Source organism: Carassius gibelio, chromosome A22 (assembly GCF_023724105.1).
Source record: "Carassius gibelio isolate Cgi1373 ecotype wild population from Czech Republic chromosome A22, carGib1.2-hapl.c, whole genome shotgun sequence".
In the NCBI taxonomy this organism is placed as follows: domain Eukaryota; kingdom Metazoa; phylum Chordata; class Actinopteri; order Cypriniformes; family Cyprinidae; genus Carassius; species Carassius gibelio.
In genome coordinates this window covers 19,623,683-19,767,861 of record NC_068392.1, presented here as the reverse complement: position 1 = coordinate 19,767,861, position 144,179 = coordinate 19,623,683, and the positions used below count along the sequence as shown (strand labels likewise).

The window sequence follows — 144,179 nt, the reverse complement described above, 5'->3', positions numbered from 1 at the left end:
GTTTCACAATTTGAGTTGAATTGCTGAAATAAATGACATTTTCATGACATTCTAATTTACTGAGATGCAACTGTAGTTCGCTAATTATGTTTCTTATTAAGTAAGATGACCAGTAATTTGATTGAATAATGGTTTTTAATGTAATGTTTTGGAACATCAATGGCTTAAAAGGTGCCATTAAGAAAATCAAATGTTTGGATTATCTAAGATCTAAACTGGTTTCCATTGCACTAATACAGGAATCTCATTTGACAGCTTGTGATTTACACTGATTTCAAAATACAGTACATATAATGAATTTGTTTCTTTTTTTTCTTCTGATAAGAAATCTAATGGGGTTTGATATTGATGGCCAGGCATCTTTCTTTTTCCATACATTGCTCTAGCAGTGATGCAGATGGTCGCATTACTTACATAATTGGTACTTGGTCCAATATTAAGTGTGCTTGTCACTCCCCGGCTTTGTTCTTCGGAATGCAGTCTAATGCCAGTATCAGTTTGTCTAGTGAGAGTGGGCCATTTTAGCATCTCTAAGTGATGTTCATCAAATTTGGGCAGGGTAAACTGCTGAAGTAAAGCTTAATTTTGCTGATAGCTAGAAAAAGAGTTAGAAGTTCCCAACGGATATGATAGATTATTCTATCAACCGCATGTTACTAAGTTTGAAAGACTATCATCTTGTCATAGGAGGCGACTTCAATACTGTACATAATTGCTTACTTACTAGATCTCAAATATTACATTCTGATCAGGCCTCTTCAAAGTTATGTAATGATTTTATAAAACAGGTTAACATGTATGATGTATGGTGATTGAGAAATAAGGGCTGTCAAAGACTATTCATTCTTCTCAGCTCACCATAAATCCTACTCTTGCATCGATTATCTGCTCATATCGCCAGCTCTCATTCCATTTATTAAAAACTTTGATATATTAGCCCTTTTTCTTACAGACCACTTCCCAGTTACATTGTGACTTCCCCCGTTTTTTGTCTCCTCTGGAAGTAAACGCTGGAGGTTTATCACATCTCTACTTAAAGAAAATTTTTATCTCAACTGTGCACCTCCTTAGTAGAGCTGCACACTGCTCCAGGTGTGTGTTCACTGCAGTGTGCAGGTATATCCAGTGCCCGGGGAGCAACTGGGGGTTCAGTGCTCAAGGGCACTTTAGCCTTGGGTACTGAGGGTAGAAGAGAGTACTGTTCTGCTGTTGGCTCAGTGGAGAAGGGGATACCTCCAACTGCCAACCTCCACTAGCAGCAACCCCCTTTACCAACGTCTGCTTCAAGTGGATTCCTTTAGTTCCCCTCCAGCAATGGGGGACTGATTTGAGGGAATTCGCCAGGGGCTACAAAAATTCAGCTCTCAAGGAACTGTTTACCTATCCCATTGATGAGCCCATCAACATCTGGAGGAGGTTTGGCACGGAGAACTTATTTTTGGGGGCTTTTGTGGACTTTCTAGTCCCCAACGGGAGGCAGTCAGACATGCATTTTCCCATCATGGCTCCATTCCAGAGTCTCATCCTGAGATGTTCAACAGTTTAGAGTCACTTCTAAAGATAGGCGGAAGTTCAGAGGCTCATCACAACCTCTTCACAAGGGGGGCCCAAGTTGTTGTTGATTCAGCTGTTGTTGTTGATTCAGATCTAGATGCTGGCGTAGTTGGTCTTACTGTTACAGTTGTAGATGTAGTTTCAGTTGTTGGTTCAGCTATTGTAGTTGATTCAGATATAGATGCTGGCGTAGTTGGTGTTTCTGTTACAGTTGTAGATGTAGTTTCAGTTGTTGTTGATTCAGCTGTTGTTGTTGATTCAGATGTAGATGTTGGCGTAGTTGGTGTTTCTGTTACAGTTGTAGATGTAGTCACAGTTGTTGCTGGTTCAGCTGTTGTAGTTGATTCAGATGTAGATGTCGGCGTAGTTTACGTTTCTGTTAGAGTTGTAGATGTAGTTTCAGTTGTTGTTGATTCAGCTGTTGTTGTTGACTCAGATGTAGATGCTGGCGTAGTTGGTGTTTCTGTTACAGTTGTAGATGTAGTTACAGTTGTTGCTAGTTCAGCTGTTGTAGTTGATTCAGATGTAGATGTTGGCATAGTTTGTGTTTCTGTTTCAGTTGTTGTTGATTCAGCTGTTGTTGTTGATTCAGATGTAGATGCTGGCGTAGTTGGTGTTACTTTTACAGTTGTAGATGTAGTTTCAGTTGTTGTTGGTTCTGCTGTTGTAGTTGATTCAGATGTAGATGTCGGCGTAGTTGGTGTTTCTGTTTCAGTTGTTGTTGGTTCAGCTGTTGTAGTTGATTCAGATGTAGATGTCGGCGTAGTTTACGTTTCTGTTAGAGTTGTAGATGTAGTTTCAGTTGTTGTTGATTCAGCTGTTGTAGTTGATTCAGATGTAGATGCTGGCGTAGTTGGTGTTTCTGTTACAGTTGTAGATGTAGTTACAGTTGTTGCTGGTTCAGCTGTTGTAGTTGATTCAGATGTAGATGTCGGCGTAGTTGGTGTTTCTGTTTCAGTTGTTGTTGGTTCAGCTGTTGTTGTTGATTCATATGTAGATGCTGGCGTTGTTGGTGTTACTGTTAGAGTTGTAGATGGAGTTTCAGCTGTTGTTGATTCAGCTGTTGTTGTTGATTCAGATGTAGATGCTGGCGTAGTAGGTGTTTCTGTTAGTTGTAGATGTAGTTTCAGTTGTTGTTTAATTCAGCTGTTACTGTTGATTCAGATTTAGAGGCTGGTGTAGTTGGTGTTTCTGTTAGAGTTGCAGATGTAGTTACAGTTGTTGTTGGTTCAGCTGTTGTAGTAGATTCAGATGAAGATGCTGGCATAGTTGGTGTTTCTGTTAGTGTTGTAGATGTAGTTTCAGTTGTTGTTGATTCAGCTGTTGTAGTTGATTCAGATGTAGATGTTGGCGTAGTTTACGTTTCTGTTAGAGTTGTAGATGTAGTTTCAGTTGTTGTTGATTCAGCTGTTGTTGTTGACTCAGATGTAGATGCTGGCGTAGTTGGTGTTTCTGTTACAGTTGTAGATGTAGTTACAGTTGTTGCTGGTTCAGCTGTTGTAGTTGATTCAGATGTAGATGTTGGCATAGTTTGTGTTTCTGTTTCAGTTGTTGTTGATTCAGCTGTTGTTGTTGATTCAGATGTAGATGCTGGCGTAGTTGGTGTTACTTTTACAGTTGTAGATGTAGTTTCAGTTGTTGTTGGTTCTGCTGTTGTAGTTGATTCAGATGTAGATGCTGGCGTAGTTGGTGTTTCTGTTACAGTTGTAGATGTAGTTACAGTTGTTGCTGGTTCAGCTGTTGTAGTTGATTCAGATGTAGATGTCGGCGTAGTTGGTGTTTCTGTTTCAGTTGTTGTTGGTTCAGCTGTTGTTGTTGATTCATATGTAGATGCTGGCGTTGTTGGTGTTACTGTTAGAGTTGTAGATGGAGTTTCAGCTGTTGTTGATTCAGCTGTTGTTGTTGATTCAGATGTAGATGCTGGCGTAGTAGGTGTTTCTGTTAGTTGTAGATGTAGTTTCAGTTGTTGTTTAATTCAGCTGTTATTGTTGATTCAGATTTAGAGGCTGGTGTAGTTGGTGTTTCTGTTAGAGTTGTAGATGTAGTTACAGTTGTTGTTGGTTCAGCTGTTGTAGTTGATTCAGATGAAGATGCTGGCATAGTTGGTGTTTCTGTTAGTGTTGTAGATGTAGTTTCAGTTGTTGTTGATTCAGCTGTTGTTGTTGATTCAGATGTAGATGCTGGCGTAGTTGGTGTTTCTGTTAGAGTTGTAGATGTAGTTTCAGTTGTTGTTGATTCAGCTGTTGTTGTTGATTCAGATGTAGATGCTGGCATAGTTGGTGTTGGCGCAGTGGATAAGAGTGGTTGGCGCCTTTGGTATGAGAGACCCGGGTTCGAATCCACTGTGAGACACCAATGTGTCCCTGAGCAAGATACTTAACCCCTAGTTGCTCAAGAGGCATGTGTCCTCTGACATGCATAGCAATTGTAAGTCGCTTTGGGTAAAAGCGTCAGCTAAATGAATAAATGTAAATGTAATAAATATAAATTTGAGACTAGTTTCACGATGGGGATCTTCAGTCATGCCTGCTCTGCTGTGGTGGTATTCTGCTCCGCCCTGGAGGGTTTCATCTCCACCTGCTCCGCCCTGTTGGGTTTTAACTCCGCCTGCTCCTATTTATTCTCCTGGGCCCAGTTTTTCAAAATGTTTAATCCGGATAAAACTGATCCGGATTTAGTAATCCTTATTTTGTGATCCGTGATCACGTAATCCATCTTACTTTTGGAGACAGTTTTTTAACGCAGCATCGGTTCCGGATAGGAACTTTTCAGGATCACCAAATCTGGATAACCAGTGCTGGATAACCAGTGCTCAAACAGGATAGGAAATCAAAATCTAGAACTATAGATATGTAAAGAACAACAAGTAGAATAGACAGTGTTTCATTTTTATTTGAAATGAAAACCCACACATAAAAAAAAAAAAAAAAAAAAAAAAGAAAAACCCCACCCCATCCTCTTCCAGCAGTCCGCTCATCTGAGACCTACAACACAAACACTGTACATTGAGGATATTTATAACAAGTATCAGGTATAGATGTATTGAATAAAAAAAAAAAAAAAGACTTAATGTAAAAAAAAATATTTTCGATTGTGATGAATATATTTATCAATTAGTGACAGAATAAAATGTATTGTTTTTTTTTTCAATTTTGACAGCTGTTTGGGGGATTATTTTATGAGGCCAAACTCTTTCTACTTTGCTGTAGGCCTATACTGAAAGGCTGAATACGTTAAAGCCTACCTAATCACTGTAGCCTGACGGATGAACAAATAAAATTAAAACCTTATGAATAAATAGGATATATTGTAACATACTGCATGATCCAAATATAGTATTATTTGATACATTTTTAAAGTTTTCATTACATTTTGGCCATGAAATCCACGCTGAATCCACCCTTCTGATGGGATCAGTTTAATCCAGATTTTTTGGATCAAAGTGTTCCAAATCCTACAAAAAAGTAAAAAAAAAAACCCAAACTAAAGGTTTGATCCGGATCAAAACCAAGATTGGATTATGTGATCTAATCCGATTATGTAATCCGTTTTTTTCTTTTGAAAAACACATTTTCAAGATTTGATCCAATCTGTTATCCAAAATCCTACTGGATTACTTTTGAAAAACCGGGCCCTGGTGTCAGTAGTATTGTGCTGTTTTTTTTGTTTTTTTTTAAGTCAGAGTTCTTGTGGTATGTGCTGTGTCTTGTTCCTGGCCTGCCTGCCTGTTTATCTTTTTTGGGTAAACTGTAAAGATAAAACAAAAAGATTTCCTGCAAATACAAATAAAACTTAGTTATTTTGATGTCAAATAAAGAAAAAAAAACACTATAATAATATTATTGACAGTGAAATATGTAGGACAGTTCATGGATTTGCACTGCATTGTTTGTAAGAAAAAAAAACAGCTAATAACTATTGATTTTACTTATTGGGCAGCAATGATGGCAGAATCATACTTGTTTTTCAAGTGAAACTAGCCTTTGGTCACATATGTTAGTTACACACTTAGTTATACTACTTAAAGTGTTCACCAACAGATCTAATTCAATGCTCAAACACAGTAACAAACACTGAAAAACAATTAAAGTCAGATAGAAGTCACTTATGTTTTTGCTTTATTTCCACTATACACAACAGCAGCTGAAGCTACATCTACAACTGTGACAGAATCACCAACTACACCAGCATCTACATCTGAATCAATAACAACAGCTGAATCAACAACAACTGAAACTACATCGACAACTCTAACAGTAACACCAACTACGCCAGCATCTACATCTGAATCAACTACAACAGCTGAACCAGCAACAACTATAACTACATCTACAACTGTAACAGAAACATCAACTACGCCAGCATCTATATCTGAATCAACTACAACAGCTGAATCAACAACAACTGAAACTTTATCTACAACTCTAACAGAATCACCAACTACGCCAGCATCTACATCTGAACCAACTACAACAGCTGAACCAACAACAACTGTAACTACATCTACAACTCTAACAGAAACACCAACTACACCAGCATCTACATCTGAATCAACAACAACAGCTGAATCAACAACTGAAACTAAATCTACAACTCTAACAGAAACACCAACTACGCCAGCATCTACATCTGAATCAACTAAAACAGCTGAGCCAATGACAACTGTAACTACATCTACAACTGTAACAGAAACACCAACTATGTCAGCATCTACATCTGAATCAACTAAAACAGCTGAACCAACGACAACTGTAACTACATCTACATCTACACCTGTAACAGAAACACCAACTACGCCAGCATCTACATCTGAATCAACAACAACAGTTGAAACTTCATCTACAACTGTAACAGAATCACCAACTACAACAGCATCTACATCTGAATCAACAAAAACTGAAACTACATCTACAACTCTAACAGTAACACCAACTACGCCAGCATCTATTTCTGAATCAACAACAACTGAAACTACATCTATAACTGTAACAGTAACACCAACTACACCAGCATCTACATCTGAATCAACAACAACTAAAACTACATCTACAACTCTAACAGTAAGACCAACTACACCAGCATCTATTTCTGAATCAACAACAACTGAAACTACATCTATAACTCTAACAGTAACACCAACTAGGCCAGCATCTACATCTGAATCAACAACAACAGCTGAATCAACAACAACTGAAACTACATCTACAACTCTAACAGAAACACCAACTACGCCAGCATCTACATCTGTATCAACTACAACAGCCGATCCAACAACTGAAACTACATCTACAACTGTAACAGAAACACCAACTACGCCAGCATCTACATCTGAATCAACTACAACAGCAGAACCAACAGCAACTGAAACTACATCTACAACTGTAACAGAAACACCAACTACGCCAGCATCTACATCTGAATCAACAAAAACAGTTGAATCAACAACAACTGAAACTACATCTACAACTCTAACAGAAACACCAACTACGCCAGCATCTACATCTGTATCAACTACAACAGCCGATCCAACAACTGAAACTACATCTACAACTGTAACAGAAACACCAACTACGCCAGCATCTACATCTGAATCAACTACAACAGCAGAACCAACAGCAACTGAAACTACATCTACAACTGTAACAGTAACCCCAACTACGCCAGCATCTACATCTGAATCAACTACAACAGCTGAACCAACAACTGAAACTACATCTACAACTGTAACAGAAACACAAACTACGCCAGCATCTACATCTGAATCAACTACAACAGCTAAATCAACAACAACTGAAACTACACCTACAACTCTAACAGAAACACCAACTACGTCAGCATCTACATCTGAATCAACTACAACAGCTGAATCAACAACAACTGAAACTACATCTACAACTGTAACAGAAACACCAACTACGCCAGCATCTACATCTGAACCAACTAAAACAGCTGAACCAACGACAACTGTAACTACATCTACAACTGTAACAGAAACACCAACTACGCCAGCATCGACATCTGAATCAACTACAACAGCTGAACCAACAACTGAAACTACATCTACAACTGTAACAGAAACACAAACTACGCCAGCATCTACATCTGAATCAACTACAACAGCTAAATCAACAACAACTGAAACTACACCTACAACTCTAACAGAAACACCAACTACGTCAGCATCTACATCTGAATCAACTACAACAGCTGAATCAACAACAACTGTAACTACATCTACAACTGTAACAGAAACACCAACTTCGCCAGCATCTACATCTGAACCAACTAAAACAGCTGAACCAACGACAACTGTAACTACATCTACAACTGTAACAGAAACACCAACTACGCCAGCATCAACATCTGAATCAACAACCACTGTTGAAACTTCATCTACAACTGTAAAAGAAACACCAACTACAACAGCATCTACATCTGAATCAACAACAACTGAAACTACATCTACAACTCTAACAGTAACACCAACTACGCCAGCATCTACTTCTGAATCAACTACAACATCTGAACTAACAACTGAAACTACATCTACAACTGTAACAGAAACACCAACTTTGCCAGCATCTACATCTGAATCAACAACAACAGCTAAATCAACAACAACTGAAACTACATCTATAACTCTAACAGTAACACCAACTAGGCCAGCATCTACAGCTGGACCAACGACAACTGTAACTACATCTACAACTGTAACAGAAACACCAACTACGCCAGCATCTACATCTGAATCAACAACATTTGAAATGTCATCTACAACTGTAACACGCCAGACGCAAGCATCTATTTCTGAATCAACTACAACAGCTGAACCAACAACTGAAACTACATCTACAACTGTAACAGAATCACCAACTATACCAGCATCTACATCTGAATCAACTACAACAGCTGAACCAACATCAACTGTAACTTCATCTACAACTCTAACAGAAATACCAACTACACCAGCATCTGCATCTGAATCAACAACAACAGCTGAATCAACAACAACTGAAACTTTATCTACAACTCTAACAGAATCACCAACTACGCCAGCATTTACGTCTGAATCAACTACAACAGCTGAACCAACAACAACTGTAACTACATCTACAACTCTAACAGAAATACCAACTACACCAGCATCTACATCTGAATCAACAACAACAGCTGAATCAACAACAACTGAAACTACATCTACAACTCTAACAGAAACACCAACTATGTCAGCATCTACATCTGAATCAACTATAACAGCTGAACCAACAACTGAAACTACATCTACAACTGTACCAGAATCACCAACTACACCAGCATCTACATCTGAATCAACAACAACAGCTGAATCAACAACAACTGAAACTACATCTACAACTCTAACAGTAACGCCAACTACGCCAGCATCTACATCTGAATCAACTACAACAGCTGAACCAACAACAACTGTAACTTCATCTACAACTGTAACAGAATCACCAACTACGCCAGCATTTATGTCTGAATCAACTACAACAGCTGAACCAACAACAACTGTAACTACATCTACAACTCTAACAGAAATACCAACTACACCAGCATCTACATCTGAATCAACAACAACAGCTGAATCAACAACAACTGAAACTACATCTACAACTCTAACAGAAACACCAACTATGTCAGCATCTACATCTGAATCAACTATAACAGCTGAACCACCGACAACTGTAACTACATCTACAACTTTAACAGAAAGACCAACTACGCCAGCATCTACATCTGAATCAACAACAACAGTTGAAATTTCATCTACAACTGTAACAGAATCACCAACTACACCAGCATCTACATCTGAATCAACAACAACTGAAACTACATCTACAACTCTAACAGTAACACCAACTACACCAGCATCTATTTCTGAATCAACTACAACAGCTGAACCAACAACTGAAACTACATCTACAACTGTAACAGAATCACCAACTACGCCAGCATCTACATCTGAATCAACTAAAACAGCTGAACCAACGACAACTGTAACTACATCTACATCTACAACTGTAACAGAAACACCAACTACGCCAGCATCTACATCCGAATCAACAACAACAGTTGAAATTTCATCTACAACTGTAACAGAATCACCAACTACACCAGCATCTATATCTGAATCAACTACAACAGCTGAACCAGCAACAACTGTAACTACATCTCCAACTGTAACAGACACACCAACTATGCCAGCATCTAAATCTGAATCAACAGCAACAGCTAAATCAACAACAACTGAAACTACACCTACAACTCTAACAGAAACACCAACTACACCAGCATCTACATCTGAATCAACTACAACAGCTGAATCAAGAACAACTGAAACTTCATCTACAAATCTAACAGAAACACCAACTACACCAGCATCTACATATGAATCAACTACAACAGGTGAAACTTTATCTACAACTCTAACAGAATCACCAACTACGCCAGCATCTACATCTGAATCAACTACAACAGCTGAACCAACAACAACTGTAACTACATCTACAACTCTAACAGAAACACCAACTACACCAGCATCTACATATGAATCGACTACAACAGCTGAAACTTTATCTACAACTCTAACAGAAACACCAACTACACCAGCATCTACATATGAATCGACTACAACAGCTGAAACTACACCTACAACTCTAACAGAAACACCAACTACGTCAGCATCTACATCTGAATCAACTACAACAGCTGAATCAACAACAACTGTAACTACATCTACAACTGTAACAGAAACACCAACTACGCCAGCATCTACATCTGAATCAACTAAAACAGCTGAACCAACGACAACTGTAACTACATCTACAACTGTAACAGAAACACCAACTAAGCCAGCATCTACATCCGAATTAACAACAACAGTTGAAATTTCATCTACAACTGTTACAGAAACACCAACTATGCCAGCATCTACATCTGAATCAACTACAACAGCTGATCCAACAACAATTGAAACTACATCTACAACTCTAACAGAAACACCAACTACGCCAGCATCTACATATGAATCAACTACAACAGCTGAACCAACGACAACTGTAACTACATCTACAACTGTAACAGAAACACCAACTACGCCAGCATCAACATCCGAATCAACAACAACAGTTGAAATTTCATCTACAACTGTAACAGAAACACGAACTATGCCAGCATCTACATCTGAATCAACTACAACAGCTGATCCAACAACAATTGAAACTACATCTACAACTCTAACAGAAACACCAACTACGCCAGCATCTACATATGAATCAACTACAACAGCTGAATCAACAACAATTGAAACTACATCTACAACTCTAACAGAAACACCAACTACGCCAGTATCTACATATGAATCAACTACAACAGCTGAATCAACAACAACATCTACAACTCTAACAGAAACACCAACTACGCCAGCATCTACATCTGAATCAACTAAAACAGCTGAACCAACGACAACTGTAACTACATCTACAACTGTAACAGAAACACCAACTACGCCAGCATCTACATCCGAATTAACAACAACAGTTGAAATTTCATCTACAACTGTTACAGAAACACCAACTATGCCAGCATCTACATCTGAATCAACTACAACAGCTGATCCAACAACAATTGAAACTACATCTAGAACTCTAACAGAAACACCAACTACGCCAGCATCTACATATGAATCAACTACAACAGCTGAATCAACAACAATTGAAACTACATCTACAACTCTAACAGAAACACCAACTACGCCAGTATCTACATATGAATCAACTACAACAGCTGAATCAACAACAACATCTACAACTCTAACAGAAACACCAACTACGCCAGCATCTACATATATATCAACTACAACAGCTCAATCAACAACAACTGAAACTATATCTACAACTCTAACAGAAACACCAACTACGCCAGCATCTACATATAAATCAACTACAACAGCTGAAACAACAACAACTGAAATTACATCTACAACTGTACCAGTAACACCAACTACGCCAGCATCTACATCTGAATCAACAACAACAGCTGAATCAACAACAACTGAAACTACATCTACAACTCTAACAGAAACACCAACTACGCCAGCATCTACATCTGAATCAACTACAACAGCTGAACCAACAACAACTGTAACTACATCTACAACTGTAACAGAAACACCAACTACGCCAGCATCTACATCTGAATCAACAACAACAGCTGAATCAACAACAACTGAAACTACATCTACAACTCTAACAGAAACACCAACTACGCCAGCATCTACATCTGAATCAACTAAAACAGCTGAACCAACAACAACTGAAATTACATCTACAACTCCAACAGAAACACCAACTACGCCAGCATCTACATCTGAATCAACAACAACAGCTGAATCAACAACAACTGAAACTACATCTACAACTCCAACAGAAACACCAACTACGCCAGCATCTACATATAAATCAACTACAACAGCTGAACCAACAACAACTGAAACTACATCTACAACTGTAACAGAAACACCAACTATGCCAGCATCTACTTCTGAATCAACTACAACAGCTGATCCAACAACAATTGAAACTACATCTACAACTGTAACAATAACATCAACCTCACCGGTAACATCCAAATCAACAACAACAGCCAGAACAACAATAACATCTGTAACCACATCTACAGCTGTAATAGGAACATCAACTATGCCAGCATCTACATCTGAATCAACAACAACAGCAGCAGAACCAACAACAACTGAAACTACATCTACAATGGTAACAGAAACACCAACTACATCAGCTGCAGTGATATCATCTGCATTAACATCCACAACTCGAAAAGAAACACCAGCATCTACCTCTGAAGTCACAATAACTCAACCAACCAATCAGTCAACACCCTCATCTCCAGAAGCTGCCCTGCAAAGTAAGCAAATTTTTATTTTATCTGTTCATTCATGTATTTTGTATTATTCACCACCCAGATTTTGTCTCTCAAGTTGTGTTCACGTATGCGGATATGATTCTGATTTGAATTTTACTTTTATAGATACGACAGCAGTTGCATATGTAACTTTCAAAATAAGATCCTTTGTTGAGCTGAGCGATGACAAAATCATTACATATATTGAAAAGGTAAGATGATAGTTTGTCATTAATATATATATATATATATATATATATATATATATATATATATATATATATATATATATATATATATATATATATATATATATATATATTAATTGTCAAACTCTTCTTTTAAGCAAATAATAAGCGATTACAATGCATTTTTAATGTAATCTTTAAATTGTAAAAACAATTTAAGATTAAATCTAGCAATTGAGAATAATCTGGTTGATAGTAGAATAACCTGCGTACATAACCTGTAGCTAAGTCTAAAATAAATCTAAAAAAAAAATAATTTGTTTGTTTTTATTTTTTAAATCATTAATTACCAAGACAGTGAAAGGATTATACTTTAACATTAGCAATCAACACTTGCCCAGTGATTTACTTCTAACACAAGAAATTTGCCTACTCCGAGGGGACATTTTGCTGTCTGTAAACCAGCCCCTTGGTGGAATAATATTCAGTCGGAGTAAAATTCATGTCTTCCTAATACTGCGTAATAGGATGCTGATTGATTTTAACTGTATTGCTTACAGTGCTTATCAATTTTCATTGCAGTTCTTCGATCACTTACACACAAACAGTAGTGGGACCATCAGGATTACTGTGAAGAAATCCAAAACATTGTTGACCTAAGGATCTGACATGTAAAACTGCAAAATTCTACAAAAATCTAAGAATGAATATGCCACTATGAAAATGTATATATTATTATTATTATTATTATGATTTAGGTGACACATTTGTTTCCCTCATCTAAAACAATCTCTTGAGCTGTGTTGTGTAATATATAATATTTTGTGGATGTTATTTAATTTCTGCACCTTTCAGTGTGATTAAAAAAATCTATATAACATTTCAAAGTTGTGGCATGTCAGAATTAGTAGCATTCATCTTATACTAGCTTTATAACTAGAAGTCTTTTAAGACATTAGTTCAAAACAGTTTTGTAAATGTTGATGTATTACAAGTAATGTAATATTTTATATATCTATATCTATCTACCTATCTATCTATCTATATATACATATATATATATATATATATATATATATATATATATATATATATATATATATATATATATATATATATACATACATACACACACACACACACACACACACACACACTCACACACACCATGGGTTTTCTGAATACTCTGATTCTGATTGGCTAGCAGGTGTGCTTTAAATCAGACAATTTATTATGTAGCTGTGTGGAATACTTGATTCTAATTGGGCTGTCACCACATGGAAGCTTTGTGTTTGGTTGGCCAATAAAACATTAAATCTCGAATTATTTTTTCTGTACAAAAATTGTATTATGTCATGCTGGTGTCGCCAACTCATTCTCTCATTTCATACAAACACAGCTAATGCCATTTGCATCAGTTCACCAGCTCCTTTCACCATGCATGTCATCCTCAGCTCTACACTTCCCATGATCCCTTCTGTCTACCACATGCCCTCACTCCCCAATCACCTACACCTTGTCACAGGCATGTCACATGAACATTCATGCACCCTGGGCATGCGCATTAAAGTGTAAACAGGAAGTTAGTGGTGAGGAAAAGCGTGGACGTCTTTATTGCTGATTGATCTAAGCACAGCTTGCCTCTTGGCAATGTAAAGCAGCTGCTGTATTATAACATACTGAATTTAGCTGCACAATAGCTGCTAAAAATGACAACGAATCCATTGAAGTTTGCAGTTCAGTCTCCATGTTACTATTTATAAGGTGGTCAGGTGGCCCTGTGTCTAACCTGGGTGCCCATTGATGGCAACATTGCTCATAAAGTTGCCCTGTGTGTCATCATCCTTAATGTTGTGCCGAATTCGACTGTCCGTGAATCTCAGCTATAACTCTGGGCTCTTCAAAAACCTGCCATGCCACTCACAAAGTTTTCCTTTAAACTGCATTGTATTTGACCCAAATTATTTTCTTATGTACATAAAGACAATCTTTTGTGCAATTTTCACTGAAACGTTAGTTTTTCTGGGGCTCTTATAAAATCCGTGCTTCATATTAACACATCTGTTTTTTCGACACATCTGGGTTTTTTTCAATCACTGAACATCAAACTCATTGACAGCACTTGGTCATGAAGTGAACTTTTGACTTAGGAGAATAGATTAAAGTTTTTATTTTTATTTTTCATCTTGAATTGAATGTGACGTGTCCGGTGTGCGACACACACACACACACACACACACACACACACACACACACACATGTATATTTCAGGGTATATTGTTATTTGTTTTGGTTTGGAGTGGTTGTATCACATATTTTTGTTCTTTGACAGTTTTTAGAAAGTTTCCTTGATTACTGGTTGTTTGATTAATTTTCACATCTGCTGTTCATTTCTTTTATTAGTTTGTTTGGTCTAAACCCTGTGTTTTGTTCAGTTTTTTGTTACTTCTCATTTCTTGTTGTTTTTGTTCCTAGTTTCTGAGTTTGATGTATATAAGACTGATACTGTAGCATTTACATCCATTTTCTCATCATTATTCCAACTGGGCTGGTACACTTTGTAACTTTGAGAAAAAAAAAATCTTATCTTAAAGTAGATCTATTTAGGCAGAAGTTATTATATGCCAACTTACTCTGCAGCTTTAAACAATCAAATAAATGCTTCTCGTTGATTAAATGCTTGACTAACCAGTCAAAAATGCAGATTAACCAGAATCAGTGATGGGGAAATGTCAAGAAACCTAAACAAACAAACAATTCTCTTATGTGAAGGTATTTGGTAATGAAGTGTCAGTTCATTTTCTGATCATAATCACTCGTGTTTTTAAAACCAATTAAATTCAAATTGCTTTTGGAGTTTGAAGGGCCTGCTTCATTTCTAAGCTGAACCTTTTCCCTGTTCCTTTTCCAGATCTTTAAGAAATCAATATTTTCATTTCCTTAGCAAAAATGATTGAAGGGAATTGCATGATGTTTCCTCATACTGAAAATCAGCTGTTTAAAAAAAAAAAAAAAAAAAAAGACATAACTGACTTCTATACTAAATATGTATAAAACAACAACAACAACAACAACATAAAATTTCAAATAAAACGTTCCCTTTGTTCCCTTATTCCATTTAAGAGTCAGTGTTGTTGATTCATATGTTTAATGTTTGAATGAAAGATTTTCTTTAATTAAACAATTTGACATTAAGATTTATTGATTGAGGCTGATTATAGCTGAGATTTGCTTTCCAGCAAAATGGTTTATTTATAGCTTGTTGCATATTTTCTTTTCTGTAAATTGTGCAAATAAACTTTTTGACAAATAATAATAATAATAATAATAATAATTCTAGCAAATAATAAATGCATGGTGGAAAATAAAAATGTAACTTTCCTATGAAAATTTGTGAAATTTTTATCTAGTAAGGTAAGATTTTTATTTTATTTTATTTTATTTTATTCTTTTATTGTATTGTTGTGCTCTGTACAGTGAATAAATATACTTAAAAAAACCCACATCAAATCTGTTAGGCAAGATAAATAGTGAAAAAGAACATCTCACATTACGCCAACATCATTTATAATTAGTTAAGAAGAATTTGAAAATGCTGTAATCAATATTAAAAACTATACTTGTAAAGAAAAGTTAATATATAATGAAAATGCAAATATTCATAGATGATTTTTGTCACCTGAGCCATAAATCCATATAATTTGTTATAAATTTATAATGTGTATACTATACAGCATCTGTTGAGAAGTTTATTACACACTAAAGTCAGAATTTTATTAAAATCACCAAGTATGTTTTAAAACATTTGATTGAATAGTAAACATGATAATGCAACATATCAGAATTAAATGACTGATTATAATAATTTTATAATACTATGTGATAAAAGTTTTAAACAGGGTCAGGTGGTGTAACGATTGATCACAGGAAACGAGAGATTGAAATGCAGTGTGTTTAATGGGGTAATCCAAAATCAAAATCCAAAACTAGAGGTCAATAACGGGGAAATCAGTCCAAAAACAAGAAACAAGAAAACACAAGGGAACGCGAGAAAACCGCGAGAACCTGAGAGTGGAGACAGCTGAGTGCAATACAGGTGTGCAATTAACAGTAATGAAGGGACAAGGCTTTGTGGGAAATGTAGTGCCTGCAGTGGGGGGACTATGGGGAAGTGAGACCACTAGTGGACACCCAGGGAAACACAGACCAGACACTGTGACATTACCCCCTCCTCTAAGGAGCAGCTACCAGATGCTCCATCGAACACAAAAACAAACCAAGGAACACAGAGACCAGGAAGGAGGTGGACTTGTGGAGGACCAGGGGGAGGGATGGAGGACCAGGTCCATAGAGGGAAACAGAGAGAGAAAAAAAAAAAAAACGTTCAGGGGCCCAGGGCAGGAATCCAGGGTGGAGCAGGTGGAGCTGGAGCCTTGCGGTCGAGACACATAACCTTCACTGTTATTACAACTCGTGCATGCCTGCGCTTCAAAACACAACACACGCGGACTTAATTGAAATTAATGTTGGTAGGCTATATCGTGCAGCCCTAGACTGAACTGTGTGAGTTTGTGTGTCATTAAAAAGCAAATTTAGTACAGCCAAGTGACTTTGTGCGACCCACCTTATTCCATTATGTGACCCACAGTTTGAAAACCCCTGGTTAGATCCTACCTGTCCGATCGCTACCATTTTGTTTATTTAAATGGGGAGTCATCTCATTTATCACCAGTAAAATATGAAGTGCCACAAGGATCCATCCTAGGTCCCCTTCTATTTTCAATATACATGTTGCCCCTTGGTAATATTATTAGAAAATACGAGATTAGTTTCCACTGTTATGCTGATGATACTCAGCTTTATATCTCAACGAGACAAGATGAAACTTCTAAATTATCTAAGCTAACAGAGTGTGTTAAAAATGTAAAAGACTGGATGACCAATAACTTTCTCCTATTAAATTTGGGTAAGACAGAGATATTAATTATTGGACCAAAAACAGTACACAGAATCTTGTAGATTGAAGATTGCAACTAGATGGATGTACCGTTACTTCCTCTACAGCCAAAATCTGGGTGTTATATTAGACAGGAACTTGAATTTTGAAATCCATATTTCCCATGTTAAAAAAACAGCATTTTTACATCTTAGAAACATTGCCAAGCTACAAAATATGCTAACTGTTTCTGATGCAGAAAAGCTAGTTCATGCATTCATGACCTCTAGACTGGACTATTGTAATGCACTTCTAGGTGGTTGTCCTGCTTCGTCAATAAACAAGCTACAGGTAGTCCAAAATGCAGCAGCTAGAGTCCTTACAAGATCAAGAAACCCCAAGTACTCCAATTTTACAGTCTCTGCACTGGCTACCTATTAAGTTCTGTATCAGTTACAAATGATCAATACTTACCTATAAGGCCCTAAATGGTTTAGCTCATGCGTACCTAACTAGCCTTCTACCACGTTACAACACATCACACTCACTAAGGTCACAAAACGCTGGACTTTTGGTAGTTCCTAGGATAGCAAAGTCCACTAAAGGAGGTAGAGCTTTTTCACACTTGGCTCCCAAACTCTGGAATAGCCTTCCTGATAATGTTCGGGGTTCAAACACACTCTCTCTGTTTAAATCTAGAGTAAAAACACATCTCTATCGCCAAGCATTTGAATAATCCATCTGATCAAATGTGCAGTTGCATCTGATCAAATGGGCATTCTTTTTCTTTAGCTTGGGTTAAACTAATTAATTTTACTTTGTTGGAACAGCAGCTTCGATAATTATGTCTGATCAGAAATGATAAACTCATCACCACTTATGAGCTACTACTAAATATTGTAGAAACTTAATTTTCTGTAAAGTTTCCTGATGGAAAGAAAGAAAGAAAGAAAGAAAGAAAGAAAGAAAGAAAGAAAGAAAGAAAGAAAGAAAGAAAGAAAGGGAGATTAGTTCCATCTTGCGCCACCGCGCGGCTCGATCAAGCACAGCTTCAGAGGCTCTTTCCTGAAGAGCACAGAAGAAGAGCCGCTGGAGGGTTGACCGCGTCAAAGCCTGTCTGAAAACATTTATTTTTTTATTCTTGCCCTGGTAATATATTCATTTGAAAATAACTCATATTGCCCATTAAAATAGTTGTATTGCTAACTGCCACGTCGATGCATTCCGCGGTGTGTGACTCTTTAGTAAACGCCAGATCATATTTCAGGCGCAGTGTTCAGCGCGCCCCGCAGCAGCGCTCAGTGTCAGATGAGTTGTGCCGCTGGTGCTGTGTAACAGCACTTGATGCTCGTTATCTCGCTGCTTCACTGAGAGTGAAATATACATTTTTCTTCTTCTGACTGTTTGTGTGTTTAAATCCGTGTGCTGGAGGAGATCCGGTGACCGTCACGAACAGACATGATCACTTCAGCCGGTGAGAGCATGCGACTGAATGACAAAAGAGTGCGTTTGATTTAGCTGAGTCACACGGCTAGCAGCTAGCGGCTAAAGAGACGCACGAGTCTAATGAGCTTTACCACTTTATTTGTGCTTGATGCTAATAAATTTACTCTTGTAATTACCCTGTATGTGCTACTATAGCGCCTAAATGCAGTGGAGAGAGTGTTATTGTTTGCTAATATCGTTTCTCATGACTTTGAGTGGTTTGTTTACATCAGCAACCGACAGTAAGACATTAGCGTGATATATTAAAACATTAGTTATGTTTCTCAGTATTGTCTTTGCTCTGTAAATATGTCCACGCGTGTTATTTGTGTATCAAAGACGTGTGTGAGTTTATAATGTCACTGTCTGTAGACATTAGCCGATGGACTGATAAACAGATAGATAGACAGGCTGATACACAGACAGACAGATAGATGGATGGATGGATGGAAGGATAGATAGATAGACAGACGGACAGAAAGATAGACGGATGGATGGATAGATAGAAAGACAGATGGATAGATGATGGACTGATGTGATTGACAGATAGACATGCTGATAGATAGATAGATAGACAGACAGACAGATTGATAGATGATGGACTGATGTGATTGACAGATAGACAGGCTGATATACAGTCAGCCTCAGGAGAAGGCACTGATGTGTTTGTCTGTTCTGCAGCTGGTGTGATTTCTCTCCTGGATGAAGATGAGCCTCAGCTCAAGGTACAGCAGCAGCTCACTCAGATACACATTCATGTGCTGGTTGTACTGAGGCGCTTACTGACCTTCTTCTCTTCCTCTTTTACAGGAGTTTGCTCTGCAGAAACTGAACGCCATTGTCAATGACTTCTGGGCTGAGATTTCAGAGTCTGTGGACAAAATGTAAGGAGCATTGATTGAATGGTTTAGAAGAGAATTGCAGCCAAAAATGGCCATGAACTCATCTAAATGTTAAGCAGGGTTGTGTTTCTCTCTCTCTCTCTCTCTCTCTCTCCCCATATTTTTATTATTATTATTATGGCTGTCACTTTTCATTCGAATATCAATTTCACAACCAAAAAAAGTTTTGAAAATGAAAACAGGGAATCGATTTAACCAAATATGTACACTATTAAATTTAAAAGAATTAAACAATAAAAAACTACATGTTACAAAACTCACAAACATGTAGAAAAAGAAAATAAAGAATTCCTGAAGTGCAGTAGGCGTCGCAAAAGCGACACAGAAAATACCCAGCAATTTTACGTGCCCATAGTTTCACAGTTTCAATCGCTGCATCTAGTGTTTTGCAAAGAAAAATTTGGACAACGGCAATAAACCTGTGCAACACCAAAGATGGATGAAAAAAATAGCATTATTGTAATATTTTAGTTTTACAGTCGGTCTATAAACTAAATTATTATTAAATACTCCTTTTTATTGTACAGTACAATAATAATAGTGAGATAATACATTTCTTCATTGATTTTCTAATTTTATTTATCATTTAAATACTACTGATTATTATTTACTTGTATTTTTTTGACACTACAGTAGAAATTAAATGGTGGTAGTATTTCTGTTTTTTTTTTTACAATAATGATTAAATATTTATTTGCAGTATATTAGCAATATTACAATTGATATATATGTATTATTTCATATTGTATAAAATATTATAGTTAAAACTTATAAATAGCTTTTGTTGTTAATTGCCCGTCTTCTTACAGTAGCATTATTGCAATCATATTATTTCTTTGTTGACTTTCATTATTAAAATTATAATTCTAAATCATTTTCATTGTGTTTTTTAAATCGTAAAGCTAAAAGAAGAAATGACTGTTTACACTATTTGTGTAAAAATAGTAAATAAAATGCTATTAATGTATTAAAATTAATCATTAATAATTATTCAAAAATGCTTTTTATTTTATTTATATTTATGTATTTTTAAATTCTATTTATATATTTTTAGTGCTTCTTATTTAAATATTTAAATATAATAAATATTTATATATAATTTTTAATGAAGAAATCTTCTTCTATTTTTAATATACATGTTGCCCCTTGGTAATATTATTAGAAAAGAAATATAAAGTATTTTATATATCATATAAATTATAAAGAAAGAAAGAGAGATTAGTTCCATCTTGCGCCACCGTGCAATTTTTAATGAAGAAATATTACCATCGCAATAATACTACTGTAGTGTAAAGTGATTAACAGTTTCTGAAACATTTCTTATGAATGTTTGGATATTTTGAGGTGTTGATCTCTGTTTTTCTCCATCAGCGAGGTCCTCTACGAGGACGAGACGTTTCGCAGCAGAGCGTTTGCTGCACTGGTGGCCTCTAAAGTCTTTTACCACCTCGGTGCTTTTGACGAGTCTTTAAACTACGCACTCGGTGCCGGAGATCTCTTCAACGTCAGTGACAATTCAGAATACGTGGAGACCATTATTGGTAAGTGATTAGCATGCTCTCAAATGTATTTGTAAGAAATTAGGACTGTTATACAGCAAATTGATAGTACATTTGACAGTTTAGACATTTATAATGTTGCAAAAGATTTACATTTCGAAGAAATGCTATGCTTTTGAAGTTTATAGTTAAAATATTAAGCAGCTGTTTTCATCATTGATAATAATCAGAAATGTTTCTTGGGCTGTAAATAATCATATTAGAATGATTTCTGAAGATCATGTGACACTGAAGACTGGAGGAATGATGCTGAAAATATAGCTTTATCATCACAGAAATAAATTACGTTTTAACAGCTCTTCACACAAAACACTGTTTTAAATCATAATTTTTCTCAATGTTAGAATTGTTTTTTATCAAATAACCGCAGCTCTGGTGAGCAGAAGAGACTTTTTCATTGCGTTATCCTCTTTTCCATCAGCCAAGTGTATCGATCATTACACCAAACTGCGTGTGGAGAACGCCGAGCTGCCAGAGGATGAGGAGAAGAAAAGCATCGATCCTCGTCTGGAGGGAATCGTCAACAAGATGTTCCAGCGCTGCCTGGGAGATCACATGTACAAACAAGCCATCGGCATCGCGCTGGAGACCCGACGCCTGGACATCTTCGAGAAAACCATCCTGGAATCTGTATGCTATTAATCTGCACAGTCTTAAATCAAATATTAATAATAGAATGTTAACTAACTTTTGATGAAGTTGCACCATCTGACATTTTGCCACGTGTTGCACCATATGACTTAGATTTTGTGGACCTTATAAAATAAATGTATATATATATATATCGCAACCTGTATAAATAAATAAATTACTTTAATTAAAACAAATTACATAGAGAAAGTGAACATAGAACACAAGCTTTTTGAAACTCTGAATATGAGTTAAACCATTCCTATTCACGACCTCACGATTCAGATCGGGACTTCTGAGCACGAATCATGAATAATTTGATTCAGATCGGGACTTCTGAGCACGAATCATGAATAATTTGATTCAGATCGGGACTTCTGAGCGCGTATCGCGAATTATTTGATTCAGATCGGGACTTCTGAGTGTGTATCGCGAATCATTTGATTCAGATCGGGACTTCTGAGCGTGTATCGTGAATAATTTGATTCAGATCGGGACTTCTGAGCGCGTATCGTGTATCATTTGATTCAGATCGGGACTTCAGAGCATGTATCGCAAATTATTTGATTCAGATCGGGACTTCAACGCGCGTATCGCAAATTATTTGATTCAGATCGGGACTTCTGAGTGCGTATCGCGAATCATTTGATTCAGAACGGGACTTCAACGAGCGTATCGCGAATTATTTGATTCAGATCGGGACTTCTGAGTGTGTATCGTGAATCTTGATTCAGATCGGGACTTCAACGCGCGCATCGCGAATTATTTGATTCAGATCTGGACTTCTGAGTGCGTATCGCGAATCATTTGATTCAGATCGGGACTTCAACGCGTGTATCTCGAATCATTTGATTCAGATCTGGACTTCTGAGTGCGTATCGTGAATGATTTGATTCAGATCAGGACTTCAAAACGTGTATCGTGAATCATTTGATTCAGATCGGGACTTCAACGCGCGTATCGCAAATTAATTGATTCAGATCGGGACTTCTGAGTGCGTTTCGCAAATAATTTGATTCAGAACGGGACTTCAACGCGCGTATCGCAATTTATTTGATTCAGATCGGGACTTCTGAGTGCGTATCACGAATCATTTGATTCAGATCGGGACTTCTGAGCGCGTATCGCGAATCATTTGATTCAGAACGGGACTTCTGAGTGTGTATCACGAATCATTTGATTCAGATCGGGACTTCTGAGTGCGTTTCGCGAATCATTTGATTCAGATCAGGACTTCAAAACGCGTATCGTGAATCATTTGATTCAGATCGGGACTTCTGAGCGCGTATCGTGAATAATTTGATTCAGATCGGGACTTCTGAGCGCGTATCGTGAATAATTTGATTCAGATCGGGACTTCTGAGCGCGTATCGCAAATTATTTGATTCAGAACGGGACTTCTGAGTGCGTATCGCGAATCATTTGATTCAGAACGGGACTTCAACGCGCGTATCGTGAATAATTTGATTCAGATCGGGACTTCAACGCGCGTATCGTGAATAATTTGATTCAGATCGGGACTTCTGAGCGCGTATCGCAAATTATTTGATTCAGATCGGGACTTCTGAGTGCGTATCGCGATTCATTTGATTCAGAACGGGACTTCAACGCGCGTATCGTGAATAATTTGATTCAGATCGGGACTTCTGAGCGCGTATCGTGAATCATTTGATTCAGATCGGGACTTCTGAGAGCGTATCGTGAATAATTTGATTCAGATCGGGACTTCTGAGTGCGTATCGCGAATCATTTGATTCAGAACGGGACTTCAACGCGTGTATCGTGAATAATTTGATTCAGATCGGGGCTTCTGAGCGTGTATCGTGAATAATTTTATTCTGATCGGGACTTCTGAGTGCGTATCGTGAATAATTTGATTCAGATCGGGACTTCAAAGCGCTTATCGTGAATCATTTGATTCAGATCGGGACTTCTGAGCGCGTATCGTGTATCATTTGATTCAGATCGGGACTTCAGAGCACGTATCGCAAATTATTTGATTCAGATCGGGACTTCAACGCGCGTTTCGCGAATTATTTGATTCCGATCGGGACTTCTGAGTGCGTATCGCGAATCATTTGATGCAGAACTGGACTTCTGAGTGTGTATCGCGAATTATTTGATTCAGATCGGGACTTCAACGCGTGTATCGTGAATCATTTGATTCAGATCGGGACTTCTGAGCGCGTATCGCGAATTATTTGATTCAGATCGGGACTTCTGAGTGTGTATCACGAATCATTTGATTCAGATCGGGACTTCTGAGCGCGTATCGTGAATAATTTGATTCAGATCGGGACTTCTGAGCGCGTATCGTGAATAATTTGATTCAGATCGGGACTTCTGAGCGCGTATCGTGTATCATTTGATTCAGATCGGGACTTCAGAGCATGTATCGCAAATTATTTGATTCAGATCGGGACTTCAACGCGCGTATCGCAAATTATTTGATTCAGATCGGGATTTCTGAGTGTGTATCGTGAATCATTTGATTCAGATCGGGACTTCAACGCGCGCATCGCAAATTTTTTGATTCAGATCTGGACTTCTGAGTGCGTATCGCGAATCATTTGATTCAGATCGGGACTTCAACGCGTGTATCTCGAATCATTTGATTCAGATCTGGACTTCTGAGCACGTATCGTGAATAATTTGATTCAGATCAGGACTTCAAAACGTGTATCGTGAATCATTTGATTCAGATCGGGACTTCAAAACGTGTATCGTGAATCATTTGATTCAGATCGGGACTTCAACGCGCGTATCGCAAATTATTTGATTCAGATCGGGACTTCTGAGTGCGTTTCGCGAATAATTTGATTCAGAACGGGACTTCAACGCGCGTATCGCAATTTATTTGATTCAGATCGGGACTTCTGAGTGTGTATCACAAATCATTTGATTCAGATCGGGACTTCTGAGCGCGTATCGCGAATCATTTGATTCAGAACGGGACTTCTGAGTGTGTATCACGAATCATTTGATTCAGATCGGGACTTCTGAGTGTGTTTCGCGAATCATTTGATTCAGAACGGGACTTCAACACGCGTATCGCAATTTATTTGATTCAGATCGGGACTTCTGAGTGTGTATCACGAATCACTTGATTCAGATCGGGACTTCTGAGCGCGTATCGTGAATAATTTGATTCAGATCGGGACTTCTGAGCACGTATCGTGAATAATTTGATTCAGATCGGGACTTCTGAGCGCGTATCGCGAATAATTTGATTCAGATCGGGACTTCTGAGTGCGTATCGCGAATCATTTGATTCAGAACGGGACTTCTGAGCGCGTATCGTGAATAATTTGATTCAGATCGGGACTTCTGAGCGCGTATCGTGAATAATTTGATTCAGATCGGGACTTCTGAGCGCGTATCGCGAATTAATTGATTCAGATCGGGACTTCTGAGCGCGTATCGCAAATAATTTGATTCAGATCGGGACTTCTGAGCGCGTATCGCGAATCATTTGATTCAGAACGGGACTTCCGAGCGCGTTTCGCAAATAATTTGATTCAGAACGGGACTTCAACGCGCGTAGCGCAATTTATTTGATTCAGATCGGGACTTCTGAGTGCGTATCGTGAATAATTTGATTCAGATCGGGACTTCTGAGCGCGTATCGCGAATCATTTGATTCAGAACGGGACTTCTGAGTGTGTATCACGAATCATTTGATTCAGATCGGGACTTCTGAGTGCGTTTCGCGAATCATTTGATTCAGATCAGGACTTCAAAACGCGTATCGTGAATCATTTGATTCAGATCGGGACTTCTGAGCGCCTATCGTGAATAATTTGATTCAGATCGGGACTTCTGAGCGCGTATCGTGAATAATTTGATTCAGATCGGGACTTCTGAGCGCGTATCGCAAATTATTTGATTCAGAACGGGACTTCAACGCGCGTATCGTGAATAATTTGATTCAGATCGGGACTTCTGAGCGCGTATCGTGAATAATTTGATTCAGATCGGGACTTCTGAGCGCGTATCGCAAATTATTTGATTCAGATCGGGACTTCTGAGTGCGTATCGCGAATCATTTGATTCAGAACGGGACTTCAACGCGCGTATCGTGAATAATTTGATTCAGATCGGGACTTCTGAGCGCGTATCGTGAATCATTTGATTCAGATCGGGACTTCTGAGAGCGTATCGTGAATAATTTGATTCAGATCGGGACTTCTGAGTGCGTATCGCGAATCATTTGATTCAGAACGGGACTTCAACGCGTATATAGTGAATAATTTGATTCAGATCGGGGCTTCTGAGCGTGTATCGTGAATAATTTTATTCTGATCGGGACTTCTGAGTGCGTATCGTGAATAATTTGATTCAGATCGGGACTTCAAAACGCGTATCGTGAATCATTTGATTCAGATTGGGACTTCTGAGCGCGTATCGTGTATCATTTGATTCAGATCGGGACTTCAGAGCACGTATCGCAAATTATTTGATTCAGATCGGGACTTCAACGCGCGTTTCGCGAATTATTTGATTCCGATCGGGACTTCTGAGTGCGTATCGCGAATCATTTGATGCAGAACTGGACTTCTGAGTGTGTATCGCGAATTATTTGATTCAGATCGGGACTTCAACGCGTGTATCGTGAATCATTTGATTCAGATCGGGACTTCTGAGCGCGTATCGTGAATTATTTGATTCAGATCTGGACTTCTGAGCGCGTATCGCGAATTATTTGATTCAGATCGGGACTTCTGAGTGTGTATCACGAATCATTTGATTCAGATCGGGACTTCTGAGCGCGTATCGTGAATAATTTGATTCAGATCGGGACTTCTGAGCGCGTATCGTGAATAATTTGATTCAGATCGGGACTTCTGAGCGCGTATCGTGTATCATTTGATTCAGATCGGGACTTCAGAGCATGTATCGAGAATTATTTGATTCAGATCGGGACTTCAACGCGCGTATCGCAAATTATTTGATTCAGATCGGGACTTCTGAGTGCGTATCGCGAATCATTTGATTCAGAACGGGACTTCAACGAGCGTATCGCGAATTATTTGATTCAGATCGGGACTTCTGAGTGTGTATCGTGAATCATTTGATTCAGATCGGGACTTCAACGCGCGCATCGCGAATTTTTTGATTCAGATCTGGACTTCTGAGTGCGTATCGCGAATCATTTGATTCAGATCGGGACTTCAACGCGTGTATCTCAAATCATTTGATTCAGATCTGGACTTCTGAGCACGTATCGTGAATAATTTGATTCAGATCAGGACTTCAAAACGTGTATCGTGAATCATTTGATTCAGATCGGGACTTCAACGCGCACATCGCAAATTATTTGATTCAGATCGGGACTTCTGAGTGCGTTTTGCGAATAATTTGATTCAGAACGGGACTTCAACGCGCGTATCGCAATTTATTTGATTCAGATCGGGACTTCTGAGTGTGTATCACGAATCATTTGATTCAGATCGGGACTTCTGAGCGCGTATCGCGAATCATTTGATTCAGAACGGGACTTCTGAGTGTGTATCACGAATCATTTGATTCAGATCGGGACTTCTGAGTGTGTTTCGCGAATCATTTGATTCAGAACGGGATTTCAACACGCGTATCGCAATTTATTTGATTCAGATCGGGACTTCTGAGTGTGTATCACGAATCACTTGATTCAGATCGGGACTTCTGAGCGCGTATCGTGAATAATTTGATTCAGATCGGGACTTCTGAGCGCGTATCGCAAATTATTTGATTCAGAACGGGACTTCTGAGCGCGTATCGTGAATAATTTGATTCAGATCGGGACTTCTGAGCGCGTATCGCGAATAATTTGATTCAGATCGGGACTTCTGAGCGCGTATCGCGAATAATTTGATTCAGAACGGGACTTCTGAGCGCGTATCGTGAATAATTTGATTCAGATCGGGACTTCTGAGCGCGTATCGTGAATAATTTGATTCAGATCGGGACTTCTGAGCGCGTATCGCGAATTAATTGAAAGTGAAAGTGAAAGTGAAAGTGAAGTGACATTGAGCCAAGTATGGTGACCCATACTCAGAATTTGTGCTCTGCATTTAACCCATCCGAAATGCACACACACAGAGCAGTGAACACACACACACTGTGAGCACACACCCGGAGCAGTGGGCAGCCATTTATGCTGCGGCGCCCGGGGAGCAGTTGGGGGTTCGATGCCTTGCTCAAGGGCACCTAAGTCGTGGTATTGAAGGTGGAGAGAGAACTGTGCATGCACTCCCCCCACCCACAATTCCGTCCGGCCTGAGACTAGAACTCACAACCCTTCGATTGGGAGTCCAACCCTCTAACCATTAGGCCACGACTTCCCCCATAATTGATTCAGATCGGGACTTCTGAGCGCGTATCGCGAATAATTTGATTCAGATCGGGACTTCTGAGCGCGTATCGCGAATCATTTGATTCAGAACGGGACTTCTGAGCGCGTATCGTGAATAATTTGATTCAGATCGGGACTTCTGAGCGCGTATCGCGAATAATTTGATTCAGATCGGGACTTCTGAGCGCGTATCGTGAATTAATTGATTCAGATCGGGACTTCTGAGTGCGTATCGCGAATCATTTGTTTCAGAACGGGACTTCAATGCGCGTATCGTGAATAATTTGATTCCGATCGGGACTTCTGAGTGCGTATCGTGAATAATTTGATTCAGATCAGGACTTCAAAACGCGTATCGTGAATCATTTGATTCAGATCGGGACTTCTGAGCGCGTATCGTGAATAATTTGATTCAGATCGGGACTTCTGAGCGCGTATCGCAAATTATTTGATTCAGAACGGGACTTCTGAGTGCGTATCGTGAATAATTTGATTCAGATCGGGACTTCTGAGCGCGTATCGCGAATAATTTGATTCAGATCGGGACTTCTGAGCGCGTATCGCGAATCATTTGATTCAGAACGGGACTTCTGAGCGCTTATCGTGAATAATTTGATTCAGATCGGGACTTCTGAGCGCGTATCGTGAATAATTTGATTCAGATCGGGACTTCAAAATGCGTATCGTGAATCATTTGATTCAGATCGGGACTTCTGAGCGCGTATCGTGAATAATTTGATTCAGATCGGGACTTCTGAGCGCGTATCGCAAATTATTTGATTCAGAACGGGACTTCTGAGTGCGTATCGCGAATCATTTGATTCAGAACGGGACTTCAACGCGCGTATCGTGAATAATTTGATTCAGATCGGGACTTCTGAGCGCGTATCACAAATTATTTGATTCAGATCGGGACTTCTGAGCGCGTATCACAAATTATTTGATTCAGATCGGGACTTCTGAGTGCGTATCACGAATCATTTGATTCAGAACGGGACTTCAACGCGCGTATCGTGAATAATTTGATTCAGAACGGGACTTCAACGCGTGTATCGTGAATAATTTGATTCAGATCGGGACTTCTGAGCGTGTATCGCGAATCATTTGATTCAGATCGGGACTTCAAAACGCGTATCGTGAATCATTTGATTCAGATCGGGACTTCTGAGCGCGTATCGTGTATCATTTGATTTAGATCGGGACTTCAGAGCATGTATCGCGAATCATTTGATTCAGATCAGGACTTCAACGCGCGTATCGCGAATTATTTGATTCAGATTGGGACTTCAACGCGCGTTTCGCGAATTATTTGATTCAGATCGGGACTTCTGAGTGCGTATCGCGAATCATTTGATGCAGAACTGGACTTCTGAGTGTGTATCGCGAATTATTTGATTCAGATCGGGACTTCAACGCGTGTATCGTGAATCATTTGATTCAGATCGGGACTTCAACGCGTGTATCGTGAATCATTTGATTCAGATCGGGACTTCTGAGCGCGTATCGTGAATAATTTGATTCAGATCGGGACTTCTGAGCGCGTATCGTGAATAATTTGATTCAGATCGGGACTTCTGAGCGCGTATCGTGAATAATTTGATTTAGATCGGGACTTCTGAGCACCTATCGTGAATAATTTGATTCAGATCGGGACTTCTGAGCGCGTATCGTGAATAATTTGATTCAGATCGGGACTTCTGAGCACGTATCGTGAATAATTTGATTCAGATCGGGACTTCTGAGCACGTATGGTGAATAATTTGATTCAGACCGGGACTTCTGAGCGCGTACCGTGAATTATTTGATTCCGATCAGGACTTCAAAACGCGTATCGTGAATCATTTGATTCAGATCGGGACTTCTGAGCGCATATCGTGTATCATTTGATTCAGATCGTGACTTCAGAGCATGTATCGCAAATCATTTGATTCAGATCAGGACTTCAACGCGCGTATCGCGAATTATTTGATTCAGATCGGAACTTCTGAGCGCGTATCATGAATAATTTGATTCAGATCGGGACTTCAAAACGTGTATCGTGAATCATTTGATTCAGATCGGGACTTCTGAGCGCGTATCGCGAATTATTTGATTCAGATCGGGACTTCTGAGTGCGTATCGTGAATAATTTGATTCAGATCGGGACTTCTGAGCGCGTATCGTGAATAATTTGATTCCGATCAGGACTTCAAAACGCGTATCGTGAATCATTTGATTCAGATCGGGACTTCTGAGCGCATATCGTGTATCATTTGATTCAGATCGGGACTTCAGAGCATGTATCGCAAATCATTTGATTCAGATCAGGACTTCAACGCGCGTATCGCGAATTATTTGATTCAAATCGGGACTTCTGAGTGCGTATCGCGAATCATTTGATTCAGATCGGGACTTCAACGCGCGTTTCGCAAATTATTTGATTCAGATCGGGACTTTTGAGGGCGTATCATGAATCATTTGATTCAGAACGGGACTTCAACGCGCGTATCGCAAATTACTTGATTCAGATCGGGACTTCAACGCGTGTATCGCAAATCATTTGATTCAGATCAGGACTTCAACGCGCGTATCGCAAATTATTTGATTCAGATCGGGACTTCTGAGTGCGTATCGCGAATCATTTGATTCAGATCGGGACTTCAACGCACGTTTCGCAAATTATTTGATTCAGATCGGGACTTTTGAGGGCGTATCGTGAATCATTTGATTCAGAACGGGACTTCAACGCGCGTATCGCAAATTATTTGATTCAGATCGGGACTTCAACGCGTGTATCATGAATCATTTGATTCAGATCGGGACTTCAACGCGTGTATCGTGAATAATTTGATTCAGATCGGGACTTCTGAGCGCGTATCGTGAATAATTTGATTCAGATCGGGACTTCAGAGCGGGTATCGCGAATCATTTGATTCAGATCGGGATTTCAAAGCACGTATCGAAAATCAGGCATGCATAAAAATATATATGTGTGTGTGTGCATTATAGTTTGTGTGTGTAGTAACGTGTTAATGAGCTGTGATGTCATGACCCAGTGGTTTCAGGACCAGTTGTCCAGATCTTGTGTGGTTTCCCATAGAATGACATTGCTGGTTTGCTGGCCTACAGCCTGAAGATCTGCATGTCCCTCATGCAGAACAAGAAGTTTCGTAACGACGTTCTCCGAGTTCTGGTCAAGCTGTACATGAACCTGGAGAAGCCTGACTTCATTAACGTTTGCCAGGTGACCTGTCCTGAGCCCACTGATCTTTATCCTGCTCTGCATTCAGAGATTCCTTTCTGACATTGTTGTTTTTCATCATAGTGTCTGATTTTCCTGGACGACCCTCAAGCTGTGAGCGATATATTGGAGAAGCTTGTGAAGGATGATAACCTCCTGATGGCCTATCAGATCTGCTTCGACCTGTATGAGAGCGCCAGCCAGCAATTCCTGTCCTCTGTCATCCAGAACCTGCGGACCGTGGGCACACCCATCCCCGCTGTGCCCGGGTCCACCAACACTGGCACTGTGCCCACCCAAGAGAGAGACAGGTACACGTTACTGCTTCCACATTGGTGCACCACTCATGTATCAGAGAACAACTGATAAATCAATTTAGAAAATATATCAGAAGAAGAATTTTCTTAACTATAAATAATTGCTTCTGGCCAGCTGTCATGTGTGTTCACAAGAGGTTCAAGTTTACAATGCTTCTCTAGCGAAATAGGCGTAAACATACGGAAATGCTATTATGAGAATCATTGAGAATTACAGACGTCACTGCAAAAAATCATAATGGTTCTAAAAATAAGCTTAATTTTCGGTTTAGTTATGGTGAAATCCCTTCACTGTAAGTCACATCCTTGAGGGATGTTTAAACAAAAGCGTTGAAATAGCAGAAGCTTTAATAAGTTGCTTTAGACCATAACTAAGATGTGTTGTTATTGTTTCAGTGATGTGATGGAGACGGAGGATAAAGCGGGCAGTTCTCCTGCTGGAAAGGATGCTGATGTGGTGAGTCCTCACTTTAACACTTTTAGCTCATCAGATATATTATGCTTGTAGAAACACGTTTAATATTTATTTTTCTCTAAATAGAAGAGTGAGCCTAAAGACCAGAACTCAAAAATGATCAAAATACTAAGTGGTGAAATGGCCATCGAGCTGCACCTTCAGTTCCTCATTCGAAACAACAACACAGACCTGATGATCCTCAAAAACACAAAGGTGAGAAACCAGCTCTTGGACAGGTTTAAGAGTCTAACGGTCTTTGATATCGGCTCAAGCTAATTTCATTTAATATGAATCCAATCCTATAGACGTAGGTATTCTCCACTTCATAAGCTAAGTGTATTTATATTCCTGACTCATTTCAGGATGCGGTGCGAAATTCGGTGTGTCACACAGCGACGGTCATAGCAAACTCATTCATGCACACGGGAACAACGAGTGACCAGTTTCTACGGTAAAGCACGTTCCCATGCTTCGTCTCGCTAATGGAAATGAGGCCTCTTGATACTGAAAACAAGAAAACAGATCATGATGATAGTAATTTTTTTTACAGAGAGAATTTGGAGTGGCTGGCAAGAGCAACTAACTGGGCCAAATTCACAGCAACAGCCAGTCTTGGCGTCATTCACAAGGTGAGCATTGTCTTTATGCTCAAGGCACTTTCCACAAAAACAGTGGGGTGTTTGTTGTAGATGCTTTTGTTTTACATGTTTGTGTGCTTATTTTGCTTTAGATGTTCGTTTTTAGGACGTTTGTTTGTCTTAGATGTTTGCTTGCATTTGTTCACTTTTAGGATGTTTGTTTGTTTTAGTTTACGATTTGTTTGCTTTAGTTTGTTATATTTTAGTTGTACATTTGTTTGCTTTTTTGTTTAAAATGTTTTTTATTTTGTTAAGTTTTAGATTAAGATGTTTTTTGTTAGTTTGTGTTACATGTATTTAGATATTTGTTTTATATGTTTGTAGTGAGAACTATTAAAAATATTGTAACGTTTTATATTTATTTATTCAAATTGTGATTTTTTTTTTTTTTTTTTTTTTTGTTGTTGTCTGTCCAGAGATTTAAATTAAACGTTGCAGTTTTTGTGTTTTGAATTGATTCAATTCAGTTTATTGTTTTTGTAGCAGGGAGGTCATATTTTGTAATGCTTGTGGAAAGTGACTGAAATTTGTTGTTGTTTAAAAAAAAAAAAAAAAAAAATGAATGTCTTTACTATTTTATTTTCATTTTTTAAATGTACTTGCATTTGTGTCCAGGGCCATGAAAAGGAAGCACTTCAGTTAATGGCGACTTACCTGCCCAAAGACACCTCACCTGGATCAGCCTATCAGGAAGGAGGAGGGCTGTACGCTCTTGGGCTGATCCATGCTAATCACGGAGGGGACATCATTGACTACCTTCTCAGCCAGCTCAAGAATGCCAGTAATGATGTACGTGCATAATCTAATACAAATAAAGTTTTGCAGCACTGCAACTCCAAAAAACAGGAATAGATCTTTATATTCTTTCTTGTTTCTTCTTCCAGATTGTTCGACATGGTGGCGCTCTTGGTCTCGGGTTAGCTGCCCTGGGCACTGCTCGCCAGGACGTCTACGATCTGCTCAAATCAAACCTCTATCAAGATGATGCAGTAACAGGCATGTTCATGTTCATCGTAGAGTTTATCTCCATCAGTAGTTTTCATGAAGGCACTGTTGGTTGAATTCTAGGCAGCCCCCCGAAACACTTTATCATCATGGCAATCAGGTTTTAATGGCCAACATTCGGCCTGTAATGCTAGCTTCGGCTCGCTCTCATCGTGTTATTTGGTGTTGTCACAGGAGAGGCGTCTGGTCTTGCTCTGGGGCTGGTGATGCTGGGCTCAAAGTCGGCTCAGGCCATTGAGGACATGGTGGGCTACGCTCAGGAGACCCAGCATGAGAAGATCCTGCGTGGACTGGCTGTCGGCATCGCAATGGTGATGTATGGACGGATGGAAGAGGCCGATGCTCTAATTGACAGTCTGTGTAGAGATAAGGTGAGCACTGACTTTATATAGAAATATATAAATAAAAAATGTTAATTGTGTCTCTATCAGGCAATAAATTGTTAGCATTCTTAACTGTTTCCAGAAGGCTCTGTTTATGCTGTGAATGCATGAAGTGCGTGGCTTGCTGTGTTTGAGGTTGCAGACTGTTTTATGTCACTGTCCCGACAGGACCCCATCCTGCGCCGCTCGGGGATGTACACCGTGGCCATGGCGTACTGCGGCTCGGGGAACAACAAAGCCATCCGACGACTGCTGCACGTGGCTGTGAGTCTTACATTTACAAATATTACAAACAACAAGTATTATCAGATGCAAACACATATGAGTCATTCCTCAATTACAAGAAAGAAAAAAAGGGTTTGTCATGTTTCATGTAGTTATTAAAAAAAAAAAAACATTGTAAAAAAAGGGGGGGGGGGGTTTTAAAATCAGAAGACAACATATATAATATGGTATAATATAATTGTTTAATAACTTTTTACTAATATCTTTGTCAGGGCAGCAGAGTATCATTGAAAAATCAGGAATTTCATTCCAAAATGTATGCTGTGTGCTTTATTAGATTAAATGTCATTAAACATAAATAAATATTAGGTCAGTATTTTTAGAATTCTGAAAAAAAAGGCCATAATCTTGTGATAAATAATTAGATTTAAATAATTTTGTAAAAAAAAAAAAAAACCGTTAATAGAGGGGAAAAAAACAAAAACATTATACATAGTGTAGATTTCCCTCTTTTTGTACTTTTTGAGATCTATTTTTGTGCTGAGAAGGGCATCTGTCCTGCATTTCCTGCAGGTGGCGACATTTCCATAAGTGCTTTTGGACAAGAGCTTGCAGTGTTGTTCTTGTTTCTTGTTCTGCTGTAGGTTTTATTGTAATCTCAGTGTTTCAGAGTTACGCTCTGGTAAAGCTCAGGCAGTTTAATGTATTTATACAACAGCAAGAACATAACCTGCATACCAAACAGAGTTAAAGTTAGCCACTGCTCAATGAGGGATGTATTGAATGTAATATTTTATCCGCATGCACCGCTCTGATTTCTGGTCCTTCTTCCTGTCAGGTAAGTGACGTGAACGATGATGTTCGGAGGGCCGCCGTCGAGTCCATTGGATTAATCTTGTTCAGGTATGGCACTGTCAGTCCTTACCTGTCTCTCTCTCTCTCCTATTGTCGTCTCATCCTGCGCTTCATTATAAACAGACCTCATCGGGATGAGCCGCTCTGAGATGGCTTGCCAGTAGCCCCGATTAAACAGCCCTTAATGTATACACACTCGAGACTCCACCCATACCTCTGATTTAAATGTCAACAGAGGTAATGGAGATTCTGTCATATTCCCCTTATGCAGCAGTTCAACCAGAAATTAGTTATTTATTTACTCCCCTTTGTCATTCTATTTACCTTCATGCATCTTGGCAAACCTAAAAATGCATATTTTTTTCAAAACCAGACCCTAATCTGGTTTAGATTCATGCCCATCACACACTCACAATATGCATTCTTGAGTTCAAAACATCTGGATGTTGAGTAAATCTCAAAATAGCCAGCACTGATCATGGATCGATCTAAATTGCAGCATTTGTTGACCTTAAAAATCAGCCGTTTCAGGACAAAAATACTTTGAAGTAGTAGAGTTTAACCACAGATCTCAATCAAGAACAGCTTGCACCTTTAAACATCCTGCATGCCAGGGTGAAACATGTTGTGTTGTCCCATATGCTTATCCTTTTTATTATTATTTTGCCGGCAGTAAGTTCCCCCTCAGACGGAGCCAAATATAACTGGTGAACTATTTTAAGCCCTAAAAAGGCCATTGCGATATTCCCATGATCAGTTGTCAGTTAAAAAAGTCTATATAAATCCTTCCAGTGTTTAGAGAGTGTACAGAGCTAAAACAGTTGAACAGGTTTCTGTCGTCTGTCCCACAGGCCCCTATCCCTGCTACACATCCATATTACAACTGCACACCTCCTTTTTTATGGGTGTTGTTTATCACTTTATAAATGCGAATGGAATTTCTCACTATAAGAACATACAATAAAACACAAGGTTTTCTTCATAGGAGTGCATCTTTCACAACTAAAAAGTAGCACCATTGACACATTTTGCAATCATGAACTGTAAGCATTCACCAGAATTAACACTTCGTAGCTCCTTTATCTGGAAAATAAAGTTTATTCGGCAGAAGTATTGAAAAATGTCAGTATCTACAAATAGTTATTCTTCATTGTACAAAAGCAACTTTGATCCATCTACACATGTTAAAAAAGTTCTGCAATAATTTAGTGAAGCATTTATTAATTTTCTTGTATACAGAAGGTAAGTGGAGGTGTGATTTATTTGAGACTTGTGCTTATTTTGACAAAGGTGTCTTATTTTGGCTTCACATTGTAGACCCAGTCTACTAACTTTGGGTTGTGTAAAAACAGTTCTCTCTTTGCCGTAAGTACGTTTTTTTTTTTCACAGTATTGCCAATTATTAGGTTGGCCGTGACTTTCACTCCCCAAAGCAATTTGTTTTTGTTTTTTGGGGGTTCTTCCAGACATTCAGTTTATATGCCATTCTATCTGCCAATCCAAGGCTTTAAGATGGAGCGGCTATGACCATTTAATGCAGTCCTTCTGAACTCCTTTTGGACTACATCTAAACATGGGCTTTTGGCACTGAAAGACTGGCACATCTCTAACTTGGCTTCTTATCCGAAGTGTGTCAGATATACTACACGTGGCTTACGTGATCGTCAGGTTTGCAGTCTTCATTGTCTGACAGGAGCAAGATGTTCAACGTGATGTTTGCAGAAGTCTGCAGATCCGTGGGACGACTCGAGAGGAGAGGACTCTGATAACTTACAGGGCTGACTCCGTTCTTCATACTGTGTTTCATAAACCGCTTTGAGTTCTTGGTCATCGATGACCGAAAATTAATTTTGCTTCTCCGTTGCATTTTCGGAGTCTCTACACGTCTGTAGTTACATGTGATGTAGCGCCTAAAGGCCTGCCTGTACGTCCCGTTGAACAGTGTATAAACCAGGGGGTTGATTCCTGAAGAAACGTAGCCCACCCATTGAAAGATATCCAACAGTCGTTCCACTAGATTACTGTTGCACCCTTGACAGAGTACAGAAGTCACATTGGTAATGAAGAAAGGACACCACATCACAACAAACAACATGAATACAATCCCCAGAACCTTTGACGCCCTTTGTTCATTGGTCAAGTTTTGCATGGACCTCTTTCCTATGGTGGACATCCTACGGAGAGGGATATCATTCCTTGTGATGGGACGCAGTGTTCGGTCCCTTTTAAATCCATTTGAAGTGGCCACTTTCACAGGCGAAGAGGGAACCGGCTGGTGGAAGATGGTGGAAATGCTGGTCCTTGAAGCTCTCCATCTCAAAAGATAGGCCTTTTTGCGCAGCACTTGGATTGTCAGGAAGTAGATAATCATCATAATTGTAAGAGGTATAAAGAAAGCTGTCAAAGACCCATACACCTTGAAGTCCCCAAATCCTTCTCGTGACAGCTGACAGGTGTGGTTGTTGTTGAAGGTGATGTTATTTGGATGGTCGAAGACTTGTAGCCCTTTGATTGGAATAGGTATTGCAATACCTGATGGACAAAGACCAGTTGTTAAATTGAGCAAGGAATAAGGTTGAAATCAAACATTGAAATGTTCAAGCCAATTATAATTTACTGTTTATCACAGCTCTAAAAATGTTCATTTTAAACGTCTGGGTTAAAAACAACTCAACTCAACTAAAATAATTTTAATAAATAATTAAATTCTTCCTAAATTAAGTGTAGTCACTTAAGTAAGCCTAAACTTGCAGCTCAATAAACAAAAATATAAATCAAAACAATTTCTGTAAAAAAAGAGAGAAAAAAAGAAAACTTTAGAGACATGCTCACTATCTACACATTCCTCTTTCAGTCCAAGTTCTTATGCAGGAATGCTCATGTTTCCTGGATTAAGTTTAGAGCAGTAAGGTACGAGGACGTGTGCTCACAGACAAACAGTGGCAAAGACACCTGAGAACCAGCAGTTAATTAGTTTTTTAAATGTTGTGGTTTTGAACAAATGTAAACAATGGCGTGAGGCTTAAAAGTATAGATGCGATACCAGCTCAATTTAATTTTTGTACTAAATCGCAGAAACAGTACTTTAGACTGCTATTCCTCGCTCTGTGAAGTAACGTGAGGGAGGAAACTAGTTGATGTTAGCTAGTTAATTAACCGTGTTATCTGCTTGGGAAGCAAGCCAAATAGTATTTATTTCAACACTGAAACAAATGGCGGATGGGTCTTTGTCTTGGTCGTGGGTGAAAGAGGGAGAAATTAAGATGAGACCGCTATATATAGTTTACATTCGACCTGGAAAGTATTTATTTGGTGATTTGGTCTAAAATGTCATCTGTATGGAACATGGTTATTCTATGTTCCCCGAAAAATTCCCATATAACAGACTTTGTGTTCTTCGATGGGGGAAAAAGTTCCAGGGATTCACACAACCTGAGGAAGTCCTGCACTTTCTGTCTTTGAAGACATGTAAAAAATCTGTGCATACCCCATATAAATTATTGTGATTTTGAAATAGTGACTTTTCCAAACCGCGGTATACCTTAAAACCGGTTATCGTCCCATGCTTAATCCCAAAGTATTGCATTTACATACAGTGAATTATTCAGCCCCGCATCAAGTCTCTTGTATTCACTCTCACTCAACTTCCTTCTGGTCTCAGTCTTGACTCTGAGTCAGCCTCTGTTGGTCTGGGCCTGGACTTAGACCTAAATGAGCTGGTCTCGTTGGGAGTTAAACTCTCCAGGAAGCTGGATGTCCAGGAACAGTATTGGTTACCAATGGACTAGGTTATTGCATAGTCAGGCATCTCCTTTGTAAATTTACTTTTTGTGCTTTTTGCAGTTATTTTCTGTTTTTTTTTTTTTTTTTTTTTTTTTTTTTTTTTTTGAAGGAATGCTTCTGGTTGGTGGATTGCCAGACTGATTTGTTCTGCAAAAGCCCTTAACTGTTCAGCTTATCTGGGGTTCATCTGATCCCGATTAAGTTCTTAAGAGGTGTTCACATAATAAATGCAATTAAAAACAGCAGGAGATGTCTTTGTCAATATTGTGGATCTCTTTTGTTATAACAATTGGAGTAGCATTTGCCATTCATTACTAATAATAGCAATTACAGTATCAATAACACATCTTGAACTTGAGTTCTGTCACTTCAAGTATCTATAACCGTCAGGGTTTTTTTTTCTCTGTAAAACTGCTTTGTCAGAGATGTGAATATGCAAAGTCATTCTCAGGAGTGCACAGGGACTTGGTGTTCATGGTCAGTGTTGAAGTGACACAGCACGTGTCATGATAGTGAAACAGCTTCATGATTCCAGAACCGTGCGTCTCGCTCATCCAAACAACTCAGCCAAAGTCATTTTCTGGACTGATGCTAACGAGCTTAAATCGCAAGGTGTTTACTTTGGTTCCACCCTCAACAAGCCAGCGTCCACATATAACTAAAACCCGATCATTAAAAGTAAATCTTTTTGCTTATATAAACGGAAGCTCACTGGTCAGTGAGTGACATGAGATAAAGTATATTTGTGCGTATGCGTATGCCAGAGTGTTGAGATCATTGATTGGTTTGGCATTTAAGCACTGAATTTTGCCACATTTGTTTAAAGCAGTAATAAAAAAAAAAAAAAAAAATTAAATGTAGGTAATAAAACACTAGATTTGAGTTTGTTCCTTTTTTTTTACTGTATAAGCCTCTTCATCATCTTGAAGGAAATTTTGGGATTTGTGTTTATAAAATTGAAAATGGAAATTCCCTGCATCTGTAAAGGCAATATTTCCTTTTGTTTTTATAGTAGATGTGAATATATATATGGATTGATTAGCAATTTTTTGTAAAGGACACGATTCAAGATTATTCCAGACACTTGCAGAAGTGGAATTACCATCATTGTGACATACCTATAGAGATTAGCCAGACCAGTGCGATTTTAGCCAGCGCTTTAGCTCTGGACTTGAACTGGCTGTGCTGGATTGGTTTCTTGATCGCAATGTATCGGTCGAGGGAGATGGCACACAGGTGCATGATGGAGGCAGTTGAGAACAAGACGTCCAGAAAGAGCCAGATAGGGCACAGGAAATCTGCAAGGGGCCATCTGGAGTCTGAAATATGAAGAGAATATTAAGCACTAATCAGTGGGCTGTCTGAAATTTAAATTAGAACTCTGAGACCTTTGTCATTTTGTGATTGGACACACATTTTAAAGACATCTTTACAGCATTATTTCATGCATGCTAACTTAGCATGGCTTTAATCAGAGTTAGTAGCCCATTCAATGTTACCAGAAAAAAATTAACCTGTTCTCTTAAATATTCAAAACTGGTATTAACTGCTTGTTTCTCCTCTTTAGACACCCATGAAGAACTTCAGCTTAGGTTTGTGGCAGTGAGGAAACTTTCCCACCAGTTAATTGAAGTGTAATAACAGTGGTAGTACCGGTATCACTGTTAGGCTGGGGCGTGTTATTTAGATTGAGTTTCCCTCTTTTCTTCACTTTCAAATGGCTTATAAAAGTACTGTGTGTATTTTACTTTCACTTTCAAATAAGCGGCAACTGAATCACCGCAATTCGGCGTCAAGCTATTGCTCGTTTTAGTTTTCCTTCTTTCCCTCGGATTTCTTGGTTTTCAATAAGGCTATTTGAAGTGCAGTGTGCATTTCACTTTCAAATGATCTGCAATTCAGCATTGATTCAATTCAAGCAACAACAATGTCAAACTAAAATAACAAAACCAATAAAAATACAGTACATACGCCAAAATAAATTACTGAAAATCAGCAAACACTGTGGAACCATTGTTGTTCGTGCTCGTTTCGGCACGCTGAATTGAGCGTTTAGTTCTTAAGTGTCTGTTCTCTAACTGAACTACCTAAATTATTTTTGTTACTATAAACATTTCTAAACTGTGGTGGAGGGCAGTGCTGCAATAGGCAAATGATGCAACTGGTGTTGCGTCTTAACTGAAATAACCTTATAGTAGAATACCATGTCTAATGAGGAAGCCTACTTGAGGTAAGTCAAACATAAATAAGACATTTATGGGATTTATTAGGATTAGGATTTATTGTCCTAAATCACAGATCTTTCATAGTGATACTAGCTGCGTTTACATAGACCCTAATAATCAGATCGTAATAGGACTAGAAACACAATCAGAATATAAAAAGTCACATGTAAACACGTCAATCAGATTGAAAATTTTTTCTGAAATGTCAAGTTTTCATTGACTAAAACTAGATTAAAACTAAAGGTTGATAGAAGGTTGATTAAATATGATAACAACTAACAAGGATATTTTAACATAGACTAAGACTAAAATGAAAATAGCTGACAAAATGAACACTACTGACACATCAGGTTCACTTTAAATCTGAATGCTATAGACTGGTTTTTCTTGTTCATGATGTCTTGTTTGGGCATGCACATAAATGCATTCCTTTTAATTCATCTCAGCCTTTGCATCTCATCTTGTGGTACTAAACATTATTACATAAATAGAAACAAGCTCCAGTTTAACAAAAATGGTTTGCGAGATTAAACACTTGGGCGCTTTTGGACTATTCATCAAGCTCTTTAGTGACGCTGTTTATTTTAGTGACAGACATGAAATGGTGGATAATCATGTTGGTCTTCACCCCATTGCACTTAGAGATGCTATTGCTCTCATTACAGTTCCATATTTACTAGAAGTGGAAAGGAAATTTGACATTTTTCCATAAAATACATCACAACTCTTAATAAGCTTATCTGAATACTTCAGGTTACTGGTTTAACGAAGTTGCATTTTGTACAAACTTTTTAGGTCTCAGTTTTACACTAGGTGCTTCTATTTCACACAAGTCTGCATGGACTATCATGTATCAATAAAAGCTTGTGTGTGTGAGTGGACCTCCAGGGTTTGGAGAGCCTGTAAGCAGATGTTGAAAACTGGCACTAGTCACATCACCCCTCTTTACTAAACAGATCCTCATAGAAGCTCCTCAGAGAGGGCTGCATTATTGCCAGCTGGGCTTTCTGAATCCAGCATGTTTGGCAGTTATTTTGGAGCTAAAATAAATTAACCAGCATGACAGTCACATCTATGACATGCATTAGATTATTATAATTTTTATTATTATTATTATTATTATTATTTTAGAAACCCTGTTAATTCGACTAGGAAGTTTTTCCCAATCCCAGGAACTTTTAATCTTTTAACCATTTAAAGTAATATTTTATTCAAACAGCCATTGTTGCTCAGTAGATTTTAAATGTTGAATCTGAAAATAATTCTGTCCATGCAACTGGAAGTTTCGTTTAAAGGTGAAAGATTTCCAAAACATTTTGCAATGCAAATTTGCGGTGTTGATCGCAGGGCCTGAGTTTTGTTTTGGAAAATGGGGTGGGGGGAATTCCCCCTTTAATTGAATTTATTTGACAAATTTATTTAAACTAAAACAGACATGTAAACAGTCAGTAATTAAATAAGAATAGATAAATTATAAGCAATGGCACAAACAAATGCCATAAGATAAAACTTAATTTTTTTTTTCTTTTCAGGTAGGTTTTAACTGTAATAATCAGGTACAGAAATACCACAGAAACGGAATAATCTATTTAAATTTAAATTAACATTGGTAAGTCTTCAATGTGTACAGATATATCTGTTACACAAGTTTTGTTTCTCAATTGTTTACATTCACTTAATAGCCTATATATGACAATGTTTAGTATAAATCAACTGTATACAAGAATACTCATCAAGATGGCATTTTGACATGATTTTGTATATACTTGGCCATTTATGCGCAATAAGGTGCAACACTACTTCATTCTGTAGTCGCGCACTCTCAGATGCAGCTTTATGTGCGGACGCTTTGGGTTTGAGCTCGCAGAAAGGGCTGTCTCAGAGTAAGTACTGAATTTTCAAATTGTAAGGCTTAAAAGCATGTGCAAATGATACATTATGTCATCGATCCCGAGTATCTTTCACTCTGAAATATTTGCAGGAATTTCCTACATTACAAGCTCAAAAACTCCGTGAATCAATAGAATTATGTGCAATCCCATGCCGAAATTCAAGCCCTGGATCAACAGATAGCCATTTGGTTTGTTTGACAGTCAATTTTTACCAAAATATTATGCATGTAAACACGTTATTATATAAAAATCACAAACCCCTCCTATTAAAGGTTTTGGATGACAGCTCAAGGGAATAGTTCAGTTGTGTCTAATCTAATATTGTCTTTAGAAAGCTTCATGGAGAAATGAATAGCAAAAACGATCTTGCTTAATTTTATGCCTCACCCACAAAATCTAAGTGAACATATTAACTCTGTCGTCCAGCTCAAGTTTCCATATAGACTGACAGGTAAGTGTGCCCTTTCTTCTTGAAAGCAAAATAAAGAGACACTCTGCTCCACCACACTTTAGGTTTGCACTCCCAAGTCTCAACTTCCTCATGTAAATATTTATCTCGTTCCAGAGAAACACGTTTGTGGTGTGCTCTCCATAGTAGGCTTTTGTTTTTAGCCTTGCTGAGACTCTTTATCAAGCACTGTAGACTTTCACAGTGTTCAGTCATTGCTTTTTCATGGCTTTAACTTCAGTGCCTGTCCTCACCTGGTCCACAGATGTGGATGTGGTCGTTGGTGGACGTTTGGTTTTAATGTTTTAGCAAGCACATCTTACCTCCAAAGGACTGAAAACTTTGAATTCCTCCAGTTGGTAAAGGTTGCCATATTTTTATGATTACATTTAATCGCAGGTTATTATGATGTGAATTCACGTCTAGAGTTACTGCTGTTATGGTCAATAAATTGTGGCACTCATATGTTGTATTATTGGACCCCTTCCTCCAAAGGTAATTTGATTTAATTACCTGTCAGTGTTCATGACGTCTGGTAAGCTTCAGCTGTTTGGCAAAAGCTTTCTTTCTCTTTCTGCATTCATACATGGTTCTCCTTCTTTGGAACAACTTTAGAATCATTCAGTCATTTTCCCATCCGTGTGGTCCTTAGGGGACTCCTCAGTTTCTTCACATCATCAAGGCTTGGTTTTAACCCAGGTACTTAAATTTTTGTCTTTGAGGTTTTCGACAAACACAACCATGAAAAAAAGCCCACCCTTCCCATCTTTACAATTGGGTTCTGTTTTATCCCAACCTCTCAAACACAGTGTTTGACCATTTCTTTTGGATGAATAGCATCTGTTATAAGATTTTCCAGGAAACATTACTGGACTAGTGCTGGGTAGTTACTGATTACATTTAATCTGGATTACATTATCAGATTTCCAAAAATGAAGTACTTGTAATTAGATTGTAACACTTTAGTCAGATAGCTATTTTACTTTCAAAAATAAATTTTTATTTACCCTGCAGTTCCTTCATGAACCCCAGTGTGGTAAACCTTGACGTAATGAAATTTTAACAAAGAATGTCATATATTTTCTTTCTTTTTTTGTGTTTTTATATTAGTATGGTACAGGATCATGTTATTTAAACCAATGTGATTAACGAGTTGGGTCAAGCGCAAGGTTGGGGGGTTCAAATCCCATGGGAACACATGTTAGGAGAAAATTGTTAGCTTGAATGCAATGTAAGTCACTTTGGATAAAAGCGTCTGCTGAATGCATAAAAAAATAAGTGTGCTGCTTTTAAATGTCATTCCAAGGCTTGGACTGCATTGATGTAAAGGTGAGCAAATAATGACAGAATTTTACTGCTGTATTGTTCCTTTAACGTACTTGTTTGAGAGCCAAATTATGACCTAGTAAACAAGTTTTGGTTTACCTAAAGCTGTTATGTGCACAGACAAGGTGCAGCGAATGGAGGTTCCATAAATGTCATCAGATCGATTTAATGAGAAATAATGGACCGACTGGAGTATTTGGCATTGGAACTGAAAGCCAAGCTGGCATAAGAACATCAATAGTAGTAGCTTGGCAGATGTTGTATAGTTTGAAACTTGTGAGGCATGTTTACCTCAGAAATGTTTTGAAGAGTGCTTGACTTCTGTGTGTATTTATTCTGTCAGTGCAGGGAAACAAAACATGGTGTTTATCACTTCATTTAAGGTGAATAATTCTGAGAAACCTTAAGGCATTTCAAAATCACTGTAGAATATACAACAAAAAAACAACTCTACAGATTCCATCTAGCATAGTCATTGGACTGTCATTCAACCCTGATGCTGCCACCTAAACACGTTATAAGGACTTTTTATATATATATATATATATATATATATATATATATATATATATATATATATATATATATATATATATATATATATATATATATATATATATATACATTTTACAATAAACAGTCCTCCATAATCAATGTTAAGGATACTTACGGAATAGCACAGTAACCAGAGCGATGGGCATGACTAGCAGTCCCACCAGTAGATCGGCCACAGCCAGAGACATCAGGAAGAAGTTAGTGGCGTTCTGCAGTTTTCTCTCCAGTGAAACTGCCAGAATGACCAGGATGTTTCCACCAATGGTGGGGATGATGACCAGAAGAATGAGCAGTGCGGCCCAACGGAGTTGTTCTCCAGGCTGGAGGGATTCCCGGTCCTCACTCCCTGTTTGGTTGAGCTCCAGCATGGACGAGACGCTATTGCTAGCCATTCTGCTTTGGATAGTTGTGCTTTTGTTTTTTCTGTGGGCTCGTCCAGCATTGTCACAGACTTCCTCCCGTCCGAAGGTGGTGGGACATTCAAATTCAAGTAATGCACATTTGTTTGCTTGCAAGAAACCAATTTATTGAGCAAAAGCGTTTCCAAAGAATTCCCCTCTAAATTATCGTCTCCAGATAAAATCAGCGCTTGGATTGGTCACATGGTAGCAGAGGTATTGCCCATTTTTATTCTGTCGCCATGCTTTGGCACTCCTGCAAATATAAATAAATAAATATAAACATTACAATGGAAAACCCATCATTAAAAAAAAACAAAAAAAAAACAGGATCTTTAGCCAACATTTGATAAGATTGTTTCGTTGTGATTAGCCATATGTCTTCCAGGCCATGTTCGTGATTAAGGAATGAAGTAGCTATCAGTAATGATCTGTGAGTGTTGATTATATGAAGTCATTTGTGTTCCTATCTAGTTCAATCAGTCGGAGCAGATGACATCATAAACAATGTTTTTATTTTCAGGATAATTAGGGTTTCATAACTTCATTATCATTTTGAAATGGCTCCTTCTGTCATAACATTGTAATGAATATCACGCAATAGACAAATGTTGTATAATGTGTTGTTGATTTTAAATATTAATTAGGCCTATATAGGAATAAAATATAGGAAAAATAAAAAATGTGTATATTAAAACTATTGTAGAATATTAACATGAATTGACCTTAAATTTAGCATTTTTTTCAGCTCTTTGTGCTGTAGCCTGTTGAATTTCCCCTATCCACTTCACCAGTTTGAAGATTTTTTCCCCTAATAATAAGCTAAAAGGAATTCATTTTTTTCATCAAATAACATTTTATCTATACATTTTCTAAATTTAAAATGGTTCTAAATAATAATAAAAATAAAATAACAATTCCCAGATCAAAATAAATATGAAAATTGAGTATATATATTTTTTTGCTTACCTTAAACTCAAACCTGAAGATTTCCTCTGTGCATTATCTTAATTCCATATTATTCATTGTTGTATTTTTCCCGTCTTTTAAGCAAGTGAAACAAGTGCTTCTTCACTAAACGTTCTTCAGATTGCAGCTTCTTTCGTTTTATATGTACTCACAAAAAAGTATATTGCGATGACAAAATTCTGTGTAGGAAAGGATCCGGATCTCTCTTCAGTTTGTTGCTGAGGAATGTCCTTGTTGTTGAGCAGCTGTCATCACCTACCGTGATCAACGGTTTAAAACTTCATCCGTCCTCTAACCCTTTCTCTCTCATTCTGTCTATGCTTACTGACTCGCGCTCTCTCTCTCTCTCTCTCTCTCTCCCCCTCTCCCTCTCTCTCGGGCGCGCTCATAAGTTAAACCTGGAGGAACGGATGAATGTGTCGACACTGGGGTGGGTCTAGAGATCCTGGAGGGTAATTTTTTTCTATGCGGTGAAGCTGCTGTTTTTGTCATTCATGGTTTTCTGTAGCTTAATGCATCCGTTTTTTTTGTTGTTGTTGTCATTTTGTCAACTAATCAATTTAAAACAAAATTGTTTTGTACATCCTTGCCACCTATTGAGCTATTGGGAGCATATTGAGCATATCTGAATATCCAGATGTGTTGAGATTGTCCTTTAACACCCTCTGAATACTGAGGGGGTTGGTTCAGAGGCAGATCTGTCGTATTTTAAGTTGTATCGATTGAGTCTTGTCTACATCACTGTGGAAATATTTGGGACTCTCACTTTTGCGGGGCCAATCCGTGAACAATCTTTGTCCAGCTCCTCCTTTACTGCCATGTGCTCAAGCTGCATAGACACATCTCTTTGACACCTTGACATTATTTGAATTTGAGCCATTTTTTTGTAATTTAGTTTGCCATTTTTACTAGTTTCATCTTTAAATGTCTATATAGTATTTTTTTTTTTTTTTTAATTTTGGTTTTACTATATTAATCTAAAAAAAAGGTCTTGGCAAAAAGCATAAATTTTATATATATATACTTTTTTTTATTGTTTTTTTTTTTTTACACTTGAAATGTCATTCCACCTACTACAATTGAAGGCAACAACTGAATTTAAGTAATTTAAACTTTTTTTCAATCCATTAAAATTATATTAATCTGACTTTAAATATATTATTTTGAAGTTCATGCATTTGCTTTTATGCTTGAGGCCAAAACTTTTTTCTCTCTCTCACTCTGCTAACAAAACCTGAAGTCTATGTTTTGCTAAGCTATTAAAGTAATGCTGCCTCTTTCTCCCCACTGAAACCAGGGCTGTATTAGGGGACTCTCTTTTGTTTGTTCATTTTACTGGTGCGTTGGAAAGCGTCTGGCAAAGGAAAACTCTTGAACCATGAACGCCTGCGACTCCTGGAGTGTGTCAGGCTTCATCTTTTGTTTATGAAACTTAACAAGACAAAACTTAAATCAGACAAAACCCAATTTAGGAGGGAGCTTTTAGCTAAAGATTTAAGAGGCTGTAAATGTTGATTGTGTTTGCAAAGATAAAGCAGTTCTTATAAAATAATTATATATATATATATATATCTTTTTGGGAACATCTTGAACACTGAACGATTGCAAGTTTTTTTTTCTGTGCTTTCGTTAGTACGTTTAGTACCTTTTCATTAGTATTTAAATAATGGATTTCTGGTTAAAGAATTTATAAATGTACTATGCATAAGTATGTGTGTGTGGAACAAAAATTGTTGTACTTTCTTTTGTAAATTGCAGCATTTTGTTTTTATCAACTAGGCAAGTGATTATGAATGGATACCAAAAAGTATTGAAGGTAAATCTAGATTTCTGTGAGAAAACCCATGAAGCTCCAGTCTGAATCTGAGATGAGCCAGATTCTTACACCATTTCAATTAATTAAGTTAGAATAAAAAACTGTAGAGTTGTTACCATTCAAATGAAATCAGTAAGCAAACTCCCATTTTCTTATGTTTAATGAAACTGAAAGGTGACACATGCATTTACACCACAACATTTAAAATGCATAAATACTTTTAGAAGATTAATGTTTTACATGTTTTTTTTAACATACAGGAAATGCAATGATACTTTTAAACGTGAAACCAAAGCACCAGTAGGAGGTGGCAAATCACCATTTTAATGAGTCATTCATTCAACCTAATTGTTCAAATGACTGATTCATTCAGAAATGAGGCATGTCTTTATGAACAGGGCACTGAATCATTGACTCACTCAATTCGTTCAAAACTGTGGATTCATTCGGTAACAAAATGCTACTGTGTTTGTTGGAGACACACAACAGTTCTCCAGTGGCTGTGATTGGCTCTGTAACTTTTGGTACCGTAGTGATTCAGGACAAGCCAAAAGCACGGTTTGGAAAATGGTTTCATGGTTCATGGTGCTTATTATTTAGTAAATTTTAAACACAAGTTACGGACTGCAGCTTTAACTACTATTGTATAAAATCAGTGTCGGATTGCAGTCTTGGTGATTTTTATGGAAACACCTTGGTCGTGTAATGTTGCTCACCTTTATCTTATATTATAATACATTTTTTCTTCTATGTATGCATATATAAGTTGCACTCATTTGTTTTGATTTCTGCACGGCTCTCTCTCTTATATGGGACCACATCAATACATCAACAGTCTCCGTTTACACTGAATGCTATAAAACCTGTATCATCAGAATTGGTCCACGCCGATCATGTGGAAAATCGGCTAATTCTGGTCCCTGGTTGGTGGATCCGTGCATCTCTACTCTAAACCCATATGAACAGTCAGGATTAGATTGAATAAATGGCTATGGATGAGCATTAAGATCCTGGCCGAGGTTTGTATTTGTACAGAAGGTTCCCAACTTCAGTGTTGAAACGGTGTTTCCCAGCTTGCCAAGTTCGGAGAACCCTTGATACCCAGCACAGCACATTAATTCCAGCCTGATGAAAGATTAAGTCAAATCTTTTTTTTATTGCTAGTTGGCATTCTTATGCTAGTGCTAAATTATGGATTAGCTTCCCACGGAAAGGATTTGGTCTGTGGGAAGGGTTCGAGCAGTTGTCTCAACCGGACATGCTGTCTGTTATCACTGACACCATTATTTTAAAGGTCTTTTGGTTGTTGTTGATGCTTTGGACTTGAATATTTTACAAACTACACAAACCTCTGAGCATGTTGATATGGGTCAATCATTATCCATGTTGATCTGATTAGTTTGGTTTAAAGATGAGATATTCCTTAGATTTCATTACCCCGTTTCCATAGAAAATAAGACACTCATCTTTTGGTGTGCAATTTGATAATGTTTTGATGCCTGATTTCACTTGAAGCATTTAAGAATCTAGATCAGAGCTTAAGCATAAAACTTTATACAAGTATATAGCAGTATAGAACCATAATATCACCCAGTGTTTCCATTTATCGGCCACAACAACACAATTTCTATATCAGTGCTTCCCTGAGAAGACTTTACATTCAATTATTCTTTTTTTTTATGTAAATTGCAAATTGTTTGAGAGTGAAGTCAATGAGAAGTGCTAATTATCTAATACAAGTTTGCTCTTTTTCAATGACTTTGTGTTCTGTGACATCTGAGATGTTGGCAAAACAAGGAGGATTTAATGAGGAAAATGAGGCTGTTCTATGATTATTTTACTCCTGCATGGCCATTTAGTCCTTCAGGCTGTTTAAGATTACCATCACCGCAGACTTAAACAGAAGGTTTACATAGTCTTGCAGTAAAGGTTTCAAGGACATGTTTCTCTTTTTCATGGCCGCCTGCAACTACACTTCTGAAAAAAAACGAAAAAAAAAAACCTTGCCTTGTATTTTCACAGAATGCTATCTGGTCTTAATAGTGTGATTTTTAACAATTCATTTGTTTGACATAATCTGCAGAATCTGAATATGCGTTCTCATCGTAAATCTGAAATATTCCATGTAAAAATAACACAAAAGATACAGATTTACAAAAGATTTAGTGTTTTTTTTTTTTTTTTTTTTTTTTTTTTTTTTTTAAGTATAGTTTGACTGAAGGCAATTTGAGAATGTTCCTCAACACTGATAGAGTTAGCATAGAAATGTCAGTTTATGTTCATTGAGAAATCTCTATGCTTCATTGAATCGTATTGGAAGCCAAACAACCACATTTTGAACATTAAAGCATTCTATTATGATTTTAAAGTACAAAATATTACACCGGAAAGTCTTGTCACAAGGCCTGATATTCCCATTCTGATAATTTTATGGTCTTGTTTGTAGTAAATGTGCATACTTCAAATATACTCAACGAATTGAAACTGTTTTATCAAGATCAAATCATTTTTTATTTCCGAACACCGGTTTGGCTGCGCACCAGTTTAATAGTTACTTTGTCTAAACTCTGAACAAAGAATAAAGCCTTGCATTCCTTCAGCCAATCCAAAGTATTAGTGTCAGAGAAAATAAACCGTTTGGAGAAATGGATGGTCTCTGCTTCAAGCGTTTTGTATTTGTGTCTACAGGACTCCAGAACAATGTCCCAGTGTGGTTTCTCTGCTGTCTGAGAGCTACAATCCCCATGTGCGCTGCGGCGCTGCCATGGCTCTGGGCATCTGCTGTGCTGGCACTGGGAGCAAGGTGAGTTTGGATCAACACTTTATCTGTACTCGCACTCTTAGACCGTTTCATACGTCACTTGCCCACTGCGGCACCGCCCGCCACTGTCCTTTAGAATTTTTTTTTTTATAGTATTAAATGTTCATTTAAAATATATACTTCGTGTATAGATATTTCAGTAACACTTTAAAGTAAGGTTCCATTTGTTTAATGAATTAACTATTAACCATGCATTTGTTACAGTATTTATTAATATAAAAAAATACAGCTGTTCATTTTTAGTCCATATTAGCTCAGGACCATTAACATTACTAGGCCTGTCACAATAAAAATTTTGCTGGACGATAATATTGTCGTTCTAAGACCAGTTTCAACTAATATAATGATAATGACATAATAATGCAGGTACGCCTTTTCAAAGATCAATAAATTTATTTTATTTCTAAAGAATATTTAACACTGAAAACGGAAAACATTTTAAATATCAAAAATAAATGAACAAAACAACCAAAAACGATAAAAGCAATGGACTGTCAGTCTCTGTAAAAAAAAAATGCACTTGAATAAATACCAAAAAACAATAAATAAAATGTATGTAAATAAAATTGCACTTCAAAAAAAATATTAAACATTAGTCTCAGACATAAATAATGCCACTTAGGACCTTTGTAAACAAACAAACAAATCCTTATAAGCTTTATACAGGCCATATACAATAAAAAAGTAAAAAAATAAATAAATAAAGCAAAAGTGAATTGCCGTCTATGTCCACCAAGGACGAGATAAAGATAGCGATTTTATGGCAGTATTATCAGTTATTTTTTGAAGCAAGTGAAAAGTAGGCTACTATGTGGGACCATTTCGACAGAAAGGGCAACAAAGTTACTTGCAAAATATGTTACGTGGTATTAAAATACAGCAGTAGTGCAAGTGCAATGCAATATCACTTGCGACGCAAACATCCACAAGCAAATGAAAGGCGATTCCCAAAGCTGGTTACTCTAGCGAGACGTTATCTCTTTATTCCCGGGACATCTGTGCCATAGGAGAGGGTGTTTTCTGCCGCGAGCTGTCCACAGGCTGCGCTCCAGACTAACCCCACATCATGATGTTACAAAAAAATTATCGCGGCCGGAAAAAATAAGGTCATTTTTTTTTTTTTTTTTTCCGTACGATTAATTGATTTATTGACTATTGCGACAGACCTATTAATAGATTTTGGAACCAAAATTAACTAAGATTAGTGAATGCTTTAGAATACTTTTTCTTTGTTTACGTTAACTAATGTGGTTCATTATTGTTAACCAATAAACCATATTGTTTTTATGTAATTCATTTTTGTTAATAAATAATAATCATTGTAATGTTAATTTATCCAACTTAAAATTTTAAAAAATGAACATTAACTTTTATAAATGCAATTACATTTAATGTAATTTGTGCACAAATCAGACATACCATATAAAAGTTGGACATACTTGTATTTAAACTTTCTTTAAAGAGTTCTGCGCTTTAAATAGTTACATTTCACTACCAAAAAAAAAAAAAAAAATCTAATAAAAAAAATCAGGCAGTTGAGATTTGTTTAATAGTATATATTGCTTTATTTGAGTATAGTGGATGTATGCAGGTACTCTAGATCAAACTTTTATATTCACAAAATCAATTTCATTTAATCGTTGTTGCATTTGGGGCCATTTCAGTCACAGTGTGGAGCGCTGATATGACTGTTAAAGGTTAGACAACTGAAAAATGATTAAATGAGACAAGAAGAAAGCTGAGCAGAAACTCCCAGGCCCCAGGAGAGATGATTGAACTTGTCTTACAACAGTCCTGAGTTATTGGCTCTTCTGCATGCTCGGGTCGGTTCTGGGACTAATTGCATCACCAGTGCAAGAGTCACAGATGGCACATTTATCACTTGAATGGAGATGAGATTAAAGCCGATACCTTGGACGATGTTCTAGCCATTTACCACTCAACTCCCTTGTTGGGTGAACTGGAAAAATGGAGTATAAAGATTGGTCTTGACTATTTAACTTATAATAACTCTAATCCAAATCCCTCTCAGGTGCCCAAATACAGTTCTGGGGTGGTTTTGTGGCGATGCTGGGAAATGGGACTGGCCTAGGAGCCAAGATCTCCCACATATTCAATTCTGTCAGGCCTTTTAAATGGGTCCCAAATTCAGTTTTGGGTCTGCAGTTTACACACCTGGTTGTTTTTACTGTGATATAATTTCTGCTCTTGTTGTGCCGACGCAAAGTGCCTAGAGGAGTTGCTTCGATGCCTCTTCTGCTCCATCTGTCAAACAAACTGGCTTTGCTCTTAATTAATCCTTCCAAACAACTGCTGAGACAATCGCAGAAATATGTATAATGATGGGATACTGAATGTTGCGTAATGTTCCCTTAGCTTTTAGTGATCTGTGTGCCAATCTGCTATTTTGGGCTCTGTTTTAAAGCAAAATAGTTTGGCTTTTGGCCTGAAGATCAACTGTGACACTAAATAACCATCTTAAAGAACCAAATTTAGACTTTCTAGGGGTAAAAAGGGTTTTTCTTTCTCTATGGCTTGTGAATTATGAGTAGATAAATTAACTCTGCTACTTCCTTTCTGTATTTTCAGGTCTATCATATTATTATACCTCAAAGCCAATGATTGAGATACTTGGGATTGTGATGAATTTGTGGTTTTTCAGCATGCTGCGTCAGGATATGCTTCTGTTTTTCCATAATCATAGTTCATATGCTCCCATTGATGATTTCCTTCAACAGGAAGCAATCAATCTCCTGGAGCCCATGACCAATGACCCGGTGAATTACGTCAGACAGGGCGCTCTGATCGCCTCGGCTCTGATCATGATCCAGCAGACGGAGGTCACCTGTCCAAAGGTAAGGGGAGTGCGTGACTTTGGGTGGTTGGGGTTAATTATTTGGCTACAGGGATTTTGTATCCATAATCTTTATGGATGGCCACTGATGATGCCTTAAAATACTGTATTTTTCAGTCCTTGCCAGACCGCAGTGTGGCACAGAGTTACAAAATCACAGCTAATGTTTAATATACATTCATGTGGATCACATGTTGCACCAATGAGGTTCCACATAAACGGATGTACATTAGCTTGAGGAAGTTTTTGTGGGCTTGAGAGACTATACAGACTGAAAATGAACAATAGTCTGTCGTTTTAGTGTTTATTATTGATAATAGTCATACATATTCACCTCTTCTAATATCGGACTTCCTCTAATCATTTCTACAATGTGGTTGTGTAGTCACGGTAGATTTGCTTGTTTCTTGGGGTGATTTTGCTCCAGTTTTACCACATGATTATTACTGGGCTGCAAATTTTATGGCCACATGAAAGTAAAATTGATTTGAAATTCCTGTTTTATGGGGTAATAAACGGCTGGAGTTGTAATAATGGCAAGCATTTGTTAAATATCCCTACCGGGCAGACTTTAATTCATGCTAGCCACATGTTTTATGAGCCTGGCCTTAGAATCTGGGGAGAGAAAGCAGATTATGAATGTCATAAATGCCTGAGAACAGACTTCATTCAGTTTGCCTCTAAACCAGAATCTAGATGTTTCTTCAGTATTTTGCAAATGAATTCGTATTGACATCGTATGTTGTTCTGAGCAAATGAACCGAGTCAAATACCTGGGATTCCATCGTTTAAATTGGGCGATATTAACAGTTGTTGTGAATACAGCATAAGACCAGAAACATGTATTAAGAGAATTAAATAAAGTCAGTTTAGATTTCACATCAGTGCTGGTATGTTGTTTATCGTTTAATTGAAAACCACAGTTTTCGTCTACCAGAGATCAGCTGTACATCGGCTCTTTCTTTCCATAGGTGAACCAGTTCCGACAGCTCTACTCAAAGGTGATCAACGACAAGCACGATGATGTGATGGCCAAATTTGGGGCCATCCTGGCTCAGGGTATCCTGGATGCAGGTCAGTATCAGATGTGACTATTTAAACTGTATGGACTAGACGTCCGTGTGCTTCTTTTTTTTTTTTTTTTTTTTTTTGGTGCATTTAGCATTTTGCACATTTCTTACCTTTTTCTCATTAATGAAAAAGAAAGGGGAAAAAAATCTTAGTACAAAATGTTCAATCTTTTTAATTTATCACACAAAAAGTAAGACTGTTTTTTTAGTATGCATTAAAATACTAAATAAATACAAAATAATGTCACAATACAAACATTTTTAATAAAAAAACTTAAAAGGCTTCATTTTCTTTTTTTCTTTTTTTAAAGTAATTCAATATTTTAAAATCCCGAAGAAGTTTATGCATCATTTAATTTCTTACATAGTTTCTTTAACTTCTTTTCGGGGTCAGTTTAACAGCTTGAGTTCTCTTAAGTCAGCTCTTAAATATGTGTGGAAACATATAGATATTGTCAATTTCACATTTTTACTCTCTGGGTAAATGTGCTTTGTAGAGTCTTATCTCAGATAACTGGTTGGTTGGGTACTCTGTGCTGAATGTGAGGTCTCAAACAACCCTTTTCTATGCATGTCAGAGCAGGTAAGTCCATTTGTGATAAAGTGCTGATAGGATCTTGACAAGAATGTGGCATGCAAAACGAGACGTCTTCACCATGTCTTCATGCCACTACAAGCAAATATCATTCACTCTGTCCCAGGGGTGCTTGCCTATTAATATTGAGAGAATGCATCGACCTTCAAGACGCTCTTGCCCCCAGCTTCCAAAATATCAGCATGTATACCAACCCAATATAGGTTATCGCAGAGTCGGGAGAATATTTCACACAGAGTGTTGTTTTTGTCCAAGGTAATTGAATTTTGGACATGCTGGGAAGGTGTTGCATCCTAATTATTTCTATTACAGTTGGAAACAGTTCTTAATATGGGGGATTTCAAGGTTTCAGTCAGGGGTATATGCCTGAACTCTTCATTTAAATACATGAGATATGCTGCCACATGCAGAATTAACTTTGCTGCAACTTATTTAGTAACTGCTTTACAAAAACACTCTTACATGGGCTCCGAAACCTTAACCTAGTGAGCTGCCTTCCTGTCAACAGCATACAATGCAACTTAACCGAAATGGACCACATCAGGGAAAGCACACAGGAGAATTAACTGTCATCTGATTTCAGTAGACTTTGATGTTAGCATGTTGCTAAGCTAATACTGCAGTACTTCAGTAAGCATAAAAAATACATAGCGTACTGTTAGAGGTTGACATTGTGTTATTAAGGCCCCGATATACTCAAAACAGTTATTTTTCATTCTTTGTTTAGGGGTTTGAAATACTTGAGCAGTGGTAAACTGTTATTGAATATGCTGACGCCGCCCACATATGTAAATGTGTTGCCAAAAATGGAGAGAACCTCAAGAAACTTTGTTTTGGCAAGATTTTGTTCCAAATGTTAATAAATTAGTGAATTCTTCATTTTCTCTTGAAGTATTGGGTTAGGATTAACTGCCTTTTAAAATAACATCACTAATCCAAAATGCGTAAAAATACACATTGCTTAAATTTTGGAGTTTGACGCTAGCATTTTGCTAAGCTTATGTCGTTATACTCCTGTAAGCAATAAAATCGCGCACACAAATATTGGAGAGTGATGTTAGCATGTAGCTAAGCTAATGACACTACTCTGATAAACAAAAATGGACGACGCAACATTTGTAGGATTTTAGATTGTTGCTTTACATTTTAGCCTAACAAAGGTATATTATTAAGTATGCTGCTTACTTTATGGAAGAGTCTTTGTGTCAAAGGCATGTCTATGATGCCGTAAAATGCACTAGTAATAGCTATGGCCTGCTGGTAGCTCTTGAAGCTAATTGAAGCAGTCACTGCAGTCAAAATAAACAAAACAGGTTATAATTTTCCTATGCGATTACTGTAGATGCCAACAGGAAACTTTAACGGGCTGTTACAAAAGTATGCTATTGTCTGTAATGTCTTTCATTCGGAGTCCAATCAATCCTCTAAACTGATGATACCATGCCTCCCCATTCATCTTCTCTGTGCATTGTAATGAACATGTCCACTCCTCTTTCCGTCCTGGCCCTCATCCATCTCTCCTGTTATTGTCTACTCATCAGGCAGTTTGAGGGTGGAGGAGTCTTTGGCCTTGACCTACACTTCATCTCATATTAATATCCCAATCCAGCATAAGCTCCCATCGGCCATGCACCTCGACAGGAAAGGACATTTTCAAAGCTGCATTTGTTAATCAAGATATCACCAGTGCACACATACGGCATACAGCATGCAAAATATATCTTGTGATATTACAGAATCAAGACAGAAAGACCTTAATGTATTAGCATAAAGTCCGGTCCACACAATGTCATTTATTCAGGTCTAGATCTGCCCACCTAAGGTGTGATCTCATGTACTGCTTGTGAGCAAATTTTACCTGCACAGTCTAGAGTTTCGGTGAAGGAATTCTCCATGCGTGCTTCCCTTATGTTTAAGTTGGGCGTGCAGATGTGCTGTGCTAACCAACAGAAATCTGCTTGGATTAAAAGTGAGTTATGAGTGGTATGTATCATAGTATAGTTATTTTGCATTAAATAAGATCTTTATGGTATAAACATTTGTGATACCATTGCAATGTGATAATTCTTCTCACCATTGTCAATATCACAAAAACTAATATTAGCCTAAAAAATATAAATAAAAACTCAAGCTCACTGAAGACAAGTAAACATGCAACGATTAAATAAGAATAAGAAACAAGCAATAGGACAATAAAGTTAAATATGAAATAATAAAATAAATAAAAACACTGCACGTTCTTTACTGTGTAAATGAAATATATATTTGTTATTACTTATTAAAGTTCCAAAAGCGATTTAGTCAAGAGTGAGAGATTTTCTATTTTGTTGATTGACATGACAGCAGAAATATTCGAATGCTGTCACTTTAAGAGCTGCTCAGCTCCAATATAATGTTAGACGTTTTCTTTCTCAGCTGATTGATTCCACTTAACACTTAAATTGCTGTTTATGAGAATACTTAAGATGGGCATTTTGACATACAAGTGTGTCCATTCAAGGCCTGTAAAGTGCCAAAATAACCCACGCACTCTTCAAGCACCATCTTCACATGTGTGCGCCTCTATAACTGCCCTCAGGAACAGTCAGAGAGCAAATGCATATAGTGAAATGAGTTCTCTTTCACTGCTGATTGCATTGCATTTCTTTTAACCACTTGTTTTTAAACCTCAATGTTTAAAAATGCAAACGAATAAACAAGTTTTCATGACCACGTAGCACAACTACATTGTGTGAGCCATTTGACTGCGATAGATCGCCCATCTCTATTATCAGCTGACAATGGACTTTTTGTCACTACTTTGCTAATGAAGAGACTGGTTGGAGTTCCTGAGGAGCTTGCTAACGCTCCATCTTTCCGTTTCTTCTCAGGTGGCCGTAACGTGACGATCTCTCTGCAGTCACGCACAGGCCACACCCACATGCCATCTGTGGTGGGTCTGTTGGTCTTTACCCAGTTCTGGTTCTGGTTTCCACTCTCTCACTTCCTGTCTCTGGCCTTCACCCCCACAGCTATCATCGGCCTCAACAAGGATCTGAAGGTAAAAAGAAACGTTTTCTTACCTACAAAGCAACACATTTGTGACCTCAACATGGGTAACTTCTCAACAGAGAGAAACAGTTGTTGTTGGTTATTTTTGTCTTTTGCATTAGTGTGACAAACGTTCTAATACCCATGTATCCAGCATGGACCCAAAGCATTAGAAATGCATAGCATTAATGCAGGATGAATTTGCAGCAGTTGGATCATCGGTAAAGTAGTTAGTTTAGGGGTGTCCAGTCCTGTTCTTGGAGGGCCACTGTCCTGCAGTTTAGCTCCAACCCCAGTTGAACACACTTGAACCAGCCAATCAAAATCTTCAGGAAGCCTAGTGACTTCTAGGTAAGATGGGGCTAAACTCTGCAAGATGTTTGTTCAATAGGAGCAGGTTTTGACACACTTAGGGAAAACGCAAATGGTGAGCCGTTTCGAACTGCCAAAACAAACTTCATTTTAGCCTGATTTTGTTCTAAATGACGTCATATCAGTTCATTCTTAGATTTCTTTTGAAGTATACTGGGTCCTTTAGTGGCTGTTGTCTCCATAGACAGCATCCTAACGGTCATTGAACCTCCGATGTGACTTATTTGGAAAGCCTGTAGAAGGGCAGCAACTTCGGGTGTCATACAACTAACACTTTTCAAACAAAGCACATAGACTTATTTGACACCAACCTACAACAGCATAATAAGAGGCAGTGGTAAAATAACTGAACTCTTTTGACATACATGATTTTTTATTTTTTTGAATGAATGAATAAGTTCTGTCTTCACAGATGCCGAAGGTGCAGTATCGATCCAACTGCAAACCCTCCACCTTTGCCTACCCTCCACCTCTGGAAGTGCCAAAGGAGAAGGAAAAGGAGAAGGTCTGTTTTAACCCTTGTCCCATGAACTCTCACCTGGCTTGTCAAATCTCAACTTCATGCCAGAAACCAGTGCTCTTGAACTAGTCCCAGATATCATAGTGAAATCTGTCCTGTTGTTCTTTCGGCAGGTTTCCACCGCCGTTCTCTCCATCACGGCTAAAGCAAAGAAGAAGGAGAAAGAAAAGGAGAAGAAAGAGAAGGAAGAGGAAAAGATGGAAGTGGTATGCATGTCCTAAAGCACTCCCAGAAACCTTTGAACGTATCATGTACCACAGAACTTCAGTGATTTCGTCTTTATCTGATGCAGGAAACACAGGCAGAGGCAGAGAAAGAGAAGAAAGACGAGGAGAAGGAGAAGGAGAAAGAAAAAGAAAAGAAAAAAGAGCCCGAGCCAAACTTCCAGATGCTGGAGAACCCAGCCCGTGTCATGGCCGCCCAGCTCAAGGTCCTCACCATGCCCGACAGCTGCAGATACCAGCCCTTCAAACCTGTGAGTGAATGTTGGACCGTTGTCTTTTGTAGAACTACTCATGCTGCCAATGACAGAAACTCTTCAGAAAGAAGACATTGGCCCAGTGGCTCTAAATAAAGTCCTCCGAGGTCAGCTGGCAGGACTCCAGCCACTTGTTTTTGCATTTTACGACACTTCTATAATGTCTGCTTTGGCAGGAAATTAATTCTGGGCTTTGCGTTAAACAAGAATTTGACAACCATTTTTTGCTTGAAAGTATATAGTTGGGCTGCCAAACCATAGAGTGACCCCATTTGTCCACATTGTCGCCTCCAGTTGCACACAGGTGGCATCATCATCTTGAGAGACACCAGTGAGGAAGAGGAGGAGCTTGTAGAGCCAGTGTCCGCTCATGGGCCTAAGATCGAGGAGGAAGAACAGGAGCCCGAGGCCCCAGAACCCTTTGAGTACATAGATGAGTGAGATGGGACACCTTACAGGTACTTCCTCTACAATAATAAAGCCTTTTTTAAATGCACTGGATTATTTTAGTTTAGATTCTTTTGTCTGTGTTAATATTCTAAACTAAGAAATACATTTAAATTCTAAATTATTATAATTTAAAGAAATTCTAATACAGTTTATGCAAAAGTTTGGGCACCCCTGGGAATTATCATAATTTCCATTTATAATCTGCTAGGCTTTTGAAGCAGCAACTTCATTTAAATAAAGTGTATACCTCATGGGCAAAGTAACATTTGAATTCTGAAATAACATTCATTGAATCAACAGAAATGATGCAATGGGAATCATAACAAAAACAGAAAGGTACGATAATTTGGGCACCCCAATTGGTATATAGTAGAATTTGTTGAAATATATCTGCCAGTTTGATGGCTGACAAGCATGGACAGACTGCTTCAAATCAGTGTATAGATTTTCAATGATGGTCAAGTCTGGGGCCTGGGATGTTCATTCAAGAACATTGTATCCGTGTCTGTGCAGGAATTCTTTGTAAGAGTTGGAACAGTGCTTTGGATCGTTGTCCTGCTGAAATAAACAATCCTGTAACTACAAAATCTTGAATGATTCTTGAACATTGTTCTTAAGAATCTGGGTGGAATGCTTGCAACCCTCAACTCTGAAAAGTTTCCAGTATCTGTGCTTGCCACAGAGCCTCCACCAAATATAACAGTAGAGAGCAGGTTCTTCTTTTCCACCATGCAAAGCGCTTCTGGTTGTGACCAGATAACTCATAGTTTTACCCCACAACACATTATTTCAAAAATAGTTCTGGCTTGTCCAGATGAGCCTTTGCACACGTCATAAAGCAGAAAGGGATTTTCCACATCACCTTCCAGTAAGCTGTACCTTAAGTGCGCTGGACTGTGGAGCTATGAGCAATGACATTATCAATAGCCAGATGTTCTTGCAGCTCTTTGGTGGTGCTCTGTGGTTTGTCTGTGACAATTCTAACCATTCCTTTCAGATATATATTTTTTTTCTCAGCCTTCCACGTCTTTCTGTAACGATGATTGTTCTTGTGGCCTTCTCATATTCATGAATTATCCTAGTTTTTAGAACATTATGGAGTTCTTTTGAGGTTCCTATGTTGATACTTTCCAGTAGAGAATCAAGGAGAAGCACAACTAGGAATTAGCTACCTTAAACATAATTTTCCATGAGGGGTCTGCATTGTTCACTGAGCCAAATAAATCAATATTAAGTTGTAATTAATGGGAATTAAGTGACTACATGTACAATTAAAAGGGTGCCCAAACTTTTGCACAGCGTATTTTACACATTCGGCTTTATTTCGTACAACTCAGTAATGCTGCACTAAGAATTTCTGTCTGAAAAACATCACATTATGCAGCTTTCTCTAGAAACTGAATGGTATATCACTGCAGTCACTGCTAATTAATATTCAGCCTCAGAGGGTTACCCAAACATTTGCACAAAACTGTAGTGTAGTGATCTTTAACTGCTCTCAGAAATGGTGGCTATAACTCAGTGAAGCTCATGTGCTCCTCTCAACTCTTTGGTTTTTTTGTTTTGCAGGTGGTGTTATGAATTCTGTGTGCTCACAGCATGCACCGCTACATGTCCACTCAAAATGTCCACCCCTTTTCCTTTTTTACGTTGTTTCCTCGCACTTGGCTACTTGAGGGATGTTTTTCATGATGGTTTTCAGTCGTTACAATAAAATAAATATGTTAAACATGAGATTGGGTGCTTTTATTGTGTATTTTTGATAATTTGATTGTAACTGTTGTGTCACTAAGTATTACGTTGTAATAAATGGGTAATTGACATGAAATGCTGTAATATTTGAAACAGCATAACATAGTTATTCATACAAATTGCGGGATATAAAATGAAATGAAAACGCAAAAATTGTTTTAATATATAAAAAGGCATAGAAACGAGATGGTAGAAAATTGGTATGTTTTTATGTAAGCTCAGAGTTTGTGATTTAAAGTAAGTAGTCAATTAACGTCATGAATTTACCTTGGATTTAGACATTTTCCCAAGACTATCCACTCACATTGCATTGTCAGTGTAGGTAATATCGTATCAAATCTCAATTTAACACAAACTAGTTACAAAAGAATAACCAACTGCCTGGAGGAAAGATATAACTGCATCAATCATAGTGACAGTATTTATTCATTTTTTTCCATTTTCCATATACTGTATATCATAAGGCGCTTTCTACAGAAATGACCAAGTAAGTTTTTACTGGTATGTGGTCAGAGGTGTTCCACCAGTCTAAACTGACGGAAGCATTTAGTCACACTTTTCTCCCAATGTTCACTATATCCCCTAAAAGGAAAAGATTTTTGTCAAGGCAAAGTTTCCCATATGTCTTTCAATGTGGGTGGGATACTTTGGAATTGGCAAAGTTCCGGAAAGATACTCGCATATCATTTATATTTCCTTGGAATTGTGGTTCATCTCTTAGCATCTCTAAGACTCGAACATTCTGTTGTAACTGCAGAGAACTTCATTAGTTTATTTTGCAAATAATAATACAAAAAAAAGTTATATTGTCCGTTAAAAGACCTTGCAACACAGACCACGGACATCATCAGTCGCTCTTAATGGACCGTGCTCTTGTAAACTGCATTTAGCAGGATTGCAGTCCTGGCGAGTCAACTTCATCTGGCCTGATAGTTCAACATCATAGCAGCAGAAAAAAAAATGCAGATGAAACCACTATATTACTACACTTTATTATATGTCGACATCTTTCCTTCATTGCCTGTTTTCTGAATATATGACCATACAAGGCGATACGTCTCTTCCAAGGAGACAGACTTGTCTTAATATGACCCTAAAGGGTCAAAGCGGAAACTTGGAGAAGGGCAGGTCCTACCCAAGTACGATTGTTGGTGATCAAATACCTCCACCGCTTTTTTCCATTAAGTCACAGTCTGTTGAAGCTGCACTGTGTAACTATTGATGATAGAATGGATGGCAAGAGTTTGGTCAGTCAGTGGATTGGCCAGAGTGCTGTTGGAGAAACGTTTATGACGGGTGTCCAGGCACTGGAGGTGGTCGAGAGACTACTGTTTGTTGTACTTGCTGGAGGCAGTGATGGACACACTGGCTGGCCATTTAAACTGGGGACAGGCAGGCTATGACTTCTCGAGAGTCAAGGAATTTGTGGATCTTGGCAAGATATAAATGCAATGCTGTAATGGAACACAAGGGTCAGACCAATGCTTCTCCCAGTGGGAATGGATGATATGTGACCAAGTTTCAATGACCTTCAGGATTTCTAGCAGCATCAAATTGAACTGCGATCCGTTTGTTTAAAAGGCCCGTCATGGCTGCTCGTAACTCTTTGTTCAACCAGTAACATGAGTTTATCAAACAATGGAAGATGCCAAGTTCGAAACTTGTTTGTAAATTCTATTTGTTACTAGTGCAGCTTTACCTCAACTTTGAGAGCAATCACAACTCTTTAATTTCAACCACAGTTGAGGTCATTTATTTAAAACCATCCTGATAAGGGCTATGGCTTGACGGTAAACTGTTTGCTCCCATGATTGCATACCTACAGTGCCCACATCCCATGAATTACACCGGAGAAACTGAGTTTATATAAGAGATGAACAAAGCTGATAAGCTTCTTTTAGATGACAGTCTTTGGGTGCACTCCCTAGTTCCATATTAAGTGCACTGCCCAGGGAGTTTGCCATTTGTAGCCTGTTCCATTTATGAAAATGTTAAGTCCACCTGAAACTTGGAAAATGCACCATAAAAAACTGAAACGTTGTGATATTTCCTTTAGTGTCATTGCAAGTGTATTCTACGATTAAATTCCTGCTACTTTTACTTATATATAAAACATTTTATATATATTTATATATATAAACATATATATATACTCACGTTTACACACATCCTTGAAAATGGCCAAAAATGCTGTATTACTTATGCCAGGCCAGTAGTTGGCACTGTCACCTTGTTGGTAAACAGTACCTGTAGGGAAGTAACGATTATATTTTTAATATAATGCGTCTCCCACTGTTGGTTATAATATTGGTAAATCCAGACCTTGCTGAAGAAACGTTAGCTAATATTGGTTGTTTACACAGAAATGATAACGGTGGCGTTTTCAGTCCCCAAAACATCGTTATCATTTAAACAAACAGGCAAAACATAAGTTTACAGTTTTTGGCTGAAAATGTTGTCGAGGTTTCCTGTCTTGGTCAGGGTCTGGGCTAACCTGTCTGAGTTCTCTCTTTGAGCACAGCTGGAAGCCAGATTCACTGTCATGGATTCAGCAGATTTTCCAGCCATTCACTGGCGAAGCATTGAGGTGTAGTTGATAAGGCTCTTGGGACACTGCTCTTAAAAGTATCTCTACTGGAGTGAGCAACTACAGGGGCCTCCCTATTCTGGGAAGTGAGAATATAGTAAGAAAAAAAAAACAATGTAAGTTGGATAAATAGATGGCATAGGGCACCAAACATCCACAATTTTCCAGCCATTTGGTGGACGATTGCGGTGTGAAAGCATGTTGCTGACAGCTCCCTTTCATTCCATCTTCATTCATCATTGCAGTCAAAGGAATAATTCCACAAAGTATGTTTGGATTCTCCACGCTTGCATGATAGTTTTGCTTTTTTTAAAGTGAATTCATGAGTCAGTTGTGAATGGTCAACTTCTGGAAAGAAGAGAAAATACTTTGGTTCATTAGACAAAGAACTCATTAAGCAGAGAGGTAGAAAAAATGTGAGCCATGAAAATGGTTGTGGTTGGCTCTCAGCCTTTCCACTTGATGTTAATGTTAAGTAGGCTATGACAGAGTTTGGCTTCTTGCATTTCAAAATTTGAAGCATTAGCAGTCCAAATCTCAAGTCGCATTTTTACAAGTATGAAGCACCCATGGAAAAGTTGAAAATAAGAGTTAAATACCATGGAACTCGTCAGGAAAGTCAGGATGAGGGTTGGATACTACAATCAAACAGAGTATATTAATGGTGCTTGGCTTCTTTGTTTTTGTGCAAATGTGTTTTTTAATGGAGGAAAAAGGACTCAAGCAGTGGCTCTCTGTGTCTCTGTGGGAAGCCAACCACAGATTTCCTCTCCACCGCAGAGCAAGGATGGATGCCTGGAAGATGCTCAGCACTAGCTTGAATAAACTGAAATTACTTCATCATCTGACCAATCCCCAAACGGAAATGATGACACATCACTATTTCTTAGATGTTACTGTCAAGTCATTCACTTTTAAAATCATTTCACATCGCTTGATTCATTTTATACGCTTACCCAGGCCACAGTTAATGTTTGATTTTACGAAGCGCTCAATGCAACATTTTCTTGAGTGCATCAGTTCAGCAATTTTAGGAAGGAAATGACATGGCACACCAGACAGGTGAGTCACCCAGTTTCAAAAGTAATAAGGAGCTGAGGTTTCCTTCTGCAGCCAGTTATTGGACACCAGGGACCAGATTCACGAAACATTCTTAAGAAATTTCTTCGTAACTGCCGTTTTCTTATTTTCTTAACTTTAGGAAAAAAAGTTATGAATATTTTGTATTCACAAAAATGAATCTTAAGAACAATTTTAAGAAAAAAAAAGATTAGAATATTCTTAAGACAATACCTAAGAAGAATTAAAATTCTTTAAAAGGATATTCTTAAAAGTCATCCTAAATAACTCAATAAAAAAAAATGTGTACAACCAAAGACTTTTCTTAACCCAATAAATTAATTAAATAATTATTACTGTTTGCGGTTTATTTCAAATTAATTGTTATATTTAGGCATTACAACAACAGCTGCATATAATACATAGTAGACTGGGGATGTGCATGAGTTTTCTTTAGTGACCGCAATGACTGTTAATGTAAACATGATTGGCCTGCGTTTGACGCTACTTTTTGCTGACTTCAAAATTCAGTAGGAACTCTAAAACGAGTCAGATAGGGAGCTTTAATTTAACGCTTTTCATATTATCTTATACATACAACAATCTTTTGCAGTATTCAGGGCATATAAATGTGCTGGACACATTTTCTGTAGAAGTGCGGACACAAATACTGGAACCGTTCACTCAGATTAGAGCGCAAAAACACCACACAAAAATGAATGAAACCTATAGCTGCAACTTGAGACAGGCTATTTTAAAAGTACCGGTTCAAAAACACACTGCATTAAAAACGTGAAGCTTAAGATGTTCTGAAGAATATATAGTAAGAGCTTACTAAGAACTAAGTTTTTCAAAAATTGCACTTAAGAACATTCTTACGAACTTCTTGAAATTGATCTTAAAGGTCCCATTTTTTACGCTTTTTTGAAACTTTGATTGTGTTTACAGTGTGCAATATAACGTGTTCATGTTTCGAGTGTAAAAACAAACAAAAACAAAAAAACAGTATTTTTCACACAATTCACTTATCCGTATACTGCTGTTTTCACTTTCATAAAATGGCCTGATGACTTCCTTGTTCTATAAAGTCCCTCCTTCACAAACAAGGAAACGAGTTCTGATAGGGCCAGCGGTTCCTGTGTTGTGATTCGACACCAGCTGAGCACACGCTGCCCTCCTGGAAACGCGATTGGACTAGTTTTGGTGTAGTTTTGAGAAGCAAGTGGGCAGGAGCATGTGCTGGAGATGTACTTATAATCACAGGAGCGTTTTTACTGACGAGATGCGCATGAAAATCACATTCGTTTTTTGAACAACCGTAATATCTAGTTAACAAAGCTAAACAGCGTTTAGTTAATAAGTTACAGAAACCGTTAAACACACCGACTTAAATAATAAAATACACTTACCGGTTGTGGTCCATAAACAACGCCTTCTCCAGACAAAGAGGAAACGGTTGCATCTTTCAAGAATAATCTTTGTGCGAATCTGGCATTAAACTGATTGAGATTGAGGAATCTGTCCTCAGCTAAATGTGCTGCACATAGTTTTACATGTGCATTATAATTTTCGGGAGTCTCTGGGAAGGCCAAACAAAGATGACTGGACTCCGAGATGAAAATAACAGCGTTTCGACGACATGGCGACAAACAAAAACACAGCTCTTCCTCTTCTCCGTCGGAGCGCAAAAAGATCACGCCCCCTTTTTGTGAATTCATGTGGCAGAGGTTAGATTTATCATTAGATAAACAAATGATAAAGCTTGACTTACTAAATATCAGATCCCTTTCTAAAAAAGCACTTTTTATAAATAGTATGATCACTGATCATAATCTAGATGTGCTCTGTTTGATAGAAACCTGGCTAAAACCTGATGATTACATTATGTCCACCCCCCAAGATTACGGTTATAAACATGAGCCACGTCTAAAAGGCAAAGGGGGAAATGTTGCTTCAATTTATAATAATGTTTTAAGGATTTCTCAGAGGGCAGGCTTCAAGTATAACTTTGAAGTAATGGTGCTTCATATAAAATTATCCAGAGAAACAAATTTTAATGATAAATCCCCTTTGATACTGCTGTATACAGGCCAGCATACAGACTTTTTATAGACCGCATACAGCATTTATAGACATTCTGAACTCTATTGGGGTTAGACAACACGTCTCACGACCTACTCATTATTTGAAATCATACTCTATATTTAATACTGTCACATGGAATTGATGTTGATAGTGTTGAAATTATGCAGCCAAGTGATGCTAGATGAAATGGGCATTGTTTTCTCTAATATATTAGAAGCTGTTGCCAACATAAAATTGAAAAAGGTTAGATAAAAATGTACTGTGCCATGGTATAACAGTAATACTCACTCTCTCAAGAAAGAAACTCGCAGTCTTGAACGCAAATGGAGAAAAACTAACTTGGAAGTTTTTAGAATTGCGTGGAAAAACAGTATGTCCAGCAATAGACAGGCTCTAAAAACTGCTAGGGCAGAGCATATCCACAAACTCACTGAAAATAACCAAAACAATCCAAGGATTTTATTTAGCACAGTGGCTAAATTAGCAAATAACCAGAATCCACCAGATTAAAAATTACAAATGGCCTGCCTTTTGTGTCAGATCAAGGCTGCATCTCATTGCTAGTTTTACTTTATCTTAGTGCTGCGTCCTCTCACCATAGATCATGACATATCATAGATCGATTACAAAACTATACAGGTATTCAAGGGCAGGCTCTAAGGTGGTTTAGATCCTACTTGTCCGATCGCTACCATTTAGTTTATTTAAATGGGGAGTTATCTCATTTATCACCAGTAAAATATGGAGTGCCACAAGGATCTGTCCTAGGTCCCCTTCTATTTTCAATATTCATGTTGCCCCTGGGTAATATTATTAGAAAATATGGGATTAGTTTCCACTGTTATGCTGATGATACTCAGATAATTTAGAAGTTTCATCTGGTTTTGTAGAGATACATACTCGAGAACGAGTCAATCTTTTTTTCGTTATCTGGCTCGGCTCGGTGTTCATCTTCAGTTCTCTCTTCACAGCAGTTCTGTCAGTGTACTGTTTGAGTAAATTAATTACTCTGGTCTACATCAGTGGCTCCAAATCTAGCTCTCCAAACTCGGTCCTGGAGGGCCAGTATACTGCAAAGTTTAGCCCCAACTTGCCTAAACACAACTGCCTGCAGGTTTCTAGTATGCCTAGTAAGACTCCTAATTGGCTGGTCCGGGTGTGTTTAATTAAGGTTGGAGATAAACTCAAGACACTGGCCCTCCAGGACCGAATCTGGAGACCCAGATGCTCCAGGTCTAACCTGACAGACACATTTGAGTCTTTGCTAATGAGCTGATGAGTTGAATCAGGTGTGTTCGAATAGGTAGACGTCTAAAATGTGCAGTATTGGAGGTTCTCCAAGACCAAGACTGGTAACCATTGGTCTACATAATCTATAGCTGTGTCTGAATTCAAAGGCTGCATTCGAAGACCACATGCATCACAGAGGTGCAACAAAGGCAGTCCCAATTCGAAGACTCCTTCAAACGCTGCCTTGAAAAGCATTCTGTCTCCTGGTCCATTAAAGTTACTACAGATGGATCCTTCACAGCCCAGACTATCCCAAGAGTCGTTTTGTGCATGTGAGATAACAGGAGTTTTTGAGAATGTTGGTTTGACTTTTAAAAGTAAGTACTGGGTTTCGATTTAATTGAATATGTAACGTCACAACAAACTTCAAAGTGGAATAAATGTTGACACATCTACAGTACAAATGTTACTATCACTTGCTAATACAACTTTCACAGCTAGACCATCCCATTTAACAACGCTTATTCGACTTTTCCAGTTTTCAGAGAATTACTTTGAAAAAGGTTTTGTAGATGTGAGCCGTGGGAGTGTTCAAACATGACCTGCACTAACTGGCCTACGTCTTCCACATAGGACAATATCTTCTGTCAGACACCAGTTATAGATGTAACTAGGCACATACTACATCACAATAAATCGTTTGGCAGATATAAGCCAATTAAATTTCTGATGGGATACGATGATGCTTAATTGACAAACTTTCGCTTGCAACAGTTTTACTGCCTACCAGCCTTTTTGCATGTTACCCGCTAATGAAACTACATTACTTTAAGAAATTACTTCCCAGAGGCACAGATTGAGCCACTTATTCACGTTGGATTTAACTTTAGCTATAGCCATAATGCTGGCTTGAACCTTCTTATTTTACGAGGTTTATAAATAAAGCTCCTGAAGCAGTGCAATGGGTAATGTTCTCAGTTTATAAAAGCACGACATAAAAAAGTTGAGTCAGTGCACAGCTGGCAGGGGCATGAGGTCACTGTCACTGAACGACTGCTGCATTATAGATAGACAGCGCCAGTGTTTATATAAATCAGCCTCTGCCGCAGAGCTGTGCCTATTACAAACATGGCAACCCTGCTGCATGGGGGGCCACTATACAATCTGATAGTGTGCGGTAGAAACGAGACCGCTTAGACTATAGGCTTAACACTTTGGTTTAGACTAGAATTTTGATTAACAAAAAAGTTGTGTGTGTGTGTATATTTACAGAAAATAATTTTATATGGTTAAGGATTTTATCAATATTATATAAAAATGTATGACATTATATATAATTATAATTCAAAATGTTAACATTGTATACATAAAGAAGACATTATAAAAATTTAGGGCAAACAATTTATAATATATTTTGAGATATTTTCAGTCAGACATTTGCAATGGATAAATTCTTAAAAAAGCGCTTCGATCATACATAGATGATTACAATATGAATACAAAAGGGGCACACAACGGATGCAGACAAGCTTATCAAAACATCTGAAGTACCACAAAATAAACTTCCCAACCCAAGATGACGTATGTACAGAATATATACAATTTACACCCCTCACACCGTGGGAGGAATACATTTGACTTGTATACTATTTGAACAGATAAAGAAAGTGTGGTGTTCATGCTAACACGAGATTTCCTCTTCCAAAAACGAACAATAGTTAAGTAAATGATGTAATGAAAGTATAGTTTTTTGAAATGATGTAAACATGAATGGTTTAATCCTTGCTCTACAGTCATGCACCAATGCAATTTACTACTAATATGTACTATTTAGCTAAAACCGGGCCTCGTTTATGAAACGCGAGCAGAATGGATTTGTGTAAATTGTTTGTAAAACCAGCCGCATTTATTTAACGTTTCATGAACACAAACATTCATTCAGCATGTTTCATAAATGAAGTCCTACGGCTCAAATATTACATGACTCTCTCGTTCATCTGTAAATCTATATAGAGAGCCAATTGCTCAATGAATGAAATAGTTTTATCTACATTTACAATAAAAACGCAACAATTCAACTGGTGTCACCCAGATTATGTGGGCAACGCAACTGATTTTGAGGAGGTTGTTGTGGTGAGATACACCTCAGTAGCGGTTGAGTTTGTCTGGGTCATTCGATGCCATCTGAGAGAAGTCTTGGAAGATGTCCTGGTACGTCTCATCTCCTGGAAAGAGAAAACAGCTTGATTACGGAGGAAGTAGAGCGCGGTCAAGCACTAAACACACACGACCACATACTATAATCAAAGCTCCAGACACAGAGAGATGAGCGCATACCTGTGTACTTCAGAGCAGACGCTCAGAGAACAGCAGGAGGACGCAGGAAAGAAGGAAACGGAGGAGAAAGAGGCACATGACACCAGATGATGCGCGTGAAGAACATTTATTGACCCTTTACATTGACATTTATCATTTAGTAGCACTCAAAACACATTTGGATCGAATACTGTCAAGTGTTTGGCAAAGTGTGAAGATTTCTGTTTGAAGAAACGTTCTGGGTTAGATGTGTGGCATAATTACCACATTAAATAACAATCAGTGTCATAACAGTGAGAAATAAAGCAGATGAATGAAGAGAGCGGTTCAGGAATAACACACACAACATTGCTTTGCAGAATTATATATAATTATACCATCATTTCCAACTTTAATTTCTCTACTAATAAACTTGAGACTGTTTTTAGACTGATCTGTAAAGAAATTGCAGTAATGATACGAGGCTTATAAGTTTAAAAATAGGAGCTCATTTAAAAGCGGTAAACATCTGAGGAGGAGAATGAAGCGCTCTTGAAGAGCCCTCCGTGTGTGTGTCTGTGGGGTGTAGAGTCCAGCTCCACTGCGCCCCTCTGAGACCGCTGCCAGTACTGCAACCCCCTCCTGTGACAGTCACTAAACCAGACTAAATGATCCAAATATAACTTCTGCAGCAACATAACATTCAGACTGTCACATTTCTCTTCTAATATACATGAACTCTAATTACTTCAAATATCTTAGATATTTTACAAAATACTATATACCGGTTTATATATATATATATATATATATATATATATATATATATATATATATATATGTATATATGTATATATGAAATATAATTTACATACAAATACATTTTTTATTAATTTTACCAATTATATAAAAATCCTTTATTCTTAAAACAATATATATATATAAATATATATATATATATATATATATATATATATATATATATATATATATATATATATATATATATATATATATATATATATATATATATATACTTTTTTTTTTTTTAAAGGATTTTATCAATATTACAGAAAAATATATAACATTTAAATAAAGGTAAACGTGAAAATCATTATTTCTCTCTGTAACGTAAATCCTGTAAAATTCCAACTGATCTGCATAAAAAAAGGCTGCTACATAAAATATATATTTTTTTTCTATCATTACTGAAACATACATTGATAATTACTGATATATTATCTATTAGGACTGGGCGATATATCGCATGCGATTGTCACGCGCATTTCGTCAGTAAATCTGGTTCCCTGATTAGCGCTAAATCACCATCACCTGCTTTCAAATGAAGCGGCACTTAATAGACCGAGCCGCAAATCAGTGACAAGCTACGCAATATCACGTTCATTATTGAAGGCGATTCATCTGCGATAATGAACGTGATATTGCGTAGCTTGTCAGTGATCTACGGCTCTGTCTATTAAATGCTGCTACATTTGAAAGCAGGTGATGGAGATTTAGCGCTAATCAGGGAACCAGATTTTCTGACTAGATGTGATTACCGTATTTTTCGGACTATAAGTCGCACCTGAGTATAAGTCGCATCAGTCCAAAAATACGCCATGATGAGGAAAAAAAACACATAAGTCGCACTTACTTAGAACCAAGAGAAAACATTACCGTCTCCAGCCACAAGAGAGCGCTCTATGTTTATTAGTGGTAGACTACAGGAGCACTGAGCAGAGCGCCCTCTGGCGGCTGGAGACGGTAATGTTTTCTCTTGGTTCATGTCAAATTAATTTTGATAAATAAATCGCACCTGACTATAAGTCGCAGGACCAGCCAAACTATGAAAAAAAGTGTGACTTATAGTCCGGAAAAGACGGTAGATATGGTCAGATACAGTGTGGTGTAATCCAGAACTAACACTGACTTACTAGTACAGATCTACTTATGTCTTCATAAATGTAATATTTATAAGCATACTGATTTGATTTCACTTCCTCAAATATAATATTGTGATAAATATCAGGAATGTGCCAGAGCACTCAGGATTATATGATTAGATCGAGTTTTCATTACACTACTCTTGTACAGTCTGACAGTTTTAAGACACGTGTTTTCACATCGCTCTTTCACAAGACTGGTTATTGCAGATGTTTTAGCGGTAACGTAATATTAATGTTCACTTTACATTCAGATCCCCATCCTGGGGCTCAGCTTCATGTGATATCGGTGTACATTCGCTGGTTTTGTGCGTTTGCTACAGATCTGTTCATATATCAGGAGTCTCTGAGCTGTAAGTTAATGAACTCCTCCATACATTTCCGATACTGCATTTCAGTCGGGCTGTTAGAGTTATATTGACCTGACTGACTACACAGACCTTCGGATTCACGCATCTCCTCGTTCATCTTGGCCAGCCGAAGCCTGCAGACACAAACACAGGAAACCCTTTACACTTACTGTCTGACACCAATATCTCCACACTGCTTTCTTCTTCAAGAGATACAGACACAAACCACACTGGCAACTCACAGCGTGACGATATCAGCGTTTGCAGCCTCGACGGCGATTGAAAGCGGCGTCTGATTCTCTACATCTGCTGCATTCTGATTGGCTCCCCGTTTTAGAAATAAACACACTTGCCTGCAGCAGAACAAAATCAATCAATCGTAACATTAAACCAATTCTGAAACAAGTGTGTGTGTGTGTGTGTGTGTGTGTGGGGAGCAGAACTGACCCCGTGTGACCCATGATAGTGGCGTGATGTAGAGGTCCTCTTCCCAGACTGTCCTGCTGGTTAACACTGGCTGAATTCTGAAGCAGGAACTCACAGGTGACCAGAGACCCCTGATACACACACACACACATCACACACAAGCACTCAGCATTCATCATCCATTACACTGCTGTAATGTGAAGCATTTCATATTTTATTTGACATGCACTGATGAATCCTACAATAAAACCAGGACCATTTATTACTTGAAAGTAAAGAACTAACATCATTTTAGAAGTAAAATAACCTATTGTGTATAACTGTTGTCAACGAAGCAAAATGCAAAACAAGGCAGAAAAACTAAACAAAAATAACAAATGAAACCAAGCCAAAACCAAACAACACAAATGATAGATACTACACAACACAAAAAACAGCCCCCCCCAAAAAAAAAGATTTAACCAGACACAAAATTTAAACAAAATGCACAAAAAAAACAAGACAAAAAAATAATCCAAAGAAAAAAAAACTAAAATTGCACAAAAGCAAAAAAAAAATGCACAAGAAAAAAATTAACAAAGAAAAAGAAAAAAAATGCACAAAAGCAAAAAGAAAAAAAGGAAAAATGCACACAAGAAAACTAAAAATGCAAAAAAAAAAAAAAAAAAAAAAAACTAAAAATGCACAAAAAAAACAAGACAAAAAATTCACAAAAAAAAACTAAAATTGCACAAAAGCAAGATAAACAAAACAAAAAATGCACTAAAGAAAATGCAAAAGAAAAACAAAAAAGGCAAAAACAATAACACAAAACAAAAACAAAAAAAATAAAAACAAACAAGCCACACACACAGAATCCTTGTGTATAATGTGATAAAGTTGAATCTTGCGGTTTCTCAGCCGTGGATCAGGTCTGATGTGTTCTCCTCACCCCATGGACGGCCATGATGAGCGGCGTCCTGTTCTCGTGCTCCGTGTTGGTCCAGTTGACTCCCGCTCCGTGGGCGAGAGCTTGGGTCATGTCCGGCAGACTGCGGGAGAACGACGCCCAGTACAGCTGCAGACCCGGCGTCAGCTGCTTCGGCTCGCAGAACACCTGCAGATCTTCAGCTGGACTCTCCTCGTGAGGCTCTGGAGGACACACGGTCAGCATCTGAGGAGATCCGTCACACAATCTGTGTCCTGGACACACAACACGATACAGACCTGTGTTGCTGGAGGAAGAGCTTGAACTCAGCGTCTCTCTGCTGCCGTCTGTGAGGCTCTGCACGTCACCGTCTGAGCTCTTCACTGTCACACACACAGAGAGAGAGACGCTCAGAGTAAACCAGACACCGCACAAACACACAGACACACGAGAGGGAGACGCTCCTCGTGATGAGATGTTGAGCGATGGAGGGATGATGCAACGGTTTCTTCATCGATTGGGCGAATCTAAACTCAGGACATGAAATTAATAATAAATCAATCTCTGAAATCAGAAACTTGTGATGGTCTATTTTTGAAACCTTTAAGAGGTCACAGCTCAATATAAATGTACAATGAACAGATTCACATTTTGATGACAGCATTTACTTTTGTAAAGTAAAGAGAAATCTGTGGACATTTCGTGCGCGTGTGAAAATCTGTTTTATGGATTTAATAATCATTTTGACTGTATTTTAATTGATAAGAAATGTATCTACATACCGTATGAGGAATAACATTTATTATATGAAAGCAAAAACTTTTATTGTGTAAAATAATCTATTCTGCATGATCGGATATATAAATAGGCATAATTAGTCAACATTAATATTATTAGTTAATTATGTACAGAATTAATTGCAATACGCTTCATGAAAATGTATTATTTGGTCAAAACGTTTTTATGACTACTGAGTTTCATTTAATTGCAATTCAGTAAATGTATCTTCCTGTCAATCAATGATATTTTAGGATCATTGAGATTATATTTTATTATATTATATTTTGATATTAACAATTATTCATTTAAATGCATTTAAGATTTTTAGCTTTTATTTTGGTTAACCATTTTATTTTATTTCATATTTTACATTTTACATTTTATTATTATTTTTTTTTATTGTTTTTTAATATTTTATTTAATTTTTTTTTAATTTTTTAATTTTAATTTTTGATTTTTTTTTATTTTATTTTTTTATATATTAATTATTTTATATTTTATATTTTATTTTATTTTATATTATTTTATTTTTATTTTATTCTCTTATCCCTGGATTCGATTGAGTTCAGATCCTCTTCGGTGAGATGAGAGTGAGGTGAGTTTGCTGGAGCAGGACGGCGGGAGACACTCACGCAGCTGTACTTACGACAGCAGGGTCTGGCGGAGGTGTTAAAGTAGGAGAAGAGAGAATCGAGCTCGTCTACACAGAAGAGAGACTGCTGGTTCGCTTCAGCACCACAGAAGCCCAGAGCAGCGTTAGGATCACACACAGACACACAGACTCAGTAAAACCAGTTCAGGCCTCGTTTACACCCCAAACACCTGTCCTCGGGGGACCGAACACACACAGCAGACGGAGCACACTGATGTTAGGATCACTCACCTGAGGAAGAGGACGGCGGACGGGGACTCGATGCTGATGCTCCTCTTGAAGAACCGCCGCTGAGAGCCTTATCTTGTTTACTCAGCGCTAAAACCTTCTGTCTGATCTCGTCTTCAGAGAGCCTCTGCACAAACCTGCGCTCCACGTACTTGGCTCTGATGTAGGCCTCCACCTCGTGCCTGTGCAGCACAACACTCAAATTAAGTCTACAACGTCATCCTAAAGAGTACATAGACTTCTGAAGGACCAGCTTCTTGAAGCTCCCGCTGCAGAGCGGCCCGATAATTAATTAAATGAATACATTTATGCATTTAGCAGACGCTTCTATCCGAAGTGACTCACATTTTTAACCTTACATGTGTTCCCTGGGAATCGAACCCACAACCTTTAGCGCCGCTAACACAATGCTCTCCCACTGAGCCACAGGAACATTTCTGATTATGAGACCAAATCAAATCCGATCCTCAGTGCAGTACCTGGGATCTCCTGGTTGGGGTTTCCTGGCTCCTGATTCTTCTCGTCGAGCCTCGTAGATCTGATTGATCACACCGTTCCCCAGCTCACACATCAGCTGTACAGAAACGGACTGTATTATTCATTCGCATACAAGAACGGAAGGTTTTCTTTTTCATTCGGACCGTCTTTCTTGTCAAATGAGTGTCTGAGAACGAGTTCAGGTGTAGGAGCTAATGAGATGATAAAGAGACGAACGAGAGGCTGACGGGAGCATCTGTCCATCCGTGTGTTCGTGGTGTCGCTAGTGAAGCCTCACCTTGAGCAGCTCAGGCTCCCACGTGTCCAGCGTCAGAGATCGGACCTTCGAGAAATGAACGCCGAGACTCCTGACAAACAAAACACAGTTTCACCTGTAATGAGTCACACAAGCCTTCCCTGACACACACACACACACTCACACACACACCTGTGTATGCCCGAGCACTGGATGCAGAGCGTGATGCCCAGGTTGATGCTGGCCCAGCGTGGCTCCGGCTGACCGCAGTCACAGCAGACGCTGTTCCCGCCGATGGCCATGACCCTCTGCAGCGCGCTCTCGCCCTTCAGACTCCTCTCCTTCACCTCGCCGCCAGACTCCAGGCTGCCTGTAGATGCAGACGACTTTCTGTCCATCTTCTGCCAAACACATCGCAGCGTTATCAAGCGTCTCTAGCCTGCCGTTAACAGCCGGATGAAACAGACTCTGTACCTCGGCGTCCTCTGCTCTGTCCCTGAAGGCTGTGGCGATGCTGTTCTGGACGGCTTTGATCCAGGCCTGCCTGAGTTTCTCAGAGTCCGCCTGCATCATACAGCTCCTTCGGCAGAAACCACATCAGTCAGACGTACAGTGGGACACATGCACTGAAGAATAATCTAATTCAGAAAACAGTTTTTGTCTTGTTTTTAAAGTGAAACTAAACATTTGAAATCACACTGGCATGTTTTTGGCATAAACTATGATATTTTATTAATGTTATGCTTAAAAAACAGCAACGACAGTTTGCAAAAAGTGTCAGAAAAAATAACCTTAATGCATTTTTATGATATTTTATTAATGCTATGACAAAAAACAATAAAAGTTTGCAAAAGGGGTTTAAAAAATCTATTTCAGTCAAAAGAAAAGAAGAAATTCTGAAATGTTTTATTTATTTATTTAATGGATATTTAGGTATTTATAACATGAAACAAGACAAAATACTGATTAAGAAAATAGTTTCATTCAGTTCTTTACATATTGCATATACTGGACTACTTTTAAAAGTATATTGTTTACAAATAGTATTATTTTTATACTATTGTAGTATTTATTTATATTCTGAAACCACTTTTCTTGTTTCATTTTAAATTTAGTTTTATTAACTGTGTTGCATGCTTTCATGTTTTCATAATTTTATTATTATTGTTATTATTATTATTATTTAAACAAATTAATTAAGGTTTTTAGTAACTTAAGTACTTAAATTTCAATTCAAATATATATTTTTTAATAATAATTACCTTCTAACATTTATATTTTATTGTATTTATTTATCTTAACTATTTTATTTCTGCTTGATTTTAATAACTGAAAACTATTTTCAGTATTTACACTTATAAACATTGGTGTTTTATTACCAATAATTTCAACCATCTCAGCCTCGTAGAAATACATAAATATTAGTTATTAATTTGATACTAGTGGCATAGAAATAACACTTACCATTAAATAAACAGAAAAGTAACACATTTTAACTATTTAAGTAATTCAGCTGTTCAAAGAGTAAGTGTTGTTTGTGTTTCCTGAAACATGCAACATAACTGAAATGAGAATCAGAGTTGTGTGCTTGTCCTCACTTTGTTGGAGAAACCACTTCGAAGCAGAATCTGCGCTCGATGTCCTCGCAGTGTTTGACGGTGCACAAGCGCAGGTCTTCCACCACAACCGTAGGGTTATCCTGAAATAAAAACGCCAAAATGAGTGCTAAACGCACCGCTGGAGCTAGAATTTCTTTATATTATCCTATGTTTACCTTAAATTTCTTTTGGTACACAAGCTGATTGTTCTGAATTGAGAACCACCGCCTGTGAAGAAAACACATTCAGAAACAGTTAACATTTCGTCAATGTATACGTGATTACCTGGAGCGGTCCAGTAAACACTGTTGTAAGAGGACACAGTATGATTTTCTGTCTGGTCTCAGACCTGTTCCAGGTTTTGAAGGCATTGCTGGCTCTCTTGAACAGATATCCCTCCATGGCGATCCCATTCTCTGCGTCCACGTTGTACTCCAGCTTGGTGTCGTCATTCGAGAAGTCCTGAGCACAAAAAAAGGCAGGAAATCAAACTTGTTCAACTGAACTTCGTAGGTGTTAATACGGTTATATGAATCAATATCTAGATTTAATACACATGCTGTATAAACACTCGACACACATTTGGGCTGATCCCATATTATGCATTAAATAAAATGATTGGCTGCAAAAACATATATTTTTTTCACTTATCTGGTCAGGTTATTAATATTGCTATGATCATCAAGACCTCTGATCTTGTCAGATCTTGAAGAAACCTGAAGTGGACTAAAACTAAAACTTACAACTAAGATCAAAACCACCAATAGTTAGCTCTAATTATGGTGAAATTATTTTGGCATAACATCAGCGTACTGTAAGAAATCATGATACGCCACTCTGGCCACTGTCTGGTGTACACCACAAGATCAAAGATCCTGCTTCCTGTAGATGTCATGTGAGACCAGCTGAGCTCAGACTAGTCAAGTCAAGCCCGGCTGAGCTCAGACTAGTCAAGTCAAGCCCGGCTGAGCTCAGACTAGTCAAGTCAAGCCCGGCTGAGCTCAGACTAGTCAAGTCAAGTCAAGCTGAGCTCAGACTAGTCAAGTCAAGCCAGGCTGAGCTCAGACTAGTCAAGTCAAGTCAAGCCCGGCTGAGCTCAGACTAGTCAAGTCAAGCCCGGCTGAGCTCAGACTAGTCAAGTCAAGCCCGGCTGAGCTCAGACTAGTCAAGTCAAGCCCGGCTGAGCTCAGACTAGTCAAGTCAAGCCCGGCTGAGCTCAGACTAGTCAAGTCAAGCCCGGCTGAGCTCAGACTAGTCAAGTCAATCCGGCTGAGCTTAGACTAGTCAAGTCAAGCCCGGCTGAGCTCAGACTAGTCAAGTCAAGCCCGGCTGAGCTCAGACTAGTCAAGTCAAGCCCGGCTGTGCTCAGACTAGTCAAGTCAAGCCCGGCTGAGCTCAGACTAGTCAAGTCAAGCCCGGCTGAGCTCAGACTAGTCAAGTCAAGCCCGGCTGTGCTCAGACTAGTCAAGTCAAGCCCGGCTGAGCTCAGACTAGTCAAGTCAAGCCCGGCTGTGCTCAGACTAGTCAAGTCAAGCCCGGCTGAGCTCAGACTAGTCAAGTCAAGCCCGGCTGAGCTCAGACTAGTCAAGTCAAGCCCGGCTGAGCTCAGACTAGTCAAGTCAAGCCCGGTTGAGCTCAGACTAGTCAAGTCAAGCCCGGCTGAGCTGAGACTAGTCAAGTCAAGCCCGGCTGAGCTGAGACTAGTCAAGTCAATCTGGCTGAGCTCAGACTAGTTAAGTCAAGCCCGGCTGAGCTTAGACTAGACGAGCCTAATAACACTAGCGTGTCACAGGATCTTGTGTTTCTGTATGTGAAAGCTCAAGCAGCTGAAGAGACAGATAAGAGTGAGATACTAGTAGAGGAGGTTAGTTTACAGCCTGACCCGCATGCTGCTGTGGGAATCCAGTCTGATCGGCTCTAGACTACTAACAGATCGTACATCACATCTCTGGCGTACAGCGGAGAACTGAACCCACAAACCCACAGACACACACAGTCCAACATTAACCATTTAGCAGATACTCTTTTCAAAGTGACCTGCAGAAAACTTAAACGGGAACAGTTTTGGGTCATTTCAGGAGTTAGAGAATGGTTAACATGAATTTTGGCTTATTAGTGAGTGAGCTGAAATAATCCAGACCCTCTTTAAGCTTGCATGAGAGCGTAATACTCATTGTATTTTAATTATAACAATTCAAATGTTTCCTTTTAACAGGCTACAAAAAAATAATAATAATAAATAATAAAAAAATAATAATTTAATACAAAAATAAAAATAGATTACAGTACTTGATAATAAATATTTAATAATTTACAGTTACACTAAGGTTTAATTTGTAAAATACATTAGGTATCATGAAGTGATTTTGAACAATACTTAAACACGTTTTATTAATCTAGGATTTTATAAATTATATATAAATTCATATAAATTGTAACATTTCAAAGTAGATTTACTTTTGTTAAAAAAATAAAAAAATAAATCAACTACAAAGTGAACTACAGACCACAACCTTCAGGTTGACTCTTCACTTGTATGTTTATAGCAGGACAGGCAATGAACACAACAGCACCAACTGTTATTAAAAAGCAGATTTGGTTTCCATTTCTCTGTAACTTAATCAAGAAGCCATGAGCTGAAACATGAGCCATGCCGCTTAATATTTAGGGTGCAGAGACCAAATAATGGGGCTACAGCTGTTATTAAAAAAAAACAAAAAAAAAACAGAGCAATTTACCGTACCTGCAGCTCTTCCAACTATAAATAATCAATACTAAAAATACTTACATGAAGTGGCATACATTTAAGGGTCAGTGACCTGAAGGTCTTGATGTTTTGCATAAACATAGTTTCCATTTTTGCAATAAAACAAATTAAGTCTATAACTGTCGGAACAAAGTAAAACATTAAAAAGGCTGGAATTCTTAATAATTTTTAAATAGAATTAAAAATAACACTAAGATCAGCATGATAAAAAATTTGCAAGTAAAACTTTCATGGTTATAACAAGAAAAAGAAGTCTAATTAATATTTTTAAATATATTTTTAAGCATAATAAAACAAAACAATTATTTATTTTGACTGAAAATGTGTTCATTTTAAGTGACAATAGAACATTGTCCAACAGCATGTATGTTAGATCCTATTCCATTTAAGTTCCTAAAAGAGGTGCTTCCAGAAGTCATAGATCCTCTTCTGACTATTATTAATTTGTCATTAGGATACGTCCCTAAAACCTTCAAACTGGCTTTTTATCAAGCCTCTCAACTAAAAAAAAAAAAAAAAAAAAAAAAAAACACTACTTGACCCCAGAGAACTTGTTAATTATAGACCAATCTCGAATCTCCCTTTTCTGTCCAAGATACTAGAAAAGGTGGTATCCTCACAATTATATTCCATCTTGGAGAAAAATGGTATATGTGAGGATTTCCAGTCAGGATTTAGACCGTATCATAGTACTGAGACTGCTCTCCTTAGAGTTACAAATGATCTGCTCTTATCATCTGATCGTGGGTGTATCTCTCTATTAGTTTTATTGGATCTTAGTGCTGCGTTTGACACAATTGACCACAGCATTCTTTTGCATAGACTTGAACACTTTGTTGGCATCAGTGGAAGTGCATTAGCATGGTTTAAATCGTACTTATATGACCACCATCAGTTCGTAGCAGTGAATGAAGATGTATCATATCGATCACAAGTGCAGTATGGAGTACCTCAAGGCTCAGTACTAGGGTCGTTAGGCAGACAAACCTGGCACAGTGACATTTTCATTTTTTTAGTACCGACTTGGTACCGAAGTACCGGGTCTTTTGACAACAGTAGTAGATACACAAAAGATTTCACATTCATCATCGCTCAAAGTCAAAAGAGACAAAGAATATGAACATGAACTATAAAAAACAACTGACTCACCAGATACCACACATAGTGAAACCTGCTGAAGATCTTCATGCCGGACAGAGCACTGCATGCAAGCGCATGTGTGTGTGAGTCAGCAGTGATGCTGCATGTAATTCCCTAATATTATTGTGACTGTCCTGGCAGGGCCGTCTACCATCACCGAGCCTCTACGCACTGTGTGTGTTCATGTGCATCCATGTATATGCAGACTGAGCTGGGTATTAGCCTTGGTATCTATTGCTGGCTCCTCCCCTTCAGGGAAGCTCTAGCACGTGAGTGTGTGTGTGCGTTCGATGAATGAATTCATTAACTATGGCTCATGTGTTGGATCCACCAATCCCAGCAGAGCATTCAACATTTATACAGCTGTGGTTTGCTTTGGTTCGCTTCTGTTTGGAGTATTTTCTCCTTCATGTACAATAGTGATCAACAAACTCCAACAATAGTGATTAACAAACGCTATAAAGCATTTTCTTCCAGGTTTTTACAATCCAATGACAATGCCTTGCTTTGTTTATATATATAAAATGAGTTATTGGCATGAAAGCGCATGTCTGATGAATATAATGCAGGTCTCAGTGTTAATGGTGATTCATGCGGCGTTCAGAGGCAGAAGGGACAGACTCACCTGCAGCACGGCCTCATATGAGCAGTCAGAAAAGAAGAGAGAGCAGGTTAACAACTGCCACTACAGCCAGAGAGAAAGAGAGGAGGAGGAAACAGAAATACAGAGACATGAGCTGAAGGACGAGCTGAACTGTGGCACAAGCGCACCAATCACATTATGAAGTGATAGATGAATATACACTAGTTCAGTGTTTTATGAAGCGTTTCCAGGATGTAAATGAAGCATTTACAATATTAAGTATAAAGAGATTTCAATTGGTAATTTGTAATTTCTGATACATACGTTACTTTAATATAGCTTGGCTGCAATTTAAGGCGGAGTTACATTCGAGAAATTTTAGCATCGTGTGTCCATAGGATAGTGAAGCATAAAGTACGACTCACACCGAGGTATGGATGTGATATTAACAGACAATTATATAATTTTGGACTTTTTTGATGACAATAATTGAAGGATATTTTGTGTTATGCCAATACCTTGCCTTGTTTAGACCCATCATCGATGAATATATATGACACTAAAACCACCATTACGTGGCGACATGTCCGTCTTGATCAGTATTTCGTTTAATCATTTATTCAAACAACTGATTCATTTGGAAACAATGCAAGTGGCTGCCTTTATAAATGGATAATTGAATCATTGACTCGGTTGATTTGTTCAAAATAAGAATCATTAACATAGAAACATCATTCTTGCTCTGAGATGTTCTGCTCCGTTTCAAACAAACAAAAAACCCTGACAATATTGTTTCATGCTCACGCACTAATATTTGGTAGATGGCACTCTTACTTGTGTGATAGCAGCATATCTTGTATATATTAAAACAAAAACCTATACAGGGCTATATTTTTGCTTTCATAACTGCATTCCAATAGGCTTCATCATGCAGTGATGATATTGGACCAACGTGTTTTTACTTTATAATGTCACCTCGCCCATAAATATAAATATAAAACAACAATTTTGATATAATAGTAGATGATAAATATCACACACCCCTACATCTTCAAAGCCAAATCTGCATTCTATGCGATAACGTGGAAAACCGTTCAATGTTTAACAAATCAGAAACAGATTTGAAATCCACCTGAAAAAAATGTTTGCTAAAATTGAGAATTACCAAACCAAACACAGAAAAACATGCGATGTGGCTTTCCACTTGTTTTCAGTTCTGTTGAATGGGGTTTAATTGGATTCAATTCTCGATTTCACCATGCAAAGGAAAACGGCACCACACTTTTAGGGGTAATTTGCACATTTACACAATTTTTTAATCCACTAGCCAATGTACTGTAAACTGCTGTGGTAAGAATAATGACATTTCAGCAGAATTGGTATAGGCTACTTTATCTCGCTGTCCTAACAACCCTACTACTGCATAAAAAACACTTGCACATGCCATGGGTAAGGATTTGGTTCTAATCTACCGAAAGATGAACGGCTCCACTGTAATAACAGCAACTTTATTACTTTAAGTGTTTATTCATAAACCTGTATTTCAGGCACAGCTTCCCTTTGTGTACTTTAGATTATTTCTAAAGCTCAAGCTCCGAGGAGAGGAGAGTAGGGAAGGATATTCAGTTTCTTGGTTTCAGCTTTCATCAGTGTGCTGCGAAGCCTCATGTTGCTCTAAACAACAGATATTTTCTGATTGGCCCTATACAGTGTGCGATGGCCTGGGGTTTGTGGGTCATTCATGTTTGGAATACCTTCTGTTGAATAGTCGAGTGTTTCATCTCCATATCTTTCCTTTCTTTTGTGGAGTCCATCACCAGCTGATCCAGCTGAAAAACACACATGAAAACGGCTTACAGATGTTTGCATGCGTGAAGACCGAGAGAAATTAGAGTCATTTGGAAGCAGGGACATATTCCATTTAATTTATTTAATTTATTTTTTTTTAACGTTCAAGGCAAATAAAGTTTTCAAGACAGCTAGGAAGACGCTGCCTTTACCCAGCAGTGCTGAACTTTATAAAACTGGAGTAAGTAGAGGCATTGCTGCCAACGAAAAACCACTTTAAACACAAAGTCATGTGACCTGAAGATGGTCTGGTTTCCTACAACTGGACGGAAATCCACTCTTGCCTCATTATTTTCCCATATCCCAAGATGATGATGGACCATAATACACCGCTTCACCACCGCTACACACTGCTAAACAAATTCAAGAGCTTTTAACACTACAACATTTCCAAATCCAAACTCATTTGGGACAATATTCCGCTACAGTGAAGGACTTCATCAATCCAACTTTTAAACTGTGGATTATTACCAAGTTTAGGTCTATATATATATATATATATATATATATATGTGGATGTTACCATGACCCAGTCCATGACATCAATTCATTTTCTCATTAGATCATGATTTATCAAATAGGAAAACAGACTGCAATAGTTGGTCTCAACATGACTTAAAATGATTTAAAACAAGACAAGTATTAAAACAGCAAAATGTATCCGCTTGACCAATGCCGATTCCTTTTAAAGGGGGGTGAAATGCTATTTCATGCATACTGAGTTTTTTACACTGTTAAAGAGTTGGATTCCCATGCTAAACATGGACAAAGTTTCAAAAATTAAGTTGTACATTTGAAGGAGTATTTTTGTTCCCAAAATACTCCTTCCGGTTTGTCACAAGTTTCGGAAAGTTTTTTTCGAGTATGGCTCTGTGTGACGTTAGATGGAGCAGAATTTCCTTATATGGGTCCTTTTTGACGACGGATTTGCACATCGTTTATTTCTTAAGGATGATGCAATCCCAAGGAAAAAGGGTCACGATCGTGTTTTGGAACCGCAGGCGGTGAGTAAAACTGCTTCAAATATCTCTGCCTCCTTGTTAGTGCGTCCCCTCCTAGGCCGGAGACCCGGGTTCGAGCCCTGCTCAGAGCGAGTCGTTGCTGCTGCTGCTCTCGTTCAGTTTCAGCCTCTGGATCTGATTCTGGATCATAAATAAACGGCTGAATCTGACTGTTAGCCATGGTTTGTTCTGGATGTTTTTTTCCTCACGGTAATGTCACAGCTTCCAAACGCTCTCAACGCAAAAGCCTATTCGTGCTCTTGATTCTTTAGCTCCGTCCACACGTCATGCCTTCAGTCGGTCGTGTTTTTCCGGCAAAAATCGGTACAGACTATCTTTCTCTTATGAATATAATAAAACTAAAGACTTTTTGGATTTATGAAGGATGCAGTACTACTCTATATGTACTCAAGATTAACAGGATATTGAGTGAAAACAAGCATTTCACCCCCCCTTTAAAGAACCAAGATTCTTGGGAAACCTGGATAGATAGTTAGTGTGATTTCTAGACCTGGAAAAGCCATGTAATAAAATGTGAATTTTTACAATAATAATAATAATAATAAATATATGGTTAAGCTAAGCTCTATTTCTTCTGGCAGAAATTCTGAGAAAATGAACAGGTTCAAGATCACAATCAGGAAGATTTTGTATCGTTTTATTATTATTTTTTTTATTTTTAGCGACTAGCATAAAGATTAAGGGCCTATTCAAATCACGAACTATGCAAAACCAATAATTCTTGTGAAAATTGCCTTAGAATACACCACTTGTGTTTCATTTCTATAGGGGAAGTTGAGGAAAGGAACTGTAATAGACTCTCTTTGCACTTTTATTTGTTCAGATACAGAGTCCATCCATCACCTCGTATCATGCATGGAAACAAGCACACGTGTGGTATTTGGGTCGAGTGCTTTGTTTTAATCCACCCGGAAAGAGCCGGGCAGATGCTCGGCTGATAATATCTGATGGGAAATGTTTTTCCTCTGTTGCAGTTACAACCTGAAGTTTCCACTCTTGAGATGTGCTTGACAAAGTCTGACCACCTGACAAAACCTGTGAGCATGAATCAATCTTGAGCTGCATTAATGTGACTAAAAGTTACAACTACTGCTATTTTTGGACAAGCTTTTTCAGTACAGCACAGACAAATTATATATATATAAATGTATAAAAAAGTAAGAAAAACTTTAACATTTTAGAACAGTATGAATTACTATACAAAACCATTTCATTTTAATATTATTTATTTATTTTTTTGTTTATATATGGTCACTATATAATTCCCCTACAGTGTTATTTCATAAACCGTTATTCTAAAATGTCAATAATAATAAAAATAACTAGTCCAAACTGAAATGACAATATCAAAGTATCATAAGCAGTCCATGATGAATAGAAACACAGACCTGCGAGCAGCTCCTCCAAACATCTCGACATAATTGCTCCACTCTTTTTAGCTTCATGATGTCTGACAGACAGCAGAAAACCAATCCTGATAACCTTGTGCTGTATATTTCACGTCCACTCAGTCTCAAACACACTCAACTTAACTCCTAGACAGGGAATACCCTTTAAATCACACAATATAACTTCCTGTTTCCAGTACAAGGCCTGTGTAAGCAGCAGCCAATCACACATCTCAAGAATCCCATCACATTGTTGCCCACAGGAAACAAGGATTCATAAACCCATCGGCTCTCCAGGGTGAAAATGAAAACACTGGTTTGGTGCAGAAATCAGGCTTTCACCAGATAGATTGTATAAATGCAAACATTATTGTACGATAAACAGATAGATCGTATAGCAGGCAGAGAGATCATGCGATAAACAGATAGATCCTTTAGCAGACACAGAGCTTGTACGATAAACAGATAGATCGTACAATAGCAGGCAGAGAGATTGTACGATAAACAGATAGATCGTACAATAGCAGGCAGAGAGATTGTATGATAACAGATAGATCGTATAATATCAGAAAGAGAGATTGCACGATAAACAGATAGATCTTATAATAGCAGACAAAGAGTGTACGATAAACAGATAGATCGTACAATAGCAGACAGAGAGATTGTACGATAAACAGATAGATCGTACAAAAGCAGAAAGAGAGACTGTATGATAAACAGATAGATCATACAATAGCAGACAGAGAGATTGTACGATAAACAGATAGATCGTACAAAAGCAGAAAGAGAGACTGTACGATAAACAGATAGATCGTACAATAGCAGACAGAGAGATTGTACGATAAACAGATAGATAATACAATATAGGGGTGTCCATGGTTAACCGGTTAACCGATTAACCGTTAAAAATTGCGTAACCGAGTGAAACATTTTGCTCGGTTAAGTTACGTCAATGGCGTGCATTGAATTTAGTTGTAATAAATTTTTGCACCACCAGAGACCGCCAGAGCGCTCCCAGACATTTGTAATGTCCACAAGAAGAAGTCATTTTTCTAATATGAAGCGGGCAAAAAAAAGTACAGCGTTGGAGCACTTTAAAATTGAGAGTGACGGGGCAAAATGAAAGAATTGCAATACAGTGCTTAGATATACTTCAAGTAAAACCTTGTTGTTGTAATATCAACAGCCAACACCCGGGCATCATTAGGCCGGTCAGGACACACTGGATACGTGGCGAAAGTATCTCAGCTGCGTGGCGTGTCTGTTTTTAATTCGGTTCCCATGTTAACGGGTTATAGCTTGCCGACTGCCTGCGTGAGACGCGCGGCTCAGGGGCGGCTCGACGCGTGCATGCTAGAAATAGAACCGACGCCTTGTTGGAAGCGTTTCCAGGCAAAGTATAATAGGAAAATATGTTTATATGTCATTTTGTACACAAATACATATTAATTCTTGACATTTTGATATTTGAAAGTCTATGGGTTGATATAAATTCAGATATAAATGTAATTAAAGTAAATAAATAAATAATTATCGATTTTCAAATATTGTACCTGTCAAACATACTCATAGTCATAGCCTTAGCGAGGCGGCCGCGGAGTCTGCTTGTTATACATTCTAGGCTTCTTCTCAAATTCAGATTGTGTTAATGGGCGGCATTATTAGGCAGTTTTAATAGGACAATTTGACCGGAGAGATTACATTTTGTCGGATATTTTTTTATGTCCGGAAATTACTATGGTTATGGTTACTATGGCACACTATGGTTAACCGAGTATTAACCGCTAAGGGCCTCGGTTAACGGTTAATGAAAAACTTGAAAACGTGCAGCCCTAGTACAATAGCAGACAGAGAGATTGTACGATAAACAGATAGATAGTACAATAGCAGAAAGAGAGACTGAACGATAAACAGATAGATCGTACAATAGCAGACAGAGAGATTGTACGATAAACAGATAGATAGATAGTACAATAGCAGAAAGAGAGACTGTACGATAAACAGATAGATCGTACAATAGCAGACAAAGAGATTGTACGATAAACAGATAGATAGTACAATAGCAGAAAGAGAGACTGAACGATAAACAGATAGATCGTACAATAGCAGAAAGAGAGACTGAACGATAAACAGATAAATCGTACAATAGCAGACAGCGAGATTGTACGATAAACAGATAGATCGTACAATTACAGACAGACAGATTGTACGATAAACAGATAGATCGTACAATAGCAGACAGAGATTGTACGATAAACAGATAGATAGTACAATAGCAGAAAGAGAGACTGAACGATAAACAGATAGATCGTACAATAGCAGACAGCGAGATTGTACGATAAACAGATAGATCGTACAATAGTAGAAAGAGAGACTGAACGATAAACAGATAGATCGTACAATAGCAGACAGAGATTGTACGATAAACAGATAGATCGTACAATAGCAGACAGAGATTGTACGATAAACAGATAGATCGTACAATAGCAGACAGAGATTGTACGATAAACAGATAGATCGTACAATAGCAGAAAGAGAGATTGTATGATAAACAGATAGATCGTACAATAGCAGAACGAGAGACTGAACGATAAACAGATAGATCGTACAATAGCAGACAGCAAGATTGTACGATAAACAGATAGATCGTACAATAATAGCCTTGGTAAGTTTTCATAAGGAAAAGCTATCAATTATTAAAGTAAACAACTATGGTCAATTAACTATTGTCTTAATTGTTTACATTTTTATAATACCACCAGTTCACATTTACAATTGCTGCGTGTTTGCAGCATACAAACGTGGGTTGGTTTTAACAGATTGGTCATTTGACAGACAGAAATAGACAGACTGTACCATAGACTGAGAGACAGACAAGACAGATAGATCGCATCATACACAGACAGATCACACGACAGACTGATAAACAGTACAACAGACAGACACACAGAGATAAATAAATAGAAAGCATGACAGACAAACAAATAGACTGGAAGTTAGAAAGAAGGACAAACAGATGTGATGTACCTGTCCAGTCAATTGTTTCATGAGGGGTTGTAGTTCACTGAATAGATCATAACCTTGATGGAAGAAGGTCAGGTGGGCGTACATGAAAGACAGCATCTGTACAACAGAAGACAGGTTTAACAATACATCTAACTTGAGAATATAAATCTTAATTATAAATCATAGGATTAAGAAAATTTTACCGATTTGAGGATTTCTGATCGTCTCTTGGACTGCAGCACATTAATCTGAAAAATAATAATATTAATATAAACAAAAACAAAAAATCTAAACAAAAGTGAAAGAATAAATCCATGAGGTCACAAATAATTTAAATTCACAAACTTTTTTTTTTTTTTGCTTCACCAAACACGTTTTCACTTCACACATTCCAAACTAAAATGTTTTGCTGACTACAATTATATGCAATTCTGACCACATTAAAATGATGAAAAACCAAATAAATATAATTAATTAATAATGCATACGACTTTACAAAGAAAAGCATACAAACTGTGTAAAAATGAACACTTGTGGCCACGAATGTTTCAATACTGAAGCATTATCAAATCTAACACATCTGCTTCCTGAACTCCCAAGAGGTACATCCTTTATTCTTTCACAACTGACTGGAAACAAGCAGTTCTTTCATTGAGCCACCAGGTGGCGCAATACACTGCACACTGAGTGCCTGTAAACCACACACACTGACTACTGACTCACTGGAGAGATTTAACAGAGTTTCTGGGCTGCTACACATCATTTTGAGAGAAAAGTCATCCTATGGTAATTAAGCTCAAGTCATTTGAATTGAGGCTGCTAAACTGACCTCGCAAAGGGGAATTAATTATTCCAACTGAGTGTGTGTGCGGTCACTACAGAAGACAGGAAGAGCATTGAGAGGACACAAGTATTGTGTTACAAGAACTGATCAAGTTTCTTTCTCTTTCAAAACATCCCTTCTTTCTCTTGCAAACAACCGTGAATGCAATATTAATTCTAATGAATCTATATCAATAGCATGCATTTTGTGACTACACAGGAATTTGTACAAAGGTTGTTGAGTACAAAGGTTAACCTTGAGTCCCTGCGGTATTTAACTAACACCAGACGGGTCTCGGCGCTCTCACCTGCAGCACGTAGTCCAGGACGATGTGGCGGAAGCACTTGCGCGTGGCGATGAGGATGTTGGTGGCCTCCTCCACCTCGTGCTGTTTGTTTCGAGGCACCTGGGCATTTTTGGACAGGGCTGCTTCTTTCTCCTCGCTCACTTTGTCAAACTGTTTCTTGGCTTCTTTAAATTTCCGAAGGTCCCTGCACACAGCAATACCATTCCTTAAATGTGCACTCAACGACTGCTGAAACCATGCCATTATAAACTCTGGCTTTAGCTGAGACAAGACAAATGACTTTGTGCATGGAGTCTATTAATGAACCGATAAATCGGTTTGGCGGCTGTAAAAGCTGATGGTCTGTACTCAAAAAATGGATGACAAGATATGGCATATAAAGTTGTACTGCACAACATACGCTGTTTTGGTGCTGAAACTTACAAGGTGACATGAATTGACTGCTTCAATAATATTCACAATTGACAAACCGATATATCGGCCTCACAGAAAATACATATCAGCAAATAAATCCGTTAATTAGATACTCTAGATATAAACTTCAGCTCTTAAAAACTCTACAATAAACTGTAACAAAACATCGGACTGACAAAACAACATATAACTTCATGATACTCACTTTTGAATGAATGTCTGGAGCTGTGATTTGATTGATCGTTGTGCTTGGTCAAATAAAATCTGCAAATATAAAATTTAATAAGGAATTACCATAAAGAAAAAAGAGGGGTTTTTTTACCATATTTTGCATGTAAATCAAAAAAATTATCGTGTTAACGGATTAATGGATTAACACTGATAATTATTATACTGCACTAACAATTTTTTTATTATTATTATGAAAGTCCATTGCTCACTGTCTCTGAATACACATACAGAGAAATCATGGATCACAGGAGGGGAAGTTCCCAACCAAATTATTAATCAACATTCACAAACCACCCTCCACTGTTATTTTTATTATAAAACAATGCAACAAGCTCGTAATAACAACTTTATATGTTGGAAATAGGAGGTTTCCGGTAGTATGTGAAGATAGCAGAGAAGCACTTGCTCAACACAATGAAGTAAATCATTTTGTTAACTTTGTGGTTTATTATTTTGAGTTGTATGTGATGCGGTAACACACGGCACTCTCACAATATATTACTTAACACATTTATCTCTTCTGCCAATCAAAACTATTCACACATTCATGCAGCACGTATCAGAAGATCTGTGCTCCGGTGCGGTTAGCGCTCACACTCACTGATCTATATATAACTGAACCTGGCTCTTGCCCACCTCTTCCAACCGAGCCAGGGACTGCTGAATGTTATATAACCAAATGTTATTGCACTTTTGTTCATATAGCAGTACTTTTAAATAAATAAAAAAGTGCACAATACACTACTTTTGAATGCATTATTAGTTTTGTGCATAACAATGTAATGAAATCGCAGACAATCATGTGATTAATGCCAATTAAAAATGCAACCGTTTTCAAGCACTAATATATGAATGATTATTTTATTTTTTTAAACTTTTGTACATATTTCAACTTTAAAGGCATTAACTGTGTATGTTAGACATTTTAGGGCAGTGTGAATTAGATCGAGTGTACACTGGATGAAATAAGTCAAGACACATTTGTGCTTTAAAGATCATGTGCTTAGTTCTTGCTCATGAGGACTTTAACCACAAGTCGGCTGATCTCACCACAGCCTTAAACACTGACACAAAGAGCTCCAGTTTAACACACTGTAGAGCTGTGAGGACCACAGAATCATCCTTTATATTATAGAGATAAAAAAAGCCCAAAAACAATCTACACTGGAACATTTTAAATTCACATTTAGCTTAAATGAATAGTACTTCCCTGTGTTGCCACAAGGGGTGCTATTGCAGGCATTACCATTAGCTGTCTTGTTCTATGGTCAGTTCCAGTTCAAAATAATTGAGAAACAACTTGAAGACAATATCAGTTAAGCTAATTAATTTAACTCCCCGAAACAGACATTTATAACTTAGTTACAGAGAGCTCATCAGAATCAACAGTCTAACTACAACAGCTATTGAATAGAGAGGGAAAATGGAAATGTTTGTTCTATGTCATAACTGTGGTCATTTCTCCATTCTCAGCACTTTCGCAGATTTTGGGTTAGCGATTTTCTTTTGTTGCAAAAATATACATGCAAACATGACAAAAAAGAAAAAAGGAGAGGTCATATATAGTAATGCAATTCAGCAACAACGTTTTGCCCAGATGTCCTTACCGAGTGATAGTTGATCATCTCTTGAAGATTCTCAGCAAACTTGCTCAGGCTGGACTGTGAAGAAACCAGAGAACTTTACACAGGGCCAGCAAAGAGTCAAGACTACAAATAACAGGAGACCACATAATAATAACACATCTGGTTATTTGTCACGAATGTACAAAATACTAAGCTGAATCTTTGTAAAAATGTGTCCAGTCACACTTGACCAAAACAAAACATAAAACTACACAAAACAAAAACAAACAAAAAAATAAATAAAACTTAAAAGCTTAAAAACTGAAGTCTGACATTTTTTTTTTACCATATTTTCTTTCCAAGCACTCATTTTGATTTTGATATCGTTTTACAATAAAAATACTTAATGACAGTAAAAAATGATACGGTCTATTGTACTGTAATACAATGAAATGTTTTATGTCAGTATAAATTCAGTACAACAGATACTGCCATCTTCAGCAAACCCTTATATCTTAATAAACTAATTTGTAAAAATAAAAATACAAAATAATCATAATAATCATAATAATAATGTAACAAATCTGAACCTGTTAAATCTAGCCTACAAAACAGAAAATATAAATGTAAAAATAGATTTGTAAAAATATTAAAATAATTAAAAAAGTACTTTTTTTTTTTTTTTTGCATTCCTGCAGATTCATGGTGATGAACAAACATCGTTTTCTCACAAAAATGTTGCATTTCCCAGAATTCTTTTTTTTTTTTTTCACCAAGCTTTTGTGTTCCCTGGCAAAACTACTGCATTTAATTACAACAATATTGCATTCCCCCATCTGGTTCAGGTAAATACCAGTGTTTAACAACCTTTTTTGTTGTTACTACCTTCACAGTTTCATCAGTCAGAAGCCCTTCTTCAACACCAAACCTGAAATGTATTCATTATAAAGTCCTGGATATGTTTAAGCATTATTATTTTTTTCTTGACTTTAAAAATAACATCTTAGGTTACATCTTAGTATGTAACCAGTGTTCCCTGAGAAGGGAACGAGACACTGCGTCCTCTAGAGGTTGCTATGGAGAACGCCTTCGGCATGACCGGTGTCTGAAGCACACATCTAAACATGATGATAACATTGGCCTGCGACAGCCTATGACGCTGTTACCGGTGCGACCGCAGTATAAAAGGGCACCGGAAGAACACGTCATCCTCTTCTTCATCTCCACAGACTGTTTGTTTATGTTAGCAACAAGCTAAGCATGACTAGGAGTGTATGTTCTCTCACTAGAGGCTTTACTGCCGATACCCACAGTTTCACACGGCTCGTATGTTGTATGTGAGGTGAAGTGCAACCGAGTTCAGCTCTTGTGGGAGTTGCATTCATTGCTTATTTCATGTTAGTGATAAGCATTAATTGAGCATGCTCAACTCATGATGGCATGGCTTGTGGCCATTGTGATACATTTGCGGGACGACTGAGGGGGAGGGGAGTACTTCATTTACCCCAGTTTGAAGAAAGCATTCGCATGTGTGCTTTTGCCTCTTGCTGGAAATATCGATGAATTTGCGGCTTCAGTTTTCATTCTCACTTGATTTCTGGAAGCCCATTTTTGGAAACCTTACTTTCATTCAGAGTTGTTAGGCCCGTCCCGATCTCCTCCTTGGTCGGTTGCCTCTATGTTGGGACCCTGTTGTTCCCTGTTCAAATGTGTGATCCCCTTTTAAGCTAGATCTCAAATCTGATGTCCCATTTGCGGTCAATTTGCTCCCTGGACATGGCTGTGCTCCCCTCACTGTGGGAGGGTCTTTTATGAGCTCGCCAGATTATGTGAGTCCTCTTCTTACTCGAGAGCTTGGTACTTTGCCCCTGGACTATCGATCACTTTGGTCGAGCTGGGTTCCTCTCTCCTTGTTAAGGGTTGAGCCCTCCACTCTCTGTGCTAAGCTCTGTGACAGCAACATCAGGCAAGTTTAGCTGCTTGCTGTCTCCCTGATTAGCTGTCCCTATTCGGTTGAGCCTAACAGAGCTTTCCTCACCTCAGAGGGTTGCCTTTGAGCATACTGCTCCCAATTGAGCATCTGAGGCTTGCTCTCATCAGGTAATACACTCTTGAAATCCACTGAGCAGCCACCTCAGGTTCTTAGGCCTCTCTCTCTGCCTCCCTGTTAGGCTAACTCTTTGTTGGTTGAGCTTAGCAGTGCTTCCCTCATTTCAGAAGGCTATCTTTGAGCACAGTGCTCCAAATTGAGCATCTGAGGTCCTCTCCTATTTTGAAAGTTGGGCCTCTGCTCTATAGAGCTCTGGTGGGCAGTCATGCCAGGTTGTTGGGCCAACTTTTGCCCCCCTGATATACTGCTCTTTTGAATAAGCTTGTAGTACTCCTCTCACTCACCAATCAAGCAGCAAATCAAGCATTTGTGTCCACCCCTCTGGAGAGTTGGGTGCTAGCTCCTTCAAGTTATGTATGAGCATAATGCTCCAGAGCCTGACCTGTGACTATTATAATTGAGTTGGCGATGCTCCCCTCAAAATATTTATTTTTTCCTATGAGGTACGCCATTTTCAATCCACATGCACTCTGAGTATGCAGACTCCCGCTGAATCAAGTAACTGCTCTCTGAGCATGCTACAGTCACATAGGGTTTCTAGTAGGGATGCACCGAATCCAAAATAGTTTTCCCCCTGGCATAATGTTGCCTATTCTTTTTTTTTTTTTTTTTTTTTTTTTTACAGTCAAAATAAAATAAATAAAATAAATAAAAAATACACTGCTGTGGACGTCGTTTACTTCATTAATGTGTTTTACTGTGATAATGGTATAAGGATGCGAGTGGGATTCGGTATTCGGTTTCGGCCGAATCTTAAAAAAAAAGTGGATTTGGTATTCGTTGGAACCCAAAATATCTGGATTCGTTGCATCCCTAGTTTCTAGGCCTGTCTAAGAATCCATGTTATGGTAAGTGCACACGCTGAGCTTCTGTGCACTTTCTAAAATTCTGTATGGTATGGGTTACACACTGCAAGTTGGCTCAGGCCCTGGTTTTCACCTTGGGCACCACTCAACTTAACTGATTATGTATAGAGTGTTTTCTACCAAGGACCTTTTGAGTCAATTCCTTTGGGCAAGATCATGCAGAGCTGGCGGTAGACCCTGGGTGACAGGTCTAGTTATTGTCCTAGATGCTTGGTCATATCCCCTAAAAGGAATCTTTTTTTTCTGATTCCAAACCTTCGAGCTCTGCCCTGGTATTAGGCTTTCCAGCACAGCCCTTAACAGGTAAGTTTTTTGGGGTGTGCAGCTTAGGCCTTTGTCCATAGGAGATAATGTCACTGACAGTCCTCAAGGCATCAGTGGGGAAACACCCATAGCTTGGTAAAGTTGGTATTTAGTGCTGGACATGCACTCCCCCCTCAAGATGGCAGCGTGGGTATACCATTCCCCATTGGAACTTCTAGAGGATGCAGTTTGAAGTTCCCACCAAAGGGAATGTCTCAGGTTACATATGTAATCATGGTTCCCTGAGAAGGGAACAAGACACTCCATCCTCTAGAAGCCTTGCCATGCTTCAGATGAAGAAGCGGATAAAGCGGCTGTTGCCGGCCAATGTTATTGTCATGTTTAAATGTTTCAGACGCCGTACAAGCCAAACGGGTTCCCCATAGCGACTTTAGAGAACCCAGTGTCTCGTTCCCTTCTCAGGGAACATTGGTTACATACGTAACCTGAGAAGTTATTTTTTATAAGTCAAGAAAACAAAATAATGGTAAAACATACCATATAAACAAATAATGAATACATTTCAGGTTTGGTTTTGATGAAGGGCTTCATACTGGTGGAACTGTGGAGGTAGTAACAACAAAAAACGTTGTGAAACACTGGTATTTACCAGATGCATATACAAGGAAATAAACTGGTACGTTTTACAATGCACAATGGATACTTCAAAGAAGAAAGAAAGTAAATAAGCGAACGCTAGGAATGCTGGAATGCAGCCAATGATTTTGTGTGAACACAAACCAAGCATGCTTTCAAACAATCACCAAATAACACAGCAATCTTTCAATTGGAACATCATGCTAGACAAACTGCAGTAAATCAAACACAGCTTTCGCTCCAGGGACACTTTGACACGACTGTCTCAATATGTTTGTGATTCTGAAAGCCCCTTGGATAATAAGAGCTGATTGGTCATTACGGTAATCTGCACTCACCTCAATGACATCATCTTTGGCAGACTGCTGTGCCAACTCCTGAATCCCATTCACAAACTGTCTGTTGGCCGTGTTGTACGCTTTTCCAGCATCTATCATCCCAATGCATAGTTTCACCAGCTATACAAAATACAGAGTACATTGACAGATAAATGTACAGTAAACAAATATAAAAAAATCAGGCAATCATGCAAAACTCTGATTGCTTAGAAAAGTGGTTGATGCATTATTTTTGTAAGTGGTCAAAACAAAACCAACAGGTTGAAAAATAAAGTCAGATTGCTTAGAAAAGCGGTTTGTCAAAAAAGAAATATTGTAGATACTTTTTTATGTAAGTGCACTTAAACGAAAATTTTATGTTTTCGTTTTGCTTAGCTCAATATATATTATATTTAATATTATATATTATATTTAATTTTAAGCAAAATGCGATATTCGCAGTTATTAGGTCATGTTTTCTCCCTTTTTTTTCAAACTGCGACAAGCACCAGTCTCCCTTTTTTTGCAGAATGCGATATATCCGCTCCACCAATCACAGCGCACCATTCTACACACTGTAAACAGAAATGGTGGCACTTTGAATACACTCCGCATCTTAGTTGTACTCCTCTAATTTGTACTTTGTGATCAACAAACAAGGGCTGCACGATAATTCCCATGTAACTGCCATGCGCATCTCGTCAGTAAAGCCGATTCTGTGATTAATAGTAAATTCATAGTAAATCTCCATCACAGGCTTTTAGATGGAGCAACATTTAATACACAGAGCCGTAGATAACTGACAAGCTGCGCTATATCGCTTTCATTAGATGAATCGCATTCGATTATGAATGCATTATTGCGTAGCTTGTCAGTGTTAGTGTTTTTATTAATGCCATTTATGTTTTTGTTAATACAGCACACAGCACTAGTCAACTAAATGAATTAACATGGAAAAGATGATGCACTTTTGGAAGTTGAATATAAGGGACATTTTTGAATTTCCGTGGTCTACTGTGATATTGTTGTTCATGATCTCGATGAAATTTTATAGCATTAAAAAAAGACCTAATTTACAACATAAATTGGTTGATAGATTGACTGATGCTTGCTAGTAACACCTGTTTTCAGGTCTGCTGATGGATGACTTTGATGTAGACTCTGATTAATGACATCTCACACTATGTACATTTATAATGTGTGTCGATTTCTAAGAAAAGCTGTATCAGCTCCTCCTTAATATTTCATATCCTTCCTCAGAGAGGAGGAAGTGAGTGGTCTGAGTCACTCGGCCAAATTATGCTGGGTGGGCCTGAATCTGACCCAACAATGAGCCGTTCCATTGCTCCAACAGTTTTTACAGCACTCGACAGGAAAGAGCTCAAATTAAACTAAGACTTGGAGAGAGATGCTGCTGCTGCTGCTGCTTTAGTATTAGGTTGATATTTTGCCATTATGAGATTATGGGAATAGATATTTTCAAATGATCCTCAGGTTTTGTTTGTGTCTGCATGAGAGCTGCTGACATTTAAGCAAGTGACGTTAACTCAAAATGTTATACTGCTAATAAATTTGAACAAAATGTTTACTGCACTGCTTTTCAACAGCAGAAAAACAAGTACTAGATTATATTGCATGGTAATACAAATCATCTTAATAATTACTATATTCATAGCATGATATAAACATTTCACTAGAGCCGTCAAATTGATTAATCGTGTTTGTATAATATATGTGTGTCTACTGTATGTGTATATGCATGTGTGTTTGTTTATTTAAGAAATATTTACATGTGTATATATTTTTCATATTTATGTATGATTTATATAAGAAATAAATATAAATTACACATATTTCTTAAATATATATGTGCGTTTACCACTGAGCTATTATAATATTAATTATATTTCAATATAATGTGAATTAATTAATCATTAATATAAATAATTTAACTTTTTTTTAAATATACATTTAATTAAAAAAATAATTAAACTTAACATAATATGTACATTTATTTTACTATACATTTCACTATTTTATATATATATATATATATATATATATATATATATATATATATATATATATATATATATATATATATACATATACATATACATATACATATATACACACACACATACACACAGTATATATACAGGCCATGTTCTCTTCATATTGGCACATTCATCTCTACAGGTCCATTAACTCTAGCAGTCCAAACGTACCTTGTCTAGTTTGGACTCGAGCTCACAGACGTCGCCCTCCACCTCCTCAATAGTGGCTCTGTTGAAGACATTTACAGTAACTCCATCACACTCCACGTAATCAGATCATGGAAAACATTCAAAACAAGAAAAACAAACCAAAAACAACTTAGTTTGATAATTCACACTTACTCAGAAAAAGGTGTTATCTATGTTCATCTAACTGGATCTATGTTTTACTGTCTGACAAGTTTTATCATTTAAAATATTGTATAATATAATTTATTATCGGCATAGCCTTAAACTGCTCTGGCAGGCAGAGGTCAGCCAATCACAACAGAGCACATTTGCATACAGATCTCTTAAAGGTATAGCAGAAAAAACAGGGTCAGAGAGGAGGTAGAAATTAATGTCATGAAAAACCGTGTCACAAACCTTGACTAAAATTACAAATGAACTTGGGGGGTCGAATTAAATGCTTTTATGTTTTATTTGGTTAAAAGCAGAAGTCAGATTCTGATGATTAGCTGATATAGTTTAAAAATATCTACACATCATTTTGTCCCGAAGACAGCAAAACAGTGAGGGGAGAGAATCTGTGCAGTTTCACTCCCTTCAACAGCTGCTTTTCTCCTCATGTTCCCATGTGACTTCATCGCAGGGATGTTTGAGTTAATCTAACTAAATTCCTAAATAAGAATGAGAAAAACACCTCTGTAAAGCACACTCAGACGCACCGTTCAAGACCAGGGTTGAGGACAAGTATTTTTTGAATATATGTCGATGTAGATATGAGCAATTACTTTTGTTCCTTTTTCTTAAAATTAGCAAATAGATTCAAATGCACAATATTTTGGTAACATCCTTTTTTATTTAATTTATCTGATTTCTGAAGATCATGTGACACTGAAGACTGGAGTAATGATGCTGAAAATACAGCGGAGCATCACAGAAATAAATTACAGTTTACAATATATTCACATTATTATTTAATTCATTTTGATAAAATAACGGTTTATATCGGTCTTAAGTCATAACACTAAATATCAGCCAGTGTCCATGCATTTATGATAATAAATCAACATGCAGATATGATTTTTATTATAGTTTAAGTTAATGCTTTTAGATAAGATTAATAAACATTCGTAATAAATAAATAAATAAATAAATAAATAAATACATGTATATATAGTAACCTAAAAAGTCATTACTAAGCTTTAAGCTGAAAATGATTGAAAATGTGGGTAATGCACACAATACGTTAACTTTCTTCACTGCGATATTATTTTAGTATCATTGAGATACTGTTATAGTTTGGAATTGGTTTTTATTTTCATATTTTGGTTTTTAAAGTTTTAGTAAGTTTGGGGTGTGTGTTTGTCATTTTTGTTAGCTTTTTATTTGACTTGATTTTATGTATTTACTTGTGGGCCCACAAAATAGAAATGTGTCGATTAAAAAACATTTGCTTTGGCTTTTAAATGATTTTAAATCCACTTATGGTTATTTCAGGAAACAGTCATGGTGGCACAATCAACACTAAATTTTCCATTAGATGTAAATTCATGAAGGGCCAGCGTACATACTATTTAATATGATGCAGCCCCAGAACGTCATCTCTGTTCTTCATATATCTTCACAAAGCCAAACTTAACCCCTAAGACACATGCCTTTCTTCAGTTGACTTAAAACCATTATCTTCCGGTCACTCTGCGGTTAGCTGAGAGTTATCTTGCTGAGGTACAAAGCTCTTAGTTAATCAGTTGAGTTATGATTCTGAGGCACATCTTCTTGACAAAACGACTTGCTACTTATTTTCATCCCAGAGATTTTCCCAAAACAGCTCTGGCTGGTGCAGTCGGTTGGGAAAGTGCTGACAGCAGTGAAGTGGGCTGCTGCTAATGAAATCTAGGCCAGTGCCTCATCGACGGAGAGCTGGAGCAGATCCAGAGACCGGTGAGTCATGAGAGGAGGAAAGTGCGGCACAAACTACATATCTGCCTCCAGAATGGCTTGACACCAACACAACCCTCCAAAACGAGTATATAGGAGCATGAAAAACTGCTTAAAATAAATCTTAAAGGAACAGTACTGGCTGAAACGGATACAGTGATCCAATTTGAATATATTGGAGAAACTCATTTTTTCACGTCTCCTCCACAACTTAATGAATTTATGCACGCAGATGTGGTGAAGACAACTTGCTGAAGTTCAAACCGAGCATCAGAATGGGGAAGAAAGGGGATTTGACTTGACTGGAAGTGACTTTGAACTAGAGGTCGGCCGATATTTGTCTTGTGTATATGTAAGACAAATATTTATAAAATTATTGTGTACCCGTGATTTTTCTAGAACCTAGAGTATCTTTTGCTGCTGAATTATCTACCAACCTAGTTTATATAGTGATATTTTTGTAAGCATTTATGTTTATGTATTTTTTCATTTGTTATTTTTCATTAAAATGAAGTTGTGTATATGTAGTAGATTGGGATTAGGGCTGTTACTTTTGAGAAAAATCCAATTTGAACGGATATCGAATATCATGCAATGTATTCGAATATCCACATGCCCGCCCGCGCATAAAAACAAAAAACAAAAACAACATAGCCTACTGGAGATTCAATCACAATTGTATTAACAGCGAGTCATAAACAGGACTATCTGGATTATTATTAGTTTTTACTTAATGTTTGAAACAGCAGGTTATCAACTTAGAATATCAATTTATATGAAGTGCCACTATGCATATCCCACAACATTTGGCTAAATGAAAAAAAAAAAAAAAAAACGATTCAGAACAGGCACAAACAATAACGTGACAACTTAAACAGCAGCAGGAGTAAAGCATATAGCCTAGACTAATTCACTTCTTAATATTGTTTGCGAGAAACACCAGTCTATCCACTTGATCTGGATTAAGTGTGGCTCTCTTTTTATTTACAATGTTCCCTGCGGTGGAGAACAAATGTTCGAAGCGCACAGACGTGCCTGACTACTATTTTTAAAGGTGCTGTAGGGAACTTTTGTAAAAAAAATATTTTTTCCATATTTGTTAAACCTGTCATTATGTCCTGACAGTAGAATATGAGACAGATAATCTATGAAAAAATCAAGCTCCTCTGGCTCCTCCCAGTGTCCCATTACCATTTGCAGAAACTCCATCGCTCCCGGTAAGAAACAACCAATCAGAGCTGCGCTCCGTAACTTTGTTTGTGTTCAAAATGTAGAAAAATTTATATAATAAGAGAGTACACCATAAATCCATTTTCCAAACCGTGTTTTTAGCTTGTCCTGAATCACTAGGGTGCATCTATAATAAGTGTTTATATTCGGACTATTTTAGATTGCTTCGGGGATACCGCGGCGGAGTAACCCAGTACCTTTGTGATTCTTCATAGACATAAACAGAGAGAAGTAGTTCCGGCTACGATGTTCTTCCGCAAGACGCAAGCAGTTCTGTTTATTAACCGCTAGAGCGTCAAAAGTTCCCTACCGCAGCTTTAATTCACTTGATTTGGTCATGGGCCTACACTACAATACGTCTAGAGTGTCCTCTACTGGATAAGATGGCAAGGAATAAAATAAAAAACAAACAGTCTAATCATAGACTGTGAAAAATGTGCTACTCATGGCATTTTAATAACCGGATATTTTATTTATAGTTCGATTACGGATATTTCACGTCATGTTCGAATGCATATTCGAATATCGAATAAAAAGTGACAGCCCTAATTGGGAATAACACAAAATAATGATGATCAGGTCAACACAGATAAGTACAGAAATTCTATATTGAATAAAAAAAAAAACTGCGCTGGTATCGGATAGGTATGGGCAGATACTCAGAATTTTTGATATCGGATCAGTTGGTATCAAAAAATGGTATCGTTGCATCCCTACAATTTCTTCTTTCTTTTGTTTTTCAAGAGGCACACATTTAACCGGTCGGTCATGGTTATGATAGGTATCGTGGGACTCAACCAAACTGAACGAAACTATTGTTTGGTGTTTCTTTAATCTCATCAATGATGTGGGACCATATTAATAAAGTACCCAGCATCAAAGAACAAGAGGCAATACAGAAGACTAAACAACTGAGAAGCAGGAAACCACATCAGACCTCTACTTGTCAACGGTCATCATACTATTCCTAAAGAGTGGACAGGGATTTGTTTAGCCAGCTGGATTCAGTGGAGGAATCACACCCACCTTCCTCAAATATTTAGAGAATGAAAACGCAACTAACTTTCTACCATGAGGTAGATGTAATGAAAGATCTTATGACGAGTCCTCAGTTGGCTCGACGCCAGTCTCTGAGGATCATGGGAAATGAGGGTAAGGTGAGATCAGTAGAAGTTCCTGATTGGGACGGAATAGCAGCAGTGGATTTGGGCTTGATGTGTGTGACGCACGGGTCGGCCCCTATGTTGTCGAACTCTTCCTGCAATTGTTGGGAAACAATCTGAGATGAAAGAGAGGGGGTGGGGAGTTCACAATGAGCTAATCCTACAATTTTTAGAAAACCAACAACACCACGTAATGAGATGACATGGAGGACATTTTGCAGGCAAATCCTTGCCAACTATAAGACAGAAAAAAAAGAAAGAAAATAGATCTGCACGTTCTCCAAACTCCAAAAACCACTGATCTTTCTGAAGCCACCACAACACCAACACCAGCCTCTTTCACACAGAGATTCTGGAAAACACACTGATTTGTCACGGGATCATTGGATCTTGGTTCATTCACACTGCCAGTGATTTTCTGGAATCGGTGTATGCATTCACACACATTCTGTAAAGATCCTGTTAAGACTTGTGACATTAGGACAGCAATCCTCAGAGTTTAGCTCTAACCCTAGTCAAACACTCCTGAGCGTGCTAATCAGTGTCTTCAGGATCATTAGAACATCACAGACAGGTGAGTTTGATCAAGGTTGGAGCTAAACTCTGCAGCACATTGGCCCTCCAGGACAAGATTTGAGGAACCCTGCATTAGGATGTGATGTGTAATGTGACACGTTCCATTTCCAATCCCGGCAATGTTACTAGGTCCCCATTCTAGGACATGACAAGCGATTACACAGAAGACAATCTGGCCATGGTGTGAAAGGGGCTTCAGGGTGTTCAAGACACAGATGACAAAGATTGCCTGCGAGCTTCTCCTCCTGTCCATACGGTAATTTCTCTACTGTGGTTATGACGCACTCGTTAGCCTACAGCAGTGGCTACAACCGGAAGGTTGGTGGTTCAATCCCCGGCTTCACCTGACCAAGTGTTGAGGTGTCCTTGAGCAAGACACCTGACCCCAGCTGCTCCTGACGAGCTGGATGGCGCCTTGAATGGCAGACACCGCAGTCGGTGTGTGAATGTGTGTGTGAATGGGTGGCAAATTGTAAAGCGCTTTGGATGCGGTCTGTTGAAAGCGCTATATAAATGCAGTCCATTTACCATTTATTTTTACAAAAAGGCTTCTACGGGACCATAACGTAAGATACAAGGTAATGAGGCCTTTTATACATTTTCGTGTTTCTTTAGAAATAATGAATGGACAAATGGAGTCTTTAAACGCCTCAGATGTAAAGTTATTCGCTGTCAAAGTGACGCCAAAATGAATGGGAGTCAATGGAATGCTAACTGCGGGTGGGGGTCCGCTAGCCAATGGCGGCGCCCAGGGGTGCTTCAATAAAATATTAAACCCTGCCCCCCTGGTTAGTTCAGGTTAACTAATGGCACAGCTAAGATAAGCTCCAGGCTGTGCCTGCTAAAAATCCTGTGTAAAGACATAATGCTGCATAAAAACTGATTAAATTATGACCCATTTTAGCCCCTAGAATCAAAGAATACAATTCTAGCTGATATGTAAATGCATTAATGCCACCCCTGAGCCGCATTAAACAGTTTGTGTAAAGACACCTTAATTAAATACAAGCTTCCCTAACTAGGGTTTATGAAGGACCTGCGGGGGGTTCATGAGTTTAATGGAAAGCTAACCAACAAATCATCAAAAATGTACATTAAAATGTAATGTATTTTTATTTCCCTGCATGCAATCTGGGTGTCTGCTAGGTGGTTGCTTACTGACTGAAGTCAAAACAGTTCAGCCTCAAGTGTTTATGATACTCTGGTGTGCATGTATACTGTATAGTGCCTGCATTATACACAATCAAATAAAACTCTAGTCAGCAGAGAAAATGAATAGTACCGGTTTTGCCTTAAACACCACAAACCCTTGCTACGTTGCCTTCAGTTAACAAAAATAAACATCGAGCGAAATAATGTGTCTATTCTTTAAAGCGGCATCTAGCGTACGATTAAATACTTTAGTTTGCTTTATAAGTTCAGAGGTTTACTGCAGCCCTACACAATGTGTTTACTGGGTCGAAGATGAAGTTGCTGAAGTGAAATGCATTTGCTAAAAACTAAACGTCTCTTCGATCAAAGTGGATATAAATTCGCAACCAGCAAATTCAAACCCAACACATAAATGGAAACCGATGTCAAGAGGGCCATTCCACGGGGTTTTACCCATCACTCCCAATACACTGAGTTAAACACAGAAAATGGAAAAATGATCCAAGCAGGAGTGGAAAACCTGGCTGCAGAGGAAACTGTACGGTGTGAAATGACTTCTGTGCTGACAGATGAGCTTCTGATCACAGATGGGTGAAAAGTGCACACTAAAGTAGGAAAACTCCCCTCATCTGTGTATTATAGCTAGACTATATTATCATTTTTTACCTTTAAAATGGTGCAGTCAGTGTTATAATAATTCATAGCTTTGAAAACTGTCCTTCATGATTCCAGTCTTTATAGAAAACAGTCCTGATGAGAAATGTTTCAGTCAGGGATTGAGGAAATGAGAACTATTGCCTATTTTCTTCAGAAAACGTAAACTACAGTGGTCAATGAAGTGCTTTTTGACTTTGCGTAAGAAACAACATGATTAAGTGCATCTGTCCAGTGGTTTCACTTCCTCTCAGCTAAACCCAGGGCGCCTTTTTGACCCCCATACCCCCAAAAAAAGAGTTTTCCATAAACATCTGCTCCTTATTTCTGAGAGGATGTGGTTATGAGAGAGGCAGGAGAGATGACGGGGCAGAAAGCAGAAATAATTCTTCAACACTTTCACAGAGACACTAACAGCTCCGGTCCCCATCCACTTTCACTGTATGGAAAAATCTTTACATCAGCAGCTCACATTGCTATTCAAAAACAGGACCCAACACAACCAGATACAACAGAAATTAAAAATTAAAGCCAAAAGTTGGCAATGAATCAGTAAAACAATCGCAAACCTGCAAACTGCAATCGTTTACATGGAAAGAAACAAAATGGCACACTTATTATTCAGGACAATTATCTAATATTGCATATCTGTGTGTGGCAAATGTATGTGAATCTCTAGGATTAGCTGTTCATTTGGAGGTGGCAGTGCATGTCCTGTTTTATTTAAAGAGTATGGATCTGTCAAGGTTTGGTCATGTTTGTGGAAGTGAATCATTGCACAGACAATTGAGATCTCGGAGGACCTCAGAAAAAGAGTTGGTGTTGTTCATAAGGGCTAGAAAAGGTTTGAGTTTGGACTCCAATGGAGTACAAATGGAGGAAATTCAAGACCAATGTTACCCTCCAGGAGTGCTCCACTAACAAAGATCACTCTAAAACCCAGAGGAATACTGGAGAAATGTGTGTTAAAACACTTCATTCCAGCAGAAGAACCTCATCCCATCTGTGAAACATGCTGGTGCTGGTATCATGGTTTGGGTGCAATCTGGTCCAGAACGGCTTGCCAACATTGATGAATTCTGAATTATACCAGCAAATTATGAAGGAAAATATCTGTCCAATAACTGAATCTCAAGAGAAAGTGGATCATGCAGCAAGACAATGATCCCATGCACACAGGTTGTTCTACCAAAGAATGGTTAAAGGAGGACAGAGTTAATGTTTTGGAATGACACGCAATGAGTCAAATTCTGAACCTTAATGCAATTGAAATGTTGTGGATGGAAGTAAACCCAGCAACATCACAGAGCTGAAGCGGTTCCTTACTGAGGAATGGGCTAAGATTCTAAAATCTGACTGTGACTGGTCTCTGTATGAAACTGGGTGTATATAAGCTGTAGGCTAATTAGGAAAGGAACATTTAAAAGATAAAATAGGTATTAGGGAGAATCAATAAAATTAAGAACAAGTACTTTTTTTATTGTTAGGTGATCCAGATTACATCTAATCAATTAATAACCAGCACTGTGTGTGTGTGTGTGTGTGTATTACATGTACATAATGAAAATGTGAATATGTAAATGGCATGCTATGAATAAATTAATGATTAACACAAACCCAACCCATTAAAACAATGCCATGTATGAGCTTTAAATACTGACAGCATAATGAGCATCTAAATCAATGTTATTATTTTTTTTAAGTGTAACGTTACGCTTATGTTGTACTTTCCCATTTACTCCCAAACAAACGCCTAATGTCTTTCCTCACCTGAATCTGGGAGAATCCTTGAGACATTCCTCGAAATCCACAGTAATCTTCATGTTGACTTGATCAGGTTTATAAACACGGATTAAAGAGCTAGCAGGCTAACATTAGCTCCAGTAAAAACAGAAAGAGCTCAAACTTCTCTTCAAATCACTCCAGAATCCCGGATGAACTCCACACATTGGATTCAGTCGGACGTGAAGCTGTAGAAATGGGTTTTAAAAGGTTTAACGTTAGTTCCTCCAGCATTAGCGAGCGGACCGATATATGAGTGCAAATGAGCAGCACAGACTGACTGCGTCTCGAAACCCAGAGCGCTCGCTGCCTATCTAGACTGCACTTTTTTCCACGAGCTTCGTCCTGTAGAATAGAAATGAAATAATTCAAGTAGAATTAAAAATCATATGGTTCGTTAGTTATAAAATGGGCGGGACTTAGTTTTAGCCCGTGTGTTCACTTCGCCTGTCAATCAATTTGACCGTTACGTTTCCAAGCATCGGGTTGGCTGACGTGTTTTTGTAAGGCGGGGCTTTGTAGAAAGTGGGTGTGGTTATACGGATGAATTCGTTTACGGCATCTTTTACTAATTATTATTATTATTATTATTATTATTGTTATTGTTATCATCATCCAGGTTTTTACTCGAAGCCGTGCAGTTCAATGTAAATACATTTTTTCTCGTTGTCGTTTTTCAGACAGTTTAGCGTCCAGCGGTTAACGTTACTAAATGTTACTTTTCCCAGCGCTGGTCAGGTTTGACCAATCACAGGCGTTTGCGATTAGTGCGTAAAAAACATATTGAGATTGTAGTCGGATCTCCGTTTTAGGTATCTATTAAGTATCATTAAATGTCGCATACTTAAATAATTACACTTTTTAGTGTGCAGATGTGTTCAGTAAGATAAACATGGTCTTGAGATTTGAACGCGGTTTAAGGACGGAGTCGGCTGTTTGAGCCCTGACGCGCCCCCTGGAGGAAAACACATGTAGTGTCTCACAGGAGCAGTGACGTCTCATCTGCCGCTCGAGAGATTTGAGACCATAGACAGTAAAAGAAAAGTTTGAGACACGGCCAGAAACAGGCCAGTGAACCCAGTCTTCACTTACACTCTTTCCATGTGCTCTCTGACAATTTTTTAGCAAAAAAAACAGCATCAAAGACTGCTTCAGATTATCTCGAGATATATATATATATGCTTGTGAAATTCATGAAGTAAATACACTGGATTTGGTTTCCACGTTTGAGGAAAAGGTTCACTCCCACTTTTATTCACAATGAAACGACCGATACAGTTTCGCTCTTTAAAAATCATTCATGTACATCGACCAGGCATATATATATATAAAACGTTTTTTTTAATGGTTTTTTTTTGAAGCTTAAAAGTCCATTCCTTCAAGTGAATTTAATGTATAGATCAAGTTTGTGTTGGTTGAATTTATGTATTTTTATTTTTGTGTGAAATACTTCCATCTAGTTGTTGATTTCTGACATGCACTCATTGGAAACTGTTAGGCTATTACTTCTGATTCTGAACTCGTGCTTAAAATTTAGTGTACATACTAAAATATATTAATAACTTCAAAAAAAAAAAAAAAAATTCAGTTACTCTTATTACTGTATATATGTATCAAATGGGACAGTATAACTATCCGGAATGTGTTTTCTCACCTAATGAGTGAAAATAAAAACTTTTTTTCTTTTGCTGAGCCCTAACTGTAAGACCACATAATTAAAATGAGACGCACTTGGGACATTAAGCCCTCTTTTACCTCATTTGCATGTGTTGTATTGTATGAATTTATGAACTGAGAAATAATGTTGAACAGATATTAAAATGGACTCTTAATAATGATGAACAGAAAAGGAAATATTGCATATAAAAATATATCAAAGTATGAACTTGTGTAATTCAGTAAATATTCTTACACCAGCCTAAATCAAAGAAAAAATGTGCTGTCCCAATCACCCAAACGTTACCAATTCCAGTTACCAATGATTTTGCTAAACTAACACACCAAGACAAAGACGTTAGCCAACACATTTAAAAGGTACTGTAGTTTGAAAACCTGTAACAGCGAATTAACGCATATAAAAACACAAACCAACACATTCTTACCCGTGAAAGTTTATCCAATTTATTCAGGAATTTAACATTTCGTCTTTTTTCTCCCCCAGCAGAGGCTGTGCAATGTTGTGACGTCTTGAAACGCATTGCTTTTAATAGCGAGTGACGACACACTGACCGTTCCAAGATGGCGGACGTGTCAATGTTTTAAAGTGGGAGACAGATAACTGATGTGAACACGGAAATAGTTATCAGTTGTTGGTGTGATGTGAACGAGCTTTTTAATAAAGGTATAAGCTGATATTTTTTTTGACTTCGACTTGAGTATTGGCAGTTGTAATGTAGTAATATCACTGTATTTTCTGTAATGGTATGTCACTTACTTTACTTAAAAACAAATCCAAAGAACAAGTTCATACCAACATTTTAATGACTGACAAATATGCACATTTTCATTTGAAGAATATGCACATATATTTAGGAAAATAAAAATATATATATATTGTGGAGGAATAAAATGAACAGAAATTGTCAAATTACTCAAAACGCGTGAAGCAAAAAAAAGAAAGTTCAACAATGATAAAAATCAAAGCACTTGTGCTTGAGAATGTAGAAATGTAGGACTGCACTATATCTGACATGACCGTATGAATGTGTGCAATCCACGTCAATGACTGATGGGACATCGCAAGACAATACCAGACCTTTCATTCTTTTCATCAAAAACTGATACCAGTTAAGAAATAGGTGCTTTTATATTCAATGTGTCCAGCAGTTTGTGAATTTCCTGACATCATTCAGTCAAGGGCAGGCCGTGTGAATGATGGGATCATCTCAGAAACACAGATCTCACACTGATTGTGCTGTCTTTATGTCCAGAAGAAACACAGTAGCCAGAAAAAGGTCTATAAAATGCATCCAGACAGAAACACTTGAATTGAATAACGGTTTCCAAAAAAACAATACTGTGCCAGTGTTTGGGTGAACTTTGTAAAACCAGTCAAGAACCGTTTTATTATTATTATTATTATTATTATTATTATTATTATTAAGTAAAATAAAAATAAAATAAAAAATATATGTAATTTGGTCATTTCATTAAAATTTAGCACAACTTAAGTACTAAATGTTTGTAAATATTTGATATTTATGAATGTAATGCATCTGGATGTTTTATTTGAGGTGGTACATTTTATTCTGAATTATTATATTACAGTGAAGTTTTTTTCCCCCAATTATTATTATTATTATTATTGCATTTTGGTAATGAGTCATAATATTTGTATTTATTTATTTATCATTACAGAGCCAGAATATTTTTGACTTTTGAATTTTTTGTATTTTATTGCATTACTGTAACAAGCCTGAATATTTTTATTTAATAGAAAATATTCAAGAGTTTATATAAAATAATAATCATCTGGGGGGGGGTTTCTATATATATATTATATTTTGTTTGCAGCATTCACCCATTTAGCTTATTATTATTAGTATGATGATTATTTATTATTGTATTGTGTGTGATTGTCCATGACTAAATTGATAAACCAGAATAACAAATCCAATTTTGGGGATCAAATTGCTGCATCAACATACCAAACTTATGATTTTTTTTTTTATTTTATTAGGTACTGAAAGGATAATTATATTCTTCAGCAATCATAGAAAGAAATCACCTCATTATAAATGGCATTTAGGAAATAAAATGCAATCAAAACAAAGAAAGCTCAATAAGGATGCCAAGTCAAAATCCATCAGAACTGTTCAGCATCTGTTAAACAGTTTTGGAAAAGCAACAGAGACAACCACAGGGTTCAGTCTACTGATCAGTAGTTTGACATCTAGTTCAGTAATACTCACCTGTTAAGATACTATTAGTGGCGATGAGGTTAAACATGGTTTTCAGAAGCCGTGCATACAGTAGAGCTCATGTGAGCGATGTGTGTCAGAGCCCAGGACCACATCCGTCCTCCATTAGCGGTGCATCCTAAACCACCGGCCTGGTCAGATCACATTAAACTCAATCACTACAAGAGTTGGGGATTCACATACAGTGTACGGTTGATTGTGGATCATTAGGGGTGTAAGACACAAGCACACTTCTGAGCGGACTCCCACGCTCTCGCCACAGGAAGAGGGTGGAGTCCAGGCCTGGACCTGTCTGATAACAGTCTCGTTTCTTAGCGTGATGACAATAAACGTTTGGCAAATAATGGAGCTGGATGATATACGTGGCATTGTGCTGTTGGTAGGACACACGGGGTGGAGGGGGATCCCGAAGCTGAACCGGTGACGACATGCTGCCTTCCAGACGGTCATGGGACAAAATCTTGACATCCTTATAAATCCAACGAATCAGCTGTAATAGATGAACGATGAGACGTTTGAATTTATTACAGTATTTCAAAACATTTTTTACATCCGTAAAGAAAAAGCAGGGTAAAACATATCGGCAGTATTACATTAAAAAGATTTTTTAAAACTAATTATATATAAATATATATATATATATATATATATATATATATATATATATATATATATATATATATATATATATATATATATATATATATATATGTGGCTTGGTAATATTTTCATAACATTGTAAACTTTGGGTAGTATTTAAATTATATTTAAGTTCCTTATGTTCACCAAGGCTCCATTTATTTGATCCAAAACACTGTAAAAAAACAACTATTATTATGAAATATTATTACAAATTAAAATAATTGTTTTGTTTATGTTAATATATATTAAAAAATAAATTGTTCCTGTGATGCAAAGCTGAATTTTCAGCACCATTAATTCAATCAATCAATATTTTAGATTAGATTTTTTTTTTTAAATTAGATACTTTTTTTAATCAATATATTGGTCCTAAATGCCTAATATGTATTAAATACCGTAATTTTTTTTTTTTTTACATTTTGTCTGATGTCCAATAGACAGTTTGACAGTTATGAGAATTTTTTTTTTTTCTATTATTCCATATGTCGAGCTCTCCAGGGTCAGACAGGGTTAATATGACGGGTTAAAAGTTTATCCAAATCACTAACCCCAAACACAGCACTAGTGATGGCTTGACTCCTCTCCAAACCACATGTGCAGTTCAGTGCGGGTCAATAGTGTTACTAACACATGGTTTTAGTCTTTATTTACCCTCTTGTGGGGGGTCAACGGTGATGTCCTCGGTCTCCGTGTCATCCTTCATCTCTTCGTCCTCGTCTTCCTCCTCTTCCAGCTCACTGGCCATGAGTTGCCGGGCTAGTTTAATGTTCATACCTTCATTATAATGCATCTTCCTCATCATCTGAAACTGCTTCTTTCTGACTGAGGAAGGACAAAACAAAAACACATCCAGCTCGAGAATCCACTGATTCAGTCGATGAACATCAAATCATGCCTCTGTTTTTGTTTTTTAAAAGAAAGCTGACGGAAAGCAGTACTAGATCGGTACATCAAACTGAATACGGCACGTGTGGTTTTATTTCACATTAGCATTATATGCCCTCAACCCTGTTCTCTATTTCACAAGTATGTTTTTTCTCTGTGAGGCCAGACATGTGTGTCACCTTGCTCCTCCGGACTCAGCTCCTCCTCCTCTTCCTCACTGCTCTCCTCTTCTGGTTCCTCCATGAAGCGAGATCCTGCTCCTTCCGCCGCTGCCGCCAGCCTGACACAGACACATTATCAGACAGAGTTTCATCACAATCTCCCTTCATTTCCTGTGGCAGCACAATAATGCTAAAAGCTTCGATTACACACCTAATGTGCACTAATGCAGCTGCACTGCTGCTTAAAACCTTCCTGTCTTCAATAACTAATAATTATGTAACTTCACTTATAAAGGGATTATTTATTTCATTTGACACATTACTAACAAGAATTGTGTGCTTTGAGCTATTCTGATACACTGCAGCCTGACCAAATAGTAAATAAGTGTTCGGTCATTATTAAAAAAAAGCGAATTCCTTGGGGGGGGGTTAAGGTTTGGAGCCTAAAACATGGGTACATCCCAAAACATTAGAAGAAATATATACATATCAGAGATAGCTATTATACATCACTTACTTCTTAGCGAGGTCATCTCCAGGTAGCACTGTGTTCCCGTCCGAATCGCTGAGCGCCCCCTCATCATCGTCACTGCCGACCATCCTAAGAGGGACAGGAGATTTTTGGTCGACAGCCCGAAGGGACAAAGACAGAATGACCTTTTCTGCAAATTTGCCCTGTCATATTGAGTTGCACCCTCAGTGCTGCTCTTGTATTTTGCAGACGGGGCAGAAACATATCCAGAGAGAAGAGCAACACTTTGAACAACCCATATTCCCAATCCATACAGCCTCAGCAAGAGATCAGATCTTTAAAAATGACTATTCTTCAAGCTGTAGCATTAAGGCTCTAGCTGTTTTATAGATGTTTTTCCTGCACACTTTAGTCCAAAAAGAAATTGTCAGTTGATTTTATTTCCCTAAATTAATGTTTTGTTCATTTAATCCCTTCCTAGAAACTTCACTCAATCCAATTTGTTCTAACGAGCACGGTTTCATTTTCTTCTTAGATTTAATAGGGTGGCGGCAGCTTCACTCCTGAATCTACGCAGTAGCACAGTCACAGCACAGATCGATACAGGTATGGTCTAAACAGCATTAATGGCAGCTGCTTACCTGTTGTATGGCGTGCTGGGTTCGTCTATCTTCATCAGCCCATAGTCCTTGTCCGCCGGGTGATATGTGGCCAAAATATTCATTTCATCCCATTTCTGTGACTTCTTCCTAAAAGAATGAGTAGAAACACAGAATGTATTATAGAATTATAGATAAAGCTCTTAGCCGTGATGCAAATGTTCCCACTGGGATCCTCTACATTAAACAAAGGACTCTGCCCCACTTTGAATCTTTTTGGAGTACTTTGGAAACGGCAGACAAAAAATAGCACCAAGTGGCATACATTGCCAAATATACTGACCCTTTAGTGATATAAATAAGACTGGCACACAAAGCCTTATTTCCTGTCTTAAGTCTAGGTTTCCCAATGCACTGAATGCTATAAGCCATCATGCTACAGTGCTACCCCCCAAGAGCAGTTTCGTAAAGCAAAGCACTATTCATTTCAATCGAGTGCCTTTCTTAAAGTGGCAGATGATGCATTTGATGCATAATTATATGGGCAATACCGGCATTAATCTAGATTAGATTAAAAAGTATCAAGTACTAATAATTATTTCTCTGTATGATCAGGACTTATAATTAAAGTAAATGGAATCCATTTCAAATTCATGTTGAATTGAAGAATAAATCAATACAAGTCTTTCACATAAAATGAAACCTGAAAGCTCATTGAGATACAAATAAATCTTTAATACTTAAATAACACTCCTGGTACCATATTCCCTTCTGAAATGATCCATTTCTCACTGGCCTATTTAAGGATATGCATCTACTGCATGGACGGAGCGGCGAGATCTTCGTATTTGACCAGATGGACCATCAATAAGTCAAAGTGATACAACAAAGCTAAGTATGACCCCAGTCAATCAATTATGGTTCAGTCAACACTCTGTCAATGCAATGACAGAGATACTTTACAACACTTCAAGTAGGGCTGGGCGATGATCATATCGTTAGATATATCACCCAGTCCTAACTTCAAGCAGGTGAAACTCTGACATGCTACAGAACCGTAACTAAACATGGGCTTTTTAGTAGTTCTTCTTTCTGTGTTTTGTAGTCTGATGAAAATCCTGTGATTGTATTTGGTGACATGAACGCAGCAGACTAGAACACTAATGCTTTAGCAGCAGCAGTCAAATGTGCCAATCCACATGGAAGAAGAACAGTTACACAACCAGTGTTTGGATGAGGTGCTGCTACCAAGCAAGTGTGGAAATCCACTCAAACCTAACGATAGCATTTCAAAGAACTGTTGTTTGACAAGAGGATTATTTTAGGGAGATGCTGGACACAATCAGTGCAAGATTTACCGAAGGATGAATATAAAGCAGGACCGAGGACTAGTCAAATAAAGCTAATCTCTTCAGAATGGATGTTCATGTTCCCTTGCAACATAATTTATAGATCAGTTTCATTCATGTTGGAGGCAGAGGCCTCCCCAATGGTGAACAGTGGTATCACATGGGAGAAAAAGATCATAGGTTAGAAAAACAGTACATGAGCAAGCAGCCTGCAGGGACTTATTTGGAGAGTAGGTTCAAGGTTCAAGTTTATTGAAAGCCCAAGGGGCAATTTTTGATGCAGCATAAAGTCTGTAAACTTTACACAACCATCAAACTAAAAACTGTCCATAAACTATACAAACAACACTCTCACAGGTTTAAGTCTAACAGCAGTAAGAATTAAAGTAAATCCATACCAGTTACTCTTAAGTGTAGGCATACGATAACGTAACCAGAAGGAAGCATTTAAACTCATGGAACAACTGATGAGTATAATCTCCAAGAATAGTTTTAGTCGTCCGCATCCAGCCCAGAGGCTACAGAACTAGTCAAAAAAATAACAAAAAAACAAGGACAACTGGCTCCATTATATGGAGATGCCTCGGTTTGGCGTCAGGCGAACAGCAGGCAGATGTCTACTGTAGAGCCCTATGATTTACATGATGCAGAAAAACTCAGACGGAATCACAGAATCCAGTCATAAAATCGGAATTTACAGTTTAACGCGGAATGTCACGGAATTTGTCAAATGTTGAATGAATTAATCAAAAGTAGGTCACATTGCATTCGCATCAAATCGCAATATGGACTAATATCTGCAAATATTAAGCCAGAAAAGTCTATTTAAATATGAATTCTGCATGTTTTGCATGTCTGTGTTAATGAATGGCGCTTCTTCATTCATTAAACACACGGAAGCTCGTGTGACGCTCGCTGTGATTTCAGTGTCTGTCGTCTCACTAAATAAAGACGTAAACACATGAACAACCTCTCCAGAACTGCACTGAGAGTCACTTCATGAGCATCTGACCGTTTGTCTGAGTAAAACTAGCATCACATCACATCATAGACTGTAGTATCACATACACAGAACTGTAAAGGTAAACCCGTCAAAATAAAAGTATTTGCCAGAAATCCACATGCTAAAACACATAATTAGGGAACAATAAAACACATGGTGAAGAAAAAAATGAAACATTTCATAGGGCCCTAAACATGTAATATTTGACATATTTGTTTTTGCAGTAGTTTTTGGGGGGTTATTTTTCCTGTAAAGATAGATATATCGTATATCGAGATATAGCAAAATATATCGAGATACATTTTTGCTCCGTATCGCACAGCCCTACTTATACATACAGTTCTTATCCTTACTAAGGAGACTGACAATAACGGTGTCATCCGCAAATGTAAAAAAAAAACATGTCTGTGTGTTTACTTACGAAGTCATTATTGTACAAAATGTAAAGCGAGGGCGAGAGAACACATCCCTGCGGAGAACATGTAGACGTTATTTGGGCATCTGGAAATGTGCTATTTTAGGGCTGGGTGATGAGACAATATTATCGTATATGGACGATTTCTACCAAGTATCGCGATGTCGATGTCAACAGTCAGGTAACAGACGATTATCAACATTATCGGAAAAAAATTACAAATGATGAACCTACGTTGCAAAAAATATTTACATAGCCCCATAATCACCATACCCCTGCTTCTAAATATATAGAGAAGTTATTTTTATTGAGTTAAAACCGGGTCAAAACAGACCTCCAAACTAGGAACATTAAGAATTTTGACTGATTAATACAATCAGTTAATTTCATATTTTTTTTCAATAATTAGAGTTTTCATTTGATTTAAGAGAAAAATAACTAATTTCTATTTATTTTATTAGTTTTATTTATATTATTCAGTCTTATTTTCAGAAACGCTGCAGGTGCTGACAATCAGACGATGTGTGAATCCCGGATCTGTTGTTGAACTGTTCTGTATGCTGCTGTTTGCTCATGTCAAAATATCCCTGTGTAAAGAAATGCCAATGTTTAAAGGCGATATTCTTGACCTATCGCCCAGCCCTATTGGAGAGCAAGCACAACAGATTTCAGGGAACGTGTCTGCGATTAGAAGAGCCAAATGCTGAAAAAAAACTCAACTTAAAAATAAGATCTACAAGCTGGTACAGGATATCCCCCTAAAGTAACAAAAAAAAGCTGCCAAAAAACATGGCTCTCCTGCTACTGCAGATGTCTGAGAAACAAAGAATATTGTTAGGAAAAGAATAGCTTCATATTCATACAGGAATAAGGTGAGAGTGTCTTTAAAGACTTTTAGAGACTTAAAACTAGAGAGTAAAATACAAAGTTATTTAATGAATATTTCTCAACATCCATAAGATGGAATCAGTGAAATTTAGCAATTGTCCTACAATGTGACATAATTAATGCTGTCTGTCAATCATATACGGTAAATCAACTATAAAAATATATAATGAGGAATCAGCCAAACTAAGACCATGAACCTGATCCAGTAGTTAAAATACATGAGGTACAGCAAATTCATAACAAATGTTATTTTCATTTCATTCATTCTTATAATGCATTCTTAATATATTTTGTTAAAAAAAAAAAATGTGACATTACCAAAATAAGAAAAAGAAATCAACACCTGTCGCTATTTCTGTAACAGCTGGTATTACTTTCACTGAGTTAACAGTGACTGAGCAGAGATGATCTTAACTGTAGAAAGATAAATGCAGATCTGAGTATTACTAAATTATTACATTTTGATCTGTAACTCATCACACACTCTTTTTTTCTGTAGCCGTCTCAAATCATGCTGCTTTCCTGTTTACTTACTATTTTCTGTTGAAAATCTCACAGACTTGCACTGAGGGAGGGACCCGTGCCATATCCAAGACCAAAATATCAAAGGCTTGGGTTTTGCCAGTAAATAAAATGCCCTAGCAACCGCATCACGCACCAGCAGCACTAAGGACACCGTAACAAACGCCCTGGCAACCAGCCACTCTCCAGCACAAGCAAACACAAATACTCCAACCATACATAACTGCTTCATAGGGTTCAGTCTTATATTTCTATGAAATCACTTGAGACTTCAAAGAAAACTGACCAAAAGGTTTGCCTCATATTTGATGAAGTTTGCATCAATGATTCTATCCTATCTTCTTTTCTGCAAGTCTAAAGTATTCAGCTAACAGCATACTACACAAATAAAAGAGCACAGCCTTGACTGTAAGAATTAAACTGGCTGTGGTTCTCATTAAAGCTACAGAAGTCTTTCAGTCAGGAGCAGTGAGTGGTTTCTCTTTGCCTTTGCACTCAGTCAGCAGCAGGAACATTAGGCTGCTGTCACTTTAAGAGCTGCACAGGTTAAACACGTACAGTATTTTCATTCTCAACGGTTTAAGTTCACCTAAGACATAACGAGCGAGCATTTACATGGATAAGTGCCACACTGTCACATTTTTGAGTGTATTTGACATGCGAGTTCTCTTTCTAAAAATAAAACCCCCCAAAAAATCAAGCACGTCCCATTTTGTGAGTCACATCGAAACAGTTAATGGCACAGATCTAGCTCTAACACTTCAGTTCTCTATTCTTTTTTCTATTGTATTCTATCCACTTGTGTTCTTTTCCATTTTCTATTCATTCATATGGCTGCAAACAGCAGTTTCTGGGGCAGAGCAACAGGTATATTTATGTAAAAATGAAACAATATACTTATTCTGACTTGTACTTATTAAAATACATAAAAGAATGTGAGATCATACTACATTTGATTATATTTTAAATGAATTTGACTTGAATTATGCTTAGTGAATGAGACCCAATGTTTGTTATGAGATGAGAAATATTGTAATATTAGCCTACAGTACACTCAACACTACTGTGGTTATCTAGCAGAGATGGGGACTCGAGTTTGAGACTCGGACTCGAGTGCGACTTAAGTCGCACAAACAGTGACTTCAGACTCGACTTGAGACTCGTCCTCGAAAGACTTCAGACTCGACTCGGACTCGAGCTCCGGGACTCGTGAACAATGTTAATTTTTAGTAAACGTCAGATGAGCTCGCTGTTAGAGTTGTGACGTTCGCGAACGAACCGATTCTTTTGAACGGCTCATAAACATGAACGATGGGAGCCGAGTCACGGCTGGAGGGGAGCCGTTCTTTCTGTCGCTCTTTTTTCTTATGCGTGTTTCAGAGCGCGTGTTTCATACAGATGCACACAAATGAGCTCCTCCGCGAGACAGAACAGTTATAGGGGGAGGGGCGCACCCAGCGCAGGCCAACCCTTTATAGCGTGATGATATTAGTTATTAGTTGTGCACGCATCCTTCACGTGAGTACTCCAGTGGAAAAAAACCTGCGTGCCTCTGTCATTGGGAAGGAGCGGAGCCATGACGTTTTGCACAGATATTCATTGCAGCCCACTTTGTTATTGTTCATTGACTTGAAGGGGCTGATGTCCTATTTGCAAAGTTTACAGTAGTAATAGTATGTAGACATTTCCATTTTATTTATTCTAATTTTATCTACTTTAAATATTTTTGGTTCTCTATCAAAATGTTCTTGTGTGATAACAATGTTCTTGTGTGGAAGTGTTTGTAGTAAAAGCTGTTTTGCACAGAAATTCATTGCAGCCGGCTTTGTTTTTGATGTTTATTTGTGAGTAGGTATTGTATGAATAACATAAGTCAGCGTAGCTTTGTTCATTCTTAAGCCAGACAAGAGGTGTGCAGCTATACAGCCAGGACAGACAGAAGGCCATTACTGAATCCATAAATGCAAAATACAGATATTAACTTAAAAGTAAAGCATTCTTGGTGTTTTTGTCATGTTGCAATAGCCTGTTTACACTGATTATATACCAAAATCAAAGTTGATATTGTATGCTAATAAATAGAGTTGTCATAATAACATATTACATGCTTTGAATTCCTTATATATAGCTATGCAGTGTTCTAAGCAGCTTGGATGGGTCGCTGTACGTGATGCAACATTTATTATAACCAGAGACTTAATATAATAAAGAGACTTGAGACTTGACTTGGACTCTAGCTCAGAGACTTGAGACTTGACTTGGACTCTAGCTCAGAGACTTGAGACTTGACTTGGACTCTAGCTCAGAGACTTGTGAGCATCTCTGTTATCTAGTGGTCAGGTGCATCAGTGGATTCATGTTTTAATGGGACTCGTTTAGTGTCAGTGCAGTTGGCTAAGCCGTCCCACAGGACAGAAATCCAGTAATAGGTGTCATTCTGTGTGTCCTATTTTACTAGGAGTGGGAGAGCTGGATTCAAGAACAATGTCTTCTGGTGAGAGAGAGGAAGAGGAGGCAGAGCCAAAAACAACACCTACAGACATCGCCAAGCGTCATACTGAAAACACAGGCTCTCCATGAGGTTTCTGAAAAATCTTGAGACCTCCAGGACAGAGAATCACTCTTCTGATTTATCAGATCTGCAGAGACTGAGTTTTATGATGCCAGAGAGACAGCACAAGTGTTATCTCACCTTTATGTTGACATGTTAAATAGGTTCAGTCAAACCAAAACATGAACATGGTTAATATTTCGATATTTACTTTGAATGTAATTTTGAAGAAACCTTTAAAATATCATCGGAGGAATGTCATTTCAACACAAAACTAAAAGAAAGGAGGTAAATTAACGTAAAAATAAACCTCAGAGCCTACTAGCAGTCTAGGCTCCTATCCCAGTGATGTAACTGGGACCAGTTAAACTGAACCCACAGGACTGGTTGAGTGCATTAGTTCAGGTCACGGTCACCATCAGAGCAGTTTGATTGACAGCTCTCACGGTGACAGACGCGCTGTCGGACTCATTCAAAATGTTTTAAAGACTGGTTACTCACTGCTGGTCGTCTTCGGAGTTTATAGGGGCTCCTGGCTCGGAAGTGTCCTGGACTGGCTCCTCGGGTCGGGCTTTGATACTGGATTTGTTCTTCAGGATCCCTTTAATGGGTCGCGGTGCTGCCATAACCGCCAAACCCACCCACAACTCCTCTTTTACACTGTTAACGCCTCAAACTAACCACCAAACTACGCCGAGGCGCTTCAGAAACAACAGCCTGGCTTAATTTACTAACAGCCGATGTAAAAATGAGAGTTGTACGCTGTTTGTGATTAAAGTTTATGACCGTTGATGACTTGAATTTTGCCGGAGCTCGCGCACTTGCCCATTTACAGCGGCGAAAGGAAACAGGGCGCTGCAGTCAGTCTCGCACTCTCTGTTACCGCGAGAGTTGCAGCGTTGCTATAGAAACATTACTCTAATGTGTCAAGCAGAAGTCGCCATGTTTGTTGGGGCTTTGCTGACACACACACACACACACACACACACACACACACACAGCGCTATATTTAATATTTGACGGCTGAAAACAATGCCTTCAATGGATTGTACTGTAATTTAACAACATGCCGACAACTTTCAATAGACAAAACACCATAAACAGGGTTGCCTATTCTCACGCATCTGGCGTGACACGCTTTCAGCATCAATCTCACGCTGAAGTCCCAATGAGTGTCACGCCAGAACCTCATTTTGATAAAATATGCTAAATAAATATTTTGCTTATTAACCCAGCTGTCATAATTAATGTAAGATAATATTTTGCTAGTAGCCTAGTACCAATAATGACAACTTTTGTCAGTTTTTCTTTAGCTTGTCTTTAACGGAAAACTTTTTATAATGTTTGGGCATTCAATTACTCTAAAATTGCATTTTGGGGGCCTGAAAACATAAACTTTTCAAAACACCAAAGTGCTGGTGTGCATATTTATTACTTGTTCAGTCTGTAGGTATAAGTGCAGGCATGTAGTCCCATACAGAAATGTAATATATGTCAATATATGTAAATTACATATATAATATCAGTGCCCATGTATGTCTGCTGCATATATGAGAATATATGCAAAACTCATATATGTAAAACACATAGACATATATGAAACATATATTTCAAAATATATCAAAAATGGCCGTTTTCATGTAAGTGCCATATATTTTCGCATATATGCACATATATGTGAAATATATGCAAGACGCATATATGTATACATGCATATATGTATTTATTTCTAGAGTACATACTTTCACTTATATTAGGGATACAAATATGCTTCTAATATGATGACACCATGTACTTTCACTTATATTAGGGATACAAATATGCTTCTTATATGATGACACCATGTACTTTCACTTATATTAGTGGTACAACTATGTTTTTTATACATCCTGCATATATATTTATACTCATTCCACAGAACACACAATTCCAGGTCTTTTCAAATAGAAACTTTAATGCATTTTGTTCAGAACACACAATTCCAGGTCTTTTCAAATAAAAACTTTAATGCATTTTGTTCAGTATACAAACTTTTCAAGTAAAAACTTTTTAATTTCAACTTCAGATTTTTGACTCACTCGGGAAACACTCATTTTTAATGAACATTTTTCCTGGACATTGCCAGTCTTAGTTCTGCCATCTTCCCATTCAGGGCTGCTCCGATCTGGCCAGTCGAAACTGAGTGTCTTGACATAACAGCATCTGAAAAGGTAGATTTTAAAGAAAACAATCAAAATGGCTGAAAACAGACACATACTGTCGGTCCATTTACATGCACAGCTTAAAGGTGTAGAGATTTGGGGAAAAAAACACACAAAATGACTTATTTTCAATATAAAAACAATAACTGTTGTAACAGTGCGTAAATCAGACCTTTCTGTAATGCTAACGCTAATGAGTTTAAAGTTTTGTTAGCACTTTATGAATACCACTGTGACATTGTAATGTATTTTTGTAATAGATCTAATTTTGTCATTTTGGTTACATTTATTTATCCAAAAGTTTTTTATCAAAGAGGGACACACAATTTTATTTTTTATTTATATTTTAATTTATTTTGAAGGTGCATTGTGTCACTGTAAGTTATTAGAAAACTGATAAGCTACATTTTCACTGTTTACAATGGCAGTGCCTGCCATCTCGTTTGCAAGCATGTTTTGAGGCTTGTTTCCTGTTACACTTATGCACAAAGGGGAAATTTAGATTAAACTGCATAACTGAAAATCAGAACAAAATAAAGAGTACATTTGTTTTGAGCAATGTCTTTGTCGGTTGTAGTTTGTTTTTAAATAAAAAAAAAAAAAATCAATTAAAATCGAAAATCGGGTTTGGTGTGAAAAAATCTGAGATTTTTTTTTTAAGCCATATCGCCCAGCCCTACCAGCAGCATTTGTCCGAATTTAAGTCTTAACCATTCTATTTCATCAGAAAACAATCTGAAAACAGGGCTTTAAGTGTAAAATACCGAACTTGTCTTTTAACATAACAAATGTGCCTATGGAATAAGCATTTTTAACTACACTCTACACTACTGTACAGACAATACTAACCTCTCAAATTACTTTTGATGAGTGTTTCAATGTCAAACACCCCAAGCAGCAAAATCCTTGCCATTGAAGTCCCACTAGATGCCTGGCAAGCTGTCACACACCTGGACTCATTTAATGTGTTTTTGCCCGTGACCCAGTTTCTGTCTTTCCGTGTTTGATTAGTTCCCAGGTGTGTCCATTCTCTTCCTCATGTGTTCCATGTCCCTGCTAATTTATGATTCCATCCACCTGTGTTTCCCCAATTATCCTTTGTACTTAAGCCTTGTCCTTTCAGTTCTGTTTTGTCGGGTCTTCTTTACCACTTGCTACTTACGTGTGTCTACCTCTGTGCTCCATGTTGGATATCCCCTGTGTTGGATATATTAAAAGCCTTATTCCGTTTATCCTCGTCTCCGTATTCCTTCAGGCAGCGTAAAACCGTGACAGAAGACCCGACCGCATAAGAGAAAATAGAAAACTGCGTGTTCTTCCCTCCGTTTTGTTTTTGTGTTTTCAAAGTCTTTTCTTTTCTTAGTGTTTCTATGGATCCCCTCTATCGTCCCGAATTCCTCATCCTTCTGCTGAAGCAGGAAGAACGCTCTCTCGAGGACCACACCAGATGGTTTCTCCTATTAGCAAATGCCACCAGCTACCCGGACGGCGCGCTCTGCACCTTCTACAACACCAGCCTGAACTCCAAATGCAGAGCGTTGTCGTCCGAAGATGGTCCTCGAGAGAATTTCGCCGCATACGTGGAGTGGACTCTGGCGAGAAATGGCTCATCTCTCACCGTCTGCCCCATAGAGGACCTCGCCAGCCCCACTCCCGACCCAGAGACCAGCCAGCCACCAACTCGCTACACGGAGCCAGAGCCCACCGCAGCCGCAGAGCCCGAGCCATCCACTGACAGGGAGCCGGAACTCGAGAGCGCGACTGACCAGGTGTGTGAGCCGGCAACACCGTGCATCGTGGGAGTCCTCGTGGAGATCGAGGGCGTGGAGGAAAGCCCTGCCCACACTCCTGCGACTGAGGGTGAGCTGTATACAGTCTCTGAAGGTCATATGGAGCAAGCTCTGGATCTGATGGACTGGTCTACGGAGGTAATCCCTAATATTCCTGTTTCCCCGCTGGTTCCGTCCAGCCCTGACTCCCCTGTATACCCTCTCAGTCTCCCACTCCTACCTCCTCCAGTCATTTCCTCTGCTCCATTTCTGCTGGTTCCGCCCAGCCCTGAGTTTTCTGTTTCTCCGCTGGTTACGCCCAGCCCTGAGTTTTCTGTTTCTCTGCTGGTTCCGCCCAGCTCAGAGTTTTCTGTTTCTCCGCTGGTTACGCCCAGCCCTGAGTTTTCTGTTTCTCCGCTGGTTACGCCCAGCCCTGAGTTTTCTGTTTCTCCGCTGGTTACGCCCAGCCCTGAGTTTTCTGTTTCTCCGCTGGTTACGCCCAGCCCTGAGTTTTCTGTTTCTCCGCTGGTTCCGCCCAGCCCTGAGTTTCCTGTATCTCCGCTGGCTCCGCCCAGCTCTGAATCTTCTGTTTCTCCGCTGGTTCCGCCCAGCCCTGAGTTTTCTGTTTCTCCGCTGGTTCCGCCCAGCTCTGAATCTTCTGTGTCTCCGCTGGTTCCGCCCAGCTCTGAATCTTCTGTGTCTCCGCTGGTTCCGCCCAGCTCTGAATCTTCTGTGTCTCCGCTGGTTCCGCCCAGCTCTGAATTTTCTGTGTCTCCGCTGGTTCCGCCCAGCCATGATTTTTCTGTTTCACCACTGGTTCCGCCCAGCCCTGAATCTTCTGTGTCTCCTGTATTCCCTCCCAGCCTCCCTCTCCCGCCTCCTCCCAAACCTGCTGGTCCCTCTACTCTTTCGCTGGTTCCGTCCAGTCCTGATCCTCCTGTCCTTCCTCCCATCCTTCTCCTCTCTCCTCCTCCTAGACCAGCCAGTTCCTCGCCATCCCTGCTGGTGCCAGTCAGTCCCGCAGCTCACCCTCAGTCCGCGCCATCGGGGCGCGGTGGTTCGCCGCTGGACTGCCAGTCTCCAGCTCCGCCTTGGCGTGTTAAGGCCCTGTCTCCGCCTCCAGCCTCCGAGCCCTGGACTCCTCCTCGGTCCTTCGACCCAGCGGCTCCGCCTTGGCTCTTAGCTCCCTCGTCTCCACCGTGGCCTGTCATCCCACCTGCTCCACCGGGCTCCCTCGTCCCTCCGGCTTCACCTTGGTCAGTCGTCGACCATCCGCCACCTCGGGACTCCTCTCCTCTGGTTCCACCTCGTCACTCCATCCCTCCGGCTCTGTCAGGCTCCTCCTTCCCTCCGGTTCCACCTCCATCCTCGGTCGCTCCGGCTCCACAGCGGTCTGCCAGGACCCCGCCTCTGCCTTGGTCGCCTGAGCCTTCTGCTCCACCTAGGCCCTCCGGAACCTCATCGTCACCCTGGCTCTGCGGCTGTGCTGCTCCATCTTGGGCTCCTCACCCACCGGTGCAGTCTCCGCCTGTCGGCTCCCTGGTGTCGTCGACCCTTCCTTCACCATGGCTCCTCCCGCCGTCGACTCCACCTTGGATCTCCGTCCTGGCTGGTCTCTGGTGGACCATCTGGCTCTTCCTGCTCCTGTCTCCTCCCTGGCTCCTTCCTCCGTCGTCTCCTCCTTGGCTCCTCCTTCTGTGGTCCCTGTCTGCTGGCCCCCTCCTGGAAGTCCGTCCTCCACCGGAACCTCCTCCCAAGTTCCCACCTACGCCTCCCCCTGTTGTTTCTACGGTGCGAGGACGCACCTACCGGGAGGGGGGAGTACTGTCACACACCTGGACTCATTTAATGTGTTTTTGCCCGTGACCCAGTTTCTGTCTTTCCGTGTTTGATTAGTTCCCAGGTGTGTCCATTCTCTTCCTCATGTGTTCCATGTCCCTGCTAATTTATGATTCCATCCACCTGTGTTTCCCCAATTATCCTTTGTACTTAAGCCTTGTCCTTTCAGTTCTGTTTTGTCGGGTCTTCTTTACCACTTGCTACTTACGTGTGTCTACCTCTGTGCTCCATGTTGGATATCCCCTGTGTTGGATATATTAAAAGCCTTATTCCGTTTATCCTCGTCTCCGTATTCCTTCAGGCAGCGTAAAACCGTGACACAAGCAGAGCGCCACACACTTCGTGATACGTAAACACCTGAACCTGGGACAATTTCTTCCTGTTGAACAAAATGAAATAGATAGGCTTAAAAGTTTCGATTCAGTATAGTAAACAAAATATCCAGCATTCAAGATTTATGTACAATTGACTGTGTAAATTGGTCCCAATAGTATAATGTCAAGCATTCCTGGTCCCTACTGTCAATGTTGGAGATGTCATATTATCAATAAGTAGTGTGAAAAAGAGCCATTGCCACAAGGTACCAGGAAATTTGGGAGATTAGATTAGGACAAATTTACAGTAAATTGTATTCGATTATGACCAATTAATATACAGGGTTTTCCCAGGTTTGATCACCCCAAATTTAAGACTTTATTAAGACCATTTTAATGAAAATTAAGACCTACATCGCACCCATTACGCAGTCGTAAAAAACACCAGATTAAATCCCAATAATGACTATTACTAACAAACAAATGTTTTAATTAAAATACATTTATTATAAAAAAAACTCATTCAACAATACACTGCAAAGTGATGTTTTTGGTAAATATCAAACATTCATAACAATAAACTAACTTTTCAAATCGTCTTAGTAAAGTTTCTCAGCATTCAAAGTGCTTCAACCATTGCTTCAGAGGGGTAGACAGATAGGTAAGAGAGATATAGATAGTAGGGGTGTAACGGTTCACAAAATTCACGGTTTGGTTCAATACAATACACTTGTGTCACGGTTCAGTATGTTTTCGATACAGCAAAAAGAAAGAAATGCCAGAGAATTTTATTATTTTTTAAATTAAAATTAACATAATAAAGTATGATATATATTTTTTACTTTGACCAATGATGGAGCTATAATAGACTCTTCTTAGGAGCATATAAAACAAAACAGCTCCTTGGAAAAAAATAAATGTAGCCTAATATTGTAATAGTTATAAAGTTATATTTTTAGTTCAGATTAACAATTTACAATTTTTCTTCCTGGCTTCCACCCGCTGTTCGATCCTTTAATAACGGAGAAATGTGAATGTTTCTCACTAGATCTTGCAGCGATGTTTTTACTTCTGTGGCGAATTCAAATGCTTTCTTTACTGGATCTCTTATTAGCGCTGTGTAGGGCTACACGTTATTGGGAAAAAATGACATTGCGATATTTTATTTTTCTGTGATATATATTGCGATATTTTTTCATACAAAAAAAATGGGGTGAGCACACTTACATTCTCATTTTAAATGATTTAAACATCGACACCATCGTGTCAATTGATTAATATGCGCGAGGGAGAGAGAGCCAGACAGCGCTCGTGTTGTTTGAAGACTGATCGCTCTCTCTGTCTCTCTCGCGCGCTCTCTCTGTCTCTCTCACGCTCTCTCTCTCTCTGCCCTGTTTAACTTGCATGTGTTTTTCAGTCCTGTCAATGATAAACTTTCCCTCTATGATGGTTAAGCTGTGCAATTAATCCGCGAATCACATTCGTCAAGGGCCGGGGAGCAGCTATCCCGTACAGTTAATGAATAACAGATCAACTACGACAGCCTACATCGCACATCCTGCGATGTGACTATAGTGGATTCGTACATCGCGATATCGATGCTTAAACGACACATCGTGCAGCCCTAGCGCTGTGTAGTAACAGTGTCGCTTGATCACGATCGGCTCGCGCTGCACTCGTCCAAACTGATAAACGGTCCTTCAACCACACAATAACGAGCAGTTTCGTTCCGCTTACATTACGTTTGCACATTTGATGTTGGAAAATGTTGTGGTCGCGCCGGCGGCTCTTTATGAGCGCGCTTGCCACGTGCAGCGTGCCTACATTTGAAATAATGAAATTTTGGTCAGCAGGTAAAATGGTCCAACGAACCGTTCAGTTAGAAAATGTGTAACAGTTACACCGAACCGAACGACACTTCCCCATGATGTCTCTCCTCTTGACTGGTTGATTAGAATGTTGATTCATTGCCGCCGGCGCGAAAACTAGGGGTTAACCGATTAAACGTTAAAAGAGAGAGCAATACAGCGCTCGTTGAAGATGGCGAGAGTGAGGCGTGCGCGGCTGGGGCTCTCTCACTGTTTGTTCTTATGCGCCCTGTCCACTGATCTAAATAATTCATTGTTACGACGACTTATTCCTTGTTTTAATAAATCGTGGACACGTTGAACTAATTCCCTCCCTCATTTTGATTTAACGAATTACAACATGGCCAAAAACAATTTGATACTATTAATTAGTGAATGCTAAAGACCTATTTTTTTGTGAATTGGTGAATATTCAGGTGAATTATTTCGTGGCCACGAATTAATAATAATTATTAAACTGTTTTTCTTACCTGTGAAGACAGACCTTCAGTGAAGGCCGACTATTCTCGTACAGCTTTTTATTCCTTTTTTTGTTTGTTTTTGTGAATTGGTGAATATTCAGGTGAATTTTTTGTGGCCACGAATTAATAATACCTCAGCACATTTTACAAGACCCTTCTCGATCACAGCGGCAACGAGCACTTTGATCACTTGATTTAAAAAACAAATAAATACTAGAAATTAGACGTTCTCTGGCGTTACGCTAAACCCTGTTGAATTTTCACGTTGTTGTTGTTTCCCCCATTTCACCTTGCGTTGCAGTCTGGTTGACTTTGAATAAATAGGCTAGTATAATGAAATTTAAGACCTTCGTTTAAAAAATTTAAGACTTGGACAACGGAATTTAAGACTATTTAAGGCCTTAATTTAGGAACATGTCATTTAAGACCTTTTTAAGACTTTTAAGACCCGCGGCTACCCTGATATAGAAGACAAGGTGATTGCAAGCAGTTTACATACGTTCCAACAGCACTGCATAAAAAAGTACGGTAACACTTTAGAATAAGTTTCCATTAGTTAATGTTAGTTAATGTGTTAATTAACATGAACAAACAATGAATAATACATTTATTACTGTATTTATTCATCTTCGTTAATGTTAGTTAATGAAAATACAGTTATTCCTTGTTAGTTCATGGTAAGTCACAGTGCATTAACTAATGTTAACAAGCACAACTTTTGATTTAAATAATGCATTAGTAAATGTTGAAATTAACATGAACTAAGACTTATAAATGCTGTAGAAGGATTGTTCTTGCTTAGTTCATGTTAATTAATACATTAACTAACATTAACTAATGGAACCTTATTCTAAAGTGTTACCAAAAGTACTCACTATTTGAACAGGGTTTGAAGGGCTGGGGAGAGACCCTGGACTGCCGAGGTGCATGGAGCTTCTGTTGAGCATTTCTTTTATCTGAGGTATCTCTGCATCAACAGGAAAAAAGGGTGTGAAAGACTGTAGCCAAAAAGTATAAGAATAGAAGTATACTCTTTTGATCCTGTGAGGGAAATTCAGTCTCTGCATTTATTCCATCTATGTTTTAGTGAGACAAACTGTTGAAAACATCACGCTTCTTATCAGTCCTTTTAAAATAATGATGTGATGATGTAAGTCCCCATAAACAATTTACACCAGCCAATTTTACTGTGTGGGATGGCAGGCCAGCAGTCTGGTCAATGAATAAGAAACATTGGCAGGTCAAGTTTTATGATCTGACAAAATAAAAGCCCCCGATATTTAAGTTTTACTGTGTGTGTGTATGTGTGTGTGCAGAATGGAAATATAATACATTTACCTGTAAAGATGAATTTTTTTATTTCTAGCAATTCTTGACGCACAAGTGAGAGCTCGTTGTCACTATTTTCTGCTTGTTCTTCCAAGGAAATGGAATCTAGGATTTCAGCCCCTTGATTGTGAATGGCAGCCTGTGGAAACATATAAATGAAATTATTTTAAATTAAACATACAAATTATTGCCTTAGTTTTATATATATATATATATATATATATATATATATATATATATATATATATATATATATATATATATATATATATATATATATCATTATGGGGTAAAGAGTTAGTACATTAAACAAAAAACTCACTTTGGTTCCACTGACTGTGGCCACGGCAGTAGGGGGGTCATCCTCATCCTCATCCTCCCACAGACGTTTGGCAACACGGATTCTCTTTCCCACAATGGCGTTGTCTTCGGAATCTTTCTTCGAACGTTTGTCCAACTTTCGCTCCAAAGTATTCATGTCTATGCAGAGAAATATCAGTCACCATTGCCACTAACACACTGATAGTACCAACAAGGGTCTGAGTTAAAGGGATGCTCCACTTTAAAATGAAAATACTGTCATCATATACTCACCCTCATGTTGTTTTAAACTTGTATGAATTTCTCTCTTCTGCTTAACAGAAAGGAAGATATTTAGAAGAATGTCAGTAACCAGACAGATTCTGGTCTCACTGACTTCCATAGTAGGAAAAAAAATAACGTTATACTATGGAAGTCAATGAAACCAAAAACTGTCTGATGACGTTCTTCTAAATATCTTTTTTTCTGTTATCTGTTTAGAAGAAGAAATTCATACAGGTTTGAAACAACACAAACACATTCCTTGACAACGTGGTTTCGTATTAAGTTATCTATTTATGTTAATATAGCTTATTGCATGGCTTGGTTTAGTATGCGGCCTGTTATTTATTGATAACGGTTAACAAACCGCTGCGAAGTAACGTTACGCCGTTGCCATGAAAAACAGAGCGTTGGACGCGGAACGGACTATTTTCTTTTGCGGAAGCAATACATTTTTTTTTTAAATCAATATTTTGTGTCAAATTATTTATTTATTTTGTACGTAACGTTAGCCATGTAATAAGAGGAATAATGTAGCCTATAGCGAGGCGGTTATTATTGAGAATGCAAGCCTTCAGGCTGATGCAAGGCCCCTCTGCATTCAGCCAGTCGGGGTTGTTAACGTCTAAAAGTTATAAACCGCCTCGTATTACATTATCCCTTACATTATATCCCTGTGTAACTAATACAAAGCAGTAAAAAAAACGTTAGGGTTGCACTTACCTCCAACTGATTGAACGGTAGCCATATAAATGGGGAATCCACCTTTTGGTCGTTTTCCCACACCCCACTCGACGGCAAATTCGTCTTCGTATGTAATCACGCCGTTTACAAAACTTTCCAGATCAAAATTTCGTATGTATTTAATGTGAACAATACTAAATTTCCCCTCATCAACCCCGGCACACCATTTCACAAACGCATACATGTCTCTCCTTGTCGTGTCTTCTTCATTAACGTTCATCAGGTTTACGCGGGTGTTGCTATAGTGACAGAACTGGTTTGAAATACTGAAAAAAAAATCTCAATAAGAAAAATGTTTATTTTTTAAAAATCAAAACCAATATGTTATTGGTATTCTTATTGTTGTTGTTATTATTATTATTATTATTATTATTATTATTATTATCTTAGTTTTAAAAATCAGATGGCCGTTACCGGAGGCTATTTAATCCACCAAGTAAATGTGCAAGAAAGCAAGGTCAGGCAAGGTTCAAATATAGACGAAGAGATACATTTTGATATTAAATTATATTTTCCAAATTAATTCTGGAGATTAAGGTTTTTATTTATTTTTATTTTTAATTTTTTAGAAGAACTGGTTTAATAAAGATAATTTAAGTGTAGGTAAATATATTATTCTGACACACATTTCAGAAGGTGGCGGCAACCAGACACTGTTTGCCAACTGCCATAAAGAAGAAGAAGAAGAAGAAGAAGGTTCAAATAAATATTAGCTTGGGTGATTTCAGAGTCAATTATGGAAGACGGCATTTTGATTTTAAGTTCATAAATGGAGTATCGAAAATACCTTACCACGGGTGCAGCAGTTCCTGCGCGAACAGCACGTCGATGGAAAAGGTAAGTGCACTATACTGATAACCTATACAATTTCGTGCGTGCATAAGACATAGCGTTAGTTACCTTAGCAATTATCTCTAGCAGCTACCTAACTTGAACTATACTGTCTATGTGAACTAGCAAGCAAGCATGCTTCTATTGTTTCTATTCAAAGTGGCATTACCAACTACTGGCCTGACAGGAATTTGAGCAGAAAAAAAAAGAAAAACAGATATTCTTAGGTAACAATAATTCCTGTTGCTTTTCATCAGAAAACTAGCAGTACTTCATGTCTGGATGCATGTTACATAAATCTATGCATGTTACATGAATACGCCTAATGTAAGTATGTTGTTGACGAGCACCCTTTAACAGCAATTTCAAGGCCAGAAGACCTTTAGTCCATTAAACCATTACGATCTTGTTGAATTATGCTTGTTTGTGGGCTGGCTATTATGTCATTGTTCTTCTCTCAAGTTGGTGGAAACGTAGGCTGAGGGTTTTCAGAGAGGATGGCAGAGACCCGACACAGCACCACTGACAGCTTTTCACAGTGAACAGTCATGCAATAGTTGCTCATAAGAGACCACTGATGCTGTAAGGCATGTAGACTATACCTGAAATGGTCCGAAGATAAAGGATTATTTGGTTTGATTCAGAAATGTTTCCCAAGCTGGAGGTCTAGATCATCACCAGTGCAGGGGTCACAGTTCTCTCAGGTTATGCCAATAAATTAATATTGATTGTATAAATATATATATATATATATATATATATATATATATATATATATATATATATATATATATATTATGTATAAATTAATAAATCATATAATAAATAGGTTAAATATAAGAATATAATTTCATTGAGGCAACGGAAGTCATTGCAGAAGTGGAGGCTGCCATCTGGTTTTGGTAACACAATGATAGGGCTGGACCAAGGGCTGTTTGATGGTTCAATCACCCCTAATGTCAGCATTTGTTGGATTTCCTCCTCAGTAGCCTGCTGACCAGCCTCTGGGACTTGGTAGGGCTTTTGCCTGACGATGGTTCCTGGTGGTGTGTGGATCTTGTGATGGAGGATCTGGGTCCGGGATCTGGGATTGGGGAGAACACATCGGGGAACTGGCCGACCAGGTCAACCCCTGACAGCTGGGGCTTGACATCCACGACCACGGACTCCACTGTGGTGAAGGCGGCGAGCTGGTCCGTTGTCCCAACCCATTTCTTCAACAGGTTAAAGGGTTAGTTCACCCAGATAGCAAAATTATGTAATTAATAACTTACCCTCATGTTGTTTCAAACCCATGAGACCTCCGTTTATCTTCTGAACACAGTTTAAGATATTTTTGATTTAGTCCGAGAGCGCTCAGTCCCTCCATTGAAGCTGTGTGTACGGTCTACTGTCCATGTCCAGAAAGGTAAGAAAAACATCTTCAAAGTAGTCCATGTGACATCAGAGGGTCCGTTGGAATTTTTTGAAGCATCGAAAATACATTTTGGTCCAAAAATAGCAAAAACGCCGACTTCATTCAGCATTGTCTTCTCTTCCGTGTCTGTTGTGAGAGAGAGTTCAAATCAAAGCAGCTGGATTTCCGGTTCGTGAACGAATCATTCAGTTCACCAAATCGAACTGAATCGTTTTAAACGGTTCGTGTCTCTAATACGCATTAATCCACAAATGACTTAAGCTGTTAACTTTTTTTATGTGTCAGACACTCCCTCTGAGTTCAAACAAACCAATATCCTGGAGTAATTCATTTACTCAAACAGTACACTGACTGAACTGCTGTGAAGAGAGAACTGAAGATGAAGCCGAGCCAGATAATGAACAAAAGACTGCCTTGCCAGCTGCTCAGGAATTTGCAGCCTGCATTGGGGACAAGGACCATCACTCGGTCTCCAGGCTGGAATTCTCGAGGCTGTGCGGCTCGGTTGTAATGCCAACTCCGCCCGAGAAGGACAGGGACCGGTAGGTCCTTTCATTACTCCCACTTCCATCGGACAAGATCCAGGGCCAGCCGATATATTCTCTCTTTCCGGGCCATTACATATCGCCTGTCTCCGGGCAAAACAAGTGATCGGGAGGGAAGCTTTGGTTTCTCCACAGGGTTCGAGGATGCGGGACTGAACAAGGCTGATGGCAGTGCCTGAGTAGAGCTGGAAACGGGTGGCCATTGATTTTCTCTTCCACTTCTGGAGCCCGATACAGCCTGCCAGCCATATCTGTACAGGTGATGTTAGTAACTCTGTTGGCATCTCTTGGAGCAGGAGCCGTCAGCTTGACTACTGGTCCAGAGAAATGGCGGAACTCGCTCACCCCACATCCTGGTGTTGGGCCGCATCCGCTAGATTTAAATTAAAGATGCACATGTGCCTTGGTGAGTGAAATTCTTTTGAGCTTGCTCCAGAAATTGCAGAAACAATTAACATATAACCATACAGACTTCAACAGGTGAAAATGTGCAATATGCACATATATATAGTCAGTACACACAGTGTACTATTAGACATACTTACAGTTAACACTACACATTATACGCAGTATGTACATACATACAGTTAGCACTAAACATACACTAAACACAGAATGTACACGTTCTACATTATGTAAACATATATAAGCATAAAAATATGCTAAGGTGCAACAGAGTGTACTTGAACTGGATACAGAAATGTCATGCATGTGCACTGGAGGGTATCCAGCGGTAAAGGGAAGGGTATTGTATTAAATAGAGTGTGTATGTATAGTCCAGTGTTGAACTGTTGGAGTTAAAGTGCAGTGTGTGGCATACCATATTGTAGGAGTATGCTGTAGGGTGTATTAGTTCTGACTGTTCATTAGTCTGATAGCCTGAGGGAAAAAGCTATCCCTAGTCTGCTAGTGCGGGATCAGATGCTGCTGAGACATCTTCCTGAGGGCAACAGAGAGAACAGTCTGTGGGACGGGTGGCTGGAGTCACTGATGATCCTCCGGACTTTCCTTATGCACCGCCTGGTGTAGATGTCCTGGAGGGTTGCAAGTTCGCACGACACTTTTCAGAGCTTTACGATTGTCAGCGGGGCTGTTTCCGAACCATGCAGTGATGCAGACCGTCAGGATGCTCTCTATAGTGCAGGTGTATAATGTTCTGAGGATGCTGGGGCTCATTCCAAACTTCCTCAGCCGTCTCAGGAAGAAGAGGCGTTGGTGTGTCTTCTTCAGCACTGCATCAGTGTGTGTAGACCAGGTGAGATCCTCACTGATGTTAACGCAGAAGAACTTGAAGCTGCTTACGCGCTCCACAGGTGTCCTGTCGATGGTGATGGGTGTGTGTTCTCTTCTCTGTCTCCTGAAATCCACCACCAGCTCCTTGGTCTTGTCGATGGTGAGTGAGAGGTGGTTCTCCTGACACCATTTAGTTAGGGTGCTCACCTCCTCTCTGTAGGCCGTCTCATCATTTTCGATGTTCAGGCTTATCACCGTTGTGTCATCAGCAAATTCGACGATGACGTTGGAGCTGTGTGTGGCTGTACATACTTGTGCGTACAGGGAGTACAGGAGTGGGCTGAGGACACAGCCCTGAGGAGCACCTGTGTTGAGGGTCAGCGGGGATAAAGTATTGTTGCCCAATCTGACCACCTGACTTCTGCCTGTCAGGAAGTCCAGGATCCAGGTGCACAGAGATCTGTTTAGTCCCAGAGTCTGGCACTTCGCAACAAGTGTGGCAGCTAATATGGTGTTAGTGAGGCAGGCAGCACAGAGCAGATGTAGTCTCTGACGAGTCTCTCAAAACACTTGCTGTAGATGGGTGTAAGAGCAACGGGCCTCCAGTCATTTAAGCATGTGATTTAATTTTTCTTTGGTATGGGCACAAAGGTAGATTTTTTTGAAGCACGAGGGAACCACAGACAGACAGAGGGAGAGGTTGAAAATGTCTGTGAAACTCCGGCTAGTTTGAATGCGCTTGGTCGGCGCACACGGCCTGGGATGCCATCGGGACCCACAGCCTTATGGATATTTACCCGTCGGAAGGATCGGGTTACATCTGAGACAGAGACTGTGAGTGCACTCACATCTTCTGCAGCAGCTGCGGGAGCGCTCTCTGTGTGGGTGGGGTTAGGGTTAGGGTTAGGGTGTGATGTTGTTGATGCCCTGCCACATGCTTCTTGCATCATTGGTGTTGAATTGATCTTCAGCTTTGTTTTTGTATTGTCTTTTTGCGGCTGTGATGGATTTTCTGAGATCGTAAATGGCTTGTTTGCGATCATCAGCATTCCCGGATTTAAAAGGGGATGTCCGCGCTGACAAGGCTGCTCGAGCATCGTTATTAATCCACGGTTTTTGGTTGGGGTTGTAGCAGAAAAGAGTCGAATCAGACAAATCAAAGAGTCTATCAGGGCTGTGTGCATTGAAACGAGAGCCGAACTCCTCAGGAAGTCATAAATCAGTTCTAGTGCCACAAGAACCAAGCAAGATAACCAACCAACCAACTTGTTCACACAACAGCTTTCAACATTAACACCAATAGAACAATTATTAACAATTTTAATTCGAAGAAGAGATTGTCAAATTTATTGTTCGTGATTGGAATGCAACGCTGGACATCACATGTAAACCCAGGAGATCAAGTTAAATACTTGCATTGACTTCCCCCCCCAGCCAGTGAAACCAGCCTGAAATTCCTAAGGGGAAAGGGCTTTAAACCTTTGTCTTCACAGAAAAGTCCTTTGCCAGAGAATGGCAAAGAAACCCTTTTTATACATTATATATGGACCAGAATGAACTCAAAAAAAGACTTATGAATGAATCATTCCATTGCTTAACTCCATATTCATTTACGTGTAACCCACACATTTGACTATCATGTATAATCACTTATTGTGTATGTCTTTTGATAACTATAGGATACATAGTCATGTCTAGTATTGAAATAATCGCATTTTCTTGCTTGATATTGTCCTGACAATCATTTATTTGTAAAATATATCATAATCATGTTATAGGAATCATGTCCAAAATTAGACCCTGTGAGGCAAGAACCACATGCTTGGTAAGATAAACAAATGATTTATGATACCCACCCCAAGAACATATCTGATTGGTCAAGGCAACATTTGAGGGGTGGCCAACAAGAAAGTTTAAATACTTTGGATACGATTAAATTTTTGCTTTTAGTTCTAGTCTAGCTGCTGCTATTAGCCATGTCGGCTTTTAGTTCTAGCATTGCTTGTGCTATCAGTCATGCCTTGCTTTTAGTCTGCTTTTAGTCTAGCATTGCTTGTGCTATCAGTCATGTGGGCTTTTAGTCTGCTTTTAGTTCCAGCCTTGCTCGTGCTATCAGTCATGCCTGCTCTTAGCTTGTAGCTTTGCTACCTAGCTTTAGCTATAAGCATCTAGCCATGCGGTTAGTCGTCATTGTTCTTTGAGCGCGGTTCCAGCGTGCCTGCCTGCTGCTTATGCCACAATGAGAAGGAACACAACCTAGTCTCGTCAAACTTTATTTCTTTTCTTTTCCGTTTGAGAGTTTCGTGTTCTGAGTTAAGTTTTGTAACGTCGAGTCTCCGACGCCTGACCTCGGATGCCCGTTCAACTTCAACCAGCGCACACGACTCTGCACTTTCAGCCAACGCCCAACAACCACGGGCTTCCCAAGACGTCACTTCACTACTGAACTTCCAGCCAATCAGCGACACCGGGATACCCCTTTCAACTGGAGTCCCTTTCACAGGAAACTAAGGCAACGTATCCCCAGATATTTATTGTGCTGGTGTATCTAATATAATTTTAGTCACATTGAGGAACTCAATGCAAGGGCTAATTACGTGATTGATGGTTGTTCATGTCTATGCAATTTAACGTATTGCTGTAAACTTGGGATTCCATATTTCCATTCTCTTAAACTCATCTTTCCTTAACTTTCGACCTTCCTACAACTTGTGTGAATGTGTGTGTGCGTGCGTTTATGTGTTAGATTAGTTTATATGTCTTAGATTTATCTAATAAAGCCTTATTCATATTGAAAAGAGAAGTATCTTGTGTTTTGTGCTTACAAGTTAATGTCTTAAACTGCCGATCTTGTTACTGTGCTAATTGATAGTGTTTCACTATAGTTTGGATATTAGTATCCAGCGCAGATTTGATGTTAAACGGCTAGTTCACTGAATCGCAGGGCGTCTCCGTGACCAGCCGTGAAACAGTGATTCTGTTCAAATTCCCTTTAAAATCTTAAATGATTCCCTTTGAGCTAAATTGACCTGTTTCCCTTACAGGGTAGATGCGGATTGTTTTTGTGGGCACACTTCCTGATGAAACACGTTACAGTTTCTGAGTACGCCTCTATGTCATCATTAGACGCTGCCTGGAACATGTCCCAGTCCACCTGATCAAAACAGTCCTGTAGTAAAGGGTCTGAATGGTCCAACCAGCATTGAATTGTCCTGAGGGCCGGTGCTTCCCGTTTCAGTTTCTGCCTATAAGCAGGTAGCAGCAGAATGGAAGAGTGATCCGATTTGCCGAAAAGTGGCCGGGTAAGAGATTTGTAGGAGTCCCGGAAAGGAGAGTAACAGTGGTTTATGATTAGAGAGGGGGGCAAACGAATGAGATACAGTACATCTTTAACAAATAGCTGAAGAAGAAAATCAATAAATTCTAAATCTTAAGGAGATTTTACTATTGGACCAAGTGAAGTCCTGTGTGTCAGGATGAAAAAAAAACAAGGATCTGTGAGGGAGAGAGAAGAACATTTTGATAAAACAATATTAGAATTAGTGTGGAGAGCTTCATTGCTTCTAGGAGGAAATCTGCCCAGTGTGTCATCTAAACATTCATTAATTAGAAAGATCCTGAGTATTTATTATGCATTTCTGTCAAATTACTGAGAAAATAATATTGTGTTGGCAGAAAGATAATTACAGCCATATAAGTTGCAGATAATAAAGATAGAGTTGTCTTGCTTTAGTGACATAAAGCAAGACATGCCTTCACTAGAAGTTATTACCTCAGGAATATGCCCCTTAAATTTGTGCAGAAGAATTGAAACCCCAGCAGAATGATTATAACCTTGGCTACAATAAATGAAATTGCCCATTGATTCATTGATTCAATTTAAGGGGGGGGGGGGGGGGGGGTGAAATGCTATTTCATGCATACATGAGATAACACATGCATACATGGACAAAGTTTCAAAAATTAAGTTGTACGTTTGAAGGAGTATTTCTGTTCCAAATATACCTCTTCCGGTTTGTCACAAGTTTCGGAAAGTTTCCTTATATGGGTCCTAAGGGCACTTCTGCCGGAAGAGCGCACGCTCCCGTATAGCAGAGCAGAGACATTCACTGATCAGAGCGAGAGACCGAATTGTCACAATTGGCAAGACAACCCTACACAGATTACCAAAAAAAAAAACAGCATTAAGGGACCAGTGGACGGAGTTTATTTTTACAGAGCATCAATGGAGTTGTGCAAGTGTTTGTGTTTGTTCCCTGCATTTTGAAGATGCTTGTTTTACAAACAAGGCCCAGTTTGATTCCGGATTTGCGTATCGTTTATTTCTTAAGGATAATGCAATCCCAACGAAAAAGGGTCACGATCGTGTGTTGGAACCGCAGGCGGTGAGTAAAACTGCTTCAAATATCTCTGTTGTTAACTTAGCTATCGGCGCGCAAGCACATCAAGTAAACAACATGCGATGTTGTCATCAAACTGCACTTTCCACATGTAACGTTACAGCTTAAAAAAAAAAAAAAAACTCACAAAAAACAAACAAACAAAAAAAAAACTTTCCTCTTTATCATATCACACATACTTCTAACATTCAAAGACATAATAGAAAGTGACCTGAACTTGAAATCCATGACAAATAAAGAAAGACAAAAAAAAAGGAATAAAGTATGCACCAATCACTGAAGAAACTGTATTGATCTAAATACAGGGAGAATTGAAGAATTCATGTACATCCTGCACATAGTCAAATTTATTTTAATTAGAGAAAAAGACAGAGGAAGAAGGGAAAAGAAAGAAGCCTTTCCCTTCATCTCTGGCTTTCTAGACCAGGGGCCAAATTCTTCTCTTGCCACCCGTCTTCTGGGGATCAGGCCTGTTTGAGTCGCAGCTTGCTGTCCCACAGAAATGGCAGCTTGCCAGACAGTGTCTATGTAACGATGAAAAGCAAACAAGATAATTATAGATCTGCATGTACCATCCTTTTTCTGTGGGCCGAGATGATGGGCGATATCCACTGCTTCCTCCATCCTGTCACCGATGCAGGGTACCGCATGGCCCAGGATACTGATCACAACACCACAGACGACTTCTCCATCCTTTTCTTGTACCCCATACAGCTTCAGTGTCCACCTCCAACTGTACTGCTTCTTCTTTTAACGTTGTTTTCATCTGTTTAAGATCTTGAATCTCAGCAGACACGACTTTCAATGTCTCGTGGTGAGCAGTTAATTTAGTGATGTACGGTCCAAGGCAAACTTTCAGAGTGCTTTGGAGGAAAAAAAAAAATCTGTAACATTTTGTCGTATTTGCCAGAAAGTTCGCAAACTGTGGCCAAATTTTGTGCATTACTGGATTCTCAGTAGCAACTGAATGTCCAGCCCATAAATTTGGCTCAAAATGAGAAATTCATTAAAAATCTTGTTTATGTGTTTATCTATTTAAAATATTTAAGCTAAGTTGGTTTTAATATCATCCAACTTCAAACTTTCGTGACGAAACTTAAAAACACCTCCTCCAATTTCGCCGCCATCTTGGCTCATAAGCTTCAGAACCTTTTATTTTTTTTGACCATGTATGACATCATAAAGGGCGGATTTCCTTGTATGGGCACTTCTTCCAGAAGATTATTTAGCTCCGCCCATGACACGCCTCCAGAAGCTCAGCTGTTTATGAGAGAAGCGTAAAAAGTATCTGTCTTTTATAAATCTGATAATACGAAAGAGTCTTCTGAGATATGAAGGATGCAATACTACTCTAGTTACTCAAGATTAAAATGAGACTG

At 38.4% G+C, this 144,179-nt stretch overlaps 5 protein-coding genes across 13 annotated transcripts; 1 reads left to right on the top strand and 4 right to left on the bottom strand.

The window, feature by feature from the left end:
- The first annotated feature begins 18,902 nt into the window (after nt 1-18,902).
- LOC127943055 (26S proteasome non-ATPase regulatory subunit 1) lies at nt 18,903-62,965 on the top strand. The gene is made up of 25 exons (XM_052539168.1): nt 18,903-19,093; nt 19,786-19,829; nt 19,915-19,988; nt 21,378-21,547; nt 21,987-22,195; nt 31,609-31,752; nt 31,834-32,060; nt 32,463-32,523; nt 32,608-32,736; nt 32,886-32,974; nt 33,074-33,152; nt 33,777-33,950; nt 34,046-34,157; nt 34,341-34,537; nt 34,718-34,813; nt 35,613-35,677; nt 51,730-51,844; nt 54,601-54,717; nt 55,688-55,790; nt 59,252-59,421; nt 60,196-60,288; nt 60,417-60,509; nt 60,596-60,778; nt 61,076-61,239; nt 62,801-62,965. The coding sequence occupies exons 1-24, from the start codon at nt 19,078-19,080 to the stop codon at nt 61,220-61,222; spliced, it is 2,907 nt and encodes a 968-aa protein (XP_052395128.1). The 5' UTR covers nt 18,903-19,077; the 3' UTR covers nt 61,223-61,239; nt 62,801-62,965.
- Nucleotides 34,826-47,551, bottom strand: LOC127943056 (5-hydroxytryptamine receptor 2B-like). The gene is made up of 4 exons (XM_052539169.1): nt 47,226-47,551; nt 45,974-46,512; nt 40,531-40,731; nt 34,826-38,161 (listed from the first exon to the last, which is right to left on the bottom strand). Exons 2-4 carry the CDS (start codon nt 46,248-46,250, stop codon nt 37,272-37,274), a joined length of 1,368 nt encoding a protein of 455 aa, XP_052395129.1. The 5' UTR covers nt 46,251-46,512; nt 47,226-47,551; the 3' UTR covers nt 34,826-37,271.
- Nucleotides 62,966-71,331: 8,366 nt separating the features above from the next.
- On the bottom strand, nt 71,332-110,255 carry LOC127943148 (arf-GAP with coiled-coil, ANK repeat and PH domain-containing protein 2). 9 transcript variants are annotated; one of them, XM_052539357.1, is made up of 24 exons: nt 109,849-110,247; nt 101,372-101,429; nt 99,165-99,284; nt 94,993-95,046; nt 93,360-93,418; nt 92,741-92,924; nt 91,814-91,858; nt 91,632-91,727; nt 86,101-86,175; nt 80,206-80,318; nt 80,033-80,084; nt 79,857-79,957; nt 78,733-78,838; nt 78,451-78,659; nt 78,301-78,370; nt 78,005-78,099; nt 77,529-77,707; nt 77,292-77,372; nt 76,165-76,248; nt 75,890-76,089; nt 74,980-75,089; nt 74,775-74,885; nt 74,623-74,666; nt 71,332-72,169 (listed from the first exon to the last, which is right to left on the bottom strand). In XM_052539357.1, exons 1-24 carry the CDS (start codon nt 109,899-109,901, stop codon nt 72,090-72,092), a joined length of 2,379 nt encoding a protein of 792 aa, XP_052395317.1. In that variant the 5' UTR covers nt 109,902-110,247; the 3' UTR covers nt 71,332-72,089. The 9 variants fall into 9 exon arrangements, with proteins under 9 accessions (XP_052395317.1, XP_052395315.1, XP_052395319.1 ...); XM_052539355.1 differs by having other exon boundaries at nt 74,605-74,666; nt 75,890-76,248; nt 109,849-110,252; XM_052539359.1 differs by lacking the exon at nt 77,292-77,372 and having other exon boundaries at nt 109,849-110,251.
- Nucleotides 110,256-112,323: 2,068 nt separating this feature from the next.
- On the bottom strand, nt 112,324-124,138 carry LOC127943410 (protein phosphatase inhibitor 2). The gene is made up of 6 exons (XM_052539877.1): nt 123,769-124,138; nt 116,582-116,689; nt 115,986-116,069; nt 115,487-115,587; nt 115,074-115,244; nt 112,324-114,270 (listed from the first exon to the last, which is right to left on the bottom strand). The coding sequence occupies exons 1-6, from the start codon at nt 123,891-123,893 to the stop codon at nt 114,251-114,253; spliced, it is 609 nt and encodes a 202-aa protein (XP_052395837.1). The 5' UTR covers nt 123,894-124,138; the 3' UTR covers nt 112,324-114,250.
- A 1,277-nt stretch (nt 124,139-125,415) lies between these two features.
- Nucleotides 125,416-135,076, bottom strand: LOC127942493 (uncharacterized). The gene is made up of 6 exons (XM_052538210.1): nt 134,354-135,076; nt 133,371-133,528; nt 133,058-133,187; nt 132,595-132,686; nt 129,390-129,455; nt 125,416-125,469 (listed from the first exon to the last, which is right to left on the bottom strand). The coding sequence occupies exons 1-6, from the start codon at nt 134,592-134,594 to the stop codon at nt 125,416-125,418; spliced, it is 741 nt and encodes a 246-aa protein (XP_052394170.1). The 5' UTR covers nt 134,595-135,076.
- Nucleotides 135,077-144,179: the final 9,103 nt, after the last annotated feature.

Bases quoted from the DNA above. Each gene is read 5' to 3' on its own strand.
- LOC127943410 (XM_052539877.1), bottom strand. From the start codon at position 123,893: ATGGCAGCACCGCGACCCATTAAAGGGATCCTGAAGAACAAATCCAGT. The intron at 116,690-123,768 runs GTGAGTAACCAG...TCATTCTTTTAG, and splicing joins AACTCCGAAGACGACCAGCA to GAAGAAGTCACAGAAATGGG. The intron at 114,271-115,073 runs GTAAATAAAGAC...CATCTATTACAG, and splicing joins CGTTGACCCCCCACAAGAGG to CTGATTCGTTGGATTTATAA.
- LOC127943055 (XM_052539168.1), top strand. The intron at 60,510-60,595 runs GTATGCATGTCC...TATCTGATGCAG, and splicing joins AAGAGGAAAAGATGGAAGTG to GAAACACAGGCAGAGGCAGA. The intron at 60,779-61,075 runs GTGAGTGAATGT...TGTCGCCTCCAG, and splicing joins GATACCAGCCCTTCAAACCT to TTGCACACAGGTGGCATCAT.
- LOC127942493 (XM_052538210.1), bottom strand. From the start codon at position 134,594: ATGAACGTTAATGAAGAAGACACGACAAGGAGAGACATGTATGCGTTT. The intron at 133,529-134,353 runs GTAAGTGCAACC...TTCTCTGCATAG, and splicing joins TACCGTTCAATCAGTTGGAG to ACATGAATACTTTGGAGCGA. The intron at 129,456-132,594 runs GTGAGTACTTTT...TTTGTTCAACAG, and splicing joins CTTCAAACCCTGTTCAAATA to GAAGAAATTGTCCCAGGTTC.
- LOC127943148 (XM_052539353.1), bottom strand. From the start codon at position 109,901: ATGAAGATTACTGTGGATTTCGAGGAATGTCTCAAGGATTCTCCCAGA. The intron at 93,419-94,992 runs GTAAGGACATCT...TTATATTTGCAG, and splicing joins AGATGATCAACTATCACTCG to ATTTTATTTGACCAAGCACA. The intron at 80,085-80,205 runs GTCTGAGACCAG...TTTTCTTCACAG, and splicing joins GCCTTCAAAACCTGGAACAG to GCGGTGGTTCTCAATTCAGA.
- LOC127943056 (XM_052539169.1), bottom strand. From the start codon at position 46,250: ATGGCTAGCAATAGCGTCTCGTCCATGCTGGAGCTCAACCAAACAGGG. The intron at 40,732-45,973 runs GTAAGTATCCTT...TTCATATTTCAG, and splicing joins TCTGGTTACTGTGCTATTCC to ACTCCAGATGGCCCCTTGCA. The intron at 38,162-40,530 runs GTATGTCACAAT...TTTGTCCATCAG, and splicing joins GGTCTGGCTAATCTCTATAG to GTATTGCAATACCTATTCCA.